The sequence below is a fragment of the Leucopleurus acutus genome (assembly GCF_964270905.1).
Source record: "Leucopleurus acutus genome assembly, chromosome: 14".
Taxonomy (NCBI): domain Eukaryota; kingdom Metazoa; phylum Chordata; class Mammalia; order Artiodactyla; family Delphinidae; genus Leucopleurus; species Leucopleurus acutus.
In genome coordinates, this window is record NC_139156.1 from 75,184,999 (window position 1) to 75,297,550 (window position 112,552).

Sequence of the window (112,552 nt, forward strand, 5' to 3'; positions counted from 1 at the left end):
TTTCTGAATTTCGTAAACCTGGGTGGGAAAAGAATACAGTAAAGTTGGTAATTCGTGTATTTTTTTTTTAATTTTTGAATTGTCACGAGACCAAACTAAACTGAAATGTTGGTGTGGTAGTATTTTTCATCCAAATCATTCCTTTCAAACACAGCTGTGTCATCCATCATCTAAGTTGCTGCCTTCTTTTTTCTTTTTTTTTAAACACACCGTTTTTTAAATGTAAGTCGGTACTTCAGCTCTGTGTTTTGTTTTCATATTATGTATAACGATGTCTATCTTGGATGCTGTGGGGCTATCATTGTACTTCCCACCTTATTTGAATTGTCTTTTTGTGTCATGCCCTTCCTTTTCTGCACTTCTATATTTTCTGACATTCCCAGACTAGCGAAGGAGTAACCAGCTAAAGATGGTTAGTTTCCTTTCCCTTAAACCATTAAAGTTATGTCTCATTTCCCTTTTGGGGATTTTGTCAGGGAACACTGCTTTAGAGTACATTGTATTTGTATGAGATGGGCTCCCCTCAGCCACGCATTCAGTGATGTTGGGCATGTGTTGTTGGAATTCATGGAGAGAACATGACCTGGATTGACCTGGGAGATGGACCCAGGTAATGGACCCACCTCAAACCACCCCCCGAGCCTTGTCCTTGGAATGTGCATTCTGCTTGGTTTCCCCAAGAAGTAAGCTTAACAAGGACACAACTTTGAGATAGCAAGGTGTTGTTGACACCTTTGGACAGTATAGCTGACTGAACTCTTAATGCCTCTATTTAACCTTTTTTAAGGTTCTGGCATACAGGTGGGAAACCTAATCGTTTTGTGGCTGCCCAAGACAAGCTTCAGAAGTAAGTTCCCTTGCTTGTTAAACATGCTACCTACCCTAGTGTGGTCTACCCCTTTCGTCAGACTCTCTGTTGCATGTGAGTAATGGGGTGGGTTTCAGATTACACCCAGGAAGCTGTCAAGAAGTTGGGACTCAAGACCGTGATGTGTGGGTAGACCCTGGACTTATCCATTCACCTTTAGTATTGGAAGTATCATGATCTCACCCTCAAATGAAGGAAATGACTTAGGCATGGAATGAAGTGGATTTCTGGAGATGCTGAGGGATATGTGCAGTGTACCCAAGGAAGCTAGGCTCTTCATTTTGGAAAGAACACACCCAAACCTAATCCTGAGGAACCCAGAGTGATGGACTGCAACCGAAAGCAAACTGTTTGAGTATGTGAAAACTAGAGAGCCCTGAAACAAAATTGTTCTGGCGAAAGGATGATGGCACCTTCAGAAGTACCTGGTAGCCTCTGAACTTGCCTTTCATTTAATTTCCACTTGCTTCGTGGATTCCTTCAAGGTCATAAATTTTGAATGAGCGTTTACCGTAGGAAGCTGTTGAAATAAATAGGGGTGAGGCATCCTTGTACTTGTATAAGTCCTGTGCTTCCACGAACTGAACAATTGGCCAGCTGTTTCTGTGCAGTCCAGGTGGCTCTCCCAACATGGATTCATCAGCACATCAAGCGGTAAGTATACATCAGCATCTGGACTTTGTTGTTAGATCATCCAGATGCCTTGATGCCCTTCCAGGGTTAACGAAGGTGTAAGTGATCATTAAGATTGCAGTGACAGATTTTATTGGGCTGTGTTTCAGGAATAAATTGGGGAAAAAGATTGAGAGTGGCTTGGGCATTTTCTTGAAATGGAAAAGGAAGTTGGTAGCCCTGTTGCCCAGCACTGGCTTCTCTACCAAAAGTCTTAAAGTTGGTACTGTAATTGGATGGAATGCTACATAAATTTTCAAATGTTTTCAATTCAGTTGATAAAAATGTATGTTTATTTTCCAGTAGACCAAGTTTGGGATTTTGAGTCGGTTTGGTTCTTTTTTGTCGTTTGTTTTATTGTGTTTTCAATTTTAAGTGGTTAATTTCTATTGTGTTGATGGAAATAACCAACTGTAGTAAGAATAGAAGAGAGTTTATTTTTGCCAAACTGAAAACTAGACCCCAGAAGACACAGATTCCAGAAGCACTTGATTGTCTTCTCCTGGAGTACAAAATGGAGGCGGCTTATAGAGGCAAAATCTGCAGTGTTGCACTCAGTTCCATGAGTTATTTCTAAAGAATTATAATTGGAGCCGGCAAGAGGTAAGGGTGTCGTTAAGCAAGTATTGGTTGGGGTCTGAAACCCTTGCCTACTCACAGGGGAAGACCTTGAGGCCAGAAGTTTGCAGCTGGCAGCTTTTAACAGGTTGTTGTTTTTTTTTCTTTTAGAAGGGCTGGTGGTGTCCTGGAGTTTGATACAGTTCAGGAAATCCAAGATCTCTATGGTGCAGGAACGTGTCTGAAACCACATCCACCATGGCCATCTGGCTCCAGTTGGAATGCCTGAAACACAGTTTTATATCTTTTCATAACAAGGGACAAACGTCAGATATGGAGTACGTCACTTCAAGGTTTCAAGAGAGAAAGTTTAGCACGTACACAGCTAGGCAGCATGACCTCACTGTCTGGAAAGAGAAACTCATCCTCCAAGGAGAACCAGCCTGGGCATCATCAGAAGGGGGACATTTGCCCTTATCTTGAAAGTAGGTATTGAAAACAATCTGATAAAGGCATTCTGTGTTTTTTTAATAGTTCAAGCAGATGTGCAATGTACGTACGACAGGCCGTAAGACAGGCGTTTCTAGTTAGCGTAAGCCATAATGACCCATGAATCAATATGTGAAAAATTCTTACATCAATTGAATGAAATCCCATTTTTCTATGGCTTTGCATTTCGTTTGCATGTAATTCTATGGATTATTTGTTAGTGGTTGGTAGATCCCAATAACATTGACTATCATCTTTTCTGATAGGTGTATGTTGAACTCCCAGTGTCCCATTCAGTTAAAAATGGAGTATAATCTCTGGACTCAGAAGTTTTACACGTGGCATAAAGACAACAGCTGGGCTGGCACCATCGTTTTGCATTTATATGGAATCCCCCCTAAGACTTCTCCCCTTTGCTCTTCAGCAGGCGACTCCCAAGAGGACTGAAGAAGGAGACTTGTTTTGAAGCCATGTCAAAAGGATGCTGTGCAAGCACTGCTTCAGAAGAACCCTTACCCTCGTGTAGCTACCAGAGAACAGCTGGCCTGAGACCTTGGCATTCTAGAAAGCAGAGTTCAGGTAAGCTTGAATGTCTTTATTCATTCTCTCAGGGTCCACGACCAGAAGCAGTCAGGGCTAAGCAATCTGGAGTCAATCTTTAAGCTCTGGAAATTTGCTTATAAGCATTAGCCACATGGTGTCATGCAATGTGAAGAACGAAATGAAAACACCCAACGAGTGAAAGTGACGTGCTAGAGGAAGGGTACGAGATGAGGGTTTTCTCGTGGCTTGTACGCCCAGTGTGCCGTCTGCTACAGGGACTTCCGTTTTGAGGGCACGCTGGGGAGGGGACGTACTTCTTCCTCTCGGTGCTTCTTTTCTGGGTGCTTGAGACAACAGTGACTCAAATCCTGGCAGTGATTGTGCATCCCTTGAGAACATGTGGCCAGAGTGAGACGAGTGGCTATAGGCCCATTCCAATGGATGGTGAGAAAGAAAAGTCCATGAAACAATGAAGCATGAGGCTGGTCGTGCCATGGAGTTTGTTCCTTTATTGCTTGCCTCCAAAGAACTACCTGTGAAGGATTCCTCTCTGGTCAGGTTTGAGAGGAGTAATTAAAGGAAGGGAGTTAGCATTTGAGCGCAAGGCCTGGGACATCACAACACGTCAGCTTCCCTATTGAAATGTTCTCTTGGTTTATCTAATTATCCACACACAACATTCAGAAATGGCTGAAAAATGAACACACGTTGCTCTTTGGTCTTCAGTAATGAGGAAGTAAGCGCGTCATTTCACTGTTGAAGTCAATGGCGCACATTTCAAAGATGGGGATCGGGTACATCAGTGTGTCCTGACCTAGAAATGACTGTGGCATGTATCCACTAAGAGGTAAATAACTGTAAATGAGTACTTCCCAGGCAGCATGGGATTTTAATTATTGTCATCTGGGTTTAGTGAGTTTTTGACAGGGGCACTTGCCAATGTACTGTATGTTACGAAACAGTACTGCCTAAGGTGACTTAAGAGAGACAGAGAAACATTACTCAGGCATCCATGAGGCAAAAAGGCAAGAGAGAGCAAGTGAGAGGAAGAGGAGAGAGACAGAAATAGAGAGGGAGGAAAACAGACAGACAAAGACAGGTAGCAGGAGGGAATCAGAGACAGAGGCAGAAAGACTGACATAGAAACTGGCTGGTTTGATGGTAAGAGTAATCGAGAGAGAGGGTGTGCTAGCGAACGCATTCTGACTGTGGGAAAGCAAACATTGTCTCCCCCATCACGGGTCTTGACCTTGGATACCAGGAAGGTGACTAAAGGAGGAATGATTATTTTCTTTGATGCACGTTGCGTATTTTCTGAAATTCTGTGCTCTTATTCAGAGATAAAAGTATTATTCTTTGGATAGTTATAATATATATAACTATATATTATAATAGCTATAGATACAGTATAGAGCTTATGGCTTTGAATCATTAACATTTCCGTGGGGGGCAGATGGGCCCTACTGGGTTTTCATTAGTTTGCTTGCTTGTTTGTTCTGTTGTAAATCACTGCAGTAGATCTTGGAAGTAAGTTGATAACCTGTGGCTTAAATGAGAGCTAGGGCATGACCATTCTCTAGTTCTGGCTGAGGAGCTGGCAGTAATGCATATTCTGGCTCTTGAGCTTGAACAATAGCTGTGGCTTGAGCTTGCTCTGGCTCTGGAGCTGTAGCAGGCAGTAGAGGTGTTCCTGGCTCTAGGTCTTGATATGTTTCCAGAGCTTGTTCTGGAGCTGGTGCTGTAGCTCCAAGAAGAGAAAATATCATCAATAGGACTGCTTTTCCAGTGCCTCCAAAGACAGGAAACTTCTCACTGCCTATCAGTGAAGTCTCAATCCAAGATGCCACCCCCAGGAAGGCTTCCCAGACTGCAGTCTGGGGAAACAGTGATCTGAGTCTCCTCAGAGGCCCAGTTCCAGCCTCGGGAAGCTCTGTTCCGTGTGGCTCCGCCCCTTCCCCTCCCCACTTGCCCCCCTTCACCCACCCTGAGTCCCCCTCACCATCACCCTCTGCCTCAGGGGGCTCCAGGTGCTCCAGCTGTGCCAGGAGAAGGCGGGCTTGCTGCTCCAGGTCTGAGCCAGGCATGCTGAGCTCTGTGTAAGCCAGAAGCATCTTCAGGCTGGGAAATTCTGGGGGCTGGTGGAAATGCTCAGGGTAATGGTGCAGCCAGGTGCCCAGCATGGAGGACACGGCCCTGGAGGGAGTCAGCTGGGCAGCTGAGTCAGAGACCGGGCATTTCCTTCCACACTGTGCTCCCAGGGTAGCCCTGGTTGTGAGGTCTAGTGTGACTGTCTGACTCCAAACTAGAATGGAAGCCCTGGAGGGCAGGACTGTTGTGTGCTTGCTGCATTAAATGATGGGTGTTCCTAGAAAAGCGCCTGCACCTAGGGGCCTTCCTCTATATGTGAAGAATGACTGAGCCCCTCCAGCCCCATCGCACACATCTGAGTGGCCTGGGGCCCCGCTGCTCGGCCCCAAGGATCCCTGCTGTCACCCACCCAGGACAGGGCACCCCTAATAGAATCACTCATCACCTTGCACATGGGAAATACGTTCATCCCAAGGTGAGAGGCACAGTGACAACTGAGGCGGAGGCTTCCTCATGGGGAGGAGGGACATGATGAATTAGCACAACCACGGCCCCTCCAGCAGACCTTTCCACAGGCCAGGCCCGCAGAAAGCACTTTCTGTGAAGGACCCGCTGGTCTCTACAGTCACCGTAGGGGGCTGGTCCTCTCTTTACCCTAGTGTGCAGAGGGGCCAGCTGAGGCTCAGAGAGGTGGAGTGACATTCCCACATGTCACAGCTAGAAGGTGGCCGAGTCACCAAAGTTCCATCGGGAAAAAGTGCTCACCTTGTGAAGAGAAGGTCCAGCATCTGCTGGGTGGTAGGGAAAGCCCTGTAGGTGCCCAGGAATGTGGGGAGGTCGGAGGGGACGCCGCCCAGGAAGGCAGGCACCAGGTTTCCCACCAGCTTCTCCAGCCTGCCTGCCTGGACGCTCCACACCATGCATGTCTCCTTCCTGCCCACTGTGAACACATTTTTTCCCTTGGGGTGGAACAGAGGAGACATCTGGAATGGCCTACCATACAGCATTTCAAAGAGGCTTAATTTAGACCTGCTACTGGGAGCCACTCTGATCCGTAGCATGGCAACTGGCAAAGCCTTATCCCAAGTTAAATTAGTCTCGGCATATTTTAGCAATGCTCCTTTTTAATGTATAATTCATTTTCTTGGTTCTTCCTGTTGATTGTGGCCTCCAGGATGAATGTAGCTTTTTTTGCAGTGCTTTAGACACTTGTTGGGTTATGCTAGAGACAAAAGCAGGCCCATTATCACTGTGAAGGGTATTAGGCAGTCCAAATCAGGGGATACTTTCCTTAAGGAGGGCTTTAACTAATCTGAGCTTCCTGGTATTTTGACCAGTCGATCTGCAGAAGTGACCCTGTTACTGCTTGATAATTGCCTTCCTTTGCTGCCTTCTCTGCAGCTTGGTCAGCTAACCAGTTGCCTTTTATTATATGAGCTTCACCCTTTCGGTGGCCTGGGCAGTGCATTATGGCCAATGGTGAGGGCTTGTGGGCTGCTTCTAATGGTGACAGGATTTAAGAAGCGTGCTTTATGTCTTTACTGTTTGAAGTGAGGAGCCCCCTTTCTTTCCAGATTGCCCCGTGAGCGTGCACCACGGAGAATGCGTAGTGAGTCTGTGTATATATTTACTCACTCTCCTTCAGTGAGTAGTAGGGCTCTTGTCAGAGCAATGGTTTCTGCGTTCTGGGCTGAGCTACCTGGGGACAGGGCTCTTTCTAAGGGTTACCACCGCATACCCAGCACGTCACCTACCTTGGTCCATGAAGCTGCTTCCATCGGTAAACACTTCCATATCTGGCCCAGCCGAGGGTTAATCGCTTAAGTCCGGTACTAGCTCGATGACGGGTAGGCCTTTGTGCTCTGGGGGCTGTGCAGCATTAATTGGGAGCATTGTGGCTCGATTTGGGGCTGAAGTGACCTGAAGTCGTGCATTGAAATTGTCGAAGAGAATGGCTTGGTACTTTCCCATTCTCCCAGAAGTCAACCAATAGCCCCCTTTTTGTTCCAGTAAAGAAAGAACATGGTGAGGGACATACACAATGGTGGGTTGCCTCCGGGTAAACTTCTGAGTTTCCTGAAGTATGTCACAAGTAGCTGCTACAACTTGAAGGCAGAGGGGCCATCCCTTAAGTCTGTTCGGGTTGTTTTGAGAAGTAGGAAACAGGTAGAGGGATATTCCCCAGAGTTTGAAATAACACCCCGAGACTTATGCCTTGTCTCTCATGTACATACAATTTGAAAGGTTTCTTTAAGTCTGGTAGTCCCAAAGCCAGGGCTGAGACTGACTTTGTTTTTATTGTTTCAAAGGCTGTTTGAAAGTTACTTTAGTCCAAGTAAGGGACTCAAGATCATGTCCCTTTAAAGTCTCATAGAGGGGCTTTCTGTGGGCCCACAGTTCGGGATCCAAATCCAACAGAACCCTGTCATTCCCAGAAACCCCTTCAGCTGTCTGCGAGTCTTGGGTGTTCCCAAGCCTGCAGTTACCTGTTTTCTATCAGGCAAAAGATCCTGCTGTCCTTGGGGAAGGACAAAGTCCAGATACATGACTTGTTGCTTACATATTTGGGCCTTTTTCTGGGAAACCTTATATCCATTGTTGGCCAGATAGTTCAGGGTTCTGATGGTATTTTGTAGACACTTACACATGTAGGGCTCGCTATGAGCAAATTGTCCACATTTTGGAGTACGAGTCTTTCATCCAATATTAAGTTTCTAAGGTCCCTAGCCAACATTTCCCCAAACAAGGTAGGGGAATTCTTAAATCCTTGAGGCAGGACTGTCCAACAATACTGTTGGACTACCTGTGTTTCTGGGTCCTGCCATTCAAAAGCAAATAGCTGCTGTGATTATTCTGCAATAGGAATGCAGAAAAGAAGTACCTTTCAAGTCCAAAACTGAGCACCACCTGTATTCCCCTAGAATCGTTGTGAACAGAGTATATGGCTCAGGTACCACAGGGAGCAAATCTTGGACTATTTCATTAATAGCCCTCAAGTCTTAGACGAAGTGATACTCTGCTGAGTTTGGCTTTTTGACTGGGAGAATAGGGGTCTCATACGGGGACCTGCAAGGTTTAATTAATCCTTTTCCCGAAAACTTTTTTAGGATTGTCTCAATTCCCTTTTGGGCCTCTTGCCTCAGCGGATATTGTTTTAGATTAGGTGTCCCGGGGTCCTTTTTAACGGGATTTGTATTGGGCATGCATTTTTGGCCTTCCCTGGGGTGCCGTCAGCCCATACTTCTGGCCTTATCTTTTCATAGACTTCGGGGGGAAAGAGCTCTGTCTCCTTTTCTGGGGTGGCCACGAGTGCCCTCTGTAGGCTTTAAAATGTGCTTCAGTGGGACCCTGATGTCAGGCTGTTCCGGTGAAAAAGTTACTTGAACATTTAATTTACAAAGGAGATCTCGGCCCAAAAGAGGGATCGACACGCTGGCATATATAAGAAACTGTGTTTCAGGGTGAGGTCCCCTAATTGGCATTCTAGAGGCTGTAAGAGAGAATGATTTTGTACTTGCCCAGAAACTCCCATGACCAGGATGGATTGAGATGTTTTCTGTGCCACCTTGGTGTTTACCACAGCATACGTTGCACCCGCATCTATCAGAAAGTCAATCAACTTGTCTCCCACAGTCAGTTACTTGGGGTTCCTGTGGGGAAACTGGAATTGGACACCTCAAGTCCAAGGGAGCCCCTGGTTCTCTTCATTCATCATCAGAGTGTTCCTCTCTTTCTACCATATAAAAGGTTCCCGTCTTTCTTTTATTGTTTCCCGTCTTAATTTTTAGCCTAGGGCAATCTTTTTTCCAATGCCCTTCCTCCTTATAGTAAGCACATTGTTCCCTCCCCAATGGTGGCTTACCTCTGTTGGGGTTACTCACCTTCCGGGAGTCTAATGCTGCTGCCAGAAAAGTGGAATTCCATTTCGCATCATCTTCCTCTGTCATTGTTCCCTGTTGCTGAACACTTTAAAAGCAACATCTACCAATTGAGAAGGGTTCATTCCAAATGCACCATCTGATTTTTGTAATTTTCTTCTTACATCTGGGGCACTTTGCCCAATGAAGGTCATATTTCCCATTCTTATATTTTCGGGACCTCAGGGTCTCCATCCATGTAGCATCTATAAGCTTGATAAATTCTTTCTAGAAAGTCTTTTGGATCCTCATTGGATTTTTGGTGTATCTCCTGAATTTTGCTTAAGCTCTTTTGCCTAGGTACCCCTTTTGGAGACCCACCAAGATACACTTCCTATAATGCTCTAGATGCGGTGTATCTCCATTATTAGGATCCCAGTCAGGCTCAGCAGTAGGAACCGCCCGACTTGCTTCTGGAGTTCCATTTGGATCTGCTGGATGAAGCTGGTGTGCTTCCTTGCTAGCCAGTGACCATCCTCCTTTCATCCCCAGTAAGAATCATATTCATAACCGTGTGAATGTCCACCCCGGGGGGATGGTGAGTGGCAAAGATAGAAGTGAGAAGTTCAGTCATGTGGAGGGGGTCCTCTCAGTAAGCAGGGTTATGGTCTTTCCGATTAAACACATCTGAAGTTGAGAATGGATTGTACATCCATAGAAACCCAGCTGGCTGGCCATTTGCATTAAGGCCTTCTGTGGGGTATTGGCGCAAGGGAAATTGCCCCAATCCAGAAGTGGCTCCCGGTCCAAATTGGGTGCCCTGTCGGGTCTTCGATGGTGACACCAAAGCAGGCCCCTGTGCCCCAGGGGTTAACATAGAAACTTCTAACTGATCCCCATAAGTAGGGGAAACAGGAATTGGTAAAAGGAGTGCATATACTGGTGGCATGGGGGTGGTCAGAACAACCGCTGGTGCAGCTGGCTGGGCCAGTGGGGGAGCCGGCTTGGTCAGAGAGGCTTTACGTTTTGAAATAACATGTTCTCAGTCTCACTTTCTCCCTCTCCCTCTTGTAGAACAGATTTTCCCTTGGTTTTCCTTTTAGACTGCTGCATCATAAGGTGGCAGCCATCTGACTTTTTTCCTCCTGATGAATAGCATAAATGCTTCTCCCTGTGGAATCTCATCATTTTTACCTGCTCTTTCACAAGACAGTTCTAAATGCAAGATCGTATAATAATTGAGCCATTCAAGGGCCATTGCTCTCCTGATCCTAACATATATTGGGGCCACACACTATTACAACAGAATATTATCTCTTTCTTAGTCATAGGCCCACAGCTGTATTTTGCCCATTTATTTGAGATACGCCCCAAAGAGCTTTCCTTAGGGACAGATGGAGCATTTCCTATATTTACAAGTTCAAGAGCAACAAAACACAAAAGGCATAAATTCCAATACCACAACCACAAACAAATTCCATCCTGAATGAACACAAAACAATAGCAAACGAACAGGTTCACAAATGGGGTAGAGTCCCACAATAATTCTCCTCTCCAACAGGGTACCCCAATCAAATGCAAAACAAGTTGGCCTTTACCTTACAGAAAAAGCCCTAATTGAGCGGGGGAGAATGTTCTCGGCTGTACACACTGGAGTGACGTACCCTACTGTACGGAGCCCATCGGCTCCCAAATTCAATCACTTGCTCCAGCTGCCAAGCCCCAGGGCAGCCAGTGCCACTGCAGGGAAATTTGAAGGGAAGATCTTCAGGATAAGTGGTCCCGGCAGCTGCTAGCTAGGGCCTTACCCCCAAATTTCCCAACCTGGGCTGTCTGGCCACAAGCAGCGAGGCTGCTGGCTGGCTCACCAGAATTGATAGCAAGTCCGAGCTTGTCCTGCTCGCTGCATGACAGGCCAATAAATCGGGAGACAAAGTGTTAGGGCAAGGAATAATGGCTTTATTCAGAAAGCCAGCAGACCGAGAAGATGGCAGACTAGTGTCTCAAAGAACCATATTTCCCCAGTCAGAATTCAGACTTCTTTTATACCAGAAAGGTGGCCAGTGTTTGGTTGTGGAGAACTTGGTGCAGAAATCTTTTTTTCTTTTAGCTGTCTACGTAGATCAAGTCACGGTCAGGTCACGATGTTCCTGCAAACCTCCAACAAAACAGATACTATTCTCTGTTCTGCAACTTTTTAACCTGAAAGTGTAATACTCTTAAAGGTAACAGCCAGAGAAGGGGCTCAAGGAGCATCCCACGGTGTCAGACCAGGCTCATGTGGCGCCTGCCGGGCAGCTGGTATGAGCCTGGGCCAGAGGTTGCCTCTCCCGTCGTCGCTCCTCAAGGTAGCAGGTGGGCCGTCGCTGCTGGCTAAGGGTGCAGCTGTCCTGGAGCTTTCACGAGCCATGGTGGCTACCTCATGGGTGGCTGCCCCACATGGCTGGAACAGAGGCAGTCACGGCCCCGGCGCGGGCTCGTCCGCTCGGATGTGTGGAGGCCCAGTGTGGCTGCGGTGGGGTCGCCACTGGGAGCAAGGGGAGGCCATGAAGCGCAGGTGTTCGCCCTCCCGAGGTTGGGGCGGGGACTAAACAGCACCACAGGCGATGATGCAGCTGCCTGCACGTCCAGCCTGCTGGCTCCTACCAAGCCCTCTCCAAGGCGCGGCTGCACATGCCTGGACAGGTGGGCTGGCCGGGGCTGCCCCACTAGGACCGAGGATTTGACCCCCAAGATGGCCCTCCACCCCAGCATAGGGGCCGTTCGGTGCGCGGGCCTGGGGCCTGAGGTGCTGGCTTGTGCCTACCCACACGCCCAGCATCTGCTGTTGGACAGTGTGAACCCTTCAGCTCGGCTGCTGTCCAGGCCCCTGCAGCGCCCTCGCAGGATGTAACAGGGACGGAGCGGGCATGCAGCTGTTAGTGCAAGACCGTTAGCTTGGTGGTTAGAGGTCCTGCTCTACCCACAGTCAGCCTCGCAGTGGTCCTCGCAGCTGGGCGCCATGAGAGACAGATCCCAGCTTTCTCCCCGGGGCCCTCTGGGGCCTCCGGCCTCGGGTTAGTGGGCGAGCTGGGGACCTGGGAACAGGCTGGGGGTGTGTCCTGCAGAGCTCCAGAGCCCTCGCCACAGCTGCCCACTGGCCAGGCCCAGGCCTTGAAGCAGCAGTGCACCTCTCCACCATTCCCGTTTCTACAACCTAATGGCGGTGGTAGTCTCCATGGGTCACAGTCCGTGAGTACATGGACACTGCCTTAAGGTAACAGCTTCAGCCAGCTTCAGTCTCTCCAAGTTTCAAAACTTGGTACAGCTTAGATCAGTTGTCTACGGCTAGGAGGTGGCCAGAGGTCAGGGTTAAGTTGCAAGGACATGGCCCATCATTACTTAAGGTCCACCTCTGTGGTTCGGGTTATTCTCAAAAAGGACAATTGCTGTGAGCTGGGAAGGACAATTGTTAATAACCTGATTGGTATTTACTATTGATCCTATACAGATGACTCTCTCCAGTTTAAATGAAAAGCCAAAGGGCAGGCTGGGTGCTGGGTGCCTGGCTCCCTCAGTGATGACGGCTGGGCAGGGTCTGGGGACTCAGCCCTAAGGGCGCCGCCAGCTGAGATCTGCCTCTTCAGCCAGACCTGGGCACTGGCGGGAAGACCCAGACTGGGTGCTGGACGAACGCTCTGGGGCAGGGTTAAGCGGCCCATGCAGGGACCCCCTCCTCTTAGCCAGGGCCTGGACCTTGGAGGGCGAAAGCTGAGCCTTGGGACCTTCCCCTTTCTTGTCAGAACAGAGAGTAACATTTGTTTTGGTGGAGGTTTAAAGGAACATTGTGCCCTGACCATGACCTGACCTCAAGAACAAAGGATCTGACACCAGGAAGTCTGCAACAGCTAACCACGCCTCTCCCTCACCTTTCCTGTAAAAGGGCTTTGCCGAAAGCTTTTGGGGAGTTCGGGGTTTTTAAGGCATGAGCCGCCCGTCTCCTTGCATGGCCCTGCAGTAAACCTTTCTCTGCTCCAAACTCTGATGTTTTGGTATCATTTGGCCTCACCATGCATTGGGCACATGGACTTGGCATTCAGTAACACGGTGACTGTGCTGGTGAAGAGGGTGAGTGCGCAAATGGGGGCCAGGTCCTGTGGCCTGTGACCCAGGGAGACTGCGGCTGTGGGGACCACTGCGATGCTGACCGGTGGTGGAGCAGGACGGCTAATGGCTAACGGCCCCAAGCTCATCCCTCCCCCATTACAGCCCTCCCCTCAAGTCCCCCTTCCCCCGCATGGAGATGCGGGGACGTGAGGCTGCCCAGGGAGGGCTCCCAGACGCGGCCGGACCAGGACTGGCCTGCTCTAGGCCACCTGTGTTCCCTTAGGGACCTCCTGGTAAAGGACCAGAGTCGTCCAGGTTAAGCATTGAACCGCCTAACGCACCTGATAAACCTCCCACTCAGGGGTTTCCTGAAGCAGAAGCCCTGGGAAGTCAGGACAGAGCAGGAGAACATCCGTCTCTGTGAAGCGTCTCCAGCCAAGTGAGCCGGCTGCGGGGCTGTCGCTAGAACGTGTGTGCCTGGCTCCCGGGGCTCAGAGTTCTGTTGGGGTCTGTTGCCAAGGAGGCGACTTCACTTCCTGGGGGCCCCTTAATTGAATCCCCTCCTCAGACAACACCGCTACACACAGCCCTCTGGGCTGCCGACGGCTCACCCCTTCTCCACGCAACCCCATATCTCACACAGTCACACCTCACAGCCCTCTCCACCGCTCCCGGAGAGGGTCTGTGTGCAGCTCTGAGGAGGCAGACCTGGGTTCCAGACTCAATTCCCCATTTTACCTGTTCTCCATCCTGGATAAGTCACTGTGTCTCTCAGGACCTTTCTGTTTCCCTGTCTGTGCAATGGAGACTATTGTGGCCTGTACTTCTAGGGATGTCCTCAGGCATATGTGGAATAATATCTATGCAAGTGGAGGAGTGGTATCACATGTTGGGAGTGCCTCCAAACCCTTTTTTCCTTCTCTTGTCACCTCCCTGCGTCTGTTGCTCTTCTGACACCACAGTCTAATGTCACTGTGTGTGTGTGTGTTTGCCAGTGTTCACTCCCTGAATGCCCAGTAGAAAATGCCCCCCCCCACCACCGATAGGGAGAAAATGGACAAGAACTTACCAAGATCTTAGGGTTTCTCATTACCAAAGCAATCCCTATGGGAGGGGTCTGAGCCTGGCCTAGAGGGTCATAACACACCCTTACTCTTGGACGCTGCCTGTCGTGGGCCCTGCGGTAGTCCCTGAGTATTTATGGATCTCAGTTTTCAACTGTCCAGTGAGAGAGAGATTCAGAAGTATAAGAACTAAACTCAGCATAGAGCTGTCTCTAGATCCCTCTTCCCTGGTTGTGGTGTGGACAGGGGTTCACTCAGGGTTCCCATGACATAGGCACCTCCTAGGAGAAGAAGTTGCCAGATACCCATCTAGGCTGCAAAATGCTGTCCCTCTTCCCCATGCCATCTCCATATCTGCTCTAACTATACCAGCACAGCCTTTTCCAGAGCCCCTGAGAGAACCTGGGTGCAGCCAGGCCCCAGCTGTGAGGACACAGCGTTGGGTTCATACCTGGCTCTGCCTATTGGCAGTCTGTGGTTCTGGGCAAGGCAGTAAGGCTCTCAGGGCCTCCCCCTTCACCACTCATGGAGGGACCCCCGTGGTCCCCACGTCCTGGTGAACACATCCTTGTGTCATCTCTTACTTTTGAGTGTGGACAGGACTTAGTGTCCCATTCTATTCCATGGAAGGTGGCGAAGTGATACAAGGTCACTTCCAAGATTTGGTTGTCAACAGACAGTGTCTAACCTCCCTCCTTCCCTGTCTCTCTCTCTGTTTCTCTCTTTCTCTGTCTCCCCTTCTGTCTCTCCCTCCTGCCCTCTGTCTGGTCCCTTGCTATCTGGAGAGGCCCACATGGCCCAGAACTGAGGAAAGCAACAGACAGAGGAGAACTCAGAACTTCAGTCCAAACTGCATCTTTATACTACTCCTTCAGTGAGGTCAGATCCTGACTCAGTTTTGTTCACAGCCCCAAACCTCCTGGGAGACCTGGCAGAAGCTTCCAGCTGAGCCACGCTCGATTCCTGGTCCCAGAAACCTGCGATAATAAAGGTTTGTTGCTCAAGCCAGCAGCCGTGGGAAATGTTGTCCCATAGCAACAGATCACTAATTCAGTCACTACACAGCGGGCCACGCCCACCCCATACTCTTCTCCCCTACTCTCCGCCCACGCCTCCCTCCAGCCACACTGGCCTCCTTACTAAATTCATCTCTGGCCAGATACATTCTGCTTCCGTGTCTCTACACAGCTGTGCATTCTTCAGTGCTGAGTATCTCCAGACCTGTGACTGGCTGGCTCCTTCTTGTCGTGCTGCTAGAGATAGAAACGTCACTTCTATCAAAGTATCTGGCACAGAACGCTCATATAACCATTTTTAATACATAACGAGCAAAGGAAGCAAGCAGAGGAGATTATCAAAGGGCATTAAACACTTCTCTAAATGCATTAAAGAATGTTTATATCATCCATTCCCTGGTATAACACTCTGGTCAGAGTAGCTTGTACATAGCAGTCTTTTAAACATTTTCCTACATAGGTTTTTAAACAATTCTCTAAATGCATTACAGAATGTCTTTCAAATCCAATTCCTTAAACAACTCTCTTCTCTGTGTAGCAAGCAGGTTTCACTGTTTTAACCGTTATTCCATGTGTTTTTAAACATTTCTCTCGATGCGTTATAGAATGTCTATCATATGCATTCTCTGAAATAACACTCTTCAGTGAAGCTGGTATGTAGCACTCTAATAACCATCTTCATTACATGTCTTTCTAAACACTGCTCTAAGTTCATTACAGAGTGGATATCACAACCATTCCCTTAAATAACACAGCTTTTTAATGTAGCAAATGGGTTGCACTCTTATAGCTATCATTATTCCATGTGTTTTAAAATATTTCTCAAAATGCATTACTACAAGGCTATCACATGCATTACTTGAAATAACACTCCTCTCAAAGTAACATGCACATAGTACTATAACCACTTTTATTGTATTTGTTTCTAAAAACTTCTCTTAATGCATTAGAGAACAGCTATCACACCTGTTGCCTTAAATAACACTTTTGTCAAGTAGCTTGCATGCACACTCATAACCATTATTATTACATGTGTTTTAATTACTTTCTAAATGCATTGCGGAATTCTGTCACTTCCGTTTTTTGAAATTAGTTTTTTTGGAGTATAGTTGATTTACAATATTGTGTTAGTTTCTGCTGTACAGCAAAATGAATCAGTTATATATCCACTCTTCTTTTTAAACAACTTTATTGGAGTATAATTGCTTTACAGTGTCATGTTAGTTTCTGCTGTATAACAGTGAATCAGCTATGTGTATACATATACCCCGATATCGCCCCCCTCTTGTGCCTCCCTCCCACCCTCCCTATCCCACCCCTCTAGGTGGTCACAAAGCACCAAGCTGATCTCACTGTGCTATGCAGCTGCTTCCCACTAGCTATTTATTTTACATTTGGTAGTGTATATATGTCCATGCTACTCTCTCACTTCCTCCCAGCTTACGTTTCCCCCTCCCCGTGTCCTCAAGTCCATTCTCTACGTCTGTGTCTTTATTCCTGTCCTGCCCCTAGGTTCATCAGAACCATTTTTTTTTAGATGCCATATATACGTGTTAGCATATGTTATTTGTTTTTCTGACTTACTTCACTCTGTATGACAGACTCTAGGTCCATCTTCCTCATTACAAATAACTCAATTTCATTTCTTTATATGGCTGAGTAATATTCCATTGTATATATGGGCTACATCTTCTTTATCCAGTCATCTGTCGATGGACACTTAGGTTGCTTCCATGTCCTGGCGATTGTAAATAGTGTGGCAGTGAACATTGTGGTACATGACTCTTCTTGAATTATGGTTTTTTCAGGGTATGTGCCCAGCAGTGGGATTGCTGGGTCATGGTAGTTCTAGTTTTAGTTTTTTAAGGAAACTCCATACTGTTCTCCATAGTGGTTGTATCAATTTACATTCCCCCCAACAGTGCAAGAGGGTTCTCTTTTCTCCACACCCTCTCCAGCATTTATTGTTTGTAGATTTTTTGATGCTGGTCATTCTGACCCGTGTGAGGTGATACCTCATTGTGGTTTTGATTTGCAGTTCTCTAATGATTAGTGACGTTGAGCATCCTTTTATGTGTTTGTTGGCAATCTGTATACTTCTTTGGAGAAATGTCTATTTAGGTCTTCTACCCATTTTTGGATTGGGTTCTTTGTTTTATTGATATTGAGCTGCATGAGCTGCTTGTATATTTTAGAGATTAATCCGTTGTCAGTTGCTTCATTTGCAAATATTTTCTCCCATTCAGAGGGTTGTCTTTTCATCTTGTTTATGGTTTCCTTTGCTGTGCAAAAGCTTTTAAGTTTCATTAGGTCCCATTTGTTTGTTTTTATTTCCATTTCTCTAGGAGATGGGTCGAAAAGGGTCTTGCTGTGATTTATGTCATATGTTTTCCTCTAAGAGTTTTATAGTATCTGGCCTTACATTTAGGTCTTTAATCCATTTTGAGTTTATTTTTGTGTATGGTATTAGGAAGTCTTCTAATTTCATTCTTTTACATGTAGCTGTCCAATTTTCCCAGCACCACTTATTGAAGAGGTGGTCTTTTCTCCATTGTACATTCTTGCCTCCTTTATCAAAGATAAGGTGACAATATGTGTGTGGGTTTATCTCTGGGCTTTCAATCCTGTTCCATTGATCTATATTTCTGTTTTTGTGCCAGTACCATACTGTCTTGATGACTGTAGCTTTGTAGTATAGTCTGAAGTCAGGGAGCCTGATTCTTCCAGCTCCATTTTTCTTTCTCAAGATTGCTTTGGCTATTTGGAGTCTTTTGTGTTTCCATACAAATTGTAAAAAATTTTGTTCTAGTTCTGTGAAAAATGCCATTGGTAGTTTGATAGGGATTGCATTGAATGTGTAGATTGCTTTGGGTAGTATAGTCATTTTCACAGTGTTGATTCTTCCAATCCAAGAACATGGTATATCTCTCCATCTGTATCATCTTTAATTTCTTTCATCAGTGTCTTATAGTTTTCTGAGTTCAGGTCATTTGTCTCCTTAGGTAGGTTTATTCCTAGGTATTTTATTCTTTTTGTTGCAGTGGTAAATGGGAGTGTTTCCTTAATTTCTCTTTCAGATTTTTCATTGTTAGTGTTTAGGAATGCAAGAGATTTCTGTGCATTAATATTGTATCATGCTACTTTACAAATTTATTGATTAGCTCTAGTAGTTTTCTGATAGCATCTTTAGGATTCTCTGTGTATAGTATCATGTTATCTGCAAACAGTGAGACTTTTACTTCTTCTTCTCTGATTTGGATTCCTTTTCTTTCTTTTTATTCTCTGATTGCTGTGGCTAAAACTTCCAAAACTATGTTGAATAATAGTGGTGACAGTGGGCAACCTTGTCTTGTTCCTGATCTTAGAGGAAATGGTTTCAGTTTTTCACCATTGAGAACGATGTTGGCTGTGGGTTTGTCATATATGCCCTTTATTATGTTGAGCTGGGCTCCCTCTATGCCAACTTTCTGGGGAATTTTTTATCATAAATGGGTGTTGAATTTTGTTGAAAGCTTTTTCTGCATTTATTGAGAGTTTCATATGGTTTTTATCCTTCAATTTGTTAATATGGTGTTTCACATTAATTGATTTGAGTATATTGAAGAATCCTTGCATTCCTGGGATAAACCCCACTTGATCATGGTTTATGATCCTTAAAGTGCTGTTGGATTCTGTTTGCTAGTATTTTGTTGAGGATTTTTGCATCTATGTTCATCAGTGATATTGGCCTGTAGTTTTCTTTTTTTGTGACATCTTTGTCTCGTTTGGTATCAGGGTGATGGTGGCCACATAGAATGAGTTTGGGAGTGTTCCTCCCTCTGCTACATTTTGGAAGAGTTTGAGAAGGATAGGTGTTAGCTCTTCTGTAATTGTTTGATAGAATTCACCTGTGAAGCCGTCTGGTCCTGGGCTTTTGTTTGTTGGAAGATTTTAAATCACAGTTTCAATTTCAGTGCCTGTGATTGGTGTGTTCATATTTTCTATTTCTTTCTGGTTCAGTCTTGGAAGGTTATACTTTTCTAAGAATTTGTCCGTTTCTTCTAGGTTGTCCATTGTATTGACATACAGTTGCTTGTAGTAGTCTTTCATGATCCTTTGTATTTGTGCAGTGTCAGTTGTTACTTCTCCTTTTTCATTTCTAATTCTGTTGATTTGAGTCTTCTCCATTTTTTTCTTGATGAGTCTGGCTAATGGTTTATTATTTTTTTTATCTTCTCAAAGAACCAGCTTTTAGTTTTATCCACTCTTTTTAAAATTCTTTTCCCATGTAGGTCATTAGAGAGTATTGAGATGACTTCCCTATGCTATACAGTAGGTCCTTATTAGTTATCTGTTTTACATATAGTAGTGTGTATATGTGGATCCCCATCTCCCAATTTATCCCTCCCCCACCTTTCACCCCTGGTAACCATAAGTTTGTTTTCTACATCTGTGACTTTTATTTCTGTTTTATAAACAGGTTGATTTGTAATATTTTTTAGATTCCACTTATAAGCAATATCATATGGTATTTGTTTTTCTCTGTCTGACTGACTTCACTTAGTATGACCATCTCTAGGTCCTTCCATGTTGCTGCAGATGAGGTTATTTCATTCTTTTTTATGGCTGAGTAATATTCCATTGTCTATATATACCACATCTTCTTTATCCATTCCTCTGTCGGTGGACATTTAGGTTGCTTCCATGTCCCAGCTATTGTAAATAGTGTTGCAGTGGACATTGGGGTGCATGTACCTTTTCAAATTATGGATTTCTCTGGGTATATGCCGAGGAGTGGGATTGCAGGATCATATGGTAGTTCTAATTTTAGTTTTTTAAGGAAACTCAATACTGTTCTCCATAATGGTTGTACCAATTTACATTCCTACCAACAGTATACAAGTGTTCCCTTTTCTCCCCACCCTCTCCAGAATTTACTATTTGTAGATTTTTTTGATGATGGCCATTCTGACTGATGTGAGGTGATACCTCACTGTGGTTTTGATTTGTATTTCTCTAATAATTAGTGATGTTGAGCATCTTTTCATGTGCTTGTTGGCCATCTGTATGTCCTCTTCTGAGAAATGTCTATTTAGATCTCCCACCCATTTTTTGATTGGGTAGTTTGTATTTTTGATATAGAGCTGCATGAGGTTTTCTTGTATTTTGGAGATTAATCCCTTGTTGGTTGCTTCATTTGCAAATATTTTCTCCCATTCTGAGGGTTGTCTTCGTTTTGTTTATGGTTTCCTTTGTTGTGCAAAAGTAAGTTTCATTAGGTCCCATTTGTTTATTGTTGTTTTTATTTTCATTACTCTAGGAGGTGGATCAAAAAAGATCATGCTGCGATTTATGTAAGAGAATGTTCTGCCGATGTTTTCTTCTAAGAGTTTTATTGTATCCAGCCTTACTTTTAGGTCTTTAATCCCTTTTGAGTTTATTTTTGTGTATGGTGTTAGGGAGTGTTCTAATTTCATTCTTTTACATGTAGCTGTCCAGTTTTCCCAGCACCGTTTATTGAAGAGACTGTCTTTTCTCCATTGTATAGTTTTGCCTCCTTTGTTATAGATTAGGTGACCATAGGTACTTGGGTTTATCTCTGCACTTTCTGTCCTGTTCCATTGATCTATATTTCTGTTTTTGGCCAGTACCATACTGTTTTGATTCCTGTGGCTTTGTAGTGTATTCTGAAACCAGGGAGCCTGATTCCTCCAGCTCTGTTTTTCTTTCTCAAGATTGCTTTGGCCATTCGGGGTCTTCTGTGTTTCCATTCATATTGTAAAATTTTTTGCTCTAGTTCTGTGAAAAATGCCATTGGTAATTTGACAGGGATTGCACTGAATCTGTAGATTGCTTTGGGTATTATAGTCATTTTCACGATATTGATTCTTCCAATCCAAGAACATGGTATCTCTCTCCATCTGTTTGTGTCATCTTTGATTTCTTTCATCAGTATCTTATAGTTTTCTAAGTTCAGGTCATTTGGCTCCTTAGGCAGGTTTATTCCTAGGTATTTTATTCTTTCTGATGTGATGGTACATGGAATTGTTTCCTTTATTTCTCTTTCTCATCTTTTGTTGTTAGCGTATAGAAATGAAACAGATTTCTGTGTATTAATTTTGTATCCTGCACCTTTACCAAATTCGTTGAGGAGTGCTAGTAATTTTCTGGTGGCATGTTCAGGATTTTCTATGTATAGTATCATGTTATCTCCAAACAGTGACAGTTTTACTTCTTCTTTTCCAATTTGGATTCCTTTTATTTCTTTTTCTTCTCTGATTGCCGTGGCTAGGACTTCCAAAAATATGTTGAATAATAGTGGTGAGAGTGGACACCCTTGTCTTGTTCCTGATTTTAGAGGAAATGGTTTCAGTTTTTCACCATTGAGAATGATGTTTGATGTGGGTTTGTCGTAGATGGCCTTTTTTATGTTGAGGTAGGTTCCCTTTATGTGCACTTTCTAAATGGGTGTTGAATTTTGTCAAAAGGTTTTTCTGCATCTATCGAGATGATCATATGGTTTTTATTCTTCAATCTGTTAATGTGGTATATCACATTGATTGATTACTGTATACTGAAGAATCCTTGAATCCCTGAGATAAATCCCACTTGATCATCTTGTATGATCCTTTTAATATGTTGTTGGATTCACTTTGCTAGTATTTTGTTGAGTGTCTTTGTGTCAGTGTTCATCAGTGATATTGGCCTGTAATTTTCTTTTTTAGTGTGTGTGATATCTGTCTGGTTTTGGTATCAGGGTGATGGTGGCCTTGTAGAATAAGTTTGGGAGTTTTCCTTCCTTTCCAATTTTTTTGAAGAGTTTCAGAAGGATAGGTGTTAACTGTTCTCAGAATGTTTGACAGAATTTGTCCATGAAGCCATCTGGTCCTCGACTTTTGTTTGCTGGAAGTTTTTAAATCACAGTTTCAATTTCAGTACTTGTTATTGGTCTGTTCATATTTTCTCTTTCTTCCTGGTTCAGTCTTGGAAGATTGTACCTTTCTATGAATTTGTCCATTTCTTCTAGGTTGTGCACTTTATTGGCAAATAATTGCTTGTAGTGGTCTCTTATGATCCTTTATATTTCTGTGGTATCAGTTGTAACTTCTCCTTTTTCATTTCTAATTTTATTGATTTGAGTCCTCTCCCTTTTTTTCTTGATGAGTCTGGCTAAAGTTTTATCAATTTGAGATCTTTGCAGTTGTTTTCTTTGTTTCTGTTTCATTTATTTCTGCTCTGATCTTTATTATTTCTTTCCTTCTACTAGCTTTGGGTTTTCTTTGTTCTTCTTTCTCTAGTTCCTTTAGGTGTAATGTTAGATTGTTTATTTGAGATTTTTCTTGCTTCTTCAGGTAGGATTGTATGACTATAAACTTCCCTCTTAGAACTGCTTTTGCTGCATCCCATAGGTTTTGGATCATCGTGTTTTTGTTGTCATTTGTCTCTAGGTATTTTTTGATTTCCTCTTTGATTTCTTCAGTGGTCCACTGGTTGTATCGTAACATTGTTTAGCCTCCATGTGTTTGTGTTTTGTACAGTTTTTTCCCTGTAATTGATTTCTAATCTCATAGTATTGTGGTCAGAGAAGATGCTTGATATGATTTCAGTTTTCTTAAACCTACTGAGGTTTGATTTGTGACCCAGGATATGATCTATCCTGGAGAATGTTCCATGTGCATTTGAGAAGAAAGTGTATTTTTCTGCTTTCAGATGGAATGTCCTATAGATATCAATTAAGTCTGTCTGGTTTAATGTGTCATTTAAGGCTTGTGTTTCCTTATTAATTTTCTGTCTGGATGATCTGTCCGTTGGTGTAAGTGGGGTGTTAAAGTCCCCCACTATTATTGTGTTACTGTCAATTTCCCCTTACATTCCTGTTAGCATTTGGCTTATATGTTGAGGTGCTCTATTTTGGGTGCACATATATTTAAAATTGTTATATTTTATTCTTGGATTGACCCCTTGATCCTTATGTAGTGTCCTTCCTTGTCTTTTGTAAGCGTCTTTATTATAAAGTCTGTTTAGTCTGATATGAGTATTGCTACTCCAGCTTTCTTTTGATTTCCATTTGAATGGAATATCTTTTTCCGTCCCTTCACTTTCACTGTGTATGTGTCCTTAGGTTTGTAGTGGGTCTCTTGTAGAGAACATATATATGGGTCTTATTTTTGTATCCATTCAGCCAGTCTGTGTCTTTTGTTTGGAGCATTTAATCAATCACATTTAAGGCAGTTATCGATATGTATGTTCCTTTTGCCATTTTCTGAATATTTTTGGATTTGTTTTTGTAGGTCTTTTTTCTTCCTTCCTCTTTTGTTCTCTTGTGGTTTGATAACCATCTTTGGTGTTGTGTTTGGGTTGCTTTTTCTTTTTTGTGTGTGTATTTATTGTAGTTTTGGGTTTGCTGTTCCTATGAGTTTTTGATATAGCAGTCTATATATGTACAAGGTTGTTTTAAGTTGTTGGTCTCTTTCCCACCTAGAGGAGTTCCTTTAGCATTTGTTGCAAAGCCGGTCTGTTGGTGCTGAATTCTCTTAGCTTTTGCTTGTCTGTGAAGCTTTTGATTTCTCCATTGAATCTGAATGAGAGCCCTGCTGGGTAGAGTATTGTTGGTTGTAGGTTCTTCCCTTTCATCACTTTAAATATATCATGCCACTCCCTCCTGGCCTGCAGAGTTTCTGCTGAAAGATCAGGTGATAACCTTATGGGGATTCCCTTGTATGTTATTTGTTGCTTTTCCCTTGTTGCTTTTAGTATTTTTTCTTTGTATTTAATTTTTGTTAGTTTGATTAATATGTGCTTTGCTCCTGATGGGTGGGGCTGTGTTCCTGTCTTGCTCATTGTTTGGCCTGAGGCATTCCTGCACTGGAGTTTGCAGGCTGTTATGTGGGATTGGGTCTTGGTGCCAAAATGTGGACCTCCTGCTGAGCTCATGCTGATTAATATTCCCTGGGGCCTCTGCTACCAGGGTGATTGCCCCCACAGTGATCTACAGCCTATACCCGCTTCCCCAGGAGACCCTCCAAGACCCCTAGGTAGGTCTAACTCAGGTTCCTATGGAGGTACTGCTTCGTGCTGGGTCCCGGTGCACATGAGATCTTGTGTGTACCCTCCAAGAGCGGAGTCTATTTCTCCCCACACTGTGGGGTTCCTGCCCTCAAGCCCTGCTGGCCTTCAATTCTAAATGCTCTGGGGGTTCTTCCTCCCAATGCCAGACCCTCGGACTGTCTTGGAGGGTTATTTTTATGTGGGAACGTCCCTGTGTAGCCTGCGTTTTTTGTTTGTTTGTTGTTACGAGGGTTGTTTTCAGTATGGGTGTCTGCCACGTCTTTTCCTCAGTGTATGCTGGCCATTATCCCCTTGATAGGAGGTTTGGCTGGTGTTGTGGTGACCAGATCCTGCACTGGGTATTGAGCGGGGCCTCCCCTTTGGTCTGTGGTTGTCACTGCCCTGTCAGGGGCAGAGTCTGCTCCCTAGTTGTTGTTGAAGAGGCCCCCAGATATGTTTTTTAGCTGTGTTTCTGATCTGCGATGCAAGGTAGATGGGATTGGAGCACTCCCACTGGGAGAGAAGCCACTGAGTATTCCTCCTCTGGAGATGTTCACCTGTGAGCGTGCTCTGTTGTGTCACCTTTCACCTGTTGTGCGGGCTCAGAAGTTACTCTGTTGTTGGCACTGCTCTCAGTCCCACCTTAACCATGGGTATGTTGGCAGTTGGCCCTGGTGTCTCTCAGGTGTTGTTTTCACCAGGCCACCAGCATAGAGCCACTGAAGTCAGGTGCCAGGATTGCAGTAATCATGGATCTGGACCCATTGTGGGCGCTATGGGGACAGCCCATCCCCTGCATGTACTTGCCCACAAACCCCACAGCTGCTAAAGCTAGACTCGTCTCAGCTGCGGGAGCACTTGTCGACATTCAGATGTTCTGCTGGTGCTGAGTTTACAATGCTGGTCATTGGGGGTGTGTGTGATTCCACAGTTTGTGCAGTTGTGAGGAGAGATTTCAGCTTCTTCCTTCGTTGCATGGCCCCTGGGACACAGCTATGGTTTCAGCTCCACCTCTGCATGTGGGCCACCCACAGGTGTCTGCTCCTGAGGCTGCCCCGGAACACATGAGTCCACTCTGGTAGGGACGGGTCAGGCAGTGTATCCAGAGGCCTCGGGTACAGGAGAGCCGGCCCCAGCAGGGATGGTTGCGTTGCATGGAGAACTGGCGGCAGCGTGCGTGAGAGAGCTGGCCTGGAGGGGTGGGGCACGTGGGGGCGCGAGGAGCCAGCCCTGGCGGGAGCCCTTCCTTGTGCCTGGGGAGGCAGGTGTCAGCTGGTGGGGAGAAAGGCTGCAGTGGTGGCCACACCATTTGTGCGTCACTCAGCAACTGGTGCCTTGCTCCTATGGTGGTCCAGGTTTCCTTCACGAGCATTCCCGGTTGCAGATTTCCTCACTCCCATGCCCTCAGGCTGTCCCCTTCTCACGGCCAACAGCAGTTCCCTCCCCGGGTCTGTTCTCCAAACCCCACATTCCAGCACCCAGTCCCCGTCCGCACTGGGGACACACTTCTCAGGCTGGGGCCCCCAGGGCTGTGGCTCGGTCCCTCTGTTCAGGTCTCACTCTGTCCTGCCTGCCACAGTCTGGTTGCTGCACTCGCCTCAGAGCCCCCGAAGGACCCCTTCTGTCCCAGCTGATCTCCTGTCAGTGAGGGGGCTTCCCCAGATGCGGGAACCTCTCCTCTCCTTCAGCTCCCCCAAGGGGCGCAGGTCCCGTCCCGCGTCCTCTCCTCTTCCTTTTTTCCTATTTTTTCTTTTGTCCTACCCGGTCACGTGGGGATCTTTCTTGCCCTTTTAGGTGTCCGACGTCCTCTGCTAGTGTTCAGCAGGCGCTCTGTGGGAACTGTTCCGTGTGTTCCTGAGGCGTTTGTGGGGGGAGGAGCTCCACGTCCTCCTCCGCCGCCGCCATCTTGTCCCCCCTTTCACATTCTTTTCTTCAATAACACTCTTCCATAGGTGTTGTAGAATACAGGTTCCACTTTTATAAACATATTCACTCCATGACACAGTGCTGTGTGTGAATTACAAGTTTAAGGTATACAGCGTAGTAACTTGCCTTACCTATATTGAGAAATGATTCCCACAGTAAATTCAGTTAATATCCATTATCTCATGGATACAGAAAAAAGAAGAAACCTATTTTCCTTGTGATAAGGGTTCTTAGGATCTGCTCTGAACAACTTTCAAATATACCATACAGCAGAGTTAATTATAGCCATTATGTTTTACATTATATATCCAGGACTTATTTATCTTGGAACTGAACGTTTATACATTTTGACCACTTTCATCCAACTGCCCACCCCCACCTACCACCTCTGGTAACCACAAATCTCAGCTCTTTTTCTATGAGTTTGGTTTTTCTGTTTGTTTGCTTGTTAGATTACACGTATAAGTGAGATCCTACAGTATTTGTCTGTCTCTGTCTGACTTATTTCACTTAGAATAAATCATCAGGGTCTTTCCATGTTGTCACAGATGGCAGGATTTCCTTCTTTTACGGCTGACTCTTTCACTGCATATAAATACAATCTTTTCCCTTCATCTATCAGTGGGTACTTTTTTTTTAACATGTTTATTGGAGTATAATTGCTCTATAATGGTGTGTTAGTTTCTGCTTTATAACAAAGTGAATCAGCTATACATATACATATGTTCCCATATCTCCTCCCTCTTGCAGTGGACACTTTCATTGTTTCCATGTCTTAGTTAATGTAGATAATGCTGCTGGGAACATGGGGGTGCAGCTGTCTCTTCGACATAGTGTTTTTGTTTCCTTCATATATATTCCCACTAGTGGAATTACTAAGTCAAATGATAGTCCTAATTTTTTGAGGGAACTCCACACTGTCTTCCATAGTGGCTGTTCCAAGTTACAGTCCCACCAACAGTGCACAATAGTTCCCTTTTCTCCATATCCTTGCCAGCATTCATTTCTTAATAGTTATTCTAACAGGTGTGAAAGAATTTCAATCTAAAGTGGAACCAGGGACTTCCCTCATGGTGCAGTTGTTGAGAATCCATCTGCCAGTGCAGGGGACACGGGTTCGTGCCCTGGTCTGGAAAGATCCCACATGCCACGGAGCAACTAAGCCCGTGCGCCACAGCTGCTGGGCCCACGTGCCACAACTACTGAAGCCCACGTTCCTAGAGCCCATGCTCTGCAACAAGAGAAGGCACCACAATGAAGAGTAGCTCCTCTCGCTGCAACAAGAGAAAGCCCAGGCGCAGCAACAAAAGACCCAATGCAGCCAAAAATAAATAAATACATTTATTAAAAAAAATAAAGTGGAACCAAAGGATATAAAATGGAAAATCTATACATGTGCCCTCAGAAAAACAAAAGTTATGGACTGATTTCCTGTATGTGCCTGATTTACAGAAAACTGTTAATATTTGAATTTTCTTAAATAATAGGGAGTTGGTCAGGGGAAATCAACCTTGGGAAGTTTTGCTTATGGTTTCCAGAGTCATGAACAAGAAATGACCCAGGTCGGATTGGTCCCAAAAAAATAAGCTGAATTGAGCTTTGTTTGTATGACTAGACTGGTTTTGTCTGTACAGGAAATTTTCAAAGCTGACCTGTGTGTGTGTGTGTGTGTGTGTGTGTGTGTGTGTGTGTGTTTGTTTGCGGTATGCGGGCCTCTCACCGTTGTGGCCTCTCCCGTTGCAGAGCACAGGCTCCGGACCCGCAGGCTCAGTGGCCATGGCCCACGGGCCCAGCCTCTCTGCGGCATGTGGGATCCTCCCGGACCGGGGCACGAACCCACGTCCCCTGCATCGGCAGGCGGACCCCCAACCACCGCGCCACCAGGGAAGCCCAGTGTGTTTTTTTTTTTAACAGACTCTAGATGAACTCTCTTTACATTCCCTGCCCATAAATACAGCATACCCCAGACCCTCAGTGGACTCACTTGTAGCTTGCTTCAGTTTGCATGTCCTGATTTGTATTTCTCTGCTATTCCTGAATAAAGTCATTTTTTTGACAATTTGAGCTTGCCTCATTTTCCTTTTTTATTTAGGTCGATACAGGCTAGAGATACTATGGTTTTGATTTGCATTTCTCTAATTATTGAGAACCTTTTTGTGTACCTATTGTCCATTTGAATGTCATCTTTGGAAAAACATCTGTTCAGATCCTTTGTCCATTGTTTAATTGGATGATTATAATGATTTGACATTGAGTTACATGAGTTCTTTTTATCTTTTGTATGTTAACCCTTTTCAGATATATGGATTACAAAAGCTTTTTTTCCCATTCGATAGGTTGCCGTTTCATTTTGTTGTTTCATTTTGTTTGCTCTGCAGAGCTTTTTACTTTGATGTAATCATGTTTATTTTGTTGCTTGTGCTTTAGGTGTTAACATGCAAACAAATCATTGCCAAGCCCCATGTCAAGGAGTTATTGTCCTATGTTTTCCAAGTCTTGTATTTAGTCTTTAATCCATTTTGAGTTAAGTTTTGTGAGTTGTGTAAGATAGGGATCTATTATAATTCTCTTACCTGTGAATATCCAATTTTCCTAGCACTGTTTATTGAAGAAATTTTCTTTTCTTCATTGGGTATTCTTGGCTCCCTTGTCAAATATTAGCTGACCATATATGCATGGGTTTGTTTCTGGGCTTTCAGTTCTTTTCCATTGGTTTATGTGTCTGTTTTATGCCAGTACTATACTGTTTTGAACACCTTAGCTTTATAATATAGCTTGAAATCAGAAAGAATGAACCTCTGCTTTGTTCTTTCTCAGGGTGCTTTGGCTATTCAGGGTCTTTGGCTGTTCCACATAAATTTTAGGATTTTTTTTTCTTCTATAAAAGAAAACACCATTGGAATCTTGACAGGGATTGCACTAAATCTGTAGATGACTTTGGTTGGTATGGACATTTTAATATTACTAATTCTCCCAACCCATGAGCACAGGATACCTTTCCATTTATTTGTGTTTATCTTCAGGTTCTTTCATCTGTGTCTTGTAGTTTTCAGTGTAGAGATCTTTAACCACCTTGGTTAATTTTATTCCTGGGTATTATACTGTTTTTGATGCTATTGTGAATGGAAGAGTTTTCTTTATTTCTTTTTTCAAAAATTCATTGTTAGTGTATAGAAATGCTGATATTTTAATGTTATTTTTGTATCCTGTAATTTTTCTGAATTTGTTGCTTAGGAAGAACAGGGTGGGGTTTTTGTGTGTGTGTGTGTGTGTGTGTGTGTAGTCTTTAGGATTTTCTCTATATAAAATCAAAGCCATCTGCAAATAGAGACAATTTTACTTACTCTTTTCCAATTCTGATGCCTATTTTTCTTGCATGAATGCTCTGGCTGGGGCTTCCACTATTGTGTTGAATAGGAGTGATAAGGGTGGGCATCCTTGTCCAGATCTTAGTGGGAAAAGCTTTCAGCCTTTCACCACTGAGTATGATGATGTGGGCTTGTCATATATAGCCTTTATTATGTTGAGGTATATTCTTTCTAGACCTAATTTGTTATGAGTTATTATCCTGAACAGATGTTGAATTTTGTCAAATGCTTTTTCTGTATCTATCGAATGATCATATGGTTTTTTTCTTTCATTCTATTAGAATGATGTATCACGTTTATTGATTTGTGTATGTTGAAGCAATCTTGCATCCCAGGGATAAATCCCTCTTGAATCATGGTGAATGATCCTTTTAATGTGCTGCTGAATTTGATTTGCTAATATTTTACTGAGAATTTTTCCATCTATATTCTCAGGGATATTACCTTTTTTAATTTTTATTTTATATTGGAGTATAGTTGATTAACAATGTGTTAGTTTCAGGTGTACAGCAAAGTGATTCACTTATACATATATCTATTCTTTTTCAAATTCTTTTCCCATTCAGGTTATTACAGAATACTGAGCAGAGTTCCCTGTGCTATACAGCAAGTCCTTGTTGGTTATCTGTTTTAAATACAGCAGTGTGTACATGTCAATCCCAAACTCCCTGTCTGTCCTTCCCCACACCCCCATCCTTCCCCCCTGGTAAGCATGAGTTAATTCTGAGTCTGTGAGTCTGTTTCTGTTTTGTAAGTAAGTTCACTAGTATCATTTGTTTTTTAGATTCCACATATAAGCACTATCATGATATTTGTCTTTCTCTGTGTGACTGACTTCACTTAGTATGATAATCTCCAGGTCCATGCATGTTGCTACAAATGACTATACTATCCAAGGCAATCATTAAGGATATTGACCCATAGTTTTCTTTTCCTCTGGTGTCCTTTCCTGGCTTTGGTATTAGAGTAATGCTGGCCTCATAAAATGAGTTTCAGAGTTTCACACCTCTTTGATTTTCTTTTTAAGAATTTGAGGATTGATTAATTCTTCTTTAAATGTTTGGTGAAATTCACCTGTGAAGCCATCTGGTCCTGGGCTATTCGATGTTGAGAGATTTTTTTTTATCACTGGTCCACTCTCATTATTTGTTATTGATACGCTCAGATTTTCTATTTCTCCCCGATTCAGTCTGTAGGTTGTACGTTTCTAAGGATTTTTCCATTTCTTCTAGGTCATCCAGTTTGTTGGTGTATACTTTTTCATATAGCTTATGATCCTTTGTTTTTCTGTAGTATCAGTTGTAATGGCTCCTCTTTCATTTATAAAGTTGTTGATTTGGGTCCTCTCTCTTTTTTTATTGGTTAGTCTACCTAAAGGTTTGTCAATTTAGTTCATCTTTTCAATGAACCAACTCTGTTTTATTAATTTTTTATGTTGTTTTCCTCTTCTCTCTTTTATTTATTTGTGCTCTAATCTTTATTATTTCCTTCCTTCTACTTTGGGCTCAGTTTGTTCTTTTTCTACTACTTTGAGGCATAGAGTGAGGAATCTTTCTTGTTTTGTTACCAAACCAAGTTTGTTTGCCTGACGTGCAACAAGCTAACATGCTGAGGCACTGAGGTTTGCGGCAAAGAAAGGGGGGAGATGGGAGAACAAGTCTCAAATCTGCCTCCCTAATGGTGGGGGGCTTGGAATATTTATGGCATAAAGAAGCAGGGTGGTCTTAGGTGTGGGGAAAGATGATTGGAGGTAGGGAAGAGGTGAGGCAATCTGTGTTCTGTGCAGGCGTATCTGAATTACGTTTTTCTTCATGGGATATAAGTTCAAAAATGGAGGCGTGCTACTGGGCATGTACCCTGAGAAAACCATAATTCAAAAAGAGTCATGTACCACAGTGTTCATTGCAGCTCTATTTACAATAGCCAGGACATGGAAGCAATCTAAATGTCCATCGACAGATGAATGGATAAAGATGTGGCACATATATACAATGGAATATTACTCAGCCATAAAAAGAAATGAAATTGAGTTATTTGTAGCGAGGTGGATGGACTTAGACTGTCATACAGAGTGAAGTAAGTCAGAAAGAGGAAAGCAACATATGCTAACACACATATATGGAATCTGAAAAAAAAAAATGGTTCTGAAGAACCTAGGGGCAGGACAAGAATAAAGATGCAGACATAGAGAATGGACTTGAGGACACGGGGAGGGGGAAGGGTAAGCTGGGATGAAGTGAGAGAGTGGCATGTACATATATACACTACCAAGTGTAAAATAGATAGCTAGTGGGAAGCATCCGCATAGCACAGGGAGATCAGCTCGGTGCTTTGTGTCCACCTAGAGGGGTGGGATAGGGAGGGTGGGAGGGAGATGCAAGAGGGAGGAGATATGGGGATGTATGTATATTATAGCTGACTTACTTTGTTATACAACAGAAACTAACACCACTGTAAAGCAATTCTACTCCAATAAAGATGTTAAAAACAAAAGAAAGATATGTAATCAGGAAAAAACAAATGGAGGTGTGTAGCGTGATATGAGGGTTTAGTTTTGGGCACTCTGACATCAAAAAGCCATTCATCAAACACTTGCATAGGCCCAGTTTTAGGATTAGTGGTCCCAACCAGTCTTAATTGGCTCAGCTTGAACTAGACTCAGCTGACTGCAAGTTCCTGGAAAACAACTCAGGCAACCATTTTATTGTTTAAGCTACATGAAGCTTGAAGAGCATGTAATTTGCAATAAAATAATAAGGGAAGTTTGCTCAGTGAAGGCAGGCTACAAGCAGAGGGGTTTTTATAAATTTATTTATTTATTTATTTTTGGCTGTGTTGGGTCTTCGTTTCTGTGTGAGGGCTTTCTCCAGTTGCGGAGAGCGGGGGCCATTCTTCATCGCCATGCGTAGGCCTCTTACTGTCGTGGCCTCTCTTGTTGCAGACCACAGGCTCCAGACACACAGGCTCAGTAGTTGTGGCTCACGGGCTTAGCCGCTCCGTGGCATGTGGGATCTTCTCAGACCAGGGCTCAAACCCGTGCCCCCTGCATTAGCAGGCGGATTCTCCACCACTGCGCCACCAGGGAAGCCCCAGAGGGGTTTTTAGCAAGCTGTAATATAAACTCAATTTCTGTAAATCACCAGTTTCTACTAACCCTATGGGGCATGGTTTTAAGATTTTTTTTTTTTAACCCTGTGGGGCATGGTTTCAGTCTCTTTCTTTTTTTTTAATTTTATTTATTTATTTATTTATTTATGGCTGTGTATGGCTCTTCGTTTCTGTGTGAGGGCTTTCTCTAGTTGCAGCAAGTGGGGGCCTCTCTTCATCGCGGTGCGCAGGCCTCTCACTATCACGGCCTCTCTTGTGGAGCACAGACTCGACGCGCAGGCTTAGTAATTGTGGCTCACAGGGCTAGTTGCTCCGCGGCACGTGGGATCTTCCCAGACCAGGGCTCGAACCCGTGTCCCCTGCATTGGCAGGCAGATTCTCAACCACTGCGCCACCAGGGAAGCCCGGTTTCAGTTTCTTAACACACTGTTTGACCAGGGGATTTTTGCAGAAACTAATGCCTGTGGCTGGCAATTTGTTATGTAAGTGAATATTGAAACACCCATGTTTGAGTAAATATCAACTTTTTTTGCACTTAATGTATTTATTTGAAACTTTGTACATGTCTTACTAAAGCATTCTAATATTTCGTTGGAGTGTGATAGGCAGTATAGCAGGCACCTCTGTGCAGGGGAACAGAACATCTATTATAAATATGCTCTGTTTCACTGTAGTTTCCCCTGGAAGAGCAGACTCTACACTTTATGGCAGCATTTTTTTTAGTCCTGTGGGTATTATTTCCTCTAGAATATGTTCTTTTATTTTACCTGATAGTCGACAAGGTGGATCGACTTGTGGGGGGCTCTTTTAGAAACGCCACAAGAAGGACCAGGTGCGGGACTACCACTACATTCACCAGAATGGTCAGTTATCCATTCTCTAGCTACTGCTAAAATTGCTTGTGAGTCATTTTATTCTGTGCATTAAGGCCACAATAAATTTTATTTATTTAGGCTGTGCTGGGTCTTAGTTGCAGCCTGCAGGATCTGTTTTAGTGTGGCATGAGGAGTCTTAGTTGCGGCATGCAGGATTCTTAGTTGCAGCATGTGGGCTCTTAGTTGTGACATGCAGAATCTTAGTTGTGGCATGCATGCGGGATCTCGTTCCCCAACCAGGGATCGAACCCGGGCCCCCTGCATTACTCAAATAGAAACCCATTTTCTTATACCATTTTCGAGTTTTCTGGAAGATATTGAAGTGTGCCAGTTATTGATCGGATCAATCAACTCCTTTCATATATTTATTATACTCTAATACATAAGTGGGCTTAGTTGTCTGATGGCCAATCCTTCTGTCTTCCTTTCTTGTAGATGCTGTGGAGGCGTCATGAATAGTTGTCACCATGCGGACTAGCCTCTTGTCTTTCCATATAAGAAGAATCACTTCTCCCTTCCGTAAGAATGTCATTTCCCTCCCCCCACATAGATTTTTAGATTTCTCCTTTAATTGGTTTGGTAGACGATGATTCTCTCTTATATTCCCACAAATTCTGGTTTTATTTTTCAACAATATTTCAGATGTGGACACACCATTGTAATAATTGTCTTGGTAAATATGGTGCCATGAACCAAGATAAGGTTGTAGGACTGATAATATTGTTTCTTGCAGTTTCTTTCCTTCCCTGTGTAAATCTCAAGGTTGCATATATATCCAGTTTCCCTTTAGCTAACCATCCTGACTAAAATTCCATATTTTGTGAGTTTTTCCAGATTATAGGTTTTGAATCTGAGTCATCCTCTCCACTTTATCATTGCCTCATCAAGTGATAACTCTTGTTTGGGTATATAGATTGATTGAAATTCTGGTAGAAAATAATCCAAAAGAGGTTTAACTTTTTAAATTCTGTCTGCAGGAAGTGGAGTTTCCAAGTTATCGTTAAAGTGAAGAAATGTCCTTATTTGTTTGAACCTTCTTCTCGTCATAATCTTTGGAAAGATAGGTGTTTCAAGTAAGGGATCAGTCGACCAATATCCTTTCCAGTGTGACTTTCTTATTTGTGCCATCAAAATTATTAATCCAAGAAACTTCTTCATGTCACTGTTGGTTACAGCAGTCCATTTTAAAACCTTATCATACTTTTTATATGATTTTTCATTTTGTTGGTGATACAAGTTTGAGAAGTGACCAACTCGAACAAGTTACTAAAAATTAATTCTGTTATTTCACTAACACTTTGCTGGTTATTATATTCAGCAGTTACACCTGACACACCTGTAAAGTCTTCTAATTTTCCTGAAATGTTGTCTTCAATCCACTCTTCTGTAGAAGCAAAGGAGCATTCTCCAGCACTGTAAGTTTCATTTTCACTTTCTATATCAGAATCAGTCACTAAGATTTTTTGTCCTTTTTTGGTCTAATATTCACATCATCTGAATCAGAACTATATTCTGAAGAACTATCATTTTCTGATACACTAGTATATATGCCTCTCGGACAGTCAGAGAAAGTATCTGCATAAAATTCACTGAAAAATTCTTCACTCAAAATTTTGCAATGCGTCATTTTTGAAAACTTTATGGTAATAAACTATGCACAAGGTTGGAACAAAAACCTAACGGAGCAAAATGTGAATGATAATGGCAGTCATAAGTTGTATAATGAACCCTTGATCAATTCTAAGCTCTAACAACTTCACATGGTGATGTAAATTGTGTCACTCTCTAAAAACATATCGATATGTCTCTGGTCAGTAACGTTTGGGTAACAAAATTAATACATCTCCGGTCAATAATGTGTTAATGTAGGCATTTATTGTTATGAACTTTCCTCTCAGAACTGCTTTTGCTGTATCCCATAAGTTTTGGTATGTTGTCTTTCCATTTTTGTTTGTCTCAAGATACTTTTTTATTCCCCTTTTAATTGCTTTAAGACATTGGTTGTTCAGGGTGTGTTGTTATTTTCTGTGTATTCATGAATTTTCCAGTTATCCTCCTGTTGATTTTTAGTTCCTTGTAATTGTGGTCCGAGGAGATACTTGGTATGATTTCAATCTTCTTGAATTTGCTAAGATTTGTTTTGTGGCCTAAGATATGGTCTGTCCTAGAAAATGTTCCATGTGCACTTGATGAGAATGCATATTCTGCTGTTGTCGCATAGAATGTTCTGTATATGTCTATCAGGTCTATTTGGTATGTAGTTCTGTTTAAAACCGCTGGATGCTTATTGATTCTCTGGATGATCTATCCTTTTTGAAAGTGCAGTATTAAAATCCCCCACTCTTACTGTATTGCTGTTTATTTCTCCTTTTAGCCCATGTAGTTTTACTTTATATGTTGATATTTAGTTGCTTCAATGTTGGTGCATAAATATATACAAACATTATATACCTTTTTAATGGAATGATCCCTTTACGTGTGTGTGTGTGTATAAAACTTTTCTCTTTCTCCCAGTGTCAGTTTAAAGTCTGTTTTGTCTGATATAAGTATAGTTACCACTGCTATTTTTGGTTACCATTTGCAGGAAATATTTTTTTCCATTCCCTCACTTTTAGTCTATGTATGTCTTTGAGGCTAAAGTGAGTCTCTTGTAGGAAGCATGTCATTGGATCTTATTGTTTTATCTAATTAGCCATCTTTGTCTTTTGATTGGAGACTTTAATCTACTTATGTTTAAAGCAGTTATTGATAGGTAAGAACTTACTATTGCCATTTTGTTAATTGTTTTCTGATTGTTTTGTAGACCCATTGCTCCTTGCTTCTTATCCTGCTGTGTTTGTGTTTGATGTCTTTTGGAATTAGTATACTTTGACTTCATTATCTTGTTTTTTGTGTGTATGAATACTACAGGTTTTTTCCTTGTGGTTACCATGAGGCTTACATAAAATATCTTAAAATTATAACACCGTGTTTTAAACTGATAACAAGACTTCAATAGCATTCCTAAGCTTTACACTTTTACTTCTCCTCCCCCTCACATTTTAGGTTATTGATGTTACAGTTTACATATTTTTCATATTGCGTATATAATAGATGTTTTTACTTATGCTAATTTTTACTGTTTTTTTTAAGTTTTAAACTGGAGTTAGGGAACTATGTACCACCATTACTGTATTACAAAATCTAACTTTGACTATATATTTACCATTACCAGTGAGTTTTGTCCTACCTTCTTATGTTTTTATGATTATATAATTAGTGTCCTTTTCTTCCAGAGAGCTTCTTTAGCATTTCTTATAGGCAGATCTAACGGTGATGAGCTCTCTCAGCTTTTATTTGTTCAGGAAGGTCTTTATCTCTCCTTCATTTCTGAATGAAGGACACCTTGGCTGGATATAGAATCCTTGGTTGACAGGGGTTTTTTTTCCTTTAGCATTTTTAAATTTATCATTCCTTTTTCTCCTGGCCTGGAAAGTTTCTGTTGAGAAATCCACCATGTCTTATGGAGGTTCCCTAGCATGTAACTTGTCTCCATTCTCTTCCTGCTTTGCAAATTCTTTGTCTTTGATTGTTGACAATTTAATTATAATGTGTCTCAGTGTAGCCCTATTCAGATTTAACATATTTGGGGTCCTTTCGGTCTCATGGATCTGGGTGGCCATTTCTGTTAGTTTGGGAAGTCTGACATTACTGCTTTAAATATGCCATCTGTCCTTTTTTTCCTTCTGGAATTCCTATAATGAGGATATTGTTGCTTTTGATGGTGCCCCACACATTGTGTAGTCTTTCTTCACTCTTTTGCAATCTTGATTCTTTTTGTTCCTCTGACTGGATAACTTCTAGGTCTCTGATCCTTTCTTCTGCATGGTTGAGCCTGCTGTTGAGACACTACAGAATTCTTCAGTGCAGTTTCTTTTTTTTCAGCTCTCAATTTTTTTTGATTCCTTTGTTGAACTTCTCATTTTGTTCATGCATTGTTTTCCTAATATCCTTTAAGTATCTCTGTTCTTGTAGTTTATTAATCTTATTTAAGAGGATTATTCTGAATTCTTTGTCTGACTGTTCCTAGCTCTCCATTTCTTTAGGGTGTTACTGGAGCTTTATTAGTTTCCTTTCATGGTGTCATGTTTACTTGATTTTTCATGATCCTTGAATCCATATGTTGGTTTCTACATTTGAGCAAACGGTCTCCTCTTCCAGACTTCACAGGTTAACTTTGGTAAGGTCAGTTCTTCACCAGTCAGCTCAGTTTCGGTTTCTGGACATGTCAACTGGTAGCATACTTTGGGCAATTGGGGCTTGCTCTCCATCTCTTTTGGGGCAAGGCCTCTGCCCAAGCTCTGAGGTCAGGAGGGGCTGCCTCTGGCTGAAAACATTTGAATAGCAATTGCTGACTTGGTTTCCTGCTCAAGTGAGGCCATAGGATGGGCTCTGCTATTGCCTGGGTTCTCTGGTCAGGCCTCCTGGACAGTCAGGACTGGGTATCAGTACTATACTCAGCAGTTAGATGGAGCTATGAATGAGCTTCTCTTCCCTGGTGGGGTGAAGAACAGGTCCCAGGGCCAGCACAGCTCATTGTTTGGGAACCCAAATAAGGCAAGACTGTACGTCAAATTCCCTGGCTACATGGGGCCACCAGATTTGCCCTGCAGATGAGGAAAGCCAAGGGCTTTGCTCTCTGTTCAAGTGCCATTGTAAGCAGGGGTGCTGGATGGGCTAGGCAGCTCCTCTTGTGCTCTGGTTAGGCTCCCTAATTGGATGGACTGAAGGCTCTATTCAGCAATGGAAGGGGCTACAAATTAGTTTCCCTATTAGGGTGGGCCCCTGTACAGGCCCTAAGCATGGCAAGTCTCTTGTTTGAGGATCAAATTAGGCAGAAATATGTACCAAGTTCCGTGACCGGACAGACCACTGTCCTAGCTCTGTCAAATGGGTAGGGCCACTGGATGGGCTCTCTACTCAAGTGCTGCTGTCATCAGAGTTGCAGGATGGGCTACACAGATTCCCAGGAGATCTGGCTGGGTTTCTTGGTCAAGCCAGGCTGGAAGCTGTATTCACTTTGGGTGTGGCTATAAACGAGCATCCTTGCCCAGTTGGGGCTGCAGATCAGCCCCCAAGACTGGCAGGGCTCTTTGTTTGGGGATCAGGTTAGACAGAACTGTGCACTAAGCTCCCTGGACAAATGGGGCCACTGTCTCTGTTCTGCAGACGCAGAGCTGCTGGCCAAACTCTCTGCTCAAGTGCCACTGCAATCAGGGCTGCAGGGTGAGCTACTGAGATTCCCAGGAGTTCTGGTTAGGTTTCCTGATTGGTAGTGTTGGAGGTTGTATTCAGCAATGGGTAGAGCTATGGAGTAGCTTCCCTGCCCAGGCAGGACCACAGAACTGGATTGAGGTAAGACCACAAAAAAAATAGCCTTGCAAGGCTTGGTGGAGCTGTTCCCCCCACTCCAGCCAGGCAGGGGAGCTAATACATAGCCCCACCCTACCAGGAAGCCTGACCCGAGCGCCTGGAAAGCTGCTTAACCCAACAGCACTTCAGAGAGCATGGCCAGCAGCACTGCACATCTGCAGAACCAGGACACTGGGCCATGTCTGGCCAAGGAACTTGGGGCACAGTTCTCCCTGATTAACTCCCCAAACAAGAGTCTTGCCAGCCTTGGGGGCTGTTCTGTGGCCCTGCCTGGGCAGGGAAGCTACTCTGAGTTCTGCCCACTGCTGAGTACAGCCTCCGACTATCCTCACTGCAGAACAGTTAAAGAGCTGAATGACATCCTCATGAATCCAGATCTGTTCACTCTCTGCTCTACCACCCTCAGTCTTCACCTACTGCTCAGAGATGCAGGATATAACTAAGGGTCATGTCCAGACATGAAAAATTTCAGCTGCACAAGAAAGAAGCCTTTCCAGAAGTTTTCAGAACACCTCTGCAAACAGCTCTGGCCAGAATGAGGACATGTGCCAATCCCAAACAAATCCCCGAGGAGAAACTTTTCCATGACTGGCTTAATCTAACCAAGGTTTACTCTGAGCATGCTAAGACTAAGGTAAAAAAATACAAATCAAGGCTATGCTACCAAGGGAAAAAAATGAGTATAGGGAATGAAGAGTTTGTAAGAATCTTTCAATTGTTTGAAAGCTAATTCAAGAAATAACAGCTAATGCATGCATAACTCATAGTTCATAAATTATTCTGAGCACCGCTATGAAGTAGGCACTACTAATGTCCCCATTTTATAGATGAGGGTCTGAGTACAGATAGTTAATTTGTCACAAATCTTTTAAGAGCCAAAGCCAGAGAGCATATAAACTCAAGCAATCTGGTATCTAGCTCTGTATCCTCCTGTTTATTGGGAAGAAAGGAATAGGAAAAAATATATACACAACATCATAATACAGATGTAAGTATTTCCTGTTTAGCTTGGATTATACAACTTATACCTAGATGTCTCATCTGAACATTTTAACAGGATATTTTCTTCATATAATGGAAAGCAATACTGTGTTGAATTGAAGTAGTTCAAATCTGCTTTCTTTAATTAACATGATAATGCTTATTTTGTTTAATTAGTATTTTCATGATACCCACTGGTAGATGCTGAGGCCATGAAAACTTAATAAACACAATGTTTAAATTCTTTATTAAAGAGTTAATAGAAAACACTGGCCATATGCACTTATATATGCCAGGAAACCATAAGAGAACGTATACTAGGTAAGGTAAACTTGACAACTGTAAAATATTATTTGCCTTAAAATGTATATTAAGAGAAATTGGTTAGCATTTAACGTGAAAAATCTTTGTCACATAGCTAAGGGGACAAAATATGTTATGTAATATATTCACATACCTTTAGCACAACACACGGGGATTCTTCACATACATACTTACTGCTGTTATCCTAATGGATCATCTTATTTGTGTTGTGTGTTTTTTAAGAACTGAGAAACTATTGGAGGGATTTCAGAGAGCCAACATTTCAGACTTTCTGTTTTTTATTAAGGAACAGTTATACTAAACTATGAGTATATATATAAATATTCACAATAACTTTTGCCAAGTGAATACACCTACAATCAATATGCAGATAAAAAACCAGAACACTGTTAACACCAGAGGAGCTCCCTCAAGTCAATCCTTGCAACTTGTCACCATCCAGGAAACTACCATCCCAACTTCCAACACCACATATTAAATTTGCCTTTTTGAGTGAAATACAGTATATACTCCTCTGTGCTGTTTCTTTTGTATGCGTGCAGTTGTGGTTGGTTCATTCTCAATCCTGTAGAGTGTATCACTGAGTGAATAGAGCACATTTATATATCCATTCTAGTGTTGGTGGACATTTGTGCTGTTGTCTGTATCCGGGCTATTGAGAATAGTACTACTGTGAATACTCTTTCAGTAAAAATATTTTTATTTATCTGTTGGATATATGCCTAGAAGTACAATTACACATCCAAAATATAGGGGAATTCCCTGGCAGTCCAGTGGTTAGGACTCCATGCTTAAGATCCCGCATGCTGCGCAGCACGGCCAAAAACGACAACAAAAAACTAGCAAAACAAACAAAAAACAAAAAAAACCCCGAAATTAACATGCATGCTCAGCTTTAGTAGAAAAAGCCTGTTTCCCAAAGTGTACAATTTAGATTTCCACCAAACTTGTATGAATCCCAGTTGCTTCATATCTTCATCAGTTTTTAAAAAATCATTTTAGCCATTCTGGTGTGTAGTGGTATTAAATTTTTGTTATAATTTACCTTTCCTTGATGGCTACTGAAGCTGATCAAGTTTTCACATGTTTACTTGCCAGTTAAATATACTCTTTGTAAATTATGTTCAATTTACGTTTTTCTGCTAACTTTTCTGACTTTTTTTGATTTATAGGAGCTCTTTACACATTTTGTGTAAGAATCCTTGGTTAGAAACATGCACTGCAGTTGTCTCCTCCCAGTATGCCACTGCCTTTTTTTTTTCTTTTTTTTGGCGGTTCGCAGGCCTCTCACTGTTGTGGCCTCTCCCGTTGTGGAGCACAGGCTCTGGACACGCAGGCTCAGCGGCTATGGCTCACGGGCCTAGCCGCTCTGCGGCATGTGGGATCTTCCCAGACTGGGGCATGAACCCGTGTCCCCTGCATCGGCAGGCAGACTCTCACCACTGTGCCACCAGGGAAGCCCTAAACATAACTTTTATATGCACTGAGAAAGCAGTGTGACTCGCTTTATTACAATATTTACTTTATTGCTGTGGTCCGGAACCAAGCCAATAACTCTGAGGTCTGCCTGTAACAGTCTAGTTATGTAGCAATCTGAGTCCTGCAGCTTTACTTTGCTATTTTCAGACTGTGTCAGCTATTGTTGGTCACTGCATCTGCAAATACATTTTAAATTCATAATTTCCAACAACAAAACCTGCTGTTGGATGGCAGTTAGGGTTGCATTGAATTAATCATTCAATTTAGGGAGAAATCAGTCTTCAAAGTCATCAACACTAAGTAAATCCTTTCATTTATTTTTGTTAACTGTTTTGGATTTGTTTTTGTAGGTGTTTTTTCTTCCCTTCCTTTTTTTGTTCTCTTGTGATCTGACGACTAACTTTAGTGTTGTGTTTGGATTCCTTTTTCTTTTTTGTGTGTATCTATTGTAGATTTTCAGTTGCAGTTACTATGAGGTTTTGATATAGCAGTCTATATCAAAAAAATAAGATTGTATTAAGTTGCTGATCTTTAATTTCAAATGCATTTCCAATATCCTGCACTTGTGCTCTCCTCACAATTGCTGGTTTTGATATCATATTTGTGTGCAGATAATTTACTATCTTTACTGTATGTTTGCCTTTACTGGTGAGCTCTTCCATTCATAATTTTCTTGTTTCTAGTTGTGGTCTTTTCTTTCTCACCTAGAGAAGTTCCTTTAACGTTTGTTGCAAAGCTGGTCTGGTGGTGCTGAATTCTTAGCTTCTGCTTGTCAGAAAAGCTTTTGATTTCTCTGTTGAATCTGAATGAGAAGCTTGCTGTGTATTCTTGGTTGTAGGTTCTTCCCTTTCATAACTTTAAATACATTGTGCCACCCCCTTCTGGCCTGCAGAGTTTTTGCTGAGAAATCAGCTGATAACCTTATGGGAGAGTTTCCTTGTACGTTATCTGTTGCCTTTCCCTTGTTGCTTTTAATATTTTTTCTTCATCCTTGATTTTTGTCAATTTGATTACTATGTGTCTTGGCGTGTTTCTCCTTGGGTTTATCCTGCCTGGGACTCTCTGCCCTTCCTGGACTTGGGTGACTATTTTCTTTCCCATGGTAGGGAAGTTTTCAGCTATTATCTCTTCGTGCATTTTCTCAGGTCCTTTCTCTTACTCCTTCTGGGACCCCTATAATGAAAATGTTTGTGTGTTTAATGTTGTCCCCAAGGTCTCTTAGACTGTCGTCATTTCTTTTCATTCTTTTTTCTTTATTCTGTTCCATGGTAGTGATTTCCACCATTCTGTCTTCCAGCTCACTTATCCATTCTTCTGCCTCAGTTATTCTATTCATTCCTTCTAGTGTATTTTTCATTTCAGTTATTGTATCGTTCATCTGTATGTTCTTTAGTTCTTCTAGGTTTTTGTTAAACACTTCTTGTATCCTCTCCATCTATGTCTCCATTTTTTCCCCACGATCTTGGATCATCTTTACTATCATTACTCTGAATTCTTTTTCAGGTAGATTGCCTATCTCCACTTCACTTAGGTGGTGTTCTGGGGTTGTATCTTTTTCCTTCATCTGGGACGTATTCCTCCGCTGTCTCATTTTGTCTAATTTTCTGTGATTGCAGTTTCCATTCTGAAGGCTGCAGGGTTGTAGTTCCTTCTGGCTTCTGCTACCTGCCCCCTGGTGGATGAGGCTGGCTAAGAGACTTATGCAGGCTTCCTGGTGGGAAGGACTGGTACCTGCGCACTGGTGGGTGGAACTGGGTCTTGTTCTGGTAGGCAGGGCCATGTTGGGGTGTTTATCAGGCAGCAGTTTATTCAGGAGGACTTTAAGCAGCCAGTCTGCTGTTAGGTGGGGCTGTGTTCCTGCCCTGTTGGTTGTTTGCTCTGAGGTGTCCCAGCACTGAGCCTGTAGGCTGTTGGGTGGGGCCAGGTCTTGGTGAGAAAATGGCAGCCTCCAAGAGGGCTTAGGCCAGTAAGTACTTGCCAGAACTGCTGCCACCAATGTCCTTGTCCCTGCAGTGAGCCACAGCCAACCCTGCCTCTGCAGGAGACCCTCCAACACGAGCAGGTAAGTCTAGCCCAGTCTCTCATGAGGTCACCACTTTTTTTCCTGGGTCCTGGTACACACAAGACCCTTGTGCGTCCTCCAAGAGTGGAGTTTCTGTTTACCCCAGTCCTGCGGAATTCCTGTGATGAAACCCCGCTGGCCTTCAAAGCCAGACTCTCTGGGGGCTCCTCCTCCTGTTGTCAGACCCCCAGGCTGGGAGCTCAGAACTTTCACTCCTGTGGGAGAACTGTGGTATAACTGTTTTCGAGTTTGTCAGTCGCCCACCCGGCATATATGAGATTTGATTTTATTGTGATTGTGCTCCTCCTACTGTCTCTTGGTTGCTTCTTCTTTGTTTTTGGATGTAGGGTATCTTTTTTGGTAGGTTCTAGCATTATTTATTTATTTATTTTTTGGCAGTGGTTGTTCAGCAGTTCATTGTGATTTTGATGGTTCCGTAAGGAGTGAGTTCACTTCCTTCTACTCTGCCATCTTGTCTTCTCCCCACAAGTCATTCTTAACACCCTTTCATTTATTTTTGTCTTTGAACTTCTCTTAATTTTGTGATGCACTTTTTGGATTTCTGGAACTGTTTTAGGGCTATTGTATGTCCAGTGACTTGAACATAATTATTTCCTTTATTTTTCTGTTTCCCCTTTCCCCAATTATGCCAGGCAGGAGAATAAATCTGTTCTTTGCCACCCTATCCAGGAAGGATGCAATTCTCCTGGCATCATTTAATTTTTCTATTGGTTGTTTATACATAAAAATATAATTTTTATATAGCCAGTTTGCTAAATTCACATATTTCTAATAATTTTTCCATAGACTTTTAAATGTAAACAATGGTATTACCTGCAAATAATGAGTTTTACTTCAATCCTCCCAGTTTTTAGGTCTTATTTTTGTTTTTATTTGGCCTTACTGACCTGACCTAGCTAAAACCTTCAGTCCACTGTTAGATAGTAGTGGTGGCAGTAACAAGCATTCTTGTCTCATTATTATTTTTTTAAATTTATTTATTTTTGGCTGCATTGGGTCTTCATTGCTGCGTGCGGGCTTTCTCTAGTTGTGGCAAGTGGGGGCTACTCTTTGTTGTGATGTGCGGGCTTCTCATTGCAGTGGCTTCTCTTGTGGAGCACGGGCTCTAGGCACGCGGGCTTCAGTAGTTGTGGCACGCAGGCTTAGTTGCTCAGTGGCATGTGGCAATCTTCCTGGACCAGGGTTTGAACCCGTGCCCCCTGCACTGGCAGGCTGATTCTTAACCACTGCACCACCAGGGAGGTCCTTGTCCCATTATTAATATCAGGAAGAAATATTCCAGTATTCGTCTACTTAATTTGATGTTTGTTGTATATTAGCTTTTTACTTGTTTTTAATGAAGTTTCCTTCTATTCCTAGTGTAGTTTTTTAATCATGAATGTGTGTAAAGTTCTATCAAATGTTTTCCACACCTACTGAGACACTAATATTGTTTAACTTATTTTTTTTTTAATGTGGTAGGCTACATCAATTAACTTAAACTTTTAAGTATTGCTTGGATATGATTTCAAACTTACTAAAGTCACTAGTAGAAAAAACTCATTCCCATTTCCCCCTGTGCACTGCATTTCCTCCATCTGTCCCTTGAGCACATACTTGAACTCTGTGTCTACACACACACACTCATTACTCTTTTTCTAAAGCATTTGAAAATAACCTGCAGACACGAGACTTCGTTTCCCCTATGTACTTGAGTGTGTATTTTCCTGAAACAAAACACTTACTTACCTATGGACCCAAGTCTGGAAATAAACACTACCATCGAATTTACACACTCTTTATTGTCCCAACTATTCTATTTTTCCTTTTTGTTTTTATTTTAAAACATCTTCAGTCTAGTCCAACCTGGAACAGTCTCCCAGTCTTTTCCTTTTATGTCCTTGACAATTTAAATACAGGCTTTACGTTCTATAATATAACCTTTCAAGGGGGTTCATCTGATATTTCCGCATTAGCATACTCTGGCTATGCTTTCTTGGTAAGAATACAGCACAAATGTGTTGGCTCTTCTCAGAGCATCTCACCAGGGAGTACATTACGTTGACCTGTCCTACCATTGGTGAAGTGAACTTTGATCACTTATGTTGGTATCTGCCAGGTTTATCATAAAAATCACCATTTTCACCTTGGTAGTTGATTAGTATTTTGTGGCGAAATATTTGGAGATAATGCCAATACCTGTTCTTCATTAAACTTCTACCCACAAACTCTAGCCTATGTTGGCACCTACTTACTGAATCAACCACCAGTATGATGGTTGCCAAATAGTGTTTCTTCTATTGCCATTATTCCTCCTACATTTATTAGTTGGCTTATAAAGAAAGCTTTCCCTCCTCTATGTATTTATTCACTTATTTATATCTGTACAAATTATTGGATTCACATTTTTAAGTCACTTATATTATAGATGCTATTTTTATTTGTTTTGATCAAACTGTCTCAAATTTGGCCACTGGAACCTGTCCAAGGTGGTTCTTTTGACATGTTTCCATAATTCTTAGAACATTTTCTTATTGTCTGGTAGATATTTCTCCCCATCTCTGACTTGGAATAAGCTATCACTCCAGAGACCTCCTCCATTTTTGGTGGGAGGATAGTATTTAGTAATTAATAACCTGGTAATTGGTGTGCTCAGTGCTACTGAGCTGTCAGTAGACAGATCCATAAAATACATACAAACACACACACAATGACTACTATAATTATTTCTGTGTAGTTAAAATGAGTATCATTCCAGTCCAACACTCCAGGTGGTTTTCTAACTTCCCCCCTTTCCATTTTTACAGATACCTTTTCTAACAGTGAGGAACCTGGCTTTCATCATCTTCAATACATTTACTTATCTGCTCAATGTTACCAGTATCTCAGCCATGCTAACCATCTCTTCCATTTGCCCCCAGCACTCTTGATGCAGGTTGGCACATCACCACAACACCTTTCTCATCCCTCACGGCAGGCCTATTCTGCCTCTTCAACGCTAGGAAGGGAAGGCAGAAGAGAAATTTACAAAGTGCAAAGGGAGAAAGGAGAATGAGAGAGAGGAGTAGAAGGCCAAATGGATTGAATTTGAAATACTAAATCTATCCTTTGATTCCTCTAGTGAACATCATTTAGTCAAGATGTGTTGTCCTTTGATATGGCTGGAATTTTTTTAATTTTAGGATTTTGTATCTAAATTCATAAGATAGTGGTCTGTAACTTTACTTTCCTGAAATGTCTTAAAGGTTTTGGTATCAAAGTTGTACTGGCCTCATAAAGTGAACAGGAAAGTTCCTATCTTCCTATCTCTGGAAAAGTTTATAAAAGTTTGGTATTATGTCTTTTTTTAATATTTAGAACAAGTGCAGTGAAGCCATCTGTTCCTATGAGTTTTCTTTCTGGTAGATTTTTAAATATGACTCAGATTGTTTGCAGTTTGGGTAAGGTACAATCTACCTCTGGTATGACCTTGTGCTTTTATTGATAGCATGCTGTGTTTGCCAGGGGCCCATCCTCCTGGCAGTTCCTGAATTCTATTCATTTTTTTCTCAGTACTGAAAAAGAAAATCTACTTGTGTTTTTGAGATTAGATTTTCAAGTTCCTGCCCTGTGTCAGTATTCTCAAAATTTTGAGAAACTGGCTATGTGTTTGAAGCCTCTCATGTTTCAGAATTTTTCACTCCAGCCTTGACAGGCAAAGGTCACCATTCCCTGGCTTCTGGTCTCCCTGCACCCTAACCCCCCTTGCCCCACCAAGCTATAGCCCTCTGCCTGAGCCAAGCTCAATATTCAGGTTCCTCCCTGTAGCCAGAATTGGCAAGTGCTCCCAGGAAAAACAGCTATATTTTCCCATATACTTTCTGTCATTCACTCCCTTCCTGAATATTACCATTCTAGCCCTCTTTGCTTCTGCAATAGGTTGCAAGTAAATAGATGCTTTTTGTGAACTGCTTTTCTAGTTGTTCTTAGTGAGTGCACTGGTCTGCTGCAAACTACTGTATCTTACTCAGTAGTAAAATCTATTTGTGCTTTTTAAAGTTCCATACTTAACAATGTATATGTTTGTACATGAATGTTCTGCTTTTTAAAGAAACATGTTAAGTTGGTTGCAGTAAGTCACTTCACAGCAGGATGGCATCTGGCCAAACTGTTAAACACTGGTAAGGCAGAAACTACCTATATTTCATACCACTTCCACTACACCAGGTAGCTGCATTCAAGGAACCTACATTGCCCCTTTGATCCACCATTTCAGGACAGGCCACTCAAAATTAGTCAGCCTCACAATTAATCAGAAATCCTGCTGGCAAGCTCCTGTCCTATGTATATCACCAAGACCAGGGTATCTCTCTCTACCTGGACATCAGAAAATCTTCTTGCATGTGGGTCCCCTTGCTAAAAATCTTCCCTTGTTTTCCATATGCCTCAGCAATAAACATGTGAGTTGCTTATAACCCCCTTGGTTCCAGCTGATATCCAGTACCTTAAAGTGGAAGGAATAGCACACCCAGCAATAGGCCAAATTGTATAAATGCTATGTCTAAATGCAAACATTCTCCACATTTCCTAAATGCTAGACACTTCAGTTCAAAATTTCTGATGTATGATAAGCTTAGGTTTAACTTAAAGCTTCTACCCACTTAAATTACTATCTGATATCCACTGAAATGCTACTTCAAACATTTCACACAAGTCCAATAAAACACCAACTCATAGTAAATGCTTTCCTATAATTTGCTATATAGTTTGTGCCTTTTCTCTGGCCTGTGGATGAAGTCTTCTTTATGAATACTGATAGAGGTTTCTACCCTGTGTGATTTCTCTGATGTTTAGTGAGGTGTGGCTTTGGGCAGAAGGTTCCCTGTATTCATTCACCAATAGGTTTTCTGTACTCTGAGCTTTCTGATGCACTGTATGGTTCAAATTCCAGTAGAAAATTTTCCTATGTCCAGAATATCTTCATATTATTTTCTTCCCTCTGTAAGTTCTCTGCTGTATTACGAGAACTGACTTTAGACCAAAGATGTTCTCAAAATCTTAATAGATTTTTCTCCCTGCTTTGTGTTCTTTGTTATATAAACTCTTGACTTCACCCAGAGTGACTTCCCTCATTTATTATATTTATAGGGTTTCTTCCCAAATGTGTTCTCTGATGTACAGTAAGTTTTGACTTCACATAGAATGATTTCCTGCAAACATTACATTCATAGGGTTTCTCCCCTGTGTGTGTTCTATGATGTGCAGTGAGTTTTGACTTCACACAGAATGACTTTCCACATTCATTACACTCATAGGGTTTCTGTCTTACATGAGTTCTCTGATGAACAATTAGGGCTGATTTCTGACGGAAGTTTTTCCCACATTCATTACATCCAAAAGGTTTCTCTCCTGTATGTCTCCTCTGATGTTCTGTGAAACCTGAGTAGTAGCAGAAAAATTTTCCACATTCAGTACATTCATAGGGCTTCTCGCCTGTATGAGTTCTCAAATGTTTAGTGAGCGTTGACTTCTCAGAGAAGGATTTCCTACATTCATTACATTCATAAGGTTTTTCTCCTGTGTGAGTTCTTTGATGTTTAATGAGGTCTGATTTTCTGAGAAAGGCCTTCCCACATTCATAGCATTCATAGGGCTTCTCCCCTGTGTGTGTTTTCTGATGTACAGTAAGGACTGACTTAAATGAGAAGGATTTTCCACATTCATGACATTCATATGGTTTCTCCCCTGTGTGTGTTCTATGATGTTGGGTGAGGGTTGACTTTTCACTGAAGGATTTCCCACATTCTTGACATTCATAAGGTTTCTCCCCTGTATGAATTCTCTGATGTTTAATGAGGTCTGAATTCTTGCAGAAAGTTTTCCCACATTCATGACATTCACAGGATTTTTCCCCAGTGTGGGTTCTCCGATGTCTTGTGTGGGCTGACTTCTTGTTGAAGGTTTTTCCACATTCATGACATTCATAGGGTTTTTCTCCTGTTTGTATGCTCTGTTGTATGCCAAAGACTATTTTTTCATTGAAAAAGTTTCCGCATTCATTATATCCAATAATATTGTCAATTGAGTGGCTTCTCTGAATTGGAATGAGATCTGACTTCTGGCTCAAAGGGTGAACATTATGTTCAAAGAGAATGGATTCCTCAAAGAAATTTTCTCCACATTCATTAAATTCATAATGATTCTCTTTTGGATGTGTTCTCTGATGAGCAAAGAGAGATGACATATCACAGAAGGTTTTTCTGTATTCAGTGTATTCACAGGTGTTCTGTCCTGTGTAAGGATTCTTATGTATAACAAAGAGTGAATTCTCTTGGAAAGCTTTCCTACATTCACTGTGTTCAAAAGGTTGCTCCAAAATTTGAATTTTTTGATGCTGAACAGAGTCTTCATTAAGACAGAGGCCATTCCCATTTTTATTATATTCATAAAGTTTCTCTTCAGAGTGAATTCCTTCATGCTTTTCATCATGGAACCATTTTCTACCTTTGTTAAACTCATCAAACTTCTTTCTTGAATAGTTTCTACTGCTATTAATTAATTCTGAAATAAAGTGACAAGAAAGATTAGTTCACAAGGATATTTGGAGGAAATAGTTAGCATTAGGTTTCGGGGAGTTGATCAGTTTAGGTCTTATCTCTTCCATGCCTAGAATATGACAAGAGTGTATATGTCCAGTCTTCTCTCTCTTTTCCATTCTACCCAGCAGCAAGAAATCGATATTCTAAGAGCCCTAACTCATAAAGGAACAGTACTTCTTTTCTAGCTCTGATTCATGAGGAATAAAAATAAGCAACAAAAGAGCAAACTTGCCACAGATTCAGACTTAGAGCTCTATTGTAGGTATGGTATGTTCCCTTTACATCAGAGTTGGTCAGCAGTGGACCTCTCCTGACCATCAAACCCTGTTTCAATCCCTTCTGGCTTTCCCCCAGATTTCACCTTCGTATCAGTTTTCAATCCTGCTTTCATATCCATGTTTCAACATCTCTGTATACCATGAAAACCGTAAGGAATAAAATTCTAAACCTGGTCCTAGAAATTTCTTTTACCTTTACCTTATGATTATGTGTGGTTGTTTTTACTCCTCTACTATCTACAGTATTCTATATCCTTGAGTTTAATGTCCAAAAACTGACAGTATATATTTAAAAATTTACTTTATTGAAGTATCGTTGATTTACAATGTTGTTAGTTTCTGGTATACAGAAAAGTGACTCAGTTATTTATATATATATATATATATATATATATATATATACATTTACATATTCATTTCCATTATAGTTAATTACAGGATATTAAATCTAGTTCCCTGTGCTGTACAGGAGGACCTTGTTGTTTATCCACTCTTATATATCCTAGTTTACATCTGCTAATCCCAAACACCCACTCCATCCCTCCCCCTTGGCAACCACCAGTCTGTACTCTATATCCGTGAGTCTACTTCTGTTTCATATGTAAGTTCGTTTGTGTCATATTTTATATTCCACATATAAGTGATGTGGTATATGTCTTTCTCCTTCTGAATTATTTCACTTAGTATGATAATCTCTAGGTCCATCCATGTTGTTGCAAATGGTATTATTTCATTCTTTTTTTATAGCTGAGTAAGATTCCATTGTATATATGTACCACATCTTCTTTATCCATTCCTCGGTCAGTGGACATTTAGGTTGCTTCCATGTCTTGGCTATTGTAAGTAGTGCTGCTATGAATATTGGGGTGCATGTATCTTAGAGTTTTGTCTGGATATATGCCTAGGAGTGGGATTGTGGGATCATATGTCAATTCTATTTTTAGTTTTTTGAGGAACCTCCACCTCCATAGAGTTCTCCATAGTGGCTGTATCAATTTACATTCCCACCAACAGTGTAGGAGGGTTCCGTTTTCTCCACACCCTCTACAGCATGTTATTTGTAGACATTTTAATGATGGCCACTCTGACCAGTGTGAGGTGGTACCTCATTGTAGTTTTGATTTGCGTTTCTCTAATAATTAGTGATGTTGAGCATCTTTTCATGTGCCTATTGACTATCATCATCTTTGTGTTCTTTGGAGCAACGTCTATTTAGGTCTTCTGCCCATTTTCTTGTTGTTGTTGAGTTGTATGAGCTGTTTGTATACTTGGGAAATTAAGCCCTTGAGAACTGACTATATATATATATATATATATAATTTTTTTTTTTTTTTTTTTTTTTGTGGTACGCAGGCCTCTCACTGTTGTGGCCATGGCTCATGGGCCCAGCCGCTCTGTGGCATGCAGGATCTTCCCGGATCGGGGCATGAACCCATGTCCCCTGCATCGGCAGGTGGACTCTCAACCACTGTGCCACCAGGGAAGCCCGACAATATATTTTTTTAAAGTATCACTGAGACAAACATATTTTTTAGCCATCATTTTACAAATCTAGAATGACTATATTTTTCTTTGGGTAAGCCCAGCTGTTAATCCCCTATAAATTGCTCATTTTCATCTACTGTCATCTACTCCTTGCTGTTCCCCTGGTTCTGTCTCCTCTGTGTTCATCCACCCACCTGTAGATGTAATGATGTATGGAACTCTTTCTTTGGTGTCCTGGTGTGTTGGGCAGAGGATTTCTTGAGTTACAGATGGTTGAAGGGGAGTGACAAAATGAATATCTCAAACTGCCATGATGCTGACATCATTCACAAGGGTAATTTTTAAAAAACAGCTTTGTGTTGTTTTGTGGCTACTACATCAGAATATGTGTGTGATTTGCACATAGGGATAGTTATCAGAAATGTTCAAGTATTTGTGCAAACACCTGGTAGTGTAAGAAAGAGACCTCAGACTCTCAGTCTGTGAGGAGTTTTACCTATAGTGCTGTTATTCCACTAGAAAGAGGTGTGGAATTTTTTTCCTACATTTAGCTGAAATGATACATGATCTCGCCTCAGCCTGGAAGGCATTTAAATCAGCTTCAACTGACTGGCCAGAGTTGTATGGATGGCAAAATGTGCCACAGACTTCTTCCTTGCAGACCAAGGCAAAGTGTAGGCAAAATATTAGTATACCCTGCTGCACCTGGGTACAGCTGGGCCAGGCAAAAGGCTAAGAGAAGAATTTGAAGAGGAAACTATCCAGCTTTCTACCACAGACCTTCATTGTTAAAAGGCTAAAACAAAACGAGGAATAGCACATAGGTAGAAAAACCGGCCAGAAGTCACCCATGGAGAAGTAAAATGAGTAGCACTGTGGGACTCTGGAAAATAATGTTACTTTTCTACACAGTTAGGCCTTTGTGAGCAAATGTTAATGAAACTTGGAACCTAAGGTCAAAGAATGAGATTGGGAGAGTAATTATTAAGGGTAGGGCTCTAGAGAGATTTACATTTCAGTGCAGGTGCTGAAACCTGGGAGCCCTGATGACATCCTAGGTGTGAAGCTGGAGACAGTGGTCTTTTTTTTCCCCTGAAGAAATTTATATACCAAAAGGTTAAAGAAAGAATTCAGGATCCTCCCCAAGGGAGCAAAGGTTTTTCTTTCTCCTTTTAAAAGAGTGGGACAGCTACCTCTCCCTTCTACAGGAGCAAGCCCAGATTCATTTTATCAGTGTTCTTCACCTGCAATACCAACTTTGTGTGTATGTGTAGGACACCTAGCTTCTGTCTCACTGCACCAAGAGTAAGATATTAAGGTACGTTGGAACTACACAGTTGTTATTTGGTTTTACGTAAATAATATTTCACCATGTGTTCTGTTCCAGAAACTACATGTATTGTATTTATGATATTAATCAAGGTAAAAAATTTAACTCTGAAATTTTAAATCTCCATAAAAATAACTTCAGACTGAAATGGCTCTTTGAATTTGCAAATAAATAACACAATCTTGAAAAATCATCATGAAACAATGCTCAACTCATCTTACGAAAATAGGACAGTCTCCAACCCCAAACCTGGAAAGATTACAACAAAGGATAGCTACAGAATACACACAGAAAAACTCAGTGATTATAAAAACTGAATACATTCTGATCAAGGATGATGTATTTCAGAAATATGAGATTGGTTTAATCAAGACTACTCACCAGTACGAACAGAATAAGTAGGAGAAGCCATATGATTTATCTCATACAGAGATAGATAGCATTTGACAAAACTGAATTCATGTTTTTTTTTTAAAAAACTCGAGGACTAGAAGAGAACGTTCTTAAAATGATAAAGGGCATTTACAGAAATCCTTAACATCAAAATTAATGGTAACATACTGAACAGTATCTCCCTGAGGTCAGAACTTCTGTACGACACTCTACTGGCTAGGAATGCCAGTACAAAAGGCAAAAAAGTCTGTATTCATAAATGACAGAATTGTTTACATAGAAAATTTTTACAAATCTACAAAACAACTACCAGAAAAAGTGAATTCATCAGCAAGGTTGCAGGATGCAAGGTAAATGTGCAAACATAAAGTTTTTCTATATACTATTTGTACTGTTTTTTCTATAATTGTTTAATGCTAGTATAAAGACAAAAATAATATAAAATATTTAAGAATATATTTAGAGAAAAATCAGCAAAACTGCTCAACTGAGAATTTAAAGACCTAAGTAGAGGTATACCCTGGTCAAGATGTCAGTTCTCCCCCAAATGAGTGATGCAATCCCAAATAACGTCCTAACAGGTGTGTCTGTATTTATGGAAATTAAATTTTAGAATCACCTTGTTAATGAAAATACAAAAGACCTAAAACAGTATAGAATTGTCCAGAATGTCTAAAAACATAGATATCATTTTAATACATTGTGTAGACTAAAGATGTTCTTGGCAACATTGATGCTGTAGAATACCCAAGAATCTTGAAGAAAACAGCAAACCTCAAACCTAGAAGGTTAACTCTGCCAGATGTCAAGACTTATAATATTATAATAAAAGACAGTGTGGTATTGTCATAAAGATGGATAAATCAATCAATGGAACAGTAAAGAAAGCCCAGAAACATACATATATGATCACCTGATAGATGACAAAGATAAAACTGCAATTCACATGTAAGGCCGGATGCTATAAAACTCTTAGAGGAAAACATAGGCAGAACATGCTCTGACATAAATCACAGCAAGATCTTTTTTGATACATCTCCTAGAGTAATGAAAATAATAACAGAAATAAACAGGACCTAATGAAACTTAAAAGCTTTTGCACAGCAAAGGAAACCTGTAAACAAGACCAAAAGACTGTAAACAAGACCAAAGGACAACCCTCAGAATGGGAGAAAGTATTTGCAAACGAAGCAACTGACAAAGGATTAATCTCCAAAATTTACAAGCAGCTCATGCAGCTCAATATCAAAAAAGCAACCCAATCCAAAAATGGGCAGAAGACCTAAATAGACATCTCTCCAAAGAAGATATACAGATTGCCAACAAACACATGAAAGGATGCTTAACATCACTAATCATTAGAGAAATGCAAATCAAAAACCACAATGAGGTATCACCTCACACTGGTCAGAGTGGCTATCATCAAAAAAATCTAGAAACAATAAATGCTGGAGAGGGTGTGGAGAAAAGGGAACCCTCCTGCACTGTTGGTGAGAATGTAAATTGATACAGCCACTATGGAGAACAGTATGGAGGTTCCTTAAAAAACTACAAATAGAACTACCCTACGACCCAGCAGTCCCACTACTGGGCATATACTTAGAGAAAACCATACTTCGAAAAGATACACACACACACACACACACCCTGCCCCGGCCATGTTCATAGCAGTACTATTTACAATACCCAACAGATGGAAGCAACATAAACATCCATCAACAGAGGAATGGATAAAGAAGATGTGGTACATATATATACCATGGAATATTAGCCATAAAAAGGAATGAAATAATGCCATTTGCAGCAACATGGATGGACCTAGAGGTTATCATATACTAAGCCAAGTAAGTCAGAATGAGAAAGACAAATATCGTATGATATCACTTATATGTAGAATCTAATTTTACAATGAAATGGATGAACTTATTTGCAGAACAGAAAGAGATTCACAGATCTCGACATCAAACCTATGGTTACCAAAGGGGAAATATGGGGGCAAGTGATAAATTAGGAGATTGGGATTGACATATACACACTACTATGTAGCTAATAAGGACCTACCTTACAGCACAAGGAACTCTACTCAATATTCTGTAATAAGCTATATGGGAAAAGAATCTGAAAAAGAATGGATACATATATATATTTAAAACTGATTCACTTTGCTGTATACCTGAAACTAACACAACATTGTTAATCAACTATACTCCAATAAAAAATTTAAAAAAAACTCAGCTATTGGCTTCCAGCCCACCTGATGTGAAATTATTCCTCTTCATACTCCGTGCCTGGCCCCAGTTCCCCTCTGTTCCACAATTTGTATGTGGATGAAAAGATGATGATATTTTAGAGTAGGAAGTACCTCTGCAGTGAAGTAGAAAATACAATACGTTCTTCAACTCAAAAGGAACAGTTCTTACTTCCTGGGGAATTCTGGAAATCATTCTTTGTATTTTTAAAAGCTGGAGAAATATTTTTTTAACAGTTTCACTTAGCTCCACCATGTGAAAAGAGGTAATAAGTAATTGGGGCCCATGCCCACCTCACCATCTTATATGATTATCATACAAGCACTCTTAGGCTGCCCAAACATAGAAACGTCAACTGTTTAAAACTGCCCAGCTCTACAGCAAACCTCCAACGTTGGGGAACACAGTGTGTTAACTCTGGATGTCTGACTGAACTCCCTTCATTCTCTAAGGGGCCTGTCTGTCACGGTTCTCTCTTCATCCACAAACTTGGGTTCCAGTTACATAGTCGTAAAAAAAAAAGGAAATAAAAGGTGAATTGCAAAAAAAACCACAATTCAGTGGAAGGAAGGACAGTCTTTTTAATAAGCTTCTGTTTATGAGAAGATATCATTAAGAAAGTGATTGATAAGATATAACTGAGAAGCTACTTTTCAATACATGAAATTTGACAAAAGATTCATACCCAGAATATATATATTGTTAAACATTTCTAAATCAGTAAGAGACCAACAACCTAGTAATATAAAAAAAGTAAATGACCTGAATAATCACTTCACTAAAGGAGATATCCAAATAAGCAACAAACATATGAAAAGATGCTCAACATCATTAGTCATCAGAGAAATGGAAATTAAAACTTAGTAACACACCACAATGACTAGAATGAATAAAATTAATTAGACTGACTATCAAGTTCTCAGAAGGATGTAATGTAACTGGAACTCTTACATAGCTGGTGGAAAACAGTTTAAATATTACTTTGGAAAACAGTTTAAATATTACTAAAGCTAAGTATATTTCTGGCTCTACAGCTAACAAAAATAAGAGTTTAGGTCCTCCAAAAGACATACACAAGAATACTTACAGAAGAGGAAATCAAGATGGCAGCAGTAGAGGACACTTAGCTCACCTCCCCCCAGGAACCATCTATTTTGGAGCAGGTCTCACTGAAAACAATGTGGAGACCGGCAGAAAGACTCTTACACAACTAAGGCTATTAAAAAGATTCATAGATTTGGGAAGGAAGGGAAGAGAAACAATCAGTTCAGGACCTGTGCCCCTAGGAGGGGACACAGAAGAGGAGGCTCAAAGATCCTCCCTGGGGGGGGGGGGCCGGGAAGCAGTTCCAACCCCTTATTGGGCAGCCTAGCCCTGGGGTCCGACACCAGGAAGATAAGGCCTCTTGGCTGGTATGAAGACCAGTGGGACCTGCGGTGTGGGGAGCTGTGAGAAACTTGGACTCTGCTCTTGAAGTGCACACACTTGCTTGCTCAGGGAACAGGCAGAGGAAGCAGACTGAGACTGCAGAATTTGGGCTGGTTCCTGCAACTGACCCAGCACGTGCCCCAGCCCACACAAAGCACCCGCTCCAGCCCTTCTTGCTCCACAGTGCAGCTCCCCACTAGGGCAAAGGCTGTTGCTACTGAGGAGCCCATGCAGTTCGGGGCATGGAGCTAGGTTGGACCTGACACTACCTCTGAATGGTATGAGGCGGGGGGGCACTACCAGTGCAGGGAGGGGCAGCAGATCAGGAGTGTCCTAGAACACTGACTTGTGGGCCAGGACAAGTCAGTGTTCTGGCTCGCACTGGGCACGCACGCCAGTCCCTCTTGCTCCAACCACTGCTGCCTTCTGGGTAACGGAACCAGCTCTGACCCAACCCTCCAGGCTTCTGCTCCACTAACTTAAGACCTGACACCGGCCCTGGCCCTGGTAGGCAGTGTCGACCACTGAGCATAGGAGGAGCCCTGGCTGACACCTGGCTTCTAGCCCCTCCACCTCCAGCCCTAGCCCTCAGCAAGGTGTAGGTGCCAGAATACCCTGGGGGGAGATACTCCCACCAAAGCCACTGGGCACACATAGACCATATAGGGACCCACCCAAGGACACCACTCCAAGACCAGGATTAGGTAACTGTTTCCCCTAATTTCACAAAGACAGAGAAAGTTAAGAAAAATGAGAAGAGAAAGGAATTTGTTTCAAACAAAAGAACAAGAAGAAAACCCTAACAAAATCAACTAATGAAACAGATATAATTTACTAAAAGATAGTAAAGCATTAGTAATAAGCATGATAACTGAACTAGTGAAAAGAATATATGAACACAGTAAGAATTTTAACAAGGAACTAGAAAACAGAAAAAAAACACTTGGAGGTGAAAAACACAATTAGTGAAATGAAAAATACACTAGATGGAATTAACAGCAGAATAGGTGATAGAGAAGGATGCAGAAGTGATCTGGAAGATAAAATAATGGAAATCTAATCAGATTAGCAAAAAGAAAAACTTAAAAAAAGGATAGTTTATAAAGGACCACTGGGACAACATCAAGCATACTGATGCTCTCATTATAGGGGTACCAGAAGGAGAAGAAATAAAAAACAGGTAGAAAACATATTTGATGAAATTATGGCTCAAAACCCTGAACCTAAAGAATAGATATTCAGGTCCAGGAAGCACAGAGGGTCCCAAACAAGAAAAACCCAGAGACTTACACCAAGACATATCATAATTAAAATGGCAAACATTAAAGATAAAGAGAATTCTAAAGGCAGCAAGAAAGAGTCACGTATAAGAAACCCCAATAAGGGTATCAGCTGATTTGTCTGCAGAAATTTTTCAGGCCAGAAGGGAGTGGCATGAGATATTTAAAGTGTTAAAAGGGAAAACCTTCCAACATAGGATACTCCACCCAGCAAGATTATCATTCAGAATTGAAGAAGAGATAAAGAACTTCTCAGACAAGCAAAAACTATTAACAGTCATCAATACTAAACTGACCTTATAAGAAGTGTTAAAGGATCTTCCTTAAGTGAAAAAAGGTGGGAGGAAGGTACAACAAGAAATAAGAAACTATAGAATGGAGAAAATCCCACCAGAAAAGGCAAAAATGTAGTAAAATAAGCTACTGTGAAAGTTAAAAGACAACATTTGTAAAATAAACTAACTACAATAAACAGTTAAGAGATAGACATGAAGATGTAAAATATGTTAAAAACCAAAACATGGGGGAATGTAGATCTTCTAGAATGTGCCTGAATTTAAATGACTATAAGTTTAAAATAAATACAGTTCTAGGTCAACATATATGAACCACATGGTAACTACAAATCAAAAACCCACAATAGTTTGTTTTTCTAATAAAACTCCCAGCAAACAAAGGTCCAGGACTGGGTGGCTCACAGGGAAATTCTACCAAACACATAAGAAACTACTAATACCTACCCTTCTCAAACTATTTGAAAAAACTGAAGAGAATGGAACACTCCCAAATTCAGTCTACAAGGTGACAATTACCCTGATACCAAAACCAGACACAAGTACAGACCAATATCTCTGAGGAAAATAGATACAGAAATCCTCAATAAAACATTAGCAAACCAAATTCAACATTATATAAAAAGGATCATATGCCATGATCAAATGGGTAGATTTATTCAAGGGATGCAAGGATGGATCAATATCCGCAAATCAATGTGACACACCACATTAATGAAAGAAAAAATGCTTTTTCTAGACACAGAAAAAGCATTTGACCAAATTCAACATTCTTTCACGATAAAAACTCTCATCACAGTGGGTATAGAGGGAGCATATCTCAACATAATAAAGGCCATTTATGGCAAACCCATAGCCAACATCATACTCAATGGTGAAAAGCTGAAAGCCTTCCTGTTATTTCCAGGAACAAGACAAAGATGCAGACCATTGCCACTTCTATTTAAACACGGTATCAGAAGTCCTATCCACAGCAATCAGAGACACAAAGAAAAAATAAAAGGCATCCAAATTGGAAGGGAAGAGGTATAACTGTCACTATTTGCAGATAATGCTCCTGGGTATATATCCGGAGAAAATGAAAACACTAATTTTAAAGGATACATGCACCCCAATGTTCACAGCAGCATTTACAATAGCCAAGACACGGAAGCAACATAGGTGCCCATTGACAGACAACTGGATAAAGAAAATTATATATACACACACACATGCACACACACACATATATATACACACATACAACAGAAGAGTACTCAGTCATAAAAAAAAAGTAAATTCTGTCATTTGCAGGAATGTGGATGGACCTAGAGGATATCATGCTTAGTGAAATAAGCCAGAAAAAGACAAATACTGTATGATATCAATTACATATAGAATCTAAAAAGATAGTGCAAATGAATGTACATGCAAAACAGAAACAGACTCACAGATACAGAAAAAAAACATGGTTACTGAAGGGGTTACTGAAGGGGAGACTGAAGGTGGAGGGACAAATTAGGTGTTAGATGTATAAAATAGATATGCAACAAGGATATATTGTACAGCACAGGGAATTATAGCCATTATCTTGTAATAACTTATAATGGAGTATAATCTGCAAAAATACTGAATCACTGTTGTATACCTGAAACTAATGTAAATCAACTATACTTCAATTAAAAAATATAACACCATTTTTCAAATACCCCCAAATGCAAAATAAATGTATTTTAAAACAAGTATGTTTCAAATATGTACCCTAATTATATTTCAATAATAGAATGGACAGATAAATTCTGGGATAGTCACGATGGAACGCTGCACAGCAATATAAAGCAATAAACAAACTACTAATGTATATGACATATATATCTCACAGACATAGTACTGATCCAAAGGCGGCAGACACTACACACACACACACACACACACACACACACACACACACACACACACACACACAGTATATATACACAGTTACATATTGTGTGTATGTATATACATAGTGCACATATATACATAGTACCTACTGTATGACTACAGTTACCTGAAGTGGAAAACAGGCAAACTTGATCTATGATAATAGAAGGGGGAGATGTTATTTACTGGGAGGAGGACACCAGGGAGCCTTCTGGGGTGCTAAAAAAATGTTCCATATGTTCACCTTGACAATGGCTATATGGGTGTATGCATATACAAAACTTTATTTACTTGAACACTTAAACATCTGTTAAAAAAAAAAGGATACCATTTGTATATAAGAGTGACACTGGGGAGACACTGCACGATTCAATGACACTGGATATTTGAGTCATGTTAACATGCTACTTCCAAAGGTCCAGAGCCACTAAAACATGATTCCTGAAGACCATTTCAATGGCCTTAATCTCTGAACTACCCCTTTGTGATCTGGTTTCCTCCTAAACTCCGTCTGGCTCATACTCCCGGACTCACCTGGGACACTCTGGCTTGGGGACTCTTCCTCCAATATCCATGGCTCCTCTCCTTGCTCCAACTTGAGGATCACTTCTGGTTTAGGGATGCAAAACCCTGTGAATCAGAATTATATGACATGAGACAAATTGGATGAGTGTCAGGGTCTTTGATACACTGTTCTCAAAGAGTATACAATAAAAAAAAAAAAGCTCATCTCATCCTGTTATGGGGCAGAGGACAACACATTCTTTCTGGTACCCAAAAGGGATAAATTGTCCTTGACCTGTAAATCCCAAACCTAAATATTATTATATACTACAAAAATTCCACAGGTTTCTGTAAATAAAAAAGGACATGTATACTGGGAGTCTACATGGGAAATAAGCGCTACCTACCTACTGAGATGAGGTGGCTGTAGTTCTCCAGCATCACATCCCTGTACAGCGTCCTCTGAGCAGGGTCCAGGTGCTGCCACTCCTCCTGGGTGAAGCCCACAGTCACATCCCTGAATGACAGTGATCCCTAGAAAAACACACTTCTGCTCAATCTGCAGTGGTCAGAGTCAGGTGATGTGGAAAAAGAATTTTAAAGACTAATTCTTACCATTTATCCTGGTGAAAATTGACCAGAACATGTTACAAAGGACCTCTACTATATAGCTTGTTTTGTGTTATACTTTGTGATTAAACAAGAAACCATGGTAGAAATACCATTGGTGGATTAATTTATTACTTAATGGAAAAATATCTGCATGCCTTTATGTGCCTATAAGTGTCCTAGTTTTTGAGAATTCCAAGTTGAAAAATATACTCTTCCTGGCCTCAAAGAGCTTATTCTCATAAGGAAAGATATAAAGATATACCTACCATAGGACTTAAAGGACCCATATCACAAATATGTACAATGCAGACAGATCATAAAGGGGTTCTGTGCAAGTTCATGTGAGAGTATCAGCACCCTGGATTTCACTGAGCAGATAAAACTTTCAGTGCTTAAATATAAATAGTAGTTTCTTTGCAAATATGTGTCAAAACTGCAAGAAATGTTAAGAAGACCTGAAAAAACATGTGGCAAGTCAATGGACTGTACAACAGGACAGGAGAGCAGGTCTGAACCTGTGATGAGATAGAGGCTGCAGAGGCAGGGGCAAAACGTTCAGGGGAGGAAACTAGGGAATATATTTGGCTTAAATTCTGTTGGTGATATCCAAATATTTCATCACTCATCTAATCCATAAAATTCTTGAGGAACCACCAGTTCTATTTATATTTATCTATAAATTAAATACTGACAGTTCACATATGAGGAGAGCTTAATTCTGTTCTTCTCAGATAAAAATATAAATAAGCTAATATTTTCTTCCCATGCCCTAAAGGACTGACAGTATATGATGTATGCAGAATTATCTTGCACACTCCCTTAGGGCACAGTCTCTCTCTCTTCCCCCATCTCCACTCACCCTAGGTCATTGCTGTGAACAGTATGAAGCCAATAGTGAAATGGAAATACACACTTCCGTCCTAGTTATATAAACGAATTGTTGCCGAGGAAGCAATGATCCCAAAGTTGGTTTGTTGTTTTTTTTTCAAGTGAATCATTTAATGTGTGAGGCTCAGTTTGATATTACCATAAGTATTAACAGAAGAAAATGGGAAAGTATAAACATTTCCCCTTCTATCAAAAATGGGTTTGATGCCAGGATAAACTAGCCTGTTGATTTAACATAGCTGATTAAAAAGGCTAGAGAATCTGGAAGTAAAAAATGTACTTGGAAGCAATGTCCTCTGAGGCTTCATTTTCCTGAGGGCAACAAAATGCTGAAAAATTTAACTGGCTCAAAAATTATATTGAGAGATCAAAAAGAAGAGCTAGTCACAGCTTGGGAAAAAAATTTGGAGAACAGATGACACTAAATGTAGTTAGATTAATAATTCTAAAGTTTCCCTGGAGTTATAGCACTCTGAGCTAACCAAAGGGGCTATAAACTCATGCTCCTTTGAACAGAGTGGTCCTAAATGATAGATTCTGTAGCGCACCCAGCTGTATTTTCAAGTATAAGTCTAGTATTTGTACCTAGCAATACAGAAGAAAAAGCAGCAGGGAGGAAGTGTCAAGTATATAGGACATGAAAGGATTTGGCAGCCCTAGAATTCCCAGTTTGAATCTTTGTCATCAGGAAAATCCCATTCCAGCTCAGTCCAAGGTGAGGCTGGAGGTGGTGCTGTGGATGGCCTGTGACAAGCAGGAGGCAACAGTGTAAGTGCTAAACTCTGGCTTTCTTCCTTCATCTGCTAAAGAAACTCAAAATAAGGCTGTATGAAGAAAACGTGGGATAATACACTGCTTGCTGATGGCCTTTTCTCAGGGTCTTGTTGCAGACAGAGCTGTACCAAGCTAAGGAAGACAGGAGAGAATGTTTTTGAGGGCAGTGTTTGCAATCTGTCACTATCTACTGTGCGAGTTCCACTGGAGACGTGTACACTTTCTCCAATCCCAGAGTCTACACCTGATCGGGAACTTTTCATTCTGGATTCTGATTGAGGGAAAATACTGATATCCAGTGGGCTCTAAGGAGGACCTTTCTGTAACAACATCTGAGTCCTGTGCATGTCCTGGAAAGGTACCTGCCCACTGGCCAATTCACATGCTGTAATCCCAACGCTGTAAATATCTGTGCTGGATCGCCTCTATTAAGATGGGAGTCGCCTATATTATTAGCGGAGATGCTAAACAGGGAACTTGCTGAGCAAAGGGAGAGAGGAAGAGTTACTCCCAGAGGGTCTGCATGATCTGCCTTGGAGGTTCTGGAAACCTCTTGTCAAGTCTGGGGAAACAGGAGGAAGAGCAGGGTAGATGCACAGTGACAATGAAACAGATGCTAGACATACAGTATGCCAGATATCTTCAGAACATGGAAGTAGAAATACCAACTGGAAGTTTGGATAGCTGAATCTGGAATTTAGAAGTGTAGTATGAAAATAAGGATTTGGGTGAAAATTGCAACTCTGTCACTGGAGTCACCAGAGTGAATCAGATGGTCACAGAGGAGACAAATTGAGGAAAGAAAAAATACCAGCACAGAATTTAAGGGATCACCAATATTTGAGAGGCTGGCAGAAAAAAGAAAAATAGGCTTTGAAGGCTGAGAAGAAATTTTCTGAAATGTAAGAACAGAACCAGATGACAAGAGAATAGTGGGAAATAATAACACAGTTTCACAAATAACTGACACTTCCAATTAAAGATGGTGGACTTAAAACACACATCTATCTCTGATGCCTCCAACAATATAAATGGAAAAAACAATAAAACAAAAGTAAAACAAACAAATGTGCCAATAACAGAATACACCAGAAAGACAATTTTGTGCAACTTCTGGATGATATAAGTGGATAGTATCAGACAAAAGAAACTAGAAGCATGGTACCTACAATTTATACAAGCACAGAAGTGGGCAGAAGCAGTGGCTTCCAGCCACAGCCAGAGACTACCAATCTCTAAGCCCTCCAACCACGGCCAGGGGTCAGCATAGGTGCTAAGATGAATGACTGGTAAAGTAAATCACTGACAAAGTAACTGACTCCTAGGGCACCTTGGTGGACCTCCACTCTGTGGAGATCCAGCAGTTAATGAAAACCAAAGCTGAAGTGCAGCCATTCTATAAAGTGAGGACACTTTCTTTTTTTTTTTAAACATATCTATATACAGTTGGCCTTTCATATGCGTACGTTCCACATCCACAGATTCAACCAACCACAGAATTAAAATATTTTGGGGAAGAAAAACTCCAGAAAGTTCCAAAAAGCAAAATTGAATTTGCCACATAACAGCAGTTATTTATATAGAATTAACATTGTATTTACAACTATTTACATGGCATTTACATTGTATTAGGTATTATAAGTAATCTAGAGACAATTTAAAGTGTATGAGACGATCTACCACAAAGGAGGTGAGAATATACAATGGGGAAAAGACAGCTTCTTGCTGGGAAAACTGGACTACTTTCTCACACCATAAAAAATAAAATGAATTAAAAACTTAAATGTAAGACCTGAAACCATAAAACTTCTATAAGAAAACATATGCAGGGGGGACTTGCTGGTTCAAGCCCTGGTCTGGGAAGATCCCACATGCCTTGGAGCAACTAGGCCCACGTGCCACAGCTACTGAGACTGTGCTCTACAGCCTGCGAGCCACAACTACTAAAGCCTGTGCACCTAGAGCCCATGCTCCACAACAGTAGAAGCCACCACAACAAGAAGCCCGCACACCGCAACAAAGAGTAGCCCATGCTCAACGCAACTAGAGAAAGTCCGCACGCAGCAATGAAGACACAATCAGCCAAAAAAATAAATAAATAAAATTAATTAAAAAAAAAAAAGAAAACATACACAGGGTATTTCCCTGGCAGTACAGTGGTTAGGACTCTGCATTTCCATTGCAGGGGGCTTGAGTTCAATCCCTGGTCAGGGAACTAACATCCTGTAAGCTGTGCTGTGTGGCAAAAACAAACAAACAAAAAATAGGCTCTCTGAACAAATGTGTGGACACCAAGGGGGGAAAGTGGCAGGGGGTGGTGGTGGTGTGATTAATTGGGAGATTGGGATTGACATGTATACATTAATATGTATAAAATGGATAACAATTAAGAACCTGCTGTATAAAAAAATAAATAAAATTCAAAAATAAATAGGCTCTCTGACATCAATCTTAGCAATGGTTTGGATATTCTGCTCAGGCAAGGGAAACAAAAGCAAAAACTACCCAGTGGGACTACGTCAGACTAAAAAGCTTTGTACAATGAAGGAAACTATCAACAAAATGAAAAGGCCGCCTAATGAATGGGAGAAGACATTTGCAAATGGTTATCTCCAACAAGGGGTTAACATCCAAAATATACAAAGAACTCATACAATTTGACATCAGAAAAACAATCCAATTAAACCCAGGCAAGGAACTGAACAGACATTTATCTAAAGATATACAGATGGCCAATAAACACATAAAAAGATGCTCAACATCACTGATCATCAGGGAAATGCAAATCGAAACCACAATGAGCTATCACCTCACATCTGTCAGAATGGCCATTACCGAAAAGAAAAATAACAAGTGTTGGTGAGGATATGAAGAAAAGGGAACCCTTACACGCTGTTGGTGGGAATGTAAACTGGTAAAGCCACTATGGAAAACAGTAATGGAGAGTCCTCAAAAAACTAAAAACAGAGCTACCATACAACCCAGCAACTCCATTTCTGGCTATTACTGGCTATTTATCTGAAGAAAGTAAAAATGCCAATTTGAAAAGATATTCGCTCACCACCCCCCACATGTTCACTGCAGCATCATTTACAACAGGCAAGATGTGGAAGCTACTTAAGTGTTCATCAACAGATGAATGTATAATGAAAATGTGGTATGTATGTGTGTGTATACATACACACAAACACATACACATGTACACAATGGAATATTACTCAGCCATAAAAAGAATGAAGTCTTGCCATTTGCGACAACATGGGTGTACCTACAGGGTACTGTGCTAAGTGAAATAAGTCAGACAGAGAAAGACAAATACTGCATGATTTCACTTATATCTGGAATCCAAGAAACAAAACAAATGAATAAATATAACCAAACAGAAACAGAGTCATAGATAAAGAGAACAAATAGGTGGTTGCCAGAGGGGAGGTTGGTAGGGGAAGGAGAGAAATAGGTGAGGGAGACTAAGAGGTGCAAACTTTCACTTAACAAAATAGAAGAGTCACAGGTAGAAAATGTAGAGTGTGGAAAACATAATTATATAATATCTTCATATAGTAACAAATGATATATTACTGGTGATCATTTTGAAACTTATAGAAATGTAGAATCACTATGTTGTATACAAGGAACTAAAATAGTGCTGTAAGTCAATTATACTTCAAAAGCAAACAGACCAACTCAGAGAAAAAGAGATCAGATTTGTGGCTACTAGACGTGGGAAGGAGGGGGAAGGGGAATTAGATGAAGGTAGACAAAACATACAAACTTTCAGTTATAAGGTAAGTGCTAGGGATGTAATGTACAACATGATAAAGATAACACTGATGTATGTTATAAATGAAAGTTAAGAGAGTAGTAAATCCTAAGCATTCTCATCACAAGGAAAAAAAATTTTTTTCTATTTCTTTAGTGTTGTACCAATATGAGATGATGGATGTTCAAAACACTAACTGAACACAAGCTAAAGGAATAGAGAATTCAGTGACCACAGATAAGAAATACAGACTTTGCAAACAAACAAAAGCAGTTTGGAAAAGTCATTTGGATAACTGTAGTCTTCAACAATCAAGAACAGCAAAATTTGAAGAAGAGCAAGAAAGTAATTTCTAAAATTACAACATTATGATACACAAATGTCCAGTTTCAACAACAAAATCACAAAGCACACAAAGAAGCAAAAAAACAAAGAAACAAAAAAGTATGGCCCAATCAAAGGAAAAATATAAATTGACAGAAATGTCCCTGAGAAGACCAGACACTGAACTTCCTAAACAAAGGCTTTAAGTCAACTGTATTAAATATGGTAGGAGTCAAGATGATGGAGGAGGACGACATGGAGTTCACCTCCCCTCAAAAACGCATCAAGACCACATCTGCCAATGGAACAGTTCTCACAGAGCACCTGCTGAACACTAGCAGAGGTCCTCAGACACCTAAAAGGACAAGAAAGAACCCCATGTAACCACATAGGACCAAAGGAAAAAAGAAAAGCCCAGAAACAGGATGGACTGCACCTCTGTTGTGGAGCTAAAGGAGAGGAGAGGTTGCCACACCCGAGAGCCCCCTCACCAGTGGCGAGATCAGTTGGGACAAAAGGGGAGCTTCAGGGGCTTGGAGGAGAGAGCAGCAATCTGTCTGTGGCAGGTCGGACAGAGTGAGACCTATAAAGGTGGTCCATGCCACAGCCCTGTGCACCCCAGGCTGAGGTGCGTCCACCAGTACAACGGGGGCTGGGTGCTGGAACAGGGTGCTTGGAGAACAGATCTGAAAAGAGGACTGCTATTGGCTGCAAGGAGACAACGTGAAGGGGTGGGAGTGAGGAGCTCCATAACTGGGAATGCTCAGGGAAAAAGCCCAGGGGATGCCACTAGGAGGGGCTCCTGCCAGAGCGGGCTTATGTGCCCCTGGTGGCCGCCTCCAGCCCCTCTCGCCTGGGCGGGCACACATGGCACAGTCAGTGGCCACCTCTACCCGCTCCTGCCTGGGCAGGCTCATGCGCCCCTGGTTGCTGCCTCAGCCCCCTCCCACCTGGGAGGGCTTCATGTGCTCCAGGGCAGCCCCGGGAGCAGATGCCTGTGGGTAGCCCATGTGTAGAGGTGAGGCTGAAACCACAGCAGAGCCCCAGGACCCATGCAACTAAGAAAGAAGAGCTGAAATCTCTCCTCCCACTCTGTGAACCACAGAATTACACCCCCACAACTGGCTTTATAAACTCAGCACCTCAGGAACATCTGAAGGGACAGCAAGTGTTCCTGCAGCTGAGATGGGTCTAGCTTTAGCAGCTGTGGACTTTTTGAGCAAGTACACGTGGGAGATTGGCCAGGCCAGAGTATGCATTGCCTCCACAGCGCCCACAGTGGTTTCAGATGCATGATTACTGCAGTCCTGGGAACTGACCTCAGTGGATCTATGCTGGTGGCCTGGTGAAAACAATGCCTGAGAGAAACGAGGGCCAATTGCTGGCGTACCCACGGTTAAGGTGGGGCTGAAAGCAGTGCCAACGAGATTGGAGTTTGTGAGCTCGGACAACGGGTGAAAGGTGATGCAGCAGAGCACACTCAGAAGTAAACACGTGCAGAGGAGGTGTACTCAGTGGCTTCTCTCCCAGTGGGAGTGCTCCAATACAGCCTACCTTGCACCACAGATCAGAAACACAGCTAAGAAACAGACTGGGGGGCTTCCCTGGTGACGCAGTGGTTGAGAGTCCGCCTGCTGATGCAGGGGACATGGGTCTGTGCCCTGGTCTGGGAAGATCCCACATGCCGCGGAGCGGCTGGGCCTGTGAGCCATGGCCACTGAGCCTGCGCGTCCGGAGCCTGTGCTCCGCAGCGGGAGAGGCCACAACAGTGAGAGGCCCGCGCACTGCAAAAAAAAAAAAAAAAGGAACAGACTGGGGGCCTCTTCAACAACAACTAGGGAGCAGACCCCACCCCCGACAGGGCAGTGACAACCATAGAGCAAAGAGGAGGCCCTGCTTAATACCCAGTGCAGGATCTGGTTACTAAAACATCAGTCACACCTCTTACCAAGGTGATAAGCATAAGCTGAAGAAAAAGATGGCAGACACCCATACTGAAAACAGCCCTTGGACCAAAAAATGTTAAACCCATGCAGGCTACACGGACTTTCCCACATAAAAATAGCCCTACAGGGCTTCCCTGGTGGCACAGTGGTTCAGAAACCACCTGCCAATGCAGGGGACACGTGTTCGAGCCCTGGTCCAGGTAGATCCCACATGCTGCGGAGCAACTAAGCCTGTTTGCCACAAATACTGAGCCTGCGCTCTAGAGCCTGTGAGCCACAACTATTGAGCCTGTGTGCAACAACTACTGAAGCCCACGTGCCTAGAGCCCGTGCTCCGCAACAAGAAAAGCCACTGCAATGAGCAGCCCACACACTGCAATGGAGAGTAGCCCCCGCTCGCCACAACTAGAGGAAGCCTGCGTGCAGCAATGAAGACCCAGTGCAGCCAAAAATAAATACATAAAATAATTAAATTAAAAAAAAAATAGCCCTCCAAGACAGTCTGAGGGTTTGACACTGGGAGGAAAAACCCCTAGAGCATTTAGCCTTGAAGGCCAGCAGGGCTTGAGTGCAGGAGCTCCACAGGGCTGGGGGAAACAGACTCCACTCTTGGAGGCCGTGCACACTAGGCCTCATGTGCACTGGGACACAGCACAAAGCAGTACCTCCAAAGGAACCTGCCAGATTTATCTAGGGGTCTTGGAGGGTCTCCTGGGGAGGCGGGGATCGACTGTAGCTCACTGTGGGGGCAAGGACACTGGCAGTGGAGGCCCCAGGGAATAGTGATCAGCATGAGCACTCCTGGAGGTCCCCATTTCGGCACCAAGACCCGAGCTCACCCAACAGCCTGAAGGCTCCAGTGCTAGAAAGCCTCAGGTCAAACAACCAGCAAGACAGGAGCACAGCTCCACCCATCAGTAGACAGGCTGTCTAAAGTTGTACTGAGCTCACAACCATCTCAAAACCAACACTTTGACACGGCCCTGCCCACCAGAAGAACCAGACCCAGCTCCACCCTCCAGGCAGCAGGCACCAGTCCCTCCAATGAGGAAGCCTGCACAAGCCCCTGGACCAACCTCACCCACGAGGGGTCAGACACCAGAAGCGAGAGGAACGACTATCCTGAAGCCTGCAGAAAGGAGACCACAAGCACAGAAATTTAGACAAAATGAGAGAACAGAGAAATATATTGCAGACAAAGGAACAACCTAAAAACCCAAAGAAGAACTAAATGAAAAGGAGATAGACAATCTACCTGAAAAAGAATGTAGAGTAATGATAGTAAAGATGATCCAAAATCTCGGAAAAAGAATGGAGGCACAGACTGAGAAGACACAAGAAATGTTTAACAAAGAACTAGAATACTTAAAGAACAAACAAATAGAGATGAACAACACAATAACTGAAATGAAAACTATACTAAAAGGAATCAATAGCAGAATAACTGAGGTGGAAGAATGAATAACTGAGCTGGAAAACAGAGTGGTGGAAATCACTTCCACAGAGCAGAATAAAGCAAAAAAGAATGAAAAGAAATGAGGACAGTCTCAGAGACCTCTGGGGCAATATTAAATGCACCAACAATTGCATTATGGGGTCCCAGAAGAAGAAATAGGAAGAGAAATGGCCGAGAAAATATTTGAAGAGATAACAGCTGAAAACTTCCCTAACATGGGAAAGGAAACAGTCACCCAAGTCCAGGAAGTGCAGAGTCCCATCTGGGATAAACACAAGGAGGAACATGCTGAGACACATATTAATCAAACTAACAAAAATTAAATACAAAGAAAAAAACCTTAAAAGCAAAAAGGGAAAAGCATCAAATAACATAAAAGGGCATCCCCACAAGGTTATCAGCTGATTTCTTAGCAGAAACTCTGCAGGCCAGAAGGGAGTGACACAATATATTTGAAGTGATGAAAAAGAGAAACCTAAAGCCAAGAATACTTGACCCACCAAGGCTCTCATTCAGACTTGATGGAGAAATCAAAAGCTTTACAGACAAGCAAAAGCTACAAGAATTTAGCATCACCAAACCAGTTTTACAACAAATGCTAAAGGAACTTCTCTAGGTAGGGGAAGGAAAAAAAAAGAGGCCACAACTAGAAATAAGAAAATCACAAATGGGAAACCTCACCAGTAAAGGGAAGGATACAGTAAAAGTAGAAAATCATCCACACACAAATATGATATCAAAACCAGCAGCCATTAGAAGAGGAGAGTACAAATGCAGGAAAAGGGGATTGCATTTGAAATTCAGAGACCAGCAACTTGAAACAATCTTATATAGACTACTATATCAAAACCACATGGGAACTTCAAACCAAAGAACTACGATACACACACAAAAAGAAAAAGCAACCCAAACATAACACTAAAGATAGTCATCAAACCTCAAGAGAACAAAACAGAAAGAGAAGAAAAAAGACCTACAAGAACAAATCCAAAAATATTCAGGAAATGGCAATAGGAACAAACAAATCAATAACTACCTTAAATGCCAATGGATTAAACGCTCCAACCAAAAGACAGAGACTGGCTGAACGGATGCAAAAACAAGACCCGTATATATGCTGTCTACAAGAAACCCACTTCAGATTTAGGGACACATACAAACTGAAAGTGAGGGGATGCAAAAAAATATTCCATGCAAATGTAAATCACAAGAAAGTTGGAGTAGCAATAAGCATATCAGACAAAATAGACTTTAAAATAAAGACTGGGGCTTCCCTGGTGGCGCAGTGGTTGAGAGTCCACCTGCCGATGCAGGGGATACGGGTTCGTGTCCCGGTCCGGGAAGATCCCACATGCCGCGGAGCAGCTGGGCCTTTGAGTCATGGCCGCTGAGCCCACGCGTCCAGAGCCTGCGCGTCCAGAGCCTGTGCTCTGCAACGGAAGCGGCCATAACAGTGAAAGGCCTGCGTACCACAAAAACAAACAAACAAACAAAAACCATTTAAAATAAAGACTGTTACAAGAGAAAAAGAAGGACACTACATAATGATATAGAGATCAATCCAATAAGAAAATATAACAATAGCAAATATATATGCACCCAACAAAGGAGCACCTCAATATATAAGGCAAGTGCTAACAGCCATAAAAAAAAGAAATTGACAGTAACACAATAATAGTGGGGGACTTTAATACCCCACTGTCATCAATGGACAGATTATCCAGACAGAAAATCAATATGGAAACACAGCCTTAAATGACATATTAGACGAGATGGACTTAAATGATATTTAGAGAACATTCCCTCCCAGTGCAGCAGAATACACTTTCTTTTCAAGTGTACAAGAAACATTCTCCAGGATACATCACATCTGGGGCCACAAATCAAGCCTCATTAAATTTAAGAAAACTGAAATCAGAGCAAGCATCTTTTCTGACCAAAACACTATGAGATTAGAAATCACCTACGGCAAAAAACTGTAGAAAACACAAACACTTGGAGGCTAAACAATGTGTTACTAAACAACCAATGGGTCACTGGAGAAAGTGAAGAGGAATTCAAAGAATACCTAGAGACAAATGACAACAAAAACATGATGACTCAAAACCTTTGGGACTGAGCAAAAGCAGTTCTAAGAGGGAAGTTTATAGCAATACAATACTACCTCAGGAAACAAGAAAAATCTCAAACAACCTAACCTTACACCTAAAGCAACTAGAGAAAGAAGAACAAAACCCAAGGTTAGTATAAGGAAAGAAATCATAAAGATCAGAGCAGAAATAAATGAAATAGAGATGAAGAAAACAATAGAAAGGAGCCACAGAGGTCCACATTTGTTCAGTGGGTTAAAGGACATGGAATGGAAAACCTTGAGGAGGAAGAAAAGAAAGTTCTGTACCAGAATGGTCATACTTATAAGACATTTCCAGTCTATAACCATTTTTTGTGTGTGTATTTTATTCCTCACTACTGTATATACAGTTGACAATAAGCACTTTTTTGAAATATCTAATCATTCTAGATGTTCTGAAGTGTCTGATATATATTAAAAGTAGAGGTAATAAAAAGACATTTTGTAAATATATTTTTGTTAAAATTCATATGAAATATTGTTCTTTACTTGGAGGGGGGGCAAGCTTGGCCAAACCACCTCTTTGAACAGTATGCATTGCGTTTGTGCTCTGGTTCAAGGTCGGGTGGAGGAGAAAGAAGTGCAAAGACCTGTGCCAGTGTATTTATAGTGAGGCATGATTAACTACTGTTTTTATGTTCATGCATTTTGTTTCACTTTGCTGTGTATGAAGTGTATATGATGGACAAATGAGTCCTAATTTACAACATCTAGTCTTTCTAGATGTTATAAAGGTTGCCAGAATATGACAAAAATAGAGTTAGTAAATAGTACATTTTGTGTTAAAATTTCTGGGAAAGATTGTCTTCTGAAAACTTGGGCAGTATAGCTCTCTGGGTTGGTGGAGATGGGAGAGAAGGGAAGGGGGTTGGTCTTAGGCTAGAATGCACATATGTTAAAGACACTTTCAGATTATAACTGTCACATGTGTGTAGTTTATTCAAGACTGCTCTGTATATAGTGGACAAATTAAGTCCTTATTTGAAACATCTAGTCCAGCTATATGTTTAGAAGTGCCCAACATATGGTAAATGTAGAGGTAGTAAAATATCTCTCTGTAAATATATTTTTGCTAAAATTCATAGGAAGTACTATCTTGGGGAATGTTAAATGTTAAATCACCTCTGTGAGCAGTATACTACTGTCTAACTCGTTCAGTGGTTTGGAGGAGATGGGAGGGAAAGAATTGCAAAAGGTAATATGCTAGTGTGTTTGTACCTGGACATTTTCAGACAAAACCATTTTTTGTATGTTATGTGTATTTTGTTTTGCTGCGTATATAACGGACAAATGAGTCCTAATTTTGCAACATCTAGTCTCTAGATGTTAAAGGGGTTGCTAGTGTATGACAAAGTAGTACAATTAGCACATTTTGTGTTGAAATTCATAGGGAAGCTTATCTTGTGTAAATGACTTTTGGATATGAATTTGCTCAACCACCTCTAAGATTACACATGCCTGTACTTGTCCACTGGATTGGTGATGGAGAGAAGGAAGTGAGGGAGGGAATAGTTCAGGCCAAAATGGTCATATTTAGAAGATACCTCAGATTATAACCATTGTTACACGTGTGCAATTTTATTTAACAGTGCTATGTACATAGTGCACAAGTAAGTTCTTATTTGAAATATCTAGTCTTTCCAGATATTTAGAAGTGCTTTATGTATTTAAAAGTAAAAGCAGTAGAATAATGCTTCTTGTAAATATCTTTTAAAAACTGATGGGAAATACTGTCTTCAGAAATGGAATTGTTAAGCCTCCCCTCTGAACAGTGTACTCTCTGCTTGTTCATTGGGTCGAGGGAGGTGGGAGGGAAGATGGCAAAAGATGTTTTGCCAGTGTGTACTAGAACATTTCAACTTACCCATTGCTCTATATGTTATATGCATTTCATTTAACTTTACTATATATATTATGTATACACTGGACAAATGGGTCCCAGTTTTATAACATCTAGTCTCTAGATAGTAAAGAGATTGCGAGTGTATGACAAAAGTAGAGTTAGTAAACTAACAAATTTCTACACTTTGTGTTAAATAAGATTCGTTGAAAAGCCGTCTTCTGAAAAGGACCTTTGGAAGTGAAATTGTAAATCATATCTAAGTGACACACAAAAAAATTAATGTACGACAAAGGAGCAAGAACTATACAGTGGAGAAAAGACAGTCTCTTCAAAAAATGGTGTGCTGGGAAAACTGGACAGCTACATGCAAAAGAATGAAATTAGAACATTCTTTAACACCACACACAAAAATAAACTCAAAATGGCTGAAAGACCTAAATGTAAGACCAGAAACTGTAAAACTCTTAGAGGAAAACATAGGAAGAACACTCTTTGACATAAATCGCAGCAATATCTTGTTTGATCCATCTCCTAGAATAACGAAAAGAAAAACAAAACTAAACAAATGGGACCTAATGAAACTTAAAAGCTTCTGCACGGAAAAGAAACCATCAACAAAATGAAAAAACAACCCAAAGAATGGGAGAAAATATTTGCAAATGACGTGACCGACAAGGGATTAATCTCCAAAATATTCAGACAGCTCATGCAGCTCTATGTATGTAAAAAAAAAAAAAAAAAAAAAAGGGCAGAAGATCTAAATAGACATTTCTCCAAAGAAGAAATAAAGATTGCCAAAATGCATAAGAAAAGATGCTCAACATCACTAATTATCAGTGAATTGCAAACGAGAACTTCGATGAGGTATCACCTCACACCAGTCAGAATGGCCATCACCAAAAAGTCTAAAAAACAATAAATGCTGGAGAGGGTGTGGAGAAAAGGAAACCCATTTATACTATTGGTGGGAATGTAAATTGGTACAACCACTATGGAGAAGAGATTGGAGGTTCCTTAAAAAACTAAAAATAGAACTACCATATGATCCAGCAATCCCACTCCTGGGCATATACCTAGAGAAGACCATAATCCGAATAGATACGTGCATGCCTATGTTCATTGCAGCACTGTTTACAATAGCCAAGACATGGGAGCAACCTAAATGTCTATTGACAGAGGAATAGATAAATAAGATGTGCTACATATATACAATGCAGTATTACTCAACCATAAAAAAGAATGAAATAATGCCATTTGTAGCAACGTGGATGGACCTAGAGATTATCATACTAAGTGAAGTAAGACAGATAAAGACAAATATCATATGATGTCACTCATATGTGGAATCTATTTTTTTTAAAAGGTACAAAGGAACTTACTTATATAACAGTGCAAAATCAACACACAACAATCAGGGTTTCTTTTTCTATACCAGCAATGAACAACCCAAAAAGTAAATTAAAAAAAATTCTATTTACAATATTATCCAGTAGAGTAAAATACCTAGTAATAAATTTAACCAGGGATGCAAAACTACAAAAAAAAACTGTGAAAAGAACTTGAAGAAGACCTAAATAAATGGAAGGATATTCCATGCCCATAGATTGGAAGACTTTGTATTGTTAAAATGGCAGTACTGGGACTTCTCTGGTGGACCAGTGGCCAAGTCTCCGCACTCCCAATGCTGGGAGGCCAGGTTTGATCCTTGGTCAGGGAACTAGATTCCACGTGCATGCTGCAACTAAAGATCCAGCCAAATAAACAAATATTAAAAAAAAAAAGCAGTACTACCAAGAGTGATCTGAAGATTCAATGCAATCCCTATTAAAATTCCAACAGCCTTTTCTGCACAAATGGAAAAACCTGATACTAAAAATTATGGAATTGCAAGCAGTCCTAAATAGCACAAACAATCTTAAACAAACAGAACAAATTGGGAAGAGTCACACTTTCCTGATTTCAAAACTTAGTACAAAGCTATAGGTACTGGTGTAATTATAAACATGAAGACCGGGGACTTCCCTCGTGGCACAGTGGATAAGACTCCATGATCCCAATGCAGGGGGCCCAGGTTTGATCCCTGGTCAGGGAAGTAGATCCCACATGCATGCCGCAACTAAGAGTTCGCATGCCACAACTAAGGAAACCGCATGCCACAACTAATGAGCCCTGGAGCCACAACTAAGGAGCCTACAAGTCACAACTAAGGAGCCCGCCTGCTGCAACTAAGACCCCATGCAACCAAATAAATAATATTAAAAAACAAACACAAAGACCACCAGAACAGTATAGAGAATCCAGAAATAAACACATACCTCTGGACCATTGATTTTCAACAAGTGGGCCAAGACCATTCAATGGGGAAAGAATAGTCTGGACCGGGGTCAACAGTATATCTCAAGGAAAGAATGATTTTAGACAACTATGTCAACACCATATTCAAAAATTAAATCAACATGGATCTAAATATAAGAGGTAAAGCCATAAAACTCTTAGAATGAAATATAAAATTTGGTAATGTATTTTGAGATATGACAGTAACGCATAAACAATAAAAGTAAAAACAGATAAATTGGACTTCATCAAAATTAAAATGAAAGTATCTTATCAAGAAAAAGACAATATCCAGAATGGATGAAAATATTTTCAAATCATGTATCTAATACCTGATTATCCAGAATATACATAGAACTCTTACAACTCAACAAAAAGGAAAAACAGCCCAAATACAATACGTTTAAAGGACTTAAATGGATATTTCTCTGAAGATTTTTTTTTAATGTCCAAATCATGAAAAAATGCTCAACATCATTAGTCATTTAGGAAATGCAAATCAAAACCACAATGAGGTACCACTTTACCCACACTAGGATGACTATAATCAAAAAGCAGAAAACACATTTTGGCCAGAATTAGAGAATCTGGAACCATCATACATTTCTGGTGGAAATGAAAAATGGTTCAAGATACTGTGGAAAAAACAGTTTGGCTGTTCCTCAAAAAGTTAAACATAAAATTGCCATATGAGCCAGAAATTCCATATTTATATACACACACACACACAGAGTAAAGTATACAAAAAAGCAGGAAAGTATGGTCCATGAAAAAGAAAACTATAAATCAACAGAATCTGTCCCTGCAAAAGACTTAATGGCAGATATATCAGACAGACTTTAAAACCACTATCTTACCAATGCTCAAAGAACTTGAAGAAGATGTGGACAAAGTCAAGAACATGATGTGTGAGAAAAATGGAAATGTCAGTGATACAGAAAACCTAAAAGGAAACCAGAAAGAAGTTATGCAGCTGAAAAGTACAATAACAGATGAAAAATTCATACAGATATTCAAAGGCAGATTTGAGATGGTAGGAAAAAGAATCAGTGAACTTCAAGATAGGACAATGGAAATTATCAATGCTGACGAACAGAAAGAACAAAGATTGAAGATAAGTGAACAGAGCAATAGGACCTGTGAAACACCATCAGCTGGAGCAAAATACACATCATGGGAGTCTCAGAAGGAGAGAAAGGGGCACAGAGAATCTTTGAAGAAATCCATAGAAATATACAAAAATATTTGACAAAGTAATATTTGAATGAAAAGTTCCCAAATTTAATGAGATACATGAATATAAACATCCAAGAAGCTCGACAAACTCCAAGTAAAATGAAATCAGAGGCCCATATCAAGATGCTTTATAATCATACTTTCAAAAGACAGAGTGAATCTTGAAAGCAGCGAGAAGAGACTCATCACATACAACAAATCCTCAGTTAAGATTACCTTCAGACTTCTCATCAGAAACTTTGGCGGTCAGAAGACAGCACGTCTGTATATTCAAGGGCTAAATGAAAACACCTGTCAACTAAGAATACTATATCCAGCAAAACTGTCCTTCAGAAAGTCAGGAAGAAACCAAGATATTTCCAGATAAACAAAAGTTGAGCGAGTTCCTGACCACTAGATGTGCCCTGCAAGAAATGCTCAAGGGAGTCCTGCAAGGTAAAATGAAAAGACACTAGACAGTAACTTGAAGCCGTACAAATAAAGATCCAATAAAGGCAAATACATAGGCAATTATAGAACTAGTATTACTATAGCAATCATTTTTAACTGTAGTTGATCTTTTTTATGTGATTTAAGAGAGTTAAACATTTATAAAATTTAGAATAAAAGTATTAATGTAACTTTGGTTTGTAATTCCAAATCTTATTTTTCCTACATAATTTGGAGACTAAGACATTTAAAAGAATTATTCGTTTTTGTTTTGGAGCACACTTATAGAAAGATGTAATTTTGTGGTGGGAGGGAGGGAGACGCAAGAGGGAAGAGATATAGGGATATATGTATATGTATAGCTGATTCACTTTGTTATAAAGCAGAAACTAACACACCATTGTAAAGCAATTATACTGAAAGAAAGAAAGAAAGAAACTGAAAGGGGTGGAGACAGAGATATAAAGGAGCAGTTTTTTGCAGGTTATTGAAGTCAAGCTACTATAAATTCAAATAAGTAACCATAACAAAATGAAAACAGGTTACATTCTCAATATAAAGGGCAGAGTACTTCCTATTAGAATTAAAATGTCAGGATACATGTTCTTTACCAAAAAACATACTCATAAAGAATATGGAAAACCTTACTAAGGTGAAATACTCCCATGATGCAAAACCCTCAAGCACATCAAAGAAAGGAACAGCTGACTGGTGAGTGAGAACTTATCATTTTACAAGTCAAGTGGTTTTCAGTTAGTTACCCTCCATATGTAAGGATGCTGAACCCGCAGATACAGAGGGCCAACTAAGGGACTTAGGCCATCAGTCAATTTTGATATCCTCGGAGGGGATCCTGGAACCAATCAAGGGATGACTATACTTGCTTTCAGTTAAATAAATACCAAGGGATTTATTTAAATCCAAGGGATGACTATACTTGCTTTCAGTTAAGTTGAGAGAGAACCTAATTAGAGTTACCAGCTGATAGATCATTAAAAGTATATTTTTCTTTGTTAGATCTTTAGTGGCATATGATTTGTAAGGATTCAAAAAATTTAGAGGCATTACTATAATAAAACTCCATTCATTCATATCTACTTATTTACGCAAACAAATTTTCTCAATGCTTACATCCATGGAATTGAACTTGCAATAGAATTAATGCCGACTATTTCTCATTTTAGTAATTCTCATCCAATGATAAACTAGTTTGTAAAAAAATCTATCCAACTCCATCTCTGTAAGATGCTTTTCCAGTAAAATTTTACTTTTGTATTTAATACTTATTCATAAATATTTGAAATATATTCACTTTGATTAGTTGAAATAATAAGACTGAGAGTTTTATCATGACAGGAAACTTTTTCAAACAACACTTAAACATCAACTTATTCATATTTTTTACTACAGGGTAGTGTGATAAGGTGATCAATAAAACAGCTGCAATTTATTAAAAAAGAATATGAAGCAGAATTTTGTGTGCGCCTGAGTTACAAGGCTTTTCAAGTATTCTATCTGCGCCCATCTCCCACTTGTGCCCCACTGAGAGCGGCTCTTTTGCAGGGGCCAATATTTCATTTTTGTTAGAACCTACAGTACAGAGCAAAGGATACTTAGTAGATTCTCATAAGTAATTGCTGAATGAATACCTGAATTAAATAAACATTAATTAAAAGATTTATTTTTGTGATGAATAAAGTTGTGATAAATCAGTTGAAGGGTTCATTGATTTCTTATACTTTAAATATGAGTACAAGATATTTATGAGAAAACGGGAGAATTTAAGGATGAAAAATAATTCTAACTTTCATATGAAAAATGATCCATCTTATCCTGAGCCCTTGAGGATTCTCTGGATTCAATAACTACTTCTTGGTGATTTGTTTTTATTATTCTTTGCTTTGTAACTTTGTAAAACCCTAATATTATACCCAAATCTCCTAGTTACTTTGAGAATGTCTCCAAGTACATCTATATTATAGGTCTTTGTAAATAAGTGAGACCAGATTTAACTTAGTGGGCAAACTACTCACTTGACAGAGGAAGGAGATCAACATAGCACAGTATGATGTGGAACTCACCTCTCCCCACAAACACATCAAACATACACCTAGATGTGGAACAATTCTCACTTAAAACTAACTGGAGACTGGCAGAAAGAATCCTGTACAACCAAGGTTGTAAGAAAGATCCATACAGAATCAGGCAGGAAGTTAAGAGTAGTGATCAGGCTGGAACCTGTGCCCCTGAGAGAAGACATGGAAGAAAAGGGAGATTAGACAGATGGAAATCCTCTCTGGGGAGCAAGTGGTCGAGCAACATATTCAGGGACCCAACATAGGAAAGATGAGCCCCTCGGCTGGTTGGAGTGCCAGTAAGAGTAATAGGAAGGCTATGGGAAACCTGGACTTTGCCAGTGAGGAGCATGCACATGCTTGCTTGCTCCTGAAGCAAGGCAGATTGAAAACTGCATTCATGGCTGACCAATTTCCTGTGACTGACCCAGCAGGCACCCAAGCCTGAGCCCAGCAAACGCTCAAGCACCACTTGCTTCACAGTGCACCTCCTCACTGGGTGAGGTCCCAGATGTGTGTAACAGAGGTGGCTCAAACCCAATATGGCATCTGAACAGAGAAGGGACAGCCATTACTGGTGCTTACACAGTTAGCACATCAGAAGCAGCCATGATCTCCATCTGCAGTAAGAACACCACAGCCCATGCCCAGACCCACACTGAGAGCCCACACGGGCCCTGCTTGTTCTACAGCACAACTCCACACCAGGTCAAGGGAAGCAGAGGGCAAGGGAAGAGCCCAGCTGTGAGCGAAAAAGGAGGCTCAGACCCAAAGCAGCGTTGGAGAAAGGGGGGGGGGGGCAGACATTGCTGGCACTCACACAGGCAGTGCATCAGCAGTCCAGATCTCTGCCCTGGCAGGACTGCCATGGTCTGCACGCAGGGCTCAAGCCAAGTACCCTACCTTGCTCCAGAGCTGCTTCCCTCTGGAGTAAGGGTGCCAGTGCTGGGAATGGGAGAGCACATACTTAAAGAGAATGGAACCAGCTTGGACCCAGCCCTCAGGGCTTGTAGACCAGCAACACAGAACCCACCCCCAACCCCAACAGGGCAGAGACAGCCACTGAGCAGAGGGGAAGCCTGAGCTCAAACCTGTATCCAGCCCTAGTCCCTACATCTCCAGCAACACCTACTATCAATGTGATAATTGCCAGCACAACCTGAGAAAAGACATGACTTGTGTTCAAGTCAAATCCAGCTATACCACCAAAGCCACTGGGCACACGCAGACAGTATGGGAATGCTCCCACATAAGGTCACCTCTTCAGGATTGCAGTAGATAACTGCTTCACCTATTTCATAGAGACACAGTAAGTTAAGCAAAATGAGAAGACAGGAAGAATCTGTCTCAATTGAAGAGCAAGAGAAAATCCCTGAAAAAGCAACTACTGAAATAGAAATAAGCAATTTACTAAAGACTGTGAAGCATTAGTAATGAGAATAAAGCAAGTAATAAAATGGCAATAAGTATGTACCTATCAATAATTACTTGAAACATCAATGGACTAAATGCTGCAATCAAAATACATGGTGTGGCTGACTGATTAAAAAACAAGACCAATCTATATGCTGCTTAGAAGAGACTTACTTCAGAGCTAAAGCCACATACAGACTGAAAGTGAGGGGATGGAAAAACATATTTCATGCAAACAAACAACAAGAAAGCAGAGGTAACAATACCCTTATCACACAAAATACATTTTAGAACAAAGTCTTTAACAAAAGACAAGGTTACATAACGACGGATCAATACAAAAAGAGGATATGACACTCGTTAACATATATGTACCCAATACAGGAGCACCTAAATACATAAAACAGATATTAAATATAAAGGGGGAAATCGACAGTAACAATAATAGTGGGGGACTTTAACACCTCACTTGAATCAATGGACAGTCCATACAGACAGAAAATTAGCAAGGAAACACTGGCTTTAAATGACACATTAGACCAAATGGACTTAATTGATATTTATATAGCATTCCATCCAAAAGCAGCAGAATACACATTCGTTTCAAGTGCACATGGAACATTCTCCAGGATAGATCACATGCTAGGACACCAAAAAAAAATAAGCCTCAGTAAATGTAAGAAAACTGAAATCATATCATGCATCTTTTCTGACCACAACACCATGAAATTAGAAATCAACTACAAGAAAACACTGCAAAAAACACAAACATGTGGAGGCTAGACAATATGGTACTAAACAACCAATGGATCACTGAAGAAATCAAAGAGAAATTTAAAAATACCTGTAGACAAATGAAAACTAAAACACAATGATCCAAAATATATAGGATGTAGAAAAAGCAGTTCTAAAAAGGAAGTTTATAGTGATGCAAGCTTACCTCAGGAAACAAGAAAAAATGAAAACCCTAAGCTTACACCTAAAAGAACTAGAAAAAGAACAAAACCCATAGGTAGAAGGAATGAAATCATAAAAATCAGAGAAATAAAAAATGAAATAGAGAATAAAAAAGTTCAATGAAACTCAGAGCTGGTTCTTCAAAAAGATAAACAAAATTGATAAACTTTTAGCCAGACTCATCAAGGAAAAAAGAAAGGGCCCAAATCAATATCACAAATGAAAAAGGAGAAGTTACAACCGATACCACAGAAATACAAAGCATCATAAGAGACTACTATGAACAACTATATGCTAATAAAATGAACAACCTGAAAGAAACGGACAAATTACAATAAATGAGAATCTCCCAAGACTGAACCAGGATGAAATAGAAAGTATGAACAGACCACTTACCAGCAATTGAATTGAATCTGCAACTAAAAATGAAGCAAAACAAACAAACCTCCCAACAAACAACAGTTCAGGACCAGATGGCTTCACAGGTGAATTTTACCAAACATTTGGAAAAGAGTTAACACCTAACCTTCTCAACCTGTTCCCAAAAATTGCAAAGGAAGGAATGCTTTCAAACTCATTCTACAAGGCCAGCATTACCCTGATACCGAAATCAAAGACACCACAAAAAAGAAATTACAGGATAATATCACTGATGAACATTGATGCAAAAATCCTCGATAAAATATTGGCAAACCGAATTCAACAATATATTATAAGGATCACACACCATAATCAAGTAGAATTTATCTCAGGGATGCAAGGATTTTTCAATATCTGCAAATCAACCAATGTGATAGACCACATTAATAACTTAAAGAATAAATCCATATGATTATCTCAATAGATGCAGAAAAAGCTTTTGACAAAATTCAACATCCATTTATGATAAAACTCCTCAGAAAATAAATATAGAGAGAACATACCTCAGCATAATAAAGGCCATATATGACAAACCTACAGCTAACATCACACTCAACAATGAAAATCTGAAAGCATTTCCTCTAAGATCAAGAACAAGACAAGGATGTCCCTCTTGCAACTTTTATTCAACATAGTTTTGGAAGTTCTAGCCATTGCAATCAGAGAAGAAAAAGAAATAAAAGGAATCTAAATTAGAAAAGAAGAAGTAAAACTGTCACTGTTTGCAGACAATATGATATTATACATAGAAAATCCTAATAGATGCTACCAGAAAACTACCAGAGCTCATCAACGAATTTGGCAAAGTTGCAGGATACAAAACTAATAAACAGAAATCTGTTGCATTTCTATACACTAACAATGAGAGATCAGAATGAGAAATTTAAAAACGATCCCATTTACCATCACCTCAAGAAGAATAAAATACCTAGGAATAAACCTACCTAAGGAGGCAAAAGACTGTACTCTGAAAACTATAAGATACTGATGAAAGAAACTGAAGATGATACAAACAGATGGAAGGTTATACCATGTTCTTGTATTGGAAGAATCAATAGTGTAAAAATGACAATAATCACCCAAGGCAATCTACAGAGTCAATGCAATCCCTATCAAATTACCAATGGCATTTTTCACAGAACTAGAACAAAAAGTCTTAAAATTTCTATGGAAACACAAAAGAACCCGAATAGCCAAAGCAATCCTGAGAAAGAAAAACGGAGCTGGAGGAATCAGGCTCCCTGACTTCAGACTATACTACAAAGCTACAGTCATCAAAACAGCATCGTACTGGCACAAAAAGATAAATATAGATCAATGGAACAGGATAGAAAACCCAGAAATAAACCCATACATCTATGGTCAATTAATGTAAAACAAAGGAGGCAAGAATATACAATGGAAAAGAGACTGTCTAGTCAATATGAGGTGCTGGGAAAACTGGACAGCTACATGTAAAACAATAAAACTAGAACATTTTCTTACACCATACACAAAAATAAACTCAAAATGGATTAAAGACCTAAATCTAAGACTGGATACCAAAAAACTCTTAGAGGAAAATACAGAACACTCTGACATAAATCACAGCAATATCTTTTTCGATCTGTCTCCTAAAGTAATGGAAATAAAAACAAAACTAAACAAATGGGAGCTAATTAAACTCAAAAGCTTTTGCACAAAGGAAACCACAAACAAAACGAAAAGACAACCCACAGAATGAGAGAAAGTATTTGCAAATGATGCAACCAACAACGGATTAATCTCCAAAATTTACAAACAGCTCATGCAGCTCAATATCAAGAAAACAAACAACCCAATCAAAAAGCAGGTGCAAGATCTAAATAGACATTTCTCCAAAGAAGACAGACATATGGCCAAGAGGCACATGAAAAGCTGCTCAACATCACTAATTATTAGAGAAATTCAAATCAAACTACACTGAGATAACACCTCACACCAGACAGTATGGCCATCATCAAAAAGTATACAAACAATAAATGCTGGAGAGGGTGTGGAGAAAATGGAACCCTCCTACACTGTTGGTGGGAATGTAAACTGATACAGCCACTATGGAGAACAGTATAGAGGTTCCTTAAAAAACTAAAAACAGAGCTACCACATGATCCAGCAATCCCACTCCTGGGCATATATCCAGTGAAAACCATGGTTCGAAAGGATCTGTGCACCCCAGTGTTCACTGAAGTGCTGTTTACAATAGCCAAGACATGGAAGCAATGTAAATGTCCATTGACAGAGGAATGGATAAAGAAAATGTGGTACATACATACAGTGGAATATTACTCAGTCATTAGAAAGAATGAAATAACGCCATTAGCAGCAACATGGATGGACCTGGAAATTATCATACTGAGTGAAGTAAGTCAGATACAGAAAGACAAATATCATATGATATCACTTATACGTGGAATCTAAAAAGAAATAACAAGTGTTCGTGAAGATACGTAGAAAATGGAACCCTTGTGCACTGTTTGTGGAATATAAAATGGTGCAGCTGCTGTGAAGAACAGTATGGTGGTTCTTCAAAAAATAAAATTTAACTACCATGTGATCCAGCAATACCATTTCTTGGTATATATCCAAAAGAACTAAAAGCAGAGTCTCAAATAGGTACCTGTACACCCATGTTCGTAGAAGCATTATGCACAACAGCCAAAAGGCAGAAGCAAATCAAATGTCCATCAACAGATGAATGAATAAACAAAAATGTGATATATACACACATGGACTATTATTCAACCTTTAAAAAGGAAATTCTGACACATACTACAACATGGATGAACCGTGATGACATTACACTAAGTAAAATAAGCCAGTCACAAAAAGACAAGTCCTGTATGATTTCACTTATATGAAGTATCAAGAGTGTCAAACTCATAGAAACAGAAAGTAGAATGGAGGATGCCACTGGCTAGGGGGCAGAGGGGAACGGGAAGTTTTTGTTTAATGAACATAGAGTTTCAGTTTTGCAAGATGAAAATGTTTTCAAGGTTGGTTATACAACAGTGTGAATAAACTTAACACTACTGAACTGTACACTTAAGAACATTAAGATGGTAAAAAAACAAACAAGGATGCCTGCTTTGGTAACTTATATTCAACTTTGTACTGGAAATTCTAGCCAGGGCTATTAGGCAAAAAAATAAATAAATATCAATAAAAGGTATTCAAAATGGAAAGGAAGGAGTACAACTATCTCTATTTGCAGATGACATGATAGCAAATATAGAAATTCCTAAAGAATCTACAAAGCAACTATTAGAACTAGAACAAATTCAGCCAAGCAGGATATAAGATTAACACTCAAAAATCAGTAGTATTTCAACACACTATCAGTAAGCAATCAAAAAAGAAACTAAGAAAACAATTCTATATGCAATAGCATCTAAAAGAACAAAATACAAGCCTACACAGCCCTTTGGTGGGGCCAATGGCAGACTCCGGAAGGGCTCACACCAAGGAGTACTTCCCAGAACTTCTGCTGCCAGTGTCCTTGTCCTCACAGTGAGCCACAGCCACCCCTGCCTCTGCAGAAGACCCTGCAACACTAGCAAGTCACCTTGCAGGACAGACCCCGGACTTGAGTACATGTCTGCAGTGACCCAAGCACAGGTAGGACATTCCGCAGGAGTTCTTGGATCCCAGCACGAGGCCATGTAGGGGTCAGAGGACCCATCCAGGCTCTGGTATGGTCATAACACAGGTCCTGTCCAGCTGGGCTCACCCACCTGTGCCCATGATACGTCAGAGCATTGTCTTAGCTTTGCCAGGCCATGTGGATGAAAGGCTCTTGGTGCTCCAGCCACGTGTCAGGGCTGTGCCTCTGAGGTGGGAGAGCCAACTTCAGGACACTGGTCCACAAGAGATCTCCCAGCTCCACGTAATATCAAATGGCAAAAATCTCCCAGCAATCTCCATCTCAATGACAAGACCCAGCTTCACTCAACGACCAACAAGCTACAGTGCTGGACACCCTATGCCAAACAACTAACAAGACAGGAACACAACCCCACCCATTAGCAGAGAGGCTGCCTAAAATCATAACAAGGCCACAGACACCCCAAAACATATCACCAGACGTGGACCTGCCACCAGAAAGACAAGATCCAGCCTCATCCACCAGAACACAGGCACTAGTCCCCTCCACTAGGAAGCCTACACAACCCACTGAACCAACCATAGCCACTGGGGACAGACACCAAAAACAACGGGAACTACGAACTTGCAGCCTGCGCAAAGGAGACCCCGAACACAGTAAGTTAAGCAAAATGAGAAGACAGAAAAACACACAGCAGATGAAGGAGCAAGGCAAAAACCCACCAGACCTAACAAATGAAGAGGAAATAGGCAGTCTACCTGAAAAAGAATTCAGAATAATGATAGTAAAGATGATCCAAAATCTTGGAAATAGAATTGAGAAAATACAAGAAATGTTTAACAAGGACCTAGAAGAACTAAAGAGCAAACAAACACTGATGAACAACACAATAAATGAAATTAAAAATTCTCTAGAAGCAATCAATCATAGAATAACTGAGGCAGAAGAACGGATAAGTGAACTGGAAGATAAAATAGTGGAAATAACTACTGCAGAGCAGAATAAAGAAAAGAGAATGAAAAGAATTGAGGACAGTCTCAGAGACCTCTGGGACAACATTAAACACACCAACATTTGAATTAAAGGGGTCCAAGAAGAAGAAGAGGAAAAGAAAGGGACTGAGAAAATATTTGAAGAGATTATAGTTGAAAAATCCCCTAATATGGGAAAGGAAATAATCAACTCCAGGAAGCACATAGACTCCCATACAGGATAAATCCAAGGAGAAACAAGCCAAGACAATATTAATCGAACTGTCAGAAATTAAATACAAAGAAAAAATGTTAAAAGAAGCAAGGGAAAAACAAGTAACACACAAGGGAATCCCCATAAGGTTAACAGCTGATCTTTCAGCAGAATCTCTGCAAACCAGAAGGGAGTGGCAGGCCATATTTAAAGTGATGAAGGAGAAAAACCTACAACCAAGATTACTCTACCCAGCAAGGATCTCATTCAGATTTGATGGAGAAATTAAAACCTTTAGAGACGAGCAAAAGCTAAGACAATTCAGCACCACCAAACCAGCTTTACAACAAATGCTAAAGGAACTTCTCGAGGCAGGAAACACAAGAGAAGGAAAAGACCTACAATAACAAACCCAAAACAATTAAGAAAATGGTAACAGGGCTTCCCTGGTGGCGCAGTGGTTAAGAGTCCACCTGCCGATGCAGGGGATATGGGTCCGTGCCCCGGTCCGGGAAGATTCCACATGCTGTGGAGTGGCTGGGCCCGTGAGCCATGGCCGCTGAGCCTGCACTCCGCAACGGGAGAGGCCACAACAGTGAGAGGCCCGCATACCACAAAAAAAAAAAAAGAAAAGAAAAGAAAAGAAAATGGTAATAGGAACATACATATTGATAATTACCTTAAATATAAATGGATTAAATGCTCCAACCAAAAGACATAGACTGGCTGGACACAAAAACAAGACCCGTATATATGCTGTCTACAAGAGACTCACTTCAGACCTAGGGACATACACAGACTGAAAGTGAGGGGATGGAGAAAGATATTCCATGAAAATGGAAATGAAAAGAAAGCTGGAGTAGCAATTTTCATATCAGACAAAACAGACTTTAAAATACAGACTATTACAAGAGACAAAGAAGGACACTACATAATGATCAAGGGATTGCTACAAGAAGAAGATATAACAACTGTACATATTTATGCACTCAACATAGGAGCACCTCAATACATAAGGCAAGTACTAACAGCCATAAAAGGGGAAATGGACAGTAACACAATCATAGTAGGGGACTTTAACACCCCATTTTCACCAATGGACAGATCATCCAAAATGAAAATAAATAAGGAAACACAAGATTTAAATGATACATTAAACAAGATGGACTTAATTGATATTTATAGGATATTCCATCCAAAAACAACAGAATACACATTTTTTCAAGTGCTTAAGTTCTCCAGGATAGATCATGTCTTGAGTCAAAAATCAAGCCTTGGTAAATTTAAGAAATCTGAAATTGTATCAAGTATCTTTTGCGACCAAAATGCTATGAGATTATCAATTACAGGAAAAAAATCTTTAAAAAATACAAACACATGGATGCTAAATAATACACACCTTAATAACCAACAGATCACTAAAGAAATCAAAGAGGAAATCAAAAAATACCTAGAAACAAATGACAATGAAAACATGACGATCCAAAACCTATGGCATGTAGCAAAAGCAGTTCTAAGAGGGAAGTTTATAGCAATACAATCCTACTTTAAGAAACAAGAAACATCTCAAATAAACAAACTAACCTCACACCTAAAGCAATTAGAGAAAGAACAAAAAACCCCGAAAGTTAGAAGGAAAGAAATCATAAAGATCAGATCAGAAATAAATGAAAAAGAAATGAAGGAAACAATAGCAAAGATCAATAGAACTAAAAGCTGGTTTTTGAGAAGATAAACACAATTGATAAACCATTAGCCAGACGCATCAAGAAAAAAAGGAAGAAGACTCAAATCAATAGAATTAGAAATGAAAAAAGTTACAACTGACACCACAGAAATACAAAGGATCATGAGAGTACTACAAGCAAAGCTATGCCAATAAAATGGACAACCTGGAAGAGATGGACAAATTCTTAGAAATGCACAACCTTCTGAGACTTAACCAGGAAGAAACAGAAAAGATGAACAATTACAAGCACTGCAGTTGAAACTGTGATTAAAAATCTTCCAACAAACAAAAGCCCAGGACCAGATGCCTTCACAGGCGAATTTTATCAAACAAATAGAGAAGAGCTCACACCTATCCTTCTCAAACTCTTCCAAAATATAGCAGAGGGAGGATCACTCCCAAACTCATTCTACAAGGGCACCATCACCCTGATAACAAAACCAAAGATGTCACAAAGAAAGAAAACTACAGACCAATATCAGTGATGAACACAGATGCAAAAATCCTCAACAACATACTAGCAAACAGAATCCAACAGCATATTAAAAGGATCATACACCATGATCAAGTGAGGTCTATCCCAGGAATGCAAGGATTCTTCAATATATGCACATCAATCAATGTGATACACCATGTTAACAAACTGAAGGAGAAAAACCATATGATCATCTCAATAGATACAGAGAAAGCTTTCAACAAAATTCAACACCCATTTATTATAAAAACCTTCCAGAAAGTAGACATAGAGGGAACTTCCCTCAACGTTATAAAGGCCATATATGACAAACCCACAGCCAACATCATCCTCAATGGTGAAAAAAAAACTGAAACCATTTCCACTAAGATCAGGAACAAGACAAGGCAGCCCATTCTCACCACTATTGTTCAATATAGTTTTGGAAGCTTAGCCACAGCAATCAGAGAAGAAAAGGAAATAAAAGGAATACAAATTGGAAAAGAAGAAGTAAAGCTGTCACTGTCTGCAGATGATATGATACTATACATAGAGAATCCTAAAGATGCTACCAGAAAACTACTAGAGCTAATCAATGAATCTGGTAAAGTAGCAGGATACAAAATTAATGCACAGAAGTCTCTAGCATTCCTATACACTAATGGTGAAAAATCTGAAAGTGAAATTAAGAAAACACTCCCATTTACCATTGCCACAAAAAGAATAAAATATCTAGGAATAAACCTACCTAAAGAGACAAAAGACCTGTATGCAGAAATTAAAAGACGATGATGAAAGAAATTGAAGACGATACAAATAGATGGAGAGGTATACCATGTTCTTGGATTGGAAGAATCAACATTGTGAAAATGACTCTACTACCCAAAGCAATATACAGATTCAACGCAATCCCTATCAAACTACCACTGGCATTTTTCACAGAACTAGAACAAAAAATTTCACAATTTGTATGGAAACACAAAAGATCCCGAATAGCCAAAGCAATCTTGAGAACGAAAAATGGAGCTGGAGGAATCAGGCTCCCGGACTTCAGACTATACTACAAGGCTACAGTCATCAAGACAGTATGGTACTAGCACAAAAACTGAAATATAGATCAATGGAACAGGATAGAAAGCCCAGAGATAAACCCACGCACATATGGTCACCTTATCTTTGACAAAGGAGGCAAGAATATACAGTGGAGAAAAGACAGCCTCTTCAATAAGTGGTGCTGGGAAAACTGGACAGGTACACGTAAAAGTATGAAATTAGAACACTCCCTAACACCATGCACAAAAATAAACTCAAAATGGATTAAAGACCTAAATGTAAGGCCAGAAACTATCAAACTCTTAGAGGGAAACATAGGCAGAACACTCTATGACATAAATCACAGCAACATCTTTTTTGACCCACCTCCTAGAGAAATGGAAATAAAAACAAAAGTAAACAAATGGGACCTAATGAAACTTAAAAGCTTTTGCAAAGCAAAGGAAACCATAAAGAAGACCAAAAGACAACCCTCAGAATGGGAGAAAATATTTGCAAATGAAGCAACTGACAAAGGATTAATCTCCAAAATTTACAAGCAGCTCATGCATTTCAATATCAAAAAAACAACCCAATCCAAAAATGGGCAAAGACCTAAATAGACATTTCTCCAAAGAAGATATACAGATTGCCAACAAACACATGAAAGAATGCTCAACATCATTAATCATTAGAGAAATGGAAATCAAAACTACAATGAGATATCTTCTCACACCGGTCAAATGGCCATCATCAAAAAATCTACAAACAATAAATGCTGGAGGGGGTGTGGAGAAAAGGGAACCCTCTTGCACTGTTAGTGGGACTGTAAATTGATACAACCACTATGGAGAACAGTATGGAGGTTGCTTAAAAAACTAAAAATAGAACTACCATATGACCCAGCAATCCCACTAGTGGGCATATACCCTGAGAAAACCATAATTCAAAAAGAGTCATGTACCACAATGTTCATTGCAGCTCTATTTACTATATCCAGGACATGGAAGCAACCTAAGTGTCCATGGACAGATGAATGGATAAAGAAGATGTGGCACATATATACAATGGAATATTACTCTGCCATAAAAAGAAATGAAATTGAGTTATTTGTAGTGAGGTGGATGGACCTAGAGTCTGTCATACAGAGTGAAGTAAGTCAGAAAGAGAAAGACAAATACCATACGCTAACACACATATACGGAATCTAAGGGAAAAAATGGTCATGAAGATCCTAGGGGCAAGACAGGAATAAAGACAGAGACATACTAGAGAATGGACTTGAGGATATGGGGAGGGGGAAGGGTAAGCTGGGACAAAGTGAGAGAGTGGCATGGATATATATACACTACCAAACATAAAATAGATAGCTAGTGGGAAGCAGCCATGTAGGACAGGGAGATCAGCTAGGTGGTTTGTGACCACCTAGAGGGTTGGGATAGGGAGGGTGGGAGGGAGGGAGACCAAGAGGGAAGAGATATGGGAACATATATATATGTATAACTGATTCACTTTGTTATAAAGCAGAAACTAACACACCATTGTAAAGCAACTGTACTCAAATAAAGATGTTAAAAATAATTTAAAAAATTAAAAAAAAAAGAACAAAATACTTAAGAATAAGTTTCAGCAAGTATATGTAAGTTGTATACTCTGAAAACTACAAAACATTGCTGAAAGTAATTAAAAACCTAAATTAATGGAAAAACATCTCATGTTCATGGATTCTAATACTTAATATTCTTAAAGTGGCAAGATTCCCCAAAGCGGTCTACAGATTCAATGCAATCCTTATCAAAATCTCGTCTTGGACCTCCCTTGTGGTGCAGTGGTTAGGGACCTGCCTGTCAATTCAGGGGACACAGGTTTGAGCCCTGGTTTGGGAAGATCCCACATGCTGCAGAGCAACTAAGCTTGTGCACCACAACTACTGAGCCCATGCACAACTACTGAAGCCCACGCGCCTAGAGCCCATGCTCTGCAACAAAGAGAAGCCACCACAATGAGAAGCCCGCGCACCGCAACAAAGAGTAGCCCCCACTTGCCGCAACTAGAGAAAGCCCACGTGCAGCAACACAGACCCAACTCAGCCAAAAAAATAAAACAATTAATTAATTAGTTTAAAAAATTATAAAATCTCAACAGCCTTTTTGTGTGGAAATAGGAAAGCTAACATAAAATTTATAAGGCCTTGCAAGGGACTTGCTGCAGAACACAGTTTAGCAGTTTCAAAATAAGTTAAACACAGAATTATCACATGATCCATCAATTTCACTCCCAGGAAAGAACTGAAAATAGGTCTTCAGACAAAAACTTGTACATGAATGCTCACAGCAGCACTACTCCCAATAACCAAACATGGAGTCACCCCCAAATGCCCATCAAATGATGGATAAACAAAAGGTAGTATATACATACAATGGAATATTAATCAGTCATAAAAGGGATGAAGTAGTAATACAAGCTACAACATGGATGGGTCTTGAAAACATGATCAGTGAAAGAAGCCACCCACAAAAGGCTTCATGATTCCATTTATATGAGCTATCCGGAAAAGGCAAATCCATAAACAGAAAACAGATTAGCAGTTGCTAGGGGCTGAGGGGAATGGGGAGTAACTGTTTATTAAGCTATATAGTACTGCTTATTAAGGGTAAGGGTTTTCCTTTTGGTGTGATGAAAATATTCTGGAAGTAGGTGGTGTTTATGGTTGCATAACATCATGAATGTACAAAATGCCACTAATTTCTACACTTTTAAATGGTTGAAATGTGAATTTCATGTTATATGTATTTTGCCACAATTAAAATAGGGGAATCCCTTGCCATATTCTACAAAGATTTATATTCTGCCCAGTCCTCAGTATGGTCACATAGCCTGCCTCATCCTAATAACCAACCTAGGTCACCCTGGTCTACCCAGACTTGTCCCTTCTTTGAACAACCATGAGTCCTAATGATGCTCTAATTCATTTGAATTATTTATCACATTTTTTTTTTCAACATCTCAACTTTTCCCCTGGATTAGACAAAAATCATTCACTTTATTCCTACCACTTCTTTATGCAACTGCAAGACTGTCACTAGAAGGTTCACAATGTCACTGGACATCCCTGTGGCGTAGTGGTTAAGAATCTGCCTGCCAATGCAGGGGACACGGGTTCGAGCCCTGGTCCGGGAAGATCCCACATGCTGCGGAGCAACTAAGCCCGTGTGCCACAACTACTGAGCCTGTGTGCTGCAACGAAGAGTAGCCCCCACTTGCTGCAACTAGAAAAAGCCAGCGTGCAGCAACGATGACCCAACGCAGCCAAAAATTAAGAAAAAAAAGGTTCACAATGTCACCTAATGAGGTCTATCAAAAAACTTTTTTATGGCCCAGTTTCACAACTCAGTAAGATCACAGGATCTGCATTTACCTACATGGCACCTTTGTCCTACTGTTGATCTGCTGTTCTAAATCAGAAGTCAGCAAACCTTTTCAGTAAATGTCCACATAGTAAACATTTTAGGCCTGTGAGCCACACAGTCTCTGTCATAACCACTCAACTCTGCCCTTGTAATTTGACGGCAGCCACGGCCATAAATGAATGAGCATGGCTGTGTTCCAATAAAACTTTACAGACACTGAGATTTGAATTTCATACAGTTTTCACATCACAGACTACTACTCTTGATTTATTTCTCAATCATCTAAAAATTCTTAGTTTGTGGGCCATAAAAACACAGGCAGCATGCTACATTTGGCCCATGGACTGCAATTTGCTGACTTCTGTTCTATATTTTTCCTGATGTTAACATATCTATTTCTACTATTTCATATGAATGCATAGATATTTTATAAACCTCAAATAATCAGTGTTAAGCAAAACTGTGCATAAATTAAACGACTCACCTGGGATGTGATCATTTTCTGCTGCTCCTGGAAGAATGTAGAGAACTGAGGGGCTACACCTGAAAAAGAAGGAAAGCTCATGAGTGACATCACCTGCCTAGAAAGCTCCACATAGCAGCTAGCGAAACACCTCAGAATGGGAGACACTTTGAGAAGCAGCAGAAAGGATAACAGTGAGGGAGGGAAGCACTCGGGTGTCCATGCATGACTCTGGGATGATTATGTAATATTTGGACAAGTTCGTTTTCAAATGTAAAAACATTTGGTTTCTGCTGATTTGTTAACAATGTATGCTCTAACACAGAAAAAATACAAACAACACATTTAACTAATTAACCCAATTAGGAAAAGCCAAGGAATAGAACACAATGCTTTCATTAAAACTGATGCTGAGCAAAAATATTCAGCACAAAAATTTGTAATGTTCATTACAAACCAGAGAATCTCAACAAGGTTCTGAAAAAAAGGATGGGGTATTTTTGGAAGGAAAAAAGGGCTGGTCTTTTTTGGAAGGAAAAAAAACGGTTTACTCTTAAATTGGTTTCAGGTCTCAAAAGTATTTTTTAATAAAAAAAACAAACCAAACCAAACTGGTTTCGACTTATCTGTTGTTAATGCAGAAAAGACCTGCCTAGACCATCAAGAGACTCCATGTCTCCTCTTGATTCTGCCGTAACAAAACGTAGAATTGTAACCACTTAACATTTTTGACCCACTTCTTGCCCACCCCAATCCAACTCCATCTTTTAAGTAAAGCAGAAATAGACCTGTCTTAAGTCCAAGTCTTAACGACCTGTCTTGCAGTACCATCTCTGATTCTGTAAGATCGGGATACAGGGGGCATCAGTATATCTCTAGTTGTGCCGAGTGTGGGAACAGCTCAGAGCTCATAAAGAGTGGAGTAAAGAGTGAAGGAAGACGGTAATTCCCTCCCCTGTGGCTGGTCAGCTCTTCCCGCCACACGATGCCTTCACAACTCCCCAAGAAGCAGTATCTTCTGTTCCTTTTGTCTTGTCCTCCTATCCCAACCACAGCTTACATCTCTCTGGAAAGTTGGCCCAAGGTTTCCACCATCACCCAGTCTGTGACAGTCTGCATATGACTGGTTCCGGCAGGAGGACCCAAATTGCTTCCAGCTGAGCAACAAGCGTCTTTGCACCTGGGCTCTGGATCGCTCCTGAGGTCTCAGGCGCACTGATTGTCCTACCGGGACAATTCACGCTCCCGGGAATCCCCCTTCCTACCCCACAAAAGCCGCTTTGTTGCAAGAAAGGTGAAACCTAAGCCAGTTAGAATATTCATCCAAGATCGAAAGCTCCTGGACCTTAAGCAGGACCTCCTGTAAAAGCAAACTGGTGCTACTGAGGGCACAGGCAAAGCTGGAGGGGGTCAGAGGGGCCTGGACGCCTCCACTTATGTTCACAGGTTCTTTAGAAACAAGAAAAAATCCCCCAAAACCAATGCTGCATTCACTTCAAAACTATTTCCTTGAGGGGTTAGGGTACTCAAGCTGCTTACTGCTGCGACCGACTCATGCTCAGATTTCATGCTGGGCAGAGAACGAGGCATGGGATCTAGCCTTGCTCCTTCCCCTGCTCCCTTCGCCACTTTGAATTCCTATCCCGTCTTGGAGCCTCACTGTTAGAAAGGGGACGCGACGCTGACCACAGGTGGTTGGGAGGATTCAGCGAGATCCTGAGTGGAAAAGAACAAGGGTCTCCGCTGAGAAGAAAAGTGCGCATCTACTGACAGCCAAGGGCCAGTTTCCGCGCGGTCTTACCGAGGCCTCAAACGACAGGGCACCTTGGAGATGAGAAAATTAAGCGCTGGGACGTGCAGGTTCTCAACAGGTGCATAAAAACGGGGCCAGATTTACACCGAATCTGGACACAAAGCCGTTTCCTCTTTCACCCGCCTCTAGCCTGGAGCTTCATCTTCCCCCGGTGCTCCACAGCAGCGTCCTGCTCGCCAGCTGCCGGGCTCGCAGCCGCCGGAGGCTCTGCAACCATCTCCTCGCGAGACAGCGGCCGCGGAACGGGAACACGCCCAGCATCCGGGTGGAGGGGGGAGGGGGAGGCAGTGCACATGCGCAGAAGGCCCATAGTGACAGCCCCGTCCTGTGCCAGAAAGCTGTGCACGGTACATTTCCTGAAAGCCTTAGAGCCACTTCAATTAGAAAAGTCTCTGCGATGGAAATAAACTTATGGTTACTAAAGGGGAAGGGGGGAGCGATAAGTTAGGAGTTTGGGATTACTATATGTAAAATAAACAAGGACCTACTGTATAGCATAGGGGAATAATATTCAGTTTCTTGTAGTAACCTATAATGGAAAAGAATCTGAAAGTATTTTTCTGTGTATGTATATAGATTATATAAAACTGAAGTTCTATATATATATACACACACACACATATATGACTGAATCACTTTGCTGTGCACCTGAAACTAATACAACACTAAATCAAGTATACTCCCTTCAATAAAAAAAAAAGGGTCGGTGACTTTGGGCACATTGGGTAAAATTGCCAGATTTAGCAAATACAAGCCATGAGACATACTTTTATTCGTTGTTCATCTGAAATAAATTTTAAGTATCTAAATTACATATCTTTCATTAACCATTTTCCTGAGATATTGGCTCTCCTTAACAGTTCCTTGCAGAATTGAGTTATACAATTTCTTCCAGAGACTGTTACATTGCTCCATTTTCATTATAACATATCTTCTACAGTAGTCACATCTCACTTACTTCGTTCTTTGTCCATTGGACATTAATTAATGAGAAAAGACATTCAACTTTAGCGTTCTGAGCAGATATAATGGCATAAAGTTAACAACTCTAGGAATTGCTCTTCAGATTTGATTTGTTGAAACAATACCATTATTCATGGCAGAACTTGCCTTTTCCATTCTTCAGGATTACGATGGATCTCTTGATTAACAAGTTTTTAACATGCTGCCCACTGATAAAAGAAAACTTTTTGTCAATTTTTTTCCTTTCCTTTTTAACTACACATGACAATTCCACTTGTCCTCATGCTATAAGAGCAGTTAGTAACATCCATGTAAAAGAATCAAATTCTTCAAGAGATGAAACTCATTTCAAAATACAGTCATGGCAAGTACAATAATGATTATCCACAAGTCAAAATTTATTTTCCTATTCCTATTATTCCATAAGTAATGTTTTCCCTTTTAAGAACAGTCTGACATGAAGATTTCACTAAGTTTCATTAAACAGTGGAATATTTCACTAACACTTTTTGCTCTTCTTTCAATTTCCATAATCCTATTGCTAAAAAGATATTGAAATCTATGTACAAGAAATAAGCAAATTAGCTTAATTCAATGGAATATTTAAAAGGTTAAACAAGAATTGGGGGCTTTTTCTTGAGAATTAAAATATTATTTCAGTGCTTTAAATAAACTGAGAACTCTTACAGCTGTGTTTGTTAAAGAGAGTCAATGAGTTTCTGAATGCAAGAGAAATGAAAAATACTGAATGCCAATTAAAAAAATCACAAAAATCCTTTAATCACTCAATTCAAATAGTATAAGTGTTGAAGTAAGAGAACAACTTCATGACAATTACTTCAACATCAATAGAAAGAACATCAGAAGCTATCTGAACAGCAAGCATTGTGCAGAATATGGGCAGCACAGTCAACATCTTCCACAGAATCATTCATGCTTTGTTTAACCTTGGAATAAACATGTCTGCACCTTTATGCAAACATCCACCAAAATTTGTATTTTTATTACCTCAACCAAAAGCAATGTAGAAGGGGAAAATATGTATTTTCTGCATTGTAATTGTGACCTGCATCCACAGCGATGATGCTAAAAAAAAAAAAGATGAGGCATTTAGAGCATTGATAATCTCTGTAATCATAACTGAAGCTATTTTTGTTGTTGTTGCAGTGGACTTTATCCTGGCACTTGCAATGTTTTTTTAAGGTTTTTTTTTTTTTTTTTTTTTTTTTTGGCGGTACACGGGCCTCTCACTGTTGCGGCCTCTCCCATTGCGGAGCACAGGCTCCGGATGCGCAGGCTCAGCGGCCATGGCTCACGGGCCCAGCCGCTCCGCGGCATGTGGGATCTTCCCGGACCGGGGCACGAACCCGTGTCCCCTGCATCGGCAGACGGACTCTCGACCACTGCGCCACCAGGGAAGCCCCTTTTTAAAGGTTTTGAACTTTTGTCTACGTTGGGTCTTCGTTGCTGTGCGTGGGCTTTCTCGTTGCAGTGGGTTTTTGTTGCTGTGCGTGGGCTTTCTCTAGTTGCGGTGAGCGGGGGCTGCTCTTCGTTGCAGTGCGCCGGCTTCTCATTGCACTGGCTTCTCTTGTGGAGCATGGGCTCTGGAACACAGGCTCAGTAGTTGTGGCACATGGGCTTAGTTGCTCTGCACCATGTAGGATCTTCCCCGACCAGGGCTCGAACCCATGTCCCCTGAATTGGCAGGCGGATTCTTAACCACTGTGCCACCAGGGAAGCCCTGGAACTTGAAATTTTGATTGCAACTCTGGAATTAGAAAATACTCTGGCAGCAGTACGGTCATTTGAGCTGAAAGACTGGTGATGATGTATGGCGTGGAGGGTATTTACAGCTTCCGCTGCAATTACTATATCTCAATCTGAATTCCTATTGATCAAAAAATTTATTTTATCTCTTTCTATAGTACTAGCTGAAGAAATTATACATCTCTTACGCTTAGCTGTTAGTATATGCCGCTTTATATCTGACTCACTACATTTTTTTTTTTGCCTTGTGGCCACACTGCACAGCTTGTGGGATCTTAGTTCCCCAACCAGGGACTGAACCCATACCCTTGGCAGTGAAAGCACGGAGTCCTAACCACTGGACCACCAGGGAATTACCACTACCATTTTTACATACTGTAAAAAATCTTCAAAGGGAATTTTTCCTTGCTTAATTAATTTCCACTTTTCAGAAAATTCACTGTAAAGTTTACACTTGCATTTTGGCGTTTTAGGATTCAAATGTACACAAATAAAAACAGATAATAGCAACCACTGCAAAAATTGAAATGACTGAACTTGATAATTCTATGACACATTAATGTGTCTGTCATTCACACGTCTGAACTCACAACTAACCACAAACAGGCTGAACCATTGAAAGCATTGTGAATTTGCAAGAGTGGCATCAGCCTTAGCTTTAAAATTTTTTGTTAAGAGTATAAGAGCTTTTGTGTACTGATAATCAGCAGCACTTAGGAGATATAATTGATTATTTTATAATTTTTTATTAATTGGACCACATCCTTAGTTTGCAGGGGGAGTTCGAAACAGATATTCCTTTCCCCTTTTTCATTAAAAACTGGGCCATTGGTCTCCAGGGATGGGCCCTCCTATCTTATATCACTGGGTCTGGGATCAAACTGTGACAACAGCACGGTGGAGAACAGCAGAGGATTTTGCAATAACGTAACATTTGTGGGGAGCCATGGTCTCTGTAGGGTGGGTGCCCTCAAACTGATCGTCACTAGGTCTTTCCAATTTAAGGATGCCTAGCCAGGTAGCATCCTGCTACCTAATGAGACAGGCTAGTATGTCTTTTGCATACAAGGAAAATAAGGGAGAATATTGGAGCAGCCCCTACCTACAGATCAAGCTCGCCAGGTGAGGGTGGGAGGGTAACTGTTCCCATCCCTTTAGGGAACCTTTGCTCAGTACGATAGCCGATTACCCTAAGCACCCCTGGAGACCGCATCCAGACTAGGTGCATCACAACACATAGGGACCAAGTGGGGACCTCTTTGCTCAGACTACAGCACCCTAAGCTCAGCGTGGGCTCAGCTTTCTGAACTCTGACACAATTGGACTGGATAACCAGAAAAACCCAACAGATACAACACTACACGGTGGCTGCTAAAGCAAGTATGTCAACAGCCAGCAGAGCCTTCCCAAGCATTATGTGCTGTCAGCTGGATCCAGTTAGTAAGCCAAAAGCCGGCTGGAGACATGTTATCCTCATCTGTCACTGAACCACCCGGCTCACTGCACCAACTGTTTTAAGACGTACCTGGGATTTGTTTTAATCAGGCATGATAAAATGATAGACATGGAGACAATTGTCTTTGAAAGAAGACTTCATTACTTACAATGTTCAAGAGGATGGGAGACACCACACCATGCAGGGCCACATGGGGAAACACCAGTCAAGAGACAGAAGACATGAAGAGAAATCATGAACGAAAGCCTTTCTTACTACAGTGGTGGTGATAAACTATAGTAACCTAACTATACTATGTTAGGCGGGGAAGTGCCCTATTGGGCAGGAAGCAAAACACAGATGGTGGGGTTTTTATGCACCTGTGGAAACACAGGGATGGTATGTATGCCAACATCTTTAGCCATTAACTTGGCCCATGATTTCAAGATGCTAAACCATCAATTATAGAATATCAAAAATGACTATTACATTAATACACCATACTAACAGAAAAAACTCATATTGTTATCTCATTTAATAATATATGATTATCTCAATAGATGCAGGAAAGCATTCAACAAAATCCAGCACCCTTTCATGATACAAGACAGAACAAACTAGGAATAGAATGGAATTGCCTCAACCTAATAAAGGCCATTTTTGAAAAACCCACACAGTTAATGTCATATTTGATGATGGAAGACTGAACGCTTTCCTCCTAAGATCAGGAACAAGACAAAGATGTTAAAAACAAAATCTTCCAATTCAGAAACCCTCTCCACATAGGTAGAAGGAAAGAAAAATCATTTCCTAGGCCCAGCATGATGCACTTATTTGCTTCACTTGGTGCGCTTGCCCAGCATGGTGTGAAACTGCCACTCCCTGCCATACCCCTTTTCTTTCAAAGGCCACATCATGACCAAATCAGGTGTCTTTTCCCCAAGGAGCTCCACAGCTACTCCATCCAGAGTACAGAATATGATAGTCTTTTAGTTGCACAACAGGTCTCTCCCCAATAGGTTTATAGAAGAATCAGGAGAAAGTAAGAACATGCATTCCCAAGTTAGAGGACCTATCTGCATGGGAATTGTGGAGGAAAAGGAACAAGTAGGAGACTGATGCAAAATACCAACCCTCTGTATCGATCTGTCGCCAGATGGAAAATGAGAAATTTCTGAGGAAATTGCAGAATAAGTAGCACCAGGCTTTATTAGAGCAGGCAGAGATTAGCCTGAGGGAAAGTTACTGACACATGTGGTTCACCAGTTCCCACCTCTGAGATTCTCACAATCTGCCAATTTTGAGCCATTTGCCAAGTATTTCCTGGCTGAAGGTTTTGTTCTAGGTCCTGCTGATTCTCTTGTCCCTGCAAGCCCAGCCTCCTCCGGAGTCTCTCTCTACAGTCCCCTCTCGCTGATCTCATCACAGGCTGGCTGGAGTAGGGAGCATTCCCTTAGCAAGGAGTTCTAACTGAGCAGCCAACACAGAAGCCTTTCTTTTTTTTCACTTTCTCTAGATTATCCCCAAAGTGAGTAGCTGCTGCTCAGATTTGACTAACAGTCTGTCCTTGCCATCCTCCCACTTTTCCTTAATTTGGATTTGGACAGTTGGCTAGAGAGTCAAAACAAAGGTTGCTAAAACCAGAGCATATTTTGACCTGACCCCAGGTTCACATCAGGGAATTTTGAGAAAGCCTCAACAAACCACTGACGGAAATCAGTGGGGGACTCACATGTCTTCTGGGTACACTGTTGCAATATCTCCCAGCTCAACTTCAGTGGAAAGGCTTCGAGTACAGCTGTTAGCAACCCTTCTCAAAGAGTTCGTAACTTCCTTAGTTACTCCACAGTTATGAGGGGTGGAGTGGCAGAGAGTCAGCTTCCCCTGGCCACCTTTATGTAGTGATCTTCCAGACCCTAACGTGACTGCTCTATCAAAGGAGCAAAATCTGCTAATTACAGGATTCCACGCAGCTGCTGGTTGCTGAATTCTATGCAATAAATCACTATACATTCCCATGTGTGGGCTGTAAATTGAAAACACACTGAGGTGTATGTCTTCTGGGGCATGGGGAAAAGCAGCGTTTAAATGAGTAACATCAGCTGGTGAGAAAGGCACTTGAATTACCCAGGAGTCCTGGCTGGCTTCTCAATGGCATCAGCTGTGCTGGTGATCCAAATAGGATGGGCTGGTTTCCTTCATGTTGAGACAAGAAAAATATGAATCATGTGGGCACTTTGTTTTCCCTTCCTGTGTTTACATTAATCAGTTGAACACCTTGTTTGCCTTTTTCCAAGTGACTAGTACAGCTACTCTCCATATGTTGCCTTACTACGCAGACTCTTTTATCCAAGCTCTTCATCTTTCCATGATTCTCCCTTTATCATATGTGCCTTCCTAGCTATATGTGGATAATAAGGGACTACTTAAGGGGTCATCTGGTCTAAGACATGAAATGGACCCAGTCTAGGCCACAAAGTACATAACTCTGTGTCCTCAAACCGAGCAGGTAATTTATTACCAGCTAAAGAAGTTGTGCCCTGGGCTTCCCTGGTGGCGCAGTGGTTGAGAGTCCATCTGCCGATGCAGGGGACACGGGTTCGTGCCCCGGTCCGGGAAGATCCCACATGCCGCGGAGCAGCTGGGCCCGTAAGCCATGGCCGCTGCGCCTGCGTGTCCGGAGCCTGTGCTCCGCAACAGGAGAGGCCACAGCAGTGGGAGGCCCGCGTACTGCAAAAAAAACCCCAAAACCCTGAAGGGAACCACCCATCTGAAAGATCATCACCTCACTCTTCCCCTGAGTCAGTTTCAGGCACGGAGGGGTAAAGACATTCAGGGAAAGCAGGAGGAGGGACAAGCAGAGTGAGAAGGAGTAGGGTTCTGTGAAAGAGAAAATGTATTTAATTCTCACATTTTTCTCTCCTGTTTTTTCGATATTTCCTTCTGGCTATCCAAATAATTTTTAACTCCTCTTAGGATAGTTAGAATGATATTCATCCCATAAATATCAGCAACTCACTTACTGGAATAAAGTCCTTCTAAGAACTTCTGCAAATCAAAAAAATTGTCCTCTGCCCACTGCAGGACTGGAGTCTCAACGTGTACGCCCATTCCCAATGTGACAGACAGATATTAACTGCTTTAAAAAAAGAGACCTGCAGGCAACATTCCTGGCTTCCCGTATTTTCCAACCATATAGTGATCTTGATGAGCGTTTAGAGCCCATTATTACCCATGTTCATTCAACAGTAAAATCTTGAATTTGAACAGGGATGTTTGTTTAGCCAGTATTCCAAAAAAGCATAGAGCTAAAATAACTTAGGGTCTTTTACTGAGTATTGTGAGGCCACAGACTTTCAGTTGATTTGGCTCAAATCAAGAACTGCCAGACTCATCCCATTTTTATTACCAAAATTGTTGGAGAAATATAATTAAAAATAAAAATTTCTCCCAACACAGAAAACCTACTTACAAAGGTAGAAGACAAAGAATTTTATCATTGAATAAGCATAAAACCAGAATGTGATGTGCATTACAGGCAATCTGCTAAGAGACTGCAAAGACAGAGAGAAATCTCACCCTTTTATAAAGCCAAGCAGGTACAACGCATTACATACATGTTCTCAAGATAAACAATAACTAGTCCTTAAGTAAGAGGACTTGACAGTACCATTTATTGCACATAGTTTACCCAAAATTCGTCTGGTAATTGGGATGACCATCTGTTGTCTTTATAAAAGGAAAAACAAGCTTCTCATATCTTTATGACAGGAGGCAGTTTTGCAACTTGGAGCAAGGAACCCATTGAAGTTAGGCTCCCACCCTCCCCCAGAAACTGGGAAAAAGGAGTGCTATCTCCCTGGAAGTATTTCAAAGAGATGGCTCTGAGGCTCCTTGAGAAAGATACTCTGTAGGGGTGCAAAACTGCCAAGAGGCTTTTTAAAAGCTTCATATTCATCTCAAAGGGATAAAAAATTTACAAGTTTACAAAAGAAAATACTCTACAAAAACGAAGGGGGGATGTCTCTTCCATTATTTTTAACAGAGAATAATAATCCTCTTACTTTTCATTTCTATTTGCCCTTACACCACTCTCACCACTTCTAGTTAATATTGTACTGAAGGTCTTACAGCAGTTAGGAAAGAAGATGCAACAAAAGGCATACAGATGGGAAATAAAGAGGTAATGCTATTGCTATATGCAGATGGCATGACCTTGTATATAGAAAATGCTTAGAAACCCAATGAAAAATATTAGAATAAATGAGTTCAGCAAAGTTACAGGACACAAGATCAATATATATATATCAATTGATCTTGTATACACTAGCAATGAGCAATCCAAAAGCAAAATTAAGAAAACAAACTCATTTGCAATAGCATCAAAAGAAAACAATTCTTAGGAGTGAATTTAACAAAAGGAGTGTAACATTTCTACAAAGAAAACTGAAAGACCTGTACAAGGCTTGCCTGATGAAAAGTTCACTGAAAGATTTTTAAAGATCTAAATAGATGGAAAATCGGCAAGATGGCAAAAATAAGATTCCAGCCCTCTCTCTCCCTAGAGACACCAATTTAACAACAATCCATGGATGAAAACCAATATATGCAATACATTATGGAAGTCCCAGAAGGACAAGAGAAAGAGAGCAGAAATATATTTGCATGTCAAAAGGTGAAAAATACATCTGAAAAAATTCAGGGGAATTTTACCTTAGTGAAACTTCTAGGGGTTCAGTGGTGTAGAGCATGTCAAGATATCCCTTCTATACATGCTTGAAGTGTTAGTGGCAGATAGGGATGCTGTTTGGAGCCTTTGGTAAGCTCACTTCTTGTGAGCCAATTCCTTAAAACCAATCAATCTCTCTGGAGTTTATGCATATTTAATTTAATTATGCCTATTTTAAAAGAGGATGGGGTCATTTAATTTTCTTCTACGTTTATAGGCAATTATACCTTTATCATTAAATTACATGTCAGTATCAGTTAGGGTCGCTTTATTTGAAAATAACAGTAACAGCCAAGAAACCATTAAATAAATGTGCATGCACTCATGTAATTCCATATATGTGATCTTATAAAATCCACTTGGAATGAAGATACCTCAGACTCCTCAGCTTCTGTTCTATAGATAGCAGAGACGGTGAAGTTACACTGAAGGGCTGCAGTTAATAGAGGGAGGCAGAATTGAAGAAAATGAAAAAACTTTTTTTGCTCTCAAGCATCAGACTGATAAGAAGAAAGTGTGGAAGGAAGATGAATAAAACAAAGCTCAGCACCTACTCTCTGCCCTTTGGTTCCCAGTGGAAACTATTATTACATCCTGCTCTTTTCAAAAGAATAAAAGGTCAAATCTTCTTGATATAAGATACCTACTCCCTGATCTGTCTCTATCTCACACCAAACACCCAAATGTCTACTCAATCTTACTCATTGCCTCTTGCCTTTCTCTCTTATTTAGAGCCCTTCCACACCACCATTTCCTCATACTAGGCATTCATCACTTCTCATCTAAACTACTATAAAAGACTCCTTCCTGGTTTCCCTTCCTCACCTGAACTCCAATTCATCCCGTATATTCAATTTTTAAAAATCTTTTTTTAGGGCTTCCCTGGTGGCGCAGTGGTTGAGAGTCTGCCTGCTGATGCAGGGGACACGGGTTTGTGCCCCGGTCCGGGAAGATCCCACATGCCGCAGAGTGGCTGGGCCTGTGAGCCATGGCCACTGGGCCTGCGTGTCTGGAGCCTGTGCTCCACAACGGGAGAGGCCACAACAGTGAGAGGCCCGCGTACCACAAAAAAAAAAAACAAAACAAAACTTTTTTTTTGCTAAATAAAACACATATACAGAAAACCATACAAATATACAGCATAAATAAATGTTATTAGGCAAACATCCTAGTAATTACCACTAGGTCAAGAAATAGAACTTTACCAGCCACCCTAAAAATCTTTCCCTTGCCCAATTTACCTCTCCCCATAGTAATACCATCTTGAATTTTAGAGTCATTCTTTTTTCGTTTCTTTACAGCATGTGTTATCTCTTAAGTGTGCATCTCTAGAATTATAGTTTAGTCTTTCCCATTTAAAAAAGCAAAAAAATAAGAACTGATTATGGCTTTCAATTTTTTCTACAGATTTTCTTCTATATCTTTCTGTTCTTTTCAATTTGGCTTTGAAAAACCTGGGGCATCTGACATGGTGCAGTCCAGATTTTGCTGCTTACACATTCATGGTGCAGTCAGTGTTCCTTTGTCCTCTGTAAGACCATATGCAGTGTGTGTTCTTTTACCATGAGGCATATAATTAACTAGTAGTCTCTCTTTGTAACAACTGATGATGCCATTAATTCACTGGACGAGGCAAAATAATGATGTCCTAATTCTATCATTACATTTTTATATATAGACTTTGTTAGAATAATTTTAGATTTATAGAAAAGACAGTACAGCGAGTTCTCATGTAACCCACACTATCTAGCTCCCAATATGATTAACAGTTTATATCAGTATGGCACATTTGTTACAATTAATGAACCAATATTGATCAATTACTATTAACTAACATCCACACTTTACTCGGATTTCCTTGGTTTTCATCTAATGTCGTCTTCTGTTCCAGGACCCCATCCAGAATATCACATTACATTTGGTTGTCATATCAACTTAAGCATTTCTTGGCTATGACAGTTTCTCAGATTTTCCTTGTTTTGTATGAACTTCACAGTTTTGAGATGTACTGGTCAGGTACTTTTCAGTATGCCTCTTGGCTGAAATTTGAAATTTTTCTTAAGATTAAACTGTGGTTGTGGGATTTGGGGAGGAAAAGCACATAAAATGCCACTTTCATCACATCAGACCAGAGGTACACACCATCAACATGACCTACCACTGCTGATACTGACCTTGATCACTTGTTTGTCCAGTTTCTCCATGGTTGTTATATTTTTATGTCTTTCTTTCCATACAGTACACTTTAGAAGTAACCATGCACAGCCACAGGAATGGGGAGTTATGCTCTTCCTCCTTGGTGGCAATCTACATAAATTATTTGGAATTTTACATAGGAGCTCTGTTCTCCCCCATTTATTTAATAATTTGTATCAGTATGATTGGCTCCTCTGGTCCTCTGACATATCCTCATCAAGGTGGTATTTTTTTGTTTGAGCACTTCCTTACATTTTGGTACTATAAGATGCTCCAGGCTTCTTCTATTTATTTCCTGCCCAAGTCCTACAATCAGCAACTTCTCCAAGAAGCCCTGGTTCCTTTTATGGGAATATGGTTTTAGGAACCAAGATCTGGGCACTGCATGTACACACTGCTATTAGGGTTTTGGTGTTTTTATAGTCTCTCAGATGACAGAGCAAGGGAATATTTTGTGTATACTAACATAATATTTTGTGTACATAAGCCTATTTATATAATTCTCATATATAACCATATATATCTATATTAAATTAAACATGAGTTCATACTGATGTTTCCAACTCTAATCCAGAGTACCACGTGGATCATTCTAGCCTCCTCTTCTCACTGATATGTAACCTTCCAATGCAATAGTGATAAACCTGGCTCCCTCATCTGCCATCCACTTACTTATGTTCCATTCCAGTATAAATCAGAATTGCTAACCTGTACCCCATGGAAAACAAGTTTATCACCTAGAGTGCTTATGTGCAGTTTCTTTTGTCTTGAGGCTAACAATCTCATTTCCAAAGTTAGTTAGCACCTTTTCTGCCCACCTCCTTCAGGGAAGTTGTTACATAGATTCTCTTGTCATAGTCTGCAATACTTCCTGGTATTCCTTGAACTCCTCAATGATTTTTAAATTTGCCTACATTAAGGCTCCCTACTTGTGCTGTAAACTTCTGTGGGTTTGGACAAATGCATAATGTCATGTATCTATCATTATGGTATCACACAGAATAATAAACAGCTTCACCAATCAGGAAAAAATATTCTGTGCTTCATCTATTTAACCCTCCCAACGTCCCCCTAAAGGTCTTGCAAATACTTATCTTTTTACTATCTCTATAGTTTTGCCTCTTCCAAGGTCATATAATATGAATCATACATTGTACAGCCCTTTCAGACTGACTTCTTTCACTAAGCAATATGCATTTAAGATTCCTCCATGATTTTTAGTGACTTAACACCTCGCTTCTTATCAATGAATAATATTCCATTGTATAGATGTACCACAGTTTGCTTAACCATTCACCTACTGAAGCATATCGTGGTTACTTCCAATTTTGGAAATAAACCTGCTATAAATATTCATATGCAGGCTTCTGTGTGAATCTAAATTTTCAAATAAGTTGAGTAATTACCCAGGAGAGCAATGGCTGAATTGTATGATAAGACTACTTTTACTTCTGTAAGACATTGCCAAAGTTTGCAAATATCTTCAACCTCAATTTACAGTAAGAAATACATTTAAATTCATGATCCAATACAAACATTCATTCAACATTTTTTAAAAAGATTTTTGGCTGCATACGGCCTTAGTTGTGGCACGTGGGATCTTGGTTGAGGCACGCAGGATCTTAGGTTTCAGCGTGTGGGCTCTTCGTTCCGACGCGCAGGTTTTCTCTAGTTGTGGCAAGGAGGCTCCAGGGTGCATGGGCTCTGTAGTTGTGGTGCGTGAGTTCCAGAGCGCGTCGGCTCTGCTGTTTGTGGCACGCAGCCCTCTCTAGTTGAGGCGTGCGAGCTCAGTAGTTGCGGCACGCAGGTTTAGTTGCCCCGCGCCATGTGGGATCTCAGTTCCCCGACCAGGCATTGATCCCGTGTTCCCTGCACTGGAAGGCAGATTCTTTACCACTGGACCACCAGGGAAGCCCCTCACTCATTGACTATTAACAATGTGCCAGTTTTAGGCACTGGATTCATAGTAGTGCGTAAAATAGATAAAACTCCCAGTTCTGATGGAGTTTATATTCTAGTGAGGGACTATAAAATAATAGAGACTAAGTAAAATATTTTGTATACTAAATGATACCTTGGCAAAAAACTAAAGTATTAAAGTGGGATAAAGAGTTTACAGAAAACAAAGAACTATGGAGACAATAAAAAAATCAGGAGTTGGGGTGGAGATGGAAGGACGAGAAGGCAGCGTGCAGAGGAATTCTAGGGCAGTGAGAATACTCAGTATACTATAATGATGGATAAATGTCATCAATACATTTGTCCAGACCATAGGATGTACAATACCAAGAGTGAACTGCAATGTAAATGATGGACTTTTACAATGTGTCAATGTAGGCTCATCAATTATAACATACACACCACTCTGGTGCGGGATGTTGGTAACACGGGAGGCTGTGCGTGTGTGGGAAATGGGAACTCTCTGTACCTTCCCCTTAATTTTGCTATGAACCTGAAACTGCTCTAGAAAGATTGTTATAGTTTTTAAAAAAAAAGCTGCCAGAAGACTGATTCAATCTTTAGTACACACATGTACTAGTCTGCTAAGGCTGCTGCCTTAGTCATTCAGGCTGCTATAACAAAACACCACAGACTGGATAGCTTATAAACAACAGAAATTTATTTTGCACAGTTCTGGAGGCTGGGAAGTCCAAGATTAATGCACAAGTATGGTTGCATTCTGGTGAGAACTGTCTTCCTGGTTAACAGACAGCAATTTCTCACTGTGTCCTCACATGGTGGAAAGGCTGGGGTTCCCATTCATGAGGGCTCCACTCTCCAGACATAATCACTTCCCAACTGTTCCACCTTCTAATGCCATCACACTGGAGATTAAATTTCAACATATGAATTGGGGTGGTGGGACACAAACATTCAGCTGCCATAACAAAATATCACCACAGACTAGGTGACTTAACTGAAATTTATTTGGCTCAGTTTTGGAAGCTGGAAGTCCAAGGTCAAGGTGTTGGTAGATTTGTATTCTCCCTGGCTTGCAAATGGCTGCCTTCTCGCTGTGTCCTTGCACGGCCTTTTCTTTGTGCAATGATCATCCTTGGGTCTCCTCCTCTTTTTATAAGGACTCCAGTCATGTTGGATTAGGGCCCCACCCTTATGACCTCATTTAACTTTCTCTCTTTAAGGGCTCTACCTCCAAAACAGTCACATTAGGATGGATCTGGGGGAAAACCACTTCAGTCCAGGATAACATATAACTGACCTTAAATATTTTTCATAAAACAGTATTTACCTATATCTGTAATGAATTCTGATATTATGTTTTATTTCTTTAAAAATGTTAGCTCTGATTCATTGAACTGATTTCACAGTTCCTTCATAGGCCAATGTGGTTGCTCTGTAATGTGTTACCTAGGCGAGACTGAAATACATTTCCCAAAATTCCTTTTCCTATATGTTTCCCATGGGGTGGACCATAAAAGAGATTCTTGTGCAAGACTTGGAGGGCATAAGTGATGTAACAGCCATTTTGTATCTCACACGTGCTATTGCTGATCTACTGACCACCTCTTTGGCATGAGACACCTCTAGGACTGTGTTCCACATGGATCCTTCAGCTCCTCTGATGCACACACCACCTCAGTGACTAAGGGGCCAAGCTTCTGTAGGACACCACAC

General features: G+C 40.8%; 1 protein-coding gene across 1 annotated transcript; it reads right to left on the reverse strand.

The window, feature by feature from the left end:
* Positions 1-41,706: 41,706 nt before the first annotated feature.
* On the reverse strand, positions 41,707-97,972 carry ZNF37A (zinc finger protein 37A). The gene is made up of 5 exons (XM_082854882.1): positions 97,815-97,972; positions 96,035-96,093; positions 61,931-62,057; positions 61,554-61,649; positions 41,707-50,343 (listed from the first exon to the last, which is right to left on the reverse strand). The coding sequence occupies exons 2-5, from the start codon at positions 96,047-96,049 to the stop codon at positions 48,893-48,895; spliced, it is 1,689 nt and encodes a 562-aa protein (XP_082711008.1). The 5' UTR covers positions 96,050-96,093; positions 97,815-97,972; the 3' UTR covers positions 41,707-48,892.
* Positions 97,973-112,552: the final 14,580 nt, after the last annotated feature.

Bases quoted from the DNA above. Each gene is read 5' to 3' on its own strand.
- ZNF37A (XM_082854882.1), bottom strand. The intron at 61,650-61,930 runs GTAGGTAGCGCT...TCTGATTCACAG, and splicing joins CAGCCACCTCATCTCAGTAG to GGTTTTGCATCCCTAAACCA. The intron at 50,344-61,553 runs GTGAGTCCGGGA...ACTTTATTTCAG, and splicing joins CCCAAGCCAGAGTGTCCCAG to AATTAATTAATAGCAGTAGA.